General features: G+C 41.0%; 1 protein-coding gene and 1 non-coding gene across 4 annotated transcripts; one reads left to right on the top strand and one right to left on the bottom strand.

The window, feature by feature from the left end:
- The first annotated feature begins 15,383 nt into the window (after nt 1–15,383).
- Nucleotides 15,384–15,457, top strand: LOC114508274. Its single transcript, XR_003685519.1, has one exon. It is a non-coding gene; the product is annotated as a small nucleolar RNA SNORD93 (small nucleolar RNA).
- A 50,101-nt stretch (nt 15,458–65,558) lies between these two features.
- On the bottom strand, nt 65,559–125,608 carry FAM126A (family with sequence similarity 126 member A). 3 transcript variants are annotated; one of them, XM_036010515.1, is made up of 12 exons: nt 125,389–125,608; nt 105,024–105,102; nt 98,370–98,471; nt 95,308–95,487; nt 94,398–94,478; nt 93,780–93,895; nt 93,308–93,403; nt 88,965–89,081; nt 85,827–85,914; nt 85,065–85,224; nt 70,753–71,048; nt 69,766–69,956 (listed from the first exon to the last, which is right to left on the bottom strand). In XM_036010515.1, exons 2-11 carry the CDS (start codon nt 105,072–105,074, stop codon nt 70,780–70,782), a joined length of 1,260 nt encoding a protein of 419 aa, XP_035866408.1. In that variant the 5' UTR covers nt 105,075–105,102; nt 125,389–125,608; the 3' UTR covers nt 69,766–69,956; nt 70,753–70,779. The 3 variants fall into 3 exon arrangements, with proteins under 3 accessions (XP_028381743.1, XP_035866407.1, XP_035866408.1); XM_028525942.2 differs by lacking the exon at nt 70,753–71,048 and having other exon boundaries at nt 65,559–69,956; nt 125,389–125,606; XM_036010514.1 differs by lacking the exons at nt 70,753–71,048; nt 125,389–125,608 and adding an exon at nt 111,616–111,620 and having other exon boundaries at nt 65,559–69,956.
- Between the last annotated feature and the right edge of the window lie 18,571 nt (nt 125,609–144,179).

The following is a 144,179-nucleotide window of genomic DNA, read 5'->3' as shown; positions in this document are numbered from 1 at the left end:
AGTACTTCCATTGTCCTAGAGCAACATGTACGATTAGACTAAAAGCTGCCCCAGAGACCTACAGGTTTGCTGATTGGCTGAACCAGTCAGATCCTCTTCTAAGTGAGATTTGAACTCAAGGCACAAAGAAATAACAATGTGACGGAAGCTGGTAAGACAGAGGCTATGAGACAAGAAGCAGTAGAAGGCATATGTTGGCAAAAACAGAAGTAGAGAATATTGAGTTACAATGATATCAAAGCCATCAGATGGAGAATAACATGCTTTCTCGTGAGAGAACAAAGTAATTCCACCTAAAGTTTACTGTGAGCTGAACAACATTCCCTTCCCCAGCTTTGTTCCAAAGTCAGTAAGCATTGCTCCAGCATGGTTCCTGTTCTGTGATCTAGAGATAATTGAAACTGATCTTTTATGTTATAACTGCTCGGTCTCAGCTAATTACAAAATAACAGAAGAGAGGTGAACGTATAGGTGAGGAACTCAGGGGGAAATCAACAGTCAGTGTTTCATCAGCACCATCCAAAGAAAAGATGGACTCTTTTCTTCAGAGAAAAAAAAAAAAAAAAAAAAAACAATTACCCCTGGAGAGGATGAAGTGATTGAGCTCCTTTAGGTTGCAAGGAGGAAAGAAACCTGTGGAAATATAGATGGTGGACATTTCTGACAACACAACCAGGCTTCATGGAAGAACAGGAAACATCCCTTCAAATATCTGTGTCCACATCCATAAAATGGGAAGGGAGGAAACTGCTCGTTAGGGACAGAATCATTTCTCCCACCCCCCCAAAAAAATGTATATGTTGAAGCCTCAACCCCCACTGGAGGGGTTTGGAGATCTGGCCTTCAAGGAGGTAATTAAGGTTAAATGAGGCAACTAAGGTCCCATAAGGGCAGGACCCCAACCTAGTAGGACTGGTGTCCTTATAAAAAGAGAAAGAGGCACCAGCGCTCTCTCTCTCTCCATGTGCACACACAGAGGAAAGGCCACGCAAGGATGCATGAGAGGGAGGCCCTGGGCAAGCCAGGAAGTGAGGGCTCAGCTGTGTGCACCGCCGTCTGGGACTTAGAGCCTCCGGAACTATGAGAAAATAAATTTCTGGTGTTCAAGCCACCCAGTCTGTGGTGGTCTGTTTTGACAGCCTTGCACACTGAGGGGCCCCATACCTGGTACTTTTCTTAATACATTTACATGATCTGATTCAATCCACTGACTAATCCACTACCCAACAAGGTTGTGTGTGAGAAAAGTTGAATCAGATCATGTAAATGTATTAGGAAAAGTACCAGGTACTGGGCGCCTCAGTGTGCCAGGCATTTCACGGACATCATTTATACTCCTCCAAACTCATGCCCTTTGTACCACCTCACACTGCCTGGCACGTAGCTGGTTTGTTGAATGGTGAATCTGAATATCGTAATCTTATTAATGCACATTTAAAGGCCATAAAAGCCTTTTATGCATTTATTCCTTCTGGAAGACTGAGTACTGACAATGTCTCTGCACTATGGACCAAATGTGAAAAAACATAGGGAAAGGAGGTACAATCTTCCACATAAAGGTCTTATGTTCTAGTTAAAGGGAGTGAGACAAGTGTATTAATAAGTTACTTGTCCATGTGACTAATCTTTGGAAAAACAACAGCAAAGTCAAAATCAGGCACAGCAACCCCAGGGGCAGAAGCTCTGCATTTGAACTCTGGCTCTACCGGATGCTGTAGGATTATGGTCAAGTAGTTTGGCCTCTCTGAGTCTCTTTTCTCATCTGCAAAGGAAGATAAGCAATTAATGCCCATCTCAATCAGTTCTTGTAAAGACAAAGAGGTAATATGCCTGAGATAGATAGTGCTTAGCTAAGATTTAGGCAAAGGTAAAAGCTGTTACTGTTATTGTTGATGGTTCATTGTTTACTTCTTCATTCTTACTGGCTTGAGTTTGAAGGTCAACCTTTTTCAGAAGGTTTTTTTTTTTTTTTTAATTCTAAGCCCTCTGGGAAATGGCTGCATCTGCTGCATACACAGCCATAACGTGGGTGAAGGGCAGACTGATGCAGTGTGTGATCGAGTGTAGGCTCCTTGAAGAATGTATTTACACTGAATGTCTCTGTTAAATCTTAAGGCAATGCTATGCTGGCTCAGAAGTCAAGTGGATCTGAGATCAAACCTGCCAAGATGTAAATCCAACTCTTCCATTTACTCAAAATGAGAAGCTCAAGAACCATTTGATAACATAGCAGAAAAGCTCATTAATTCACCATGGTTACCAGAAAAATAGAGCCTCGTCTCCAAAATGCAGCCAAAATGAAAAAGAAGGAAAAAAGTGTTAGCATGCATCTTGTTTTCCACAAATGTTATATTTAAATATATATTGCTGTTCAAACACCATGTGCTCCTGGAATTTCAACTCTTACTTTGTCCTCTGTTTTTTCTGCTAGGGTGGTTTTGGGTGTATACACAGTTTCTTATAGTCATGATACAGCCCTGGATGGTTAAGCACATCAGGCGAGCGATGCGTGGAATAAAATTTCCACAAAGAAGAGATTAGTCAAAAGAGCACCCCTGTGACATCAACCAAGTGTGAGGCTCTGTCAGGAAAAGGGACTTTCAGAAGACTGTCATCCTTAGCCACTGCCCACAGGATTTGGTAATCTGACTTGGGGACAGAGTACCTATAACCTTGATAAGAAAGAGGGTGTGAGGTAAGGGCCAGATATGTAGGTCAGATAATATATTACTGCAGGAATTTGGAAAAGAGAAGTCACAGAGGGCCAGACTGCTCAGGAAAACTTTGCAGACATGAGCCTGAGCACTAGCGCAGGCTGACGCAGTGTGATGCAGTCTCTGATGGCTGGAGAAGAGGGAGAGAAGGAGGAAGCCATGCCAGGAGGTACACAGCTACGAGTAGAGATGGTGAAGTGCTTTAGGTGGAACAGAAAGCTCCAGGCAGCAAATAATGATTGCAGTTATAAAAAGAACATAAATGTCAAGAAATTTGGATTTTAGCCTGACAGTAGCTGGAAAGTCGCTTGAATATTTTAGAAGGGGGGAAAGTTACAAGGTGAAAGACATTCAATTTTAGGGTTTCATTTGTTTCAATTTTCTTTATTTTGTTGAAGAAATCAATTCATGTAGTCTGAGTTTAAAAGGTAGGGAGGCATGCATTGTGAAAGGTCTCCCTCCCACTCCTGTCCCCGGCCGCCAGTTTTTGTCCCTGCAGGCAAACCACGGTCGCCAGCCTCCTCTGTGCCCTTCTGGGGGAGTCTGTGTATGCGGAAGCAAAGACACACATTCCTCCCCTCCCCATTTTTTTTTTTTGTTTTTGTAAATGGGATGCATGCACACTCATTTACCTTGTGTTTGTCCCTTAAAAATATAACTTAGAAATTATTTTGCATGAATGCACTTAAAAATTCCTCATTCCCATTTTAAAAAAATAGATGAGTTGGTACAAAAGAACACAGTTTAAATTCTCTCTTCCTCCTTAGCAACTTGCCGCCCAGTTCCTGTCCCTGCAGGTGACAACTCAGTGTGGTTATTCTCTTCAGCACCTTCCAGATACGGCCGAGGTGCATGCCAGCAGATAACACACCTCACACACCCTTCCCTCTCTTTTCAAACAGACAAGTGTAAGGCATACTATACTCTCACTGTCTCACCCTTTTATATGAAAACATTTCTAGAAACCTGAATAAAGTCTTTATCTGAGTGAATAGTATGGTACCATTGTCAATTTTCTGGTTTTGACAATGTGTAGTGGTTATGTATAATCTTATCTTTGGGGAAAGAGAGAAATTCCTGGGACATGGGACCACTCTGTACAATTTTTAGAGCTCCTTTTAAATCTCAAAGTATGTCAAAATGAAAATTATTAAGAATATTTCTTATAGAGCATGATTATTCAACATCCGTTCCCTTTCATAGGTTCATAGCAGTACTTTTTTATAAATAATTTATTTAACTTGTCCCCTAGAGAGACAAAATATCTCAGACTTTCTTAAAATTACTAAAAAACAACAACAGCGTCCGTCTGCGCGTGCTCCGTCTCTGGCTCCACGACGAAGAGGGGTTTAGATGCCTGCAGGTGCAGCCACGATGAAGGTTCCAGCAGGACGTCGGTGCCGGAATCAGACCAATGTCTCGTCCTGAGTGGCGGATCCCTGGCTGTTTGACACAGCGTGCCACTTGGCACGCCTGTCTCAGCTCTCTCCTCTGCAACACTGGGACTACCCGCCCTGGTTACCTTTCCGTTACCTTGAGGGTCGGATGAGAAGACAGGCGGAGCGCTACTTACTTAAGTTGAATTCACCAGGCAGACAAAAGATTGGCAGATACCGTCACCTTGCGCCTGTATCACCACCGTCTACCTGCAATCCGAAGCAGGAGGAGCTTTCTCACAGCGGAAGTGAGTCTCAGTTCAAGGAGTGCCAAAGAGAGCTGCATCCTCACCCATATTATTCTTTATTTAAAATCAAATGACTTTCCCTTGGCTCGCGTAGCTCAGTGGATTGAGCTCGGGCTATGAACCAAAGTGTCGCAGGTTCGATTCCCAGTCAGGGCACATGCCTGGGTTGCGGGCCACGGCCCCCAGCGACCACACATTGATGTTTCTCTTTCTCCCTCCCTTCCCTCTCTAAAAATAAATAAAATCTTTAAAAAAAATCAAATGACTTTCTGAATCCCTCTGTTTTCCAGCCTAGTCACTAATGACTGTCAGAAGGTATACTACACGGTAATAATAATAAATAAAACATTTGCAAGTCCTGGCTGGCATAGCTCAGTGGATTGAGCGCGGGCTGGGAACCAAAGTGTCCCAGGTTCGATTCCCAGCCAGAGTACATTCCTGGGTTGCAGGCCATAACCCCCAGCAACCGCACATTGATGTTTCTCTCTCTCTCTCTCTCTCTCTCTCTCTCTCTCTCTCTCTCTCTCTATCTCTATCTCTATCTCCCTCCCTTCCCTCTCTAAAAATAAATAAATAAAATATTTTAAAAATAAAATAAAATAAAACATTTGCATTTAATAGCCACTCTGTCTCACTTGAACAAGCCACCCAAGAGACTGACCCCTTGGTAAGAGCACATTTTGCAGTGAAATCACCCTGTTGGATACATTGAGCAGCTATTTTAGTTAAAAACCAGACATTCCAAAGGGGTCTCACTCAGGGGCGATATTCAAAATATTGGCTTCCCCCCATCAGAATGGCACCAAAGGCCATACCTGCACTGGTTCATCTGGGCTGGAGAGCAGAGTGCAGCCTGGTTTGTAGGTGCCCAGGGCTGATTCCCAAGGCCTGGTTAACCCAGAGCAAGGGTAACCTCGGGCAACCAGGTCCCCGGTTTCAGCAGCCAAGCCCAGAGAAGACCCCGGGCTGGCAACAGTCACCTATCAGGGGTCACTGTCCAGGGACAGCCCCCACTGCAGCAAAGGCCAGCGGGAGGCAGATTAGTGTCCACCTATCTCCCCGCCCACCCTTGTGCCATAGGCACCTCCCACACACCTTCCCAGGTGCCATGGAGAGGAGAGCAAAGGGGAGCAAAAACCAGAAAGGCTGGGTTGCTTTCTCTAGACTGAATGTTTACCTCTAGAGCCTGTTGACATGGTTGGATATGAATAAATTTACTTGACTAACACGTAAAGACCCCTAAGCTCCTCACATTGTGTCTAGCAGGATGCAGGCTCTAAAGGGAGTGTGGAGCAGCAATGGGAAAAATAGAACAATTGTGCTCTCAGTACAGCATCTGTGATGCCACTGCCAAGGGCACGGGATGGCAGCAAGAGAAGCTAAAGAGGCCCGGTTACTTTCCCCTCAAGGTGCACACATAGTGTGGTCTCACAGGTGTTTGGCCACATCAGGGGTTAGCTAGGGCTGAAACACACATGCTATGTGCATCTCTGGAGAGAACAAAAGGATTCTTTATTCTTTTTATTATCATTTTTCTTAAGCTTAAAGCATGATTTAGGAGAAGCCATGCGTGGCAACGCTGCATTCAATTACCCAGCACAGATTCGGCTGGGCCTGGCAGCTACTTCCAGGCACCCAAACGGGGGTCATAAATATGCATCGATCAGAAGGGATAATGCAATCAAGCACCTTCACAAATCTATGAAAGGCACTTCATCATTTCTATGAGAGACACTTCAGAGCAACCGCCTGCATGAGGTCCAGGCTGTCCCAATCCCCACGCTACTGAAACTTAAACCTGGCAGTGTTGATCTGAACAATCACATAAGTATACGACCAAACAAAGGCCATCTGTAATTATTCTCTGTCCCACACGCCCGCTCTGAGCCAGCCACGGAGAGGCTTTCCACAACCACTCGGGCATTCTGTCCACGCTGGTCTCATACCTGAAACTTCATCCAGATGAAAGCAGAAATGTGGAACATGGTGCTGGGGTTACATTAAAAAGGAATTGAAAAGTAGGGAAATTGATGTGTGTGTGTGCGCACGCGCGCGTGCACAAAAGGAAGAGGCTCACCTTGTTGCCTACCTAGACAATTCTCATTATTCTGCCACGTCTGATCTACATACCACTTTTGTTCAAGGTGGTAATGTGCCCAACTTCTTTTTAATGCCTTTCCCTGTATCACTTGCAGTTAGAGGAAGGCATGTGACAAGTTTTGGCCAGTGAGATATAAGTGAAAATGATCAAGTGGGACTTCTCGAAAAGCACTTTTTAAGAGTTACCCCAATTGGCATTTGCTGTGCCCTTCACCCTTCCCAGTCTTCTTGCTTGGAATGCAGATGAGATGCTGGATGTGCAGCAGCCATCTTGTGACCACCAGGAGTCAATCAGAAGGACTAAAGCCATACTTTAAGGATGGCTGAACAGAAACATAGAAAGAAACTGGAGCCCTTTGCACCATTTACTACATGGTTATGTGAGAAAAATAAACCCACTACTTAGTTAAGCCCTAATTTATTTATTCAGTATGTGCAGTCAAGTATTGACTAATTCCGAGAATTACACAGGTGCGGCTATCTAAGCTGGGGGCCAGTGTGGTCGGAGCTCACTGTTTGACAGCATTTTCTTCCTTTTAAGCACCTGCAGTTTTCTGAGGAATTCGGAGAGATGTTAGCACAGGGGAGTTTGCCCAGTTCAATCAGGAGCACCTAGCAACCCACCTAGTGAGAGTCGAAGCCGAGCCGGACACAGTGCGGGGGGCTGTGGACCCAAGTCTCTGCACTGGTGTTCTGTTCAGGGGAGAGGAACAAGCAAACGAGAAAAACAGGTTGGAGGTTGTGGAGGAAAAAGCAGAATAAAGGGGAGAGGCTTGCTGGGTGAGGGGCGGGGCAGCCCTGGCACTTTGTAGGGGCGGGGGCGGTCAGGCAAGGCCTCACTCCTGGGGCCGTGTGTTAGTCAGCTAGGACTGCCTCGGGCGTGTGAAAACCACAGACTGGGTCACGTACACAACAGAAATATATTTCCTCACTGTTCTGGAGTATCCAAGTCCAAGGTCAGACTGTTGGCAGGGGTGGTTTCCAATAAGGCTTCTCTTCCTGGCAGGTAGACCATGCCTTCTGGCTGTGTTCTCACATGGCCTGGCCCCTGCTCTGATGGAGAGGGAGGTGCGGGGCGGGGTGTAGAGAAAGAAATCAAGAAATTGCTGGTGAGATTTCCTCTTACAGGACACCAGTAAGACCCCATTTAGCTTAATTTCCTCCCCAAGGGCCCTATCTCCACATGCAGTCACATGGTGGGGCTGGGTTTGAACATATGAACTTTAGGAAACACAGTTTAGGCCCAACAAGTGGCTTATGAAGAGAGACCTGCAGGAAGAGACAGCGCGAGCCAAAATGAAACGTGGGGGGAGAGCCTTGCAGGCAGAGGGGCAGCAAGTGCTGAGACCAGGAGGCAGGACTGTACCCGCACGTTGGAGGGGCAGGGAGGAGCCACTGCAGCTGGAGCAAACGAGCCAATCGGAAGGTGTCAAGGGTGGGGCAGAGACGACGTGGGGGCCTCGTGGGGGGCCTCGTGTGGCTCTGTGAGCCACTGAAAGGACATCGCCTTTACGTTGAGAAAAAGGAGAGGAGACTCCAGTTCTGAATGGAGGAGCAGCCTAATCTCACCTGTGTTTTAAAGAGCTCCCTCTGACGGTTGTCTGGAGAACGGGCTTTCAGTGAAAAGGTGGAAGCACAGTATCAGTTAGAGGTCTGTTAGGATAGTCAGAAGAGAAACAAGGGAGCCTTGAGCTGGGGTGGTCGGGAAGAGGTCAGATCTGGGATTCAGCGGTAGAGCCGAGGGAGTTTGCTGCGGGTCGATGGGTGTAAGGTGCAGGAGAAGGGGAGGCGTCTGGGATCCTCCGCGGTTTTTGCCGTGGGCACTTGAAGAATCAAATTCTGTTTACCAAAGTGGGGGTAATGGTGTGAAGGTCAGTTTCGAGGGCTGAAAAATCCAGAGTTCAGTTTTGGGTAGGTTAATTTCAAAATGCCTTTTAGAAACCCGAGAGCAAATGTCGAGTGGACGGTTGGACATAGGAGACCGAGGGTCAGGAAATGGCCAAGGCCTGCAGCAGACATGTGGGAGTCCTAAAGTAAAAACGGTATTTACAACTGCACATCGAGATGCAGTCTTCGCGGAGAGAGGAATGGAACCAGGAGAGCTGAGGTGCATGGACTGAGCCCTGGAGAACTCCGCAGAGTCCAGGTGGGAACATGAATAGGATGCCGTGATACAGACTGAGGAGAAGCCACACGAAGCTGGAGAAAAACCAAGGAAGGGTAGTGAGCTGGAAGCCAAGCGGGAAGCGTTTTAAGGAGAAGAGGGTGATCACACTTCAAACTCACAGGACAACTAAGGTAAAGACTCACATCATTGTGGACCTTGAAAAGAGCAGTTTTCACGGAGTGATTGGATGGCTGTATTAGTTAGCTGTCACTGTGTAACAAATTTTCCCAAACCTAGCAGTTTAAAGCAATAGTATGTATTATCTGGAAGCTTCAGTCGGCCAGGACTCTGGGTGTGGCTTAGCTGGGAGCCTCTGCCCCCCAGTAAGGCTGCAATGAAGGTGTCAGCGGGACTACAGTCTTCTCGAAGCTTGTCATGGGAGGATTCACTTCCTAACTTGCTCGTGTGGCTGGAAGCAGACCTCGGACCCTTGCCGACTAGTGGCTGAAGACATCTAACCCTTGCCCAGTGGGCCTCTCCATAGGGCAGCCCCCAGCATGTCAGCCTGCTTCCCAAGAGCAAGAAATCGGAGAGAGAGAAGGCAAGAAAGAGCAACCCAAGATGGTAGCTACAGTCTTTTGTAATACAGTCTCTGAACTGACAGCCCATCACTTTTTTAAAAGACTTTATCTGTTCGATTCCCAGCCAGGGTACATGCCTGGGTTGCAGGCCATAACCCCCAGCAACCGTACATTGATGTTTCTCTCTCTCTCTCTCCCTCCCTTCCCTCTCTAAAAATAAAATAAATAAAATCTTTTTAAAAAAGACTTTATCTTTTAGGTTCACAGAAAAATTGAGCAGAAAGTAGGGAGACTCCCCACATGCTCCCCCCATACACCGACTCTCCCACTACCAAAATTCCCCACACAACATCACCAACCCAAACCCACAGTTTACATGGGTGTCACTCAGTGGTGTACATTCCGTGGGTTTTGACACATGTGTCCACGCTTACAGTATCACACAGAGCAGTGTCACTGCCCTAAAAACCCCTGGGGCTCCACCTACGCATCCTCCCTCCCCACAAAACTCTGGCTACCATTGATCTGTTTGTGGCTTCCATAGCTTTTCCAAAATGTGATGTAGTTGGAATCACACAGTAGATGAATTCTCAGATTGGTTCTTTCTCTTGGCAATATGCATTTAAGTTCCCTCCATGTCTCTTCATGGCTTGATAGAATGTTTATTTTTAGCACAGAATGATATTCCATCACGTGGATGTACCACAGTTTATCCATTCACCTGTTGAAAGACATCTTATCTTGGTTGCTTGCAAGCTTTGGCAATTATGAATAAAGCTACAATAAATACTCATGTGTAGGTTTTTGCATGGACATAAGTTTTCAACTCCTTTGGGTAAATACCAAGGAGCACAATAGCTGGATTGTATGGTAAGAGTGTGTTTAGTTTTGTGAAATACTGCCACACTGTCTTCCAAAGTGGCTGTGCCATTCTGCGTTCAAACCAGCAACAAATATGAGTGAAGCTTCCTGTTGTTCTACATCCTCACCAGCATTTGATGTTGTCAGGGTTTTGGAATTTAGCCATTCTAATGGAGTATAACAGTATCTCACCATTGCTTTAATTTTCAATTCCCTAATGACGTAAGATGTGGAGTATCTTTTCACATGTCATCTCACTGCTTTTGCTGATTCGATTCATCGAAAGAAAATCACTAGGTCCAGCCCGCAACGCACTCCAGGGGTAGACAATCACCCAGGAGTGTGAATAGCAGGACATGGGGCCATTAGGGACCACCTCAGACGCTGCCCAATACAATTCAATTCAGAAAAGAATGGAGAAGAGGAATTGGAGACAAACACAGACAATGCTTTTGAGGAGTTTTGCTACAGAGAGAAACAAGGAAATAAGAGGTTAGTTTCAGAAAGATGTGGAGTTAAAGTATGTTTTAATTATTTTATAACAAGCCGGATCCTTCTTATCAATAAAAGTGGCACATTTAATATATTGAATGTAGCCAAATAAATTTCTATTTTACATCCTTATTCATATATTTATTAGAATTATTGTGACCAACCATGTTTAAGTTTGTAAAAAACAAACCCGAGAGGGGATTTTTTTAAATAGTCTGTGCGTACCCCTGCTGGGGTCAGAAACAAACACGTGTGTATTCCAGGGTTTCCGGACACTAACTCGCACCCCCTCTGGCTGCCGATCAGTCAAACAGTTTATTTAGGCAGATAAAGCCCTTGGCCTCAGCGAGGGCAGGCATCTCCTCTTGGCTTGAAAACAAGCCTACAGCTGCTTGGGAAAGGCAGGCTGCTGGGCCCAGAGCTCCCTGTGGCAAACAGCCCAATGATGCCAATTCAAATGTTACCCAACCGGAGTGATCTTTCAAATCGTAAATGTTGGTGGTTGCATGGTCTTCTGACTCTCTACTACAACAACACAACAAAATGCACATTAAACACAGAGACGAGAGTGACTGAATGGGCCCATTAATTTGCCAGAGCAAATGCCCTAGATCTGCCTGATGTTACTCCATTGAGAACAAGGCAGCCTTCAGATGTCCTGGAAGTAAGGAGCAGGCAACGGCAGGGTTGGGGAGGGTCATAAATCGTGTGCTTGCTGCGCCTTTCCCGCTCAGCACCGAGGCAGAGAGAAGACGCAGAATGGGCATTAAAGTGCTGGCTTTACCACTAACTATACGATCGAGTCTTTAGAGCTGTGTCTGCTCTATTATCCCTCTTCCCAGTCCAAACCTGGCGTCTCCATGGCCTTGTACCGATCCTGGGCACCGAGGGAGGAAAAAGGACATGAATCCTCACAACTGACATCCTTCTAATGGAGTTGCTGGTCTTGGGAAAGATGAATCATCAGATGTCACCTGCCATAACACGTGGGGGCCAGAGCTGCAGAGGGAGTACCACGCAGGACCATGTTTCTGCAGGGCAGAGGAGAAATACTAGCTTTCACTGGGTTGGGGCTATTGAAAAAGCACACAGGTAAAGGTAATGGCACTTGGGATTTTCCAATTGACTGCACACTGAACTAGAAAACCCTCCGTGGCGTCCAGGGGCTCACTTCTTAGCCCTGACTCCCCTCCCGTCAGGGAATGGGAGGACCTTAGCCTGCATCAGCGGGACCAGGGGACAGCCAGAGGATGGGAGCCAACAAGCCTACCCCAGTTTGCATGCTCCCAAAATTCATGTTAGCACAGGACTTCATTGGAATCCCTTCGTCTTCTGGAGGGAATGAGGAAAGTGTGGGCGGAGGCTAGGGGCGTTATTCAACTGAAGTTCCTCCACAGAGAAACATGGCCAGGTGGGTGGGTGGGGTGCGGGGAGGGGGAAGCTCCCCTTTAGCAGCAGAGAGGTGTCTCACACCTCCTGATGCCCTGGGGCGTGCGCTCTAGAGCAGGTGACACAGTGTGAAAGGCAGGCCAGATACATGCAGAGAGAGGAAATCCAGCAGGTTTGCAAGCACTGGCTGCCCCAAGGCTTAGGCCAAGTGCGGGGAACGCAGGGATAAAGGCACACCCAAGGCGACCCAGGAAGGCTACAGCCTGCGTCCACCGACTACTGCCATTATGAACCCAGAAGAATTTTCTAATGTGATAGTCAACTACCTCGGGGGATAAATTGCAAATGTCTTTCCCTGGAGTGATTTCCCACTTTCCCAAATGTATCCCAGGTACTACGCTGAGTTCTGGGGATTTGGTGGAGAAGAGTGTCCTCAAGGGGCTTATGTTCCACCCTCCGGACAACTCCACTATTGGAGAACAGCCTCAGGCCAGCTCTGCTCCCCCAGGGAAGACCCCGGATGATCCGCAACGTCCTTTCCACTCTGTGATTCTTCTTGAACTCTCTTGGCCTCTTTGGTTTTTCCAGGTGCTTCCCTCTCCTGTATTTCATGTGCTGTCAGCTCCCTGCTGGTAACACTAGACTCAGACTAGGTACCCCCTCTTCCAAGAAGCCTTCACTGACTCCAAAGCTGGACTTGCCGGCTTTGTGCTATGTCCTTGGCACACTACATGAGCTCCTATCAGCAGGCAAACCTCATTTTACAAGTTCCTTGAGGGCAGGGTGTTTCTCGTTCAACCTCACGCCCGAGCACCCGTCATGATACCTGGCACAGTCAGCACTCGATAACTATCTGTTGCACTAAACAGTCCCTCCAACAAAAATTGCCTCAAGTGCTTTAGTTTCTAGGAAGCTCCAAATCTCAAAATTCCAAGTACAGATTAAAGATAAAACTACATGTAACAGCAAGGCCGAGGAGGGCACGTTCTGTCCCTCCGGGTTTCTGTGACTTGCAGAACAAACACCCTGGAGGGTATGGGATATTTGGGGCGCGGAGGATAGTTAACATTATTTGCATGTCAGGAGTTTTATCGAAACTGCAGCAAGGTAGATGGACACCACACCCAGGGAGATGTGTGGGGTGGACTTCTCCGGAGTCCGTAGTCTGTGGCCTAGGCTGGGGTGCCTAGGCCGTCGCTCGCCTGCTTTCCCCAGGCCACCGGCAGGGGGCACGGGAGAGCCTACAGGAGTCTCAGGCGAGGCGGGGCGGGGCGGGGCGGATGCTGGGCAGGGAGCAGCACTTGGGCAAGTTTTTGGTTGGTTGCCTCGGGGTGCTGACAGCCTAGTCCCCTTTTAAACTTGATCTCTCTGGCGCCCTCCCCTTTCGACCGTGGCGCACGACTTGGTAAGTGGCTTCCGACTGGCTGGAAGCCGGAGCCAGCCACGTGGCCTGGGGGTCTCTCGGGTGACCCTAGGCGCGCCCCGTCTGAGCCGCCAGGACCCGGTGTGGCCTCACTTAGACGACCCCTCGGGAAGACCCTACCAACCCAGGGGAAGGGGCCCCAGGGGAAGCTTCTCTGATGACGCCTCTTGGGTGGGGACGCTCTTGTGGTGCTAGGGGCCCTTCCTCCCCGGGAAGCACCCTTGTGACACGTAAGGTCGCCCTTCCCCGGGCACCTGGCACCCCTCGTGGCTGGGACCCGGACGCTCAAGGGATCGGACCACAGGGGGCTTCGAGCTCCCTTTCAAGGGAAGAGCATTTCGAACACGGGACTGGCCGGGGCGGGCGCAGAGCCCGGGTGGCTGGCGCCCTCGGGGGGGGGGGGGGGGGGGGCCGCCCGTCCCGGGGTTCTGAGGCCCGGGCCGTGGCCAGTTTAGGAAGTGGGTGAGAACACGGATCTGAAACTCACCGTTTCCGTGCGGAGCCGCGTGATAACGGGGTGGCGACCAACGGAGGCGATTTCGCCCACACGGCCGCTCTCCCGGCTCAAGTGCCTTTCAGTTGCACCTTCGCACGGCGGTTGGGCTGTTTTTAAAGGTCTGGGGGTGCGTCTTGCAGGAGCGGATGACATTTTCAGGGCGTGCAGCCCGTCTTGGGAGAAAATCGGAACCTCTGGCGTCCCCGGAGAGGAGCACGCCAGGCTGCCCGGCAGAGAGTTTGGGCTCCGGGCGGCACGAAGTTGTGGGGCGGCGCTCTCCGGCTCGCGGGGCGTTTCAGGGGCTCGCGGCGGGCACACGTGGCTGTCCAAAGCGTCGTTGCCCAGACTTAAAGATCTACATTTAGAGTTCAGTGAGGGAATGAAGGAGTCCGTGTAGCTGTCATCCGTACCGCTTGGGAATCCTCTTTTGAAATGTGAGCCTTGTTGGGGTCAACACGTTGGCCTCGGTTGGGAAAGATCCTTTTACTGATCAGACAGCCGAATAGGATGTCCAAGTTTATCGTGCTTTTAAAAAGGGTGGAAAGTGTGCTGTAGGCTGTGTTCTAAGCACCCCTTTCCAGAAAGATAGGGGCGCGAAGCGCGCTGTTCCCTGCCCCCACACTTCAGTCTCTGGGTTATAGCAGGAGGACAACACAGGGAGACGCAGTGTCCAGGCATCGGGCCCAAGTGTTCAGACGATTCCATCTGAGAAAGACAGGTGTCCTGCGATCCAGGCAGCGGTTCAAACAGGCAGCGCCGCTGCGGCCCAGTGTCTGCGGGAGCGGGGCGGTGGGGACCGCTCTGCTCGACCCTCCAGCTCTGCCTCTGCCCTGCTGGCAGAGAAGTGTTGGCTTCTCGCGGTTTTTAAATCAGTTAGAGCTTGTTTGCTTCTCTAGGCAGATACCTGTTGCCAATAATGTTTACTTTTTCTAAAATGAATACTGTTCCATGCTAATGTAACAAAGAAGAAAGTGGGGAGAATGCTGGCTGCTGGCATTCTGCCGATTCCCAGTGTCTAGACATTTATTTCACTCTTCATGTTACTTCCCGGCCGGAGGTTACAGACTCCCAAGTGTCGGGAAACTTGGAGAATGTAGCTTTTTTTAAAAAAAATAGGCATTCTATTCAACAGTACTTCACATTCATCAAAGGTAGCTTGCAGGAGGCCACAATAAAAGATGTTCTTTACCAAAATAAAACATAAAAAGTTAGCATGTGATATTCTTTTTTTTAAGATTTTATTTATTTATTTTCAGAGAGGGAATGGAGGGAGAAAGAGAGAGAAACATCGATGTGCTGTTGCTGGGGGCCATGGCCTGCAACCCAGGAATGTACCCTGACTGGGAATCAAACCTGCGACACTTTGGTTCGCAGCCCGCACTCAATCCACTGAGCTACGCCAGCCAGGGTGCACGTGATATTCTTAACCTTGTTCTTCTCGCTTTTCTATCAGGCTCAGCCCAGCTCAAGATGCTGCTGACAAGCTTCAGGTAAGTGGAAAGAATTTGGATGGTTATCCCATACTTGGAGAATTCTTGGCCAAGGATGAGAACTCTCATCTGATTGGAGATGCTTCCACTCTGATGGGTAAAAGGATTTACCTGAGGCCGAGTGAGATGGGAACTGATTAAATGCAGTCACATCCCTCCCCACTTTAAGAAGTATGTGGGAGTGATTGACGTTTAATCTCTCAAGATGTTTTTTCCAATGGTGGCCATTTCGAGTTTGAAAGGAGGCTGAGGTGAACTGTTAGCATTCGTAACGTGGGACTTTGAGTTTTAAAAATCGGTTTTTATGTCAGAGCATGACTGTGTCGGAGCTGACAGCATGCAATGGTGGGGAATTATATTATCTACACAGTTTTGTGAACAAACTTCTTAGGAGCGTGGCATTTAATAATCGCTAATCTAATTACCCGCTGTGATACTTCTTTACAGGGCTGGTGCTTGAAAGACAGACTTGTGCTGTTGAAAGCAGCTTCTGAAGCGGATAAGGCGTATTTGAACAGGTGACGGTGGATATACGCACAAGAGCGGTTTTTGCTTTCTTTGTCCCTTTCGTGGTGAGAGCAGGGGTGAGTTTTGAGGTGCTGACTATCTGGAAGACATATGTCTGCCCCACAGAGAATCTCCATAGAATTCAATTCCATAATAGAAAGTTTTCTCCCAACCGACCCCAGCCGGCAGCTTGTCACAGTAACTATTAGCTGTTCTATACTTCATCTTAAGACAACTTTGTCAACTGAGCCTTAATTTATAAGGTTATTTTAAAATCCCATTCTTTTACAGAGATTATTTGTTCCAAGGTATCCTTTTAAAAGCTTGGTTTTGTATGCTTACAGATTTTTCTGTAATAGAGCACTTTGATGATTAAATTTGACCCTTCGACAGAAAGCAGATCAATGGATTCCGAGGGGTGGGGAGGGGCTGGTTGCAGAGAGGCGCTGGGGCATCTTGAGCAGCTGTCAGTTACAGTGGTGACGGGGCGGTGTTCAAATTTTGGATGAGTGTTACTGCGTGTAAGTTATGCTTCAATAAATGGGACTCTAAAAACCTACCCTGTGTGGCATCTTAATGACATTCTCAAGGAAGTCTGGGAAGACAGTCTTGGGTCAGCACTTGAACGATTTCCAGAGATGTTAGAAGTGGTAAAAACATCAAAATCACTTTGGAGCAGAAGTCACAGACGTGACTCTGGCACACAATAAATACCTGAGAAACAGGATGAGCGGTGTATGCTGGCTCAGTTATCAAGGATACACAGTTTCTCTATGGCTCTTTCAGGCATCATTTCTGGAACTTAACAGCTGCATTTTAAATCTCACCTGTGGAATATTGCTTCTCCTTCATTCTCTCGACAATCCATTCTGGTGGCCACATGGTCCCAGAAAATGGAGTGTAAAAATTCTTTATGTGCCCTGTAACTTTATGGGCACTACTTGGGTTCCTGGTAGCCTTGCTTTCTACACCGGCAATTTTCTCTTCCAAGAAAATTTTGAATGACCTTGGCCAGTGCTGGCTAGCCAGGGGATTAGGGAAGTGAGGGGAGATGCTAAGGAATTGGGCTTGCATAGATCTCAAAGTTTGATGCATAAGCCACATGGTTTACTTCTGGGAGAATCAGTCTGAACTCTGTCCTTTTTCTTTTGGGATGTCCTAAGATGCTTTCGGAAGGAGGGATGGGCCAAGCATTGGTGGTGCCCATAGTTCTTTCCTGTAGGTCCAGCCCACAGAGCCTGTGGAGCCTGACCCCTGTGATGGGGGCTTGTGCCTGTAAGATCAAGCAGCGCCCTTCCTCATGGTTTTATATTTGGTACATTGCCTGCTCCACCTCCCAATCCCCTCCCCTGTATCGTGGTAAAACAGAGTTGTCCGATACCTCGATTAAGTAAAGTAAGTCTAGCGTCACCAAAGGAATTGGGATGAGGGGTGGAGCCTTCCCAGGGCTCTGCAGTCAGCTCGGCCCCCTTGGCACGCACGGCCCACGCCTGTGTGTTGAGCAGAGCTAAAGCAGGAGCAGAAAGATGCCGCCGTGGCTACCAAAGGACCGGGCTGTTCTCTGTGCTGAAGTGCCCCGAGAAGAAGAGGAGCATGTTGACTGGAGTGAAATGTTTTCAAGGAGGACTTCTTATTCCCACGGCAGGAGCTTGGGCATGAAGAGAATCTTTACGACTGTAACAGAAAATGTGACCGAAATTGTTTTATGCTGATGGCTCTGATTTCGTCGAAAATGTGACATCTCAGAGCACTCCCGTCACGCCTCACCTGCCCAGAGGGGACTTGCCCGGTGCCACTGTTGCTAGGTCAGTGCAGGTGTTGAGTCGGTTTGATCTCGAGAAGCGGCATTTCCCATTTTCGACAGGTTCCCTGCAGTGTCCCTAGGCCCTCGAGAACAAGACATTTTTATTTCTTCACAGCAAGCAAACCTTTGTAGTTCAAGTGAATGTTCCACAGTAAGGTATATATTTCCTGAGGTTCCTCAAACCTTGAATACTTGCACCATTTGGCAAATAGTCAGTGTGTTTTCCCTGTTTGTTCAGTTTTGTGATAGATGATCCCTGACTACGGAGCTGACATGGCGTGACTTACCCACATCGCCCTGTAAGACGAAGCCAGTTGGAATGTGTGTCAGCCGACTTCTATTATAAGAGATAATTTCGCTCAGTATCTAAGCCAACATCAAAGACTCCACTGCCAGGACAAACTGCGAAGAGACGGCTCTCCATTCCTACACCTCCGCTGCAGTTCCAGAACGACTTGAGGTGGCTTATACACAAGTAGCAAACAATGCAATGATTAGAAGAGGGAGTAAGAGCTCAGCAAGGAGAGAGCAGGATTATAAAACAGGCCATTTGACCTCTTGCCTTTGGCTTCTGCCAGTTTAGCTCAGAGCCTCCTAGGAGCCAGAGAAAAGAGCCAGTTGGCAAATTTTCCACTTGGCCCTTGAAGTTTTGAATGGAGGAGGAAGAGGCGGAGTCATCTGCACTCTAGGCTGTTAGACCCCGAGAGAGAAGATGCTTTTCTCCCCTCTCACGATCTCAAGTACCTGGAAGGGAACAGAAGTTTGTCCAGATAACAGAAAGGGGTCTAGAGACGGTGGAAACATGCATTTGACTCTAGAGTAGCGAGGTCGGTCCAGCCCTGCAGGTCCCAACCTACTCAGCTGGTTGTCAAGCCCAAGTCAGAGATAACACCTCCTGAGAGAAAAGCCACGTTGAGATTGTGTAAACAGATAAACAGCCAGAGGTGTATTTGAAAGGCTTATTTTTATTTTGTGCTCATGAAGGTTGCCTTTCCAAAACTGACCTTGTATTCACAAACGGAAAAGTTCTGACTCCAGTCTTTTGCTGTCAAGTGATTTATCATAGTCTGGGACTGTGCAACCATGACTAGAAGGCCCCCTAGTGGAGTTTATCTGTACTACAAGGGGCCAGTTCTGGGGTACCCTCCACCCTTGGCAATGACCTATCTAGAAGGACAGCTCCACCTCAATTTGTTTCAGAGAGAAATAAGATCCAGTCAAACTGGTGTGATGCATGTCACCATGAGCTGTTTGGGAGAACAGAGGAGAATGGTGTAGTTGTTGGAGCCGAGCCTAATACCACTGGTTTTCCCGTTGGACCAATGCCCTGGGGTGCTACCTCCACACTCGAAGGCAGAAGAGAGCCCACTGTATCATGTATGGGCCTCCTGTAGTGGAGGAATATGGGGAACTCGGGGAATCTCCGTGATGTCCAAACTGCACTCCTGTACCCGAGCCACTAGCCCCGTGTGGCTGTTGAGCACTGGGAATGTCACTAGTCTGAATTGGCACGTGTTGAGGCGTTTAAAAAAATCAGCTTTGGAAGAATTAATATGAAAAATGTAAAATGTCTCAATGAGTTAAATGTTCATACTTTGGATATGCACATTGGGATACATGAGGTATAATATTAAAATTGTATAAATGTGATTTGCCTTGTATTTCTGTTGGACAGTGCCGGTCCAAAACATGAATCAAAATATTCATGGAAACATGTGGATAGCGGTTCCTCAATCCAACAGAGAGGAGGATGTTGCTTTTCTACTATATAGGACCTGGAAGAAAGGCAAAAGCAAAACCAGCTCTTAAAGTGCAGAACTCACAAGTAGCAACTGGTTTTTTTAAGGGCAGAAGGGGCAGGTGTAGCCAGCGCTACTGAGAAGATCTGACATAAATTCCATACTGAAGCTGCCGGCACGTCTGGCGGTTTTAAATAAAAGATTTCCGAATGTATCTATTAAACCATCTTTCGTTCTGAGACCACTCTGCGCAGGTGCGTGTGTGTCCATCGGAACAATCAGGGGCCAGAGGACAGGGATGCTGCAGCACGTCAAAACACGGCTTCCCTGGCGAGGAATCCGTGTGATGAACGGTTGTGTCTGGTTTCCTGGCCTCGTTGGTTTTGGCTGTGTGTCTGTGTCTGTGTATGTGTGTTTGTGTCTATGGTAATATCGTCTTTCAGGGATTTTTAAGGGAAGGAGAAAGGCTGGGGGAGGTGACACCATAAATATTACTAGAACTTAAAGGACAGTTTTTAGAAGCTGCCTTGTGTTAAGCAAAATGCTCCACAAAATTCTCTCCTTCCCTCGTTTTCTCTTAACTGTAAAAAGCAGGTCAGGGTAAAATCCCCTTCTGTAGCTTCTCAACCACTCGTAATGGCTTTCTGTCGCTTTGCCTGTTAACAATAAGGCGATTCTTCCCCGAGGTTTCACGTTTCTCCTGAGCAGCAGTTCTTCAGAGGGGGTGGCGGGAGACGACTCTGCCCTCCCAGGGGACGTTTGGTGATGAATTCCCACAGACACGGGTGGGCGGGGGATGCTCCTGGCATCCAGAGGGTGGAGGCTGCAGATGCTGCGAAACAGGCCCAGGAGAGCCCCCACCAGAGGACGGTCTGCACCTAAAAGGTGCAGAGGTTGAGAGACCCCTCCGTAGGAAATGTCATTCCCACCAACGCCAACCTGCTGAAGTGCTTCTGAATACGCCTCAGGCTATTCCCCAAACGTGACCTTCCCCCACACGGAAGGGCACTCTGTACTGCGAGGCCCCAGGAGGCTTCATTACTGGCCTCCTTGTTCCCACTTCCGAGTGAACTTGGGCATCCCAGCGTTTACAGAAGAGCAACCCGTCACTTTACATGAGGAGCTATGGGGATTTCCTTCCAGGCTCCTCAAAAGCCAGTTTTCATGTTCCTTGTGATGAGCTGATTTTGAGTTGCCAGTTTCAAGATCAGCTCATCACACACCGGTGGTTTTATTCATCAGAACGGGTCAGACCGGAGGCATTGGCTCGACTGCTGGGGCGAAGCTTGCCCAGGTCTGCGGAGGGACCATCAGACCGCCGGCCTGGTCCCCGAGTGCAGAGACCGCTCAAAGGCTGTCCCCACGATCTGCTTCTACCCTCATGAGGGGCACTTGGCACATGAAAACATTCACAAACCAGCTGCAGAACATGGACACACACCCAGGGAACCGAGACCAAACATCACTGACCAGGCATCCAATAGGGCAGAAGGCAGCCGTGGTGACGACAGTGTTGTCCTTGGTGACAGCTTCTGCCCCAGGGGGTCCCAGTGCCTGCCTCCACGGGTAGCTCCTCCCAGCTGCTGCCAGCTGGTTAACCAGCTGGCTGGCCTTCTGGATTCCCTACAGTCTAGCTCTGGCCCCACAGAAGCCTCCTGGTACCTTCTGTCCTGATCCCTGGACTTAGGTCTGAACTCAAGAGTTATTTGGAGCAAATATGTTGTATCCTCCAGTGTCTGCCTTTGCAGGGCATTGGCCAGGCTGCCTGTCCTAATGGGCTGCCCTTGTCACTCTGCTGTGGCCCTGAGGGGCCCTGGCCAGGACCCCCGTCCTCCTGGACTGTCCTTACATCCTGGCATGGCCTCTAAGTCTCTAGGGGCTTAGCCCGCCAAAGGTCCTGCCCAGCACTGAACTCTGACCTGCAGCTCCTCTATAAAAGCCCTGTGCTGGCCCCCTAACACGGTGCTCAGAGTTCGGAGGGGTTTGCAGCGTGTGGCAGACGGCAAGCGCTCGAAGACGGGAGGGCTAGTTATGCATTGACAGAAGTATTCCTAAACTGAGGTTTACAGTCCTCAGATTTTGGAAAGCAAAGTGACTTATGGGCAGTGTGCCAAGCTGTCTTGGAGCCAAAGTTCTGTAACTTAGTTTCCATCCGAATGGAAACAAGCACTTACTGGGAAAACGCCTTGCCTGAGCCCTGCGCTGGGGGTAGGGTATGTGGCGGGTGCCACGGCAGGCCACAGGCTGCGGGTCCTGGTGAGAGGGCCAGTCCCCACGGCCACCTGGCCTGGCCGCGCTGACCACAAAAACCCAGGCACAATGTGTCTGAGGCGCTCTGGGGCACTGGTGCTTTCAGCATGTGCAATTTCAACAGCACACCACCAACCCCAAGGTCAACTGCAATCCCGCTGGAAGAATTGTGAAGGGCACCTGCTGCCGGCCCTGGGGGTGTGGGGGCCACACAGCATCCAGCTCCCTCGGCACCGTGGCTCACTCTGTCTCGCCGTGCCCCCCACACTCCACCCTCACACGGCTGTTCTCATGCAAACACCAGAATTGCAGCCAAAGTGTAAGAACGACAATGATGACTAAAGATGGGAATTAACGCTAATGTTTAACAAGTAGTTCCTGTATTTGTCAAAGCACAGGGCTCACCACACTGACTACAGGGATGATCTTCGGGCATCCTCAGGGCTTCCCAGACAGGTGGGTCCCAGCGCTGCTGTCCCGTCTTCCAGAGAAGGAGCCGGCGCAGGGAGAGCTGAGGGAACTCACCGGCATCGTCAGGCCACCTGGCCCCACGCCCTGCGCTGACTCCCACCCGAGTGTCCGGCATGTCCTGTGGCATCCCTATCACAGAACTGCTACGCCGATGGAGCAAAGCTGGGAGTTGCCCTGGTACTGAACGCTCTTCCAGATCGCAGGCACCGACATTCCGTGTTCCGAGCACGGTCACATCCTTTGCACCAGGGGGAGTCAAGTCCCCTGGGGACAGGAGCCGCTGGTGGACTTTTTTTTTTCCTCCTTTTGAACTAAATACTCGATTAACATAATATAATGTGAATTGAATGACTCTTAAATGGCTAATCTGCTGAGTTGTTCATGCAAGTAAAGCCGGGAAGTGCCAGCCAAATGCCCTAACACAAGCTAACCCACCCACCGAGTGCCGTGCTTAAAATATTTGAGATGTTAGGCAATCTCCAGATGAAAGCGCGGGGTTCTAAATCAGCTGCTTGGAACCAAAACCGCAGTTTCTTTCGCATGAATACATGTTATCGCAGAGGAACAAAGTTCCAAGGCCAGCCCCATGGTTTGATAAGCTCTTAACCTTGACCTACAGAACTTTTGTTTCCCCTCTCCCGATGTCCCAGAGCTTCCCCACAGGGGAGGCCTCACATGCTTGAGACGTGGTAATGAACTCTGGGGAACAGTGATGGCTATTTCCTTGGGTATTTTTCTGAAGAAACAGGTACTTGTGAAAAGAGAATGAGACATAACTTTCAGTTTTCCAGGACAGAATAGGCAATGGTTGTAAACAAAAAGTTTTACTATATAACCACCAGTGAGTGGTATTTGGCACAAGTCAAGACAAGCTCTGCAAAGGACTGGAGAAGCCAAACAGGGCAGGAGAGAGGGGCAGGCAGGCAGAATCCAACCTGGACCGAGAACTGTGGGAAAGGTGAGGCTCTTGGTTATAGAAAATAATTTACTGCCAGGGCGGGATTTTTTTTTAAAGAGGTAAAAACAAAAACATCTTACATTGACTTAAGTTTTACTCTAGGACAGGGAGTAAAAAAGGGCTTTACACAGAGTTTCCTATGTAATTGTTACAACATCCTTGAGCTCAGTTCAGTGATTGTTATTCCTACTTTACAGAAAGTGAGACACAGGGAGTCTGAATAAACCAGCCATGCATGCTCACGCAGCCAACAAGTGAAGAATATGGCTCTTTATCATCCATCCATCCATCCAATCATCCTTCGTCTAAATAGGAGTATCTGTATATCTACCTACCTCTAAAAGTACACATACTTTACTCACACAGTGAGATCAGGAGGGCTGTGATTGCAAAACAGCTTTAGAGGCAAGAGAATTAATTACGAGAAGTTCGGGAAGAGAAACTCAGGTGAGGCAATGGCTGGGCTGTTTTGCCCAGGCAAACGGGCAACATTGGCCATAGGTAGTAGGGCCAGTTCTCGTCTCTGGAGAATGAGGTCATGTTTATTGGCCTATCTCCTTCTTCCCATTCTCACCCTAATGTAAAGGAATTTCTAATTAAAACAAAGATGACATGGCTGAGAGCAGTGACAGCCAATTCATCAAATTGTCGTGATGATAGAGCGCCCCCTACTCCCTAACACAGCTGTCTCTAGCTTAGCATCCTAGGGGGCATGTTTTGAATGAGACAGGAAGGAATAATCTGCCCCCCGGGGCCGAGGAACAGGTCGTGCAGGTTGCACAAGTTGGTAGGGGTGCTACTCTCCCCGGGACCTCTCTGAATGGAGCCCTTGGAGCTGCGGGGTGCACGGCCCCGGCCCATAACTGTGCACGGCAGCCTGGCCCGCCCCCACCGGTGAGCTCAGCCCCGTGGACTGCAGGGCTGATGGCACAGTGGGAGCCTTCTCATTTCTCACTGTTTCCAGGTACCTCTGCAGGCAGGATGTGAGATTATGACCAGACACAAGCTCTGGAGAGAAGAAATGCCGCTCTGACGTGAAGGCGAAAACCAGAGCAAAAAGCTGTCTCTGCAACTGCATTACCTCGAACGTTCACTGCCTCCGGTCGCCTTTCTAGGAAGTGCGCCCCTGCGTGTTGCTGGGATTTCACAGCCAGTTGGGGAACTAGGTGGTAAACCCTGGACAGAAATAGAAACTCAAGAAGTGAAACCAAGTTCCATCCAAGAACGAAACCACCGCCGAGCACACGAGAAGCCCATGTCATCACCTGGCCCACAGACAGGGGAGCAAATGCACTGATGAGCTGGTCCAGCCGCCAGGTCCCTGCGTCCACCCCTGTAGGTGAGAGGAAGGAAGCATCGCACGCCACCGAATCAGCCCTTCCTCCTGGTCAGTAAGGTCGTGCGTTTGCTGGATCAGCTACCCGTGCACTGGGCGAACAGTGGGGGAAACAGGAAAGATTCCTCTCGGTCTACCTGCAGACTAATCAGAGGATTTTCAGCCTGGAAAAGGCCTTCAGGACCCATTGTTGGCGTCTGAACAATGAGCAGAGGAGTAATCTGAGAGCCAGAGACACTGGGGTTTGGGAGTGAACCACTTCAACTCCTGTCTCGGCGCTCTTTCCTATCCCGCCCTACTGTCTCAACAACAACACCAGCGTCAAGAGGCATCATCACCACTAGCATGTTGACAGGGGAGAAGGTGACAAGTGGCGAGAAGGGACAGAGCTGGCTGAGGAACTCACTCTGCACCAGGCACACAGTTCTAAGCCTCTATGAATATTCATCTCGCTTAAGCCCCACAACTCCAGGAAGCTGACAGAATCTCCCCTTTACAGATCAGGAAACCAGGGCACAAGGTTACTCGCTCAAGGTCACAAGAAAGCAAAGGCGGAGCTGAGATTCAGAGCCAGGCAGTTTCACTCCACAGCTTATGCTCTTAGCTACTCTGCCATAATTGAAGAATACAGTTACAAGATCATTTTAAAAATTATAATGAGCCTCCCACCATGATCTGCGTTTTATTTTAGATTTCCTTAAAATTAGTGAACAGAGACGGGGAGGTTTTCTTTCACCCGAGACAGAGGCCCCTGGCCCTGCCATGTCACCCGCAGGGCTGTTTCGTTTTGGATGACAGTGTCAGTGTCATTTAGAAGAAGCAAACACGATGACAAGGGGCTCCTACTCTTCATAAGACGTGTATTTGAACAGACTCCTCTATAATCGCTCCCTTGATCTCAGCTACCCGCAGAGCGGAACGTTTTCCAGCGAGAGTCCCAACCGCGCAAACGCAGGGCAGGGCGGGAGCTCCAGCGTTAAGTTGGCACCGTGAACATGTCAGTGTGAGTGAGCCAAGCTGTGTAAATGGAAGAAAAAGCGAAGAAGATGCCAGATTCTTCCACTTAGCTCCATTACTGAAAAAAAATTTTTTTTTTACCTCTGACTTTCAGATAAGTGAAGATCAAGTCATGTTTGGGGATGAATGGGGGGTGGGGGGAGTGGTGGAGTGGGAGCTTACCAGTGGTCAGAGCTAAAAAAAAACTTTCAATGCACTACTTTCTAGGCCTAAAATTGCCAAGGAACTTCTCTAATGTGTTTTGAGGGGGTTCTTTCCCAAAAGCACAGTTTATATATCCCTTTGATGATGACAATATCGTCCATTTCCCAAGTGCTTCCGATGCACACACACAGTGCCAAGGGCTCTACAAATCCCATGTGTCACAAGACCCTTCCCAACCCTGAGCTGGCGGGAGGGGGATGAGAGTGATCATTACTGCTCCCATCCTGTAGACAAGGAATGTAAAGTCTAGAGAAGTTAAGGAACTTGCAGCCGGTAAGAGCCACCGTTGGTTTTCAGTGGATTCAAATCTAGGTCTCTTTGACTCCAAGTACCTTTCTGTTAAAGGCTACCTGGCCGCCTCTGTCAGACCCTGACTGGCTGGCCTGTTCACGGTGCTCCCTGAGCCAGGCCTACTTCTCCGCTGTGTACAGGCCCCAGGATGTCGTGCGTGGCACAGCCCACCAGCCAGCTGGCCCCTGTCATCACCTGTGAGGTTCAGCAGCCAGCCCTTCCGAATGGTGATGGTCAGAGCCAGGCTGGCCAGGTTGGCCGAAGCTGCCAGGGCCATCACGGCTGCTTGGCAGGCCACCTGCAGGGAGAGGGTGAAGGGACTTTGGAACCCAAGAATAGACTTTCTCGGCCCATTGTGGTGCATGCAGTTATTTACCTGACAGCTCCAGGAACATCTAAACACAAAACCCTTTGAGAGAAAGAGGTTCAACGTGGGTTTGGAGCCAAACATCAGTGGGCTGTTTCTAAGGATTTTCTTCTTCCCAGCAGCGCCACATCCGATGCTAATTGGTACTTTGCAGACAGAGATTCTGCTGTTCTTTGACTTCATGTCTGTGGAATTTAGGCTCTGATTCACAAATTAGGGGAGAGGAGGACAGTGGCGGAAGACGAGCCGGATCCCAGACCAGCAAGCAGGGCCGTGCAGAGATGACTCACGTTGGGGCCTTGCCTCTGACATTCACTCTCCTGGAGCAAGCAGGGCGGAGGGGCATGGGGACAGTCACAGGGCACCAGCAGGGCCAGAGCCGGTCCCCTCCCTTTTGTAGGAGAACACGAGCATCAGGACAACACAGCAGGCAGTGACACAGGCATTTGGAGTGAAGAGCCAGGCGTGAGCAACTGTGAATGGAAACAAGACTGACTCTCAGTGTTGAGAGAGGCGTTGAAAGTGCATTTTACCAGATTGCTGTGCCAGCCACGGTTACTGTTTCTATCGGCAACTGCAGGCTCCAGCGGGAAGCAAAGAGCAGGCTCGTGGGCTCACTGGAGGCGAAGCCTTTGCCACCAAAAAGGAAAAAAAAAAAAGATGGTCTCTGCAGGTATATAAAAACATACTTTGAGAGAAAGATGATATGAGAAGCAGGACACTAGATAAAGAACTTAAAATTTTCTACTGCTGTATTGCACTCTTCGGGGGTTCGTTTGTGACTGAAGTTATGGATGTGGCCTGAGAACCAGCACGCCAGAGCTGAAGGAAGTCAGCCTTTCTCAGAGGGCGCGGCTTTAGAGAACGCCCCTCCCAGCCTCCCAGAGGAACTGAGAACAATCACACACGTTGCCTAGTGATCAGAAAAGTGGGGAAAACTTAGGAAAATTTCCATGCCTATTGGGAAAAGGAGGGTTCAAAAGATATTAGAGCCGAAAGCTAAAAGGAGATCTACATTCAAACAAGTAAGTCTCCAGATACCGAATCACAGTCAAGACAGATGACTTGGTGCCCTGGCTGGCGTAGCTCAGTGGATTGAGCGCGGGCTGCGAACCAAAGTGTTACAGGTTCGATTCCCAGTCAGGCCACATACCTGGGTTGCAGGCCATGGCCCCCAGCAACCGCACATTGATGTTTCTCTCTCTCTCTCTCTATCTTCCTCCCTTCCCTCTCTAAAAATAAATAAATAAAATCTAAAAAAAAAAAGACATGACTTGGTACAAAGATATATTTTACACATAGAAATTGCCTTAAATAACAATAACATGAGTATCTCATACCTAGGTAATACCCGAATTTCATTGTTTTCCTGTTTTCAGGAACTTAATATTAAAAATCTGTGACAGATAAGCATCTAAAAACTACCCGAAAGCATTTGAAATGTATTACCAGAGACTGACACAGAGCTGTCGAGGTCTGTTTCTAGGTTTTAAAAGTTATGCTCGTATGTTCAGGTCTGTATTTTGTTTGACTAAATAAACCAAATGTGCAAGTGAGATCGTAATTCAGCGCATCATTGTACATGCCGTACACAAGAGAATTACCTTTATTTCTCCATCTTCTGTCAACCCAATCACCAGTTAAGACCCCAAATATGAATACAGATCCAGCCACCACTAAGCCAAGCACTGTGTTTAGGAGAAGGTTGTGTCCGTGTGATTCTGCCGGAAACAGGCACGGCGCAGCGCCACGGCCAGCCTCCCCGCGAGGCAGCGGGGGCAAAGCACGCGTCAGTCGTTGACCTAAAAGTTGGGACACAGTTAAAAACCAGAAGGATGCCTTTCACCCACAGGACATTTCATATACAAGATTTAAAGCCAGAATGTCAAAATTATACTTTTATGCGGCACATCTATAACATTTTAACATATAATATTCTTTTAAAAGCTGCACAGAATATATTTTAAAATTTTGAAAGCATCAAAGAGCCAAGAAGCCTGTGAGAAAAGATCAGACGAATACCTTGGGGGAACACGAGCACCCCTAGAAGAAAGCCCGAGGGACCCTGAGATACCTCCCTGATTCAGAGGAAACAGCTAGGAAACAGAACCGCCGTTTTGGTGGCTTCAGAAAGTCAGATGACAGAAGTCCATGCCCATCAGAAATGAGGACAGAGATAAAACAGTTGCCACTTTAGGCTGAGATCCCTCATCCGTCCACCCTCAGGATCAGTAAGGGCAAACTACAGCACGCCAACCCTTGCCTGGACTTGCAGTCCACTTTCCCTCATCCAGACGGGCCAGGGAGGCTCAGGTCTGAACCTGGATTCAACTGGTCCCAATGGCTGGTGCCCACCATGCATCTGGTGTAAGCAAACAGAATCCTCCCCAAGGGAAGACACAGTCATCCTATGTTTTACAACACTCCAATGGCGACTGTAAAATACAATGCCAGCACACAAAGCTGACCAGTCACACAAGGAAAGGGAGCGCCATGAGCAAGATCTACAGTAAGTAACACAGACACCAGAAACAGACCCATTGAGATGTCAGATATTTAAAGCGTCAGCCATGGGCTGTGAAATAACAATGCTGGCTGCGCTTAAGGAAGGAGACGCCAAGTCTGACCATCCCAGCGGGGAACTAGAAAGTACAAAATGTGGCACAGGCAGTTTAAGGAAGAACTAAGGAGAAACTCTAGGACTGAAACACTAAAGCAGTAGAAATCAAAATTTAAAACTCCATCGACAAGATTAATACAGATTATAACTAAAAAAGAATAGTTAACTATAGATATGTCTGAAGAAACCCCCATAATAAAACACAGAAACACAAACTGAGGGAAAAGATGGTAAAAAGAGAGAGGGAGAGAGAGAGAGAGAGAGAGGAGACAAAAAAGGAGAAAAAATATAATGGGCCAAATAAAAAACATAAAATAACATGGTAGATTTAGCTTAAATATATCATTAATGATCATTAAGTTCAAATGAACTAAATGTTCCTGTTAAAGTATAAATATTGACAAGTTGCATTTAAACACACAACTAGATGTTGTTTGCAAGAGACACATTAAAACAAAAGAATAAGAAGGATCGAAAGTAAAAGGATGGAATGGCACACTATGCAAACACTAACTAAAAAGAACCTAGGTCACTAAATTGGTATCCAATAGACTTTAAGTCCAAAAGAAAAAGCATTCCTCGAAATAAAGAGGGTCACTTCATAATGATAAAGTGACATCAGGAAAATAGAAAAATTTCAATTTTGTGTATACCTAGTAACAAGGGCTCAAAAGAGCGGACTCAAAAAATGTGTGGAATTAAAAGAAGAAATAGACAATCATTGTGGGAGATTTTAATGCACTGCTTCCCCCTTGGTAATTGAAAGAACATGTGAAAAATTTTAATGTATATTAAATATAGTTATTTATATGTGTTTATGTGTGTGTGTGTTCTACCTAAATGTTACATAACAATACAGTATACCAAACAATTTCAAACACACGTACTTTTTAAGCATATGAAACATTTGTAGAAATTGACCAGATAGTGAATCATAGAGTAAATCATATTTCAAAATATTGAATCATACAGAGGATGTTCTCTGACCCAAGACAATTTAGCTAGAATTGATTTTTTAAAAATCAGAAATCCCCTCTGTGTTTATAAATTAAGGAATACATCTCTAAATAATTCACAGGTCAAACTAGGAATCATAAAGGAAATCATAAAATATTTTTAGCAGAGCATACCAAAACTTGTCAGTTGCAGCTAAAGGACTGCTTAAAGAGAAATATATGGTCTTAAATATGTATATTAGAAAAGAAAGTCTGAATTCATGTAGATAGGAGGTAAGCAGCTACACGAAGAATTTAGAAAAGGAAGAGCAAACTAAACCCAAAGGAAATAGAAGAAAAGCAACAATAAAAGTAAGAGCAGAAATGAATCAAGTAGAAAAATGATGCTACAACAGAAAGGCTTAATAAACCCAAAATCTGGCTCTCTGGGAAAACTAAAAATAAATGGCGGTAGATTACACAATGAAATACTACACAGCAGTGGGAAGTAGGAAACCAGAACTGCAACAACACGGTAATTACCCACACAATGTTGAGGAAAGAAGCAAGACCATAAAATATGTAAGCTAGGATTTCACTTAAAGAAAGCTCATACTCAACTTAAACTGAACTAAATTGTGTCGCTTAGGGATGCCAGCCCCACTGGTAACACTACAAAGACAAGCAAGGAAGTGGTGGCCACGGAAGTGAGCTCGTGGTCACGTTCGTTGGCGAGGAAGGGGTGTGACGGACAAGGGCCCCCAGGGAACTCTTTGGGGGCCGGCTACAGCCTGGTTTTTGTCTTAAGTGGTGGTTGCATGGTCTTCGCTTCATAATTATTTATTACCATCATTTCTTGTACATATTTTGCTTCAGATATTTTGAGACAATCGAATCATCTATGACAGTTCCCTTAACCATGCAAAATATATCACTTTCAGTTTGAGTCATCTTACCCATATTGATGAGGCACAGCTCATATAAATCAAAAATCTCAGGCTCATGAGGTCGATCAAAGTCTTTCCTAAAACACAAATATACAAATGATAAATGTTATTAAAGAGTAAAAGTACATATAGTTACTTAAAGCAAATTTTGCCAGTTAACTCAGAGGAACTAAAGTCCTGCTTAGTAGGCCTTCTGGAAGCTGAAAGGCAGTGTCAGGCACTGAGGAAGGAGGTCAAAATTGGACACACCATCCCATGACCCAGCCCCCTACTCCAAAGCTGGAAGACTAGTGTCTTGGGTCCTTCACCCTTGTAGAAATCCCCAGCCCTGGGACCTCCCCCATCCTTTGCCATCTCAGCATTTCCTGTGGCACCAGGATTTTGCTGTCCACGTCACACCCTAGCACTGGACAAATCTTCCAGTGACGGGCGCTGCATTGGAGAGTAGGGTGTTCGGCTGGGACTGACCAGCCTGCTTCTGGCCAGCCCCACTGGCCCCCAGCTGGTGTCAAGAATTTCTTGGGAACTGGCTTCTCACATCAGGAATTCCCCAGAATGTTTCCTGATCTTCCATCTGGCTAGCCAGCTGGGCAGAGGGTTGGTCCAGGGGTATATTTCCCCACCCTGGCGGATCTCACTTCAAACTCATTCACTAACTATAAGCTATACCACCCTCCCCTACCACATTTTTCCTGACAAGGACTTCCCCATTATCCTGACTTCTTTCCTGAGCTGATGGCCGTGTTTTCTAGGTCACTAAAGAGATATAAAAGCAGTGGGAGAGGACTTCTTTGAATCTCCATCACCGCACCTGCCCACACCTGTGCTCCGCCTTCCCTGCTGTTCCTGTGGGCGCCTGTCCACACTCCCAGCAAAGCCAACTCCCCACCACCTCTCTCTCCCCTCCTCCAGGACTTGGCCCCCCCTTTTTTAAAGTAACATATCTTTGTTTTATTAAGACTAAATCAAAAGGAAATATTTCATATAAAACACTGGAGGATATCACTTAAAAATTACTTATCCTAAGGGTAACATCTAAGTTTGGAAATAGAACAGTCACCTGACTTCTATCAGCGATAGGACAGCTCCAGGGGGTCCCTGCAGAGAGACAGGGAAGCCATAGGCTGCAGGCACTGCCCCGATAAGATACTTGACTCAGGGAGCCTGGTCAGCCTTTTTGACGTAGAAGAGAATGGGCCCTCTTGGACCTGTTCCAAGCCAGCCCAGCAGCAAAGTCTCCGCGTAGTGGACAATGTCATAATCAGTCACATCCCAGAGGTGACCTAGAAACTGGGAATAGCCAGCCATGATATATATGAACACGGTGCCAGCCATCAACACCAAATGCTAAAGCGTGTGACCAGTGGGCCACTGCAGTGGTGAGGGACTTCTGGTCATCCAAAGACCTTCTGGGACCAGGCCATGAAACTCTGTGCCCTCCAAAGACACACGGCTATGGCTTCCAGTGATTTGCAGGTGGCGATTATTGGTTGGGGAACTCATTCCAAAACTTCTATAATGATTGTGCAGCATCTTTCTAAAAGAAAGCCTGCTCTTGGACCACAGGATAGGGAAGGGGCCACAGCTAGAGGGAACTGTAGTTACGACTATTAATGGCTCTGGTCGATCACTGGCTTTCATTTAGAGGGCCCAGATATTGGGGAGCGTTCGATTACATAGCCTTATGCAGGTTGGGGAGAAAGTAGAATCAAACCAGTTGCTGAAAGCTTTTGGTTTTCTCATTCTTTATTAAGCCTGATGACTCAGACTGAATTGGGGATTTTCGCTAACAGGCAGGCATGTTCTTTTTGCATAAATGAGAGGACGTTTCACCCACCTTGGATCTAGAAGTCACTGGATCAGCTGTGACTAATCATATGTTGAATAGTGCTGTGTACGCTGTTCTGCTGCATAATGCCTGTCACAAGGAGAACCATCTCCAAAAGTAAACTGTTCAGTAAAATGTGTTATCAGACTTGAAAGTGAACCAAAAGAGAGTTTTCATGGGTGGTTACAAAGTTTCTACTTCACTGGGCTAAAGAGATCATGTGTAGGAAGGCAAGAAACTCAGTCCCTCTTCGGGCACTCTTTGTCTTTCTGTTAAACATCCTCATGATATAGTGTGGGATGCGTTTTAGTTTCGATTTCATTTAACGTCATTTCTGTTACCTTGTAAAAACAGAACAATTTCCCCTCCAGAGGAAAAGGGCATCTGTTTAGCGAATGAGGAGCAGCTGCCATTCCCTTTCTCTTATTAACCCAACACCAGTTTTGTTCCGACGCTGCAGCCACAGCCCAAGGGGGATGAATCACCATGGATTCATGGTGAAGCCGTGTCACTCTGATGCCGTTTCCGACCCCCTGTGGCTAGGACTGGCCTCTGACTGTTCTAACCACTGAGGCTGAAGCCAAAGTCTCCTAAGGGTTTCTGGGAAAGATTCTGCTTTCTGAGAACAGAGGCCAGTGCGAGAGGGGAGCTTGCTTTGGTTGTCCCCCACTCACCCCCTTGCCTTCGGATATGGCTGTGATGCACAAGGCGGCGGCAGCTGCCTTGCAATCACAAACTGACAGCCTCAGAAGCCAATCAGCTGAGGGATCCAAGGCAGATGGGCAGAATAAGGCGGAGTCTGGATGGCATCTCTGAGTTGCTGAACCAACCCTGACTTGATAACTTCTAGCCTTCTTGTTTCTTAAGTAATGAACGTTAAAGTTTCAGCCCTTGTCTTTTACTTGCAGCCAGAAACATTTCCAACTGACAAGACAGACCTTTAATTGCTGGTTCAACGACTGCCCGCATCCCCGCTATCTGAATTTGACTATTGTTAATATTTATCACAGTAGCTCTATTTCTGTATGTCTGTTTTCAATATATGTTGGGAGTAAGTTGTAGTCATCATAGTACCAACCCTTCAGCACATATCTCCTAAAAATAAGCACATTTCCTACACAACCACAATGCCATTACCCCTCCTAAAAATATCACTCGTTTTCTGATACCATCCCTGAGCCAGTCCTTATCCATCTCCCCCCAGCACTCCCCCAAATGTCCTTCTGTGGTTGGAGAAAACCTCCATTTAAATGATATCTATGGGAGTTGGCATTTTGTTTTACTTTTTCTTCCTCATTTAACCAAAAATAAACAAACAAAGAAAAGATTCACTATTCCCTCTTCCCATAGCAACAACAAAAAAAAGTCTCATTCTGTGGCCCTTGATGGCCTCTGAGCCCAGGACAGCCCCTGGGAAGATTTGGATTAAGCTTCAGAGTTAGGGTTGCAACAAATCACCAAAGAGCCTCAGCCACACACCTCACACGGAGTGCTGTAAGAATTCCCATCGGACACTTTTCTGGGATCGCGTTCCCAGTGTCCTGATGTTCTTTTCGGTCAGGCAGCGAGGCAGAGGATGGAGGACATTCCGTGGGAAGTGAGGCTTCTCTAGTTTGGGGACCTGACTGTACCCTTCCTCCCCCAAAGGCCCTACACATCCCACTGCACAACAGACATGGGAGGCACGGTCTGAGAAAAACATGAATAGAAGGTGACAGTTTTTTTTACCCACAGTTGTGGTCCTTATAACACTAATTGTGTATTTGAAATTGTCAGCAGTCTTTATAAACATAACTAGGAAAAATTAAGATGCACCTATGCTCTGGAAGAGAGAGAGGGGAAAACAAGGCAAATTGTTTTGTGACCTTTAAGTTGGTGGAATCATGCCCTGGCTGGTGTGGCTCAGTGCACTGAGTGCCGGGCTGCAAACTAAAGGGTCACTGGCTTGATTCCCAGGCAGGGCACATGCCTGGGTCGTGGGCCAGGTCCCCAGCAGGGGGCATGTGAGAGGCAACCACACAATGATGTTTCTCTCCCTCCCTTTCTCCCTCTCTTCCCCTCTCTCTAGAAAAATAAACAAAAATCTTTAAAAAGAATAAAATAAATTGGCAAAATCAGTGGAAATTTTGGTAGAGCTTTGTTATGTAAAAGGGCAAATGTTGCTTGATTGCCTTTCCTTTTTTAAAAGCCTCCTGTTTTATTTAATTAAAAGTGCAATGCTGCCCTGGCTGGTGTAGCTCAGTGGATTGAGCACGGGCTTCGAACCAAAGCATTGCAGGTTCCATTCCCAGTCAGGGCACATGCCTGGGTTGCAGGCTATGTCCCCAGTGGGGGCCACGTGAGAGGCAACCAAACATTGATGTTTCTCTCTCTCTCTCTCTCTCTCCCTCCCTTCCCCTCTCTAAAAATAAATAAATAAAATCTTAAAAAAAAAAAGTGTGGTGCTCAGAGGACCCACTCGGTTTCAAGCAGGTGATGGGAACCCAGCAGCTGCAACGCCCCCTTTGTCAAGTAGAGCTTCCCAGAGGGATGTAGGAGCAGAGCCTCACCTCAATGACCCTCCTCTCTCTTCAGTCTCCTGGTGCTTGTGGTTTTCCTTTTTTTCCCCCCATTTCCCAAAATTGCGGTGTCATTTAATTCTCCCACCATCACTACATGCTAGGAGAAAAAGATTTCAAATAATAAAAAATGCATTTACCTACTTTAGTATGGTCATAAACTGGAAGAATTCAAAGTGTTTTCACTTACTTCTAATTGGGTTCTTCTAAAACCATTAACATTTAATCCATTTCAACTGCAAGAAGTTAAGTGCAGAGTCTATCATAAGGGCTTTATGGCATATGAATAAAATCACAGCAAGAGCTGTTGACAGAGAGAGGCCTATTATTAACGCTCAAAGCCCATTATTTGGGGGGAAACATGCAGCCAGCTCTAATCAGAGACAAATTTTTCACACACAAAACTGGTTAAAGATACGCTTTGGCTAAATTACCTGGGTTGCCATTCAACCCAGGAACAATGGTGTAAGGGATTCGTCCTTTAACCTGTTATTTTTCCCACTTAAGTTTTCAAAAAGACAACTTTATTATGCGTGGTGTAACTAATGCAAGTCACAAATAAAAGCTCCATTGTGTTTTCACGAACATACATCCCCAAGACGTGAATGCTAGCTTCTGCTAATGACTACTTCACTTCCCAGTAGAGTTAAAACAAGGACTTTCTCAAACCTGAACATTCTGCTTACCGAATGCCCACGGCAGAAAGGCCCGGATCTCTCGCTGGACTCCCCGAGGCCGGATGGAGAGAGGAATTACAGGGGACGCAGTGAACAGCTCCTGAACCACACACGGCATTGCTACACGGGCCGCCAGAGGCACGAGGTCTCCTGCGGGCTGGAGAGGGAGGGGCCAGCGCTGTCTGCCTCGCGAGGCCTCCCAGCTGGATGAGCTCTGGCGGGGGACCTCTGGGCCTGTAGGTTGCTGCCCTGGGAGAAGCAGACACACCTCCTCTCTCGTTTCAACTTGGACGAGGACAAGAGATGACTGAAATGTCCCTGTCTCATAAAAACCTATGCCACGTGCAGGAAGACTGTTAAGATTCTTAAAGAAGAAAGTGCTACTTTGCGCTTTGACCTGTAAGGACTCAGAAGCAAACAAGAGCTGGCCCTCCGCAGAGTTAAGTGGCAGCACATCCCCAGATCGCCTTAGTGCTAAGAGGAACCCCGTGAGCCGTGGCTCCCCACGCCTCTCCAGGGCCAGGCTGCCCAGCCTCTTTCTCTTCCTCGGGGCTTCGAAGCACGGATGCACACTCTTGCTGCCTCATCCCTTTGGGCCACTGCGCTCGCTGCCCAGGGCCTGAACAGGTGGCATGTTACTAAAGGTTCGTGCCAGGCAGAAGTTCAGGGCTGGTCCTCCTAGGTGGATTGGCCCTCTTTCCAAGAGCAATGCAACAGAAACGAAAGGATTCCATTTTTATGGCAATTTCAGGAATCGGTATGTTCTCTTGGTTGGAAGACAGCGGTTTTGGGGATGTTTCCAGTTCTCTAGTTCATAACATAATGGATAATAATTGGGCAGTTGTGGCCCAGTGAAAAAAAATTATTTCTGTCACAAAACCTTGGAGCATTGAGTAAAAAGATCCTTGAGGCCCCAATTCACTTTGGTAATGGCCTAAAATATTTCTTAAGAACAGACCTAGACTTAACTACCTCTGCGTTTAGTCTAAACAACTCTTTTGCTGTTAGCAGCGGGGTTAGTTGAAACATCTAAGATAACAAGACTTTTACTTTATAAATGTTCTACCAAAGAAAGCCAAAAAGCTATCTTGAAAGCATTCAACTTGACACATTCCAGATCAATTATTTTAAAGTGGGCTGCAATTGCCTCAGCCTAAAATAAATGGCTTTGTTTGCAGAAATGGGTGCTGCACCACCCATTTGTCAAAGCTCCGCCCCCACCGGAAGATGCTGTAGTCCTGGAAACGGGAAGCCCATCAGAGAGAGTCCCGCAGGCTGCCTCTCCCCCCTCCCCCCTCCGAGGGCAGGCAGGGCCCAGGCACAGGGCTGGCCCTAGAGGAACGAGCTGGTTGCTGTGTTAACAAATGTAAAGATAGAGCGATAGCCCGAGGCCCTGAGCTGCGGGCTCAGAGAAAGACAAAGATACTTCCCCGCTTCACCTTTCACGCACACACGTGTTAAACCACGTGGAGAAAAAAAAAAAGGAGAAGGTGTTGTTTTTCAAAAGGAAAATATTCCCAAAGTATATGGAAATATTAACACAACTTTGAAACCGCGGGGGGCTTCCCTAAGCAGGATTTGGCAGAAGTCAAAAAAGCCAGGTTAGCCCTTGAGGCAGAAATCGGATGGTGCTTGGGAACCGGAGAAGAATTTCGTAGTTCTGCAGCCAATGGCACGTGTGGTTACATTGGCATGTAACGTTACATTGCATTAGAGATGCACATATAAATATGTACCCATATGGATACATGTACTCATAAGTATATGTTCACTCATTTAAACACACGTTCTGTGATGTACCAGGGATGCTTTGGTCATGAGCAGAGAAATGCTGAAATAATTCCCAAAGTTTGGATAGAAGTCAGGGGTGAAGAGAAAACGGTTCCTTATTTAGCGTAAGACAACCAGCTTCTTAAAAAGTACTATATTTTTAGGACTATAAGATGCACCAGACCATAAGATGCACCTAGGTTTTAGAGGAGGAAAATAGGAAAACAAAATTTGAAGCAAAAAATGTGGTAAAATATTTAATAACCTATGACCCCACTCCACTGCCGCCTCCCCCTACAGCGAGCCAGGTAAGCTACATTCAGACTATAGGACACACCCCACTTTTCCTCCCAAATTTGTGGGGGGAAAGTGCATCTTATAGTCTGAAAAATACGGTATCTTTCTCTATATAAACTATAAGAATCATTTAAAAATGTGCCACTCTATGCTTTCCATGCCTGTAAGGAACAAAACTGACATCTCCAAAGTCAATATGAAAAGGAAAGGAATTCTTATTCACGGGCCCCTGAAAACCAGCCCTTCTTTCTTTTGAAAGAGACTTCTTCTTGTTGTGGTTCTAAGGAAGAGGACCTGGGAACTGGGAAATTGTTGCAAGGCTTGCACACAGATGGGTTTTTATTCCCCAAAGCAGAATATTTTCCCCTCACTACACACTGCATGATAGAACTATGCACTTGACTGAGTAGCCCAGCAGCCACTGGAACCTCAAGTTAACAGGCTCAAAGCGGCCCGAGGAGGGAGTGATGGGGACCAGGTCAGACAGGTCTCCCCAAAGGCATGCATGTTCCGGTTCAGACCAGCCCTGTTTTCCAAGCTGGATACACGGGGAAATGCTGACCCCCGTGCCCCAGCGCTGACTCGGCTGTACCCTCCTGGGTTCAAATCCGGACTCCTCTACTCACCGGCCCCGTGGCTGCAATCCGGCTCACAGATTTCTTCAAGCCTCAGTTTCTTACCTCTAAAATGGGGGTAATAATAGTACTCAGCTCACACAGTGGTTGTGAAGCTTAAAAAGAGTGGTTATGAAGTTTAAAACCATGATAATGAAAACATGGAACAGACTAGCAGCCGTAAGAGGAGCAGGGGTGCTGGGGACTGGTTGAAAGAAGAGGAAGGGATTGGTCAAAGAGCATGTATGCATGACCTATGGACTGGACAATGGTGTGGGCGTTGCCTGAGGGACTGGGGAGGGAGCTGGGGGCGGGGGGAGGGGGGTGCTCAGGTTTTATTTTTGAGTAGTCACGGATGCACAAATTCATCTGGTGGAAGCTGGGTGAAAATCATTGCATCTGGGCTGTTTTGGGTTAGGGTCAGGGTGTTAGGATGGCAGCGAGAGCTAAAAGAGAGGGATGGGTACTCTAAAAAGTTCATTCAGCCCTGGCTGGTATGGATTGAGCACAGGCTGCGAACCAAAGCATCGCAGGTTCGATTCCCAGTCAGGGCACATGCCTGGGTTGCAGGCCACGGCCCCCAGCAACCGCACATTGATGTTTCTCTCTCTCTCTCTTTCTCCCTCCCTTCCCTCTCTAAAAATAAATAAAATCTTTAAAAAAAAGTTCATTCAATTATTCGCTCAACATTGACTGAATGCCCCCTATGTCCAGTGGTGAGGATGTTAAAGAACCAAGACCATTAGCCGGTGCTTCCAAAATCTTAGCCATCGCCTGCGGTCCACCCACAGAGTGGTTGTGTGACAGAGTGGGCCTGCAGCTCCTGCGTCCGTCACCTACCTGCCCTGCTTCGGGGAGTTCAGGTGCGGCCTGGAAGAGCTGCTCACCAGCACATCCTTGTACTAAGGTTCCCTTAACCCCACCATGCACGTTTTACTCAGTGGAGGAGAAGGGGGGGTTGACAATCACCTCTTTATTACTCTTATCGGTGTTTGTGAAATATATTTTAAAAATACTTCCTGACACCAAAAAGAACTATCCTTTCACCCGCCATGGCGTGCACGGGCAACGGTAACATTTGAGCCATATAGGGAGGTTACAGGTGAGAGCTGCTGCTCGGCCTCCAGCCCTCAGACTCCCCGCCTGCTCGCATGGCACAGTTACAGTGACAGCCCAGTGGGCATTGGACTAACCCCAGTTTTCTTTTACAGAATGCTACACATAGACCCACGAAGGGCTAAGCAGCCTTTTCCTTCTCCCATCTCCTGCCTCTCCACACTGGCCACAGGTTTAGAGCCTGCAGAGAACAGGGCTAGCGGTCTTAAACACCACCGTAAGATAGCTCCATTTTTTTGGCAGCGCCCTTTCCCTTACGATGACTTCCTTGTGTGCTCTCCCACTGCCCCTGGATGCCGAGGGTCCTGATTCCAGGGCTCCTCGCTGCAGGAGAGCCCTTCCAGCCTCACCCTGTCCCAGTGTCCCTTCCCAGGGTCCTTGTGAACGGCCATAAGCACAAAGGGAAGGGTGGGGTAGATGTGCGCATGCTCCTCTCCAGCCCCGGGGACTCTCTGCCTCCCAGAGACCTGATGTTGTGTAAGAGGGTCCCCGGGGGCAGGGTGTTTTCAGCGTTGTCTTTAATGGTGTATGTCAAGCTCTGCTGGGTGACAGGGGCTGGAGTTTTTTGGTTGGTAAATTTTTTCTGAAGCAGCTCAAATCTCTCCACATTGCCCTGCTAAACAAAGGCAATCCATTATTCTGTGCATTTCCTTAAATGCCCTTTTCATCCTCAAAACCCGAGGGCTGAAATCGGGGAGTAAAATTGCCACATGCCTACAATTCAGCAAGATGAGACAGGCTACGAGCTATAAATTATCCTTTATGTAGAGTGAAAACAAGTGTAATGATAGTAAATGGAAACTGGATTATATAGACACTTCAGCAAAAATACGCTGGACTTTTAAAAGCCGTCATCGGCTGCTGTGTCTGTGGTGGGCAGGCTGAGATTCTAAAAAATATGTTCGACCTAGATTACTCATGTAGACACACACTCCTTTTCTGATAAATCATTCCATTTATATTAATTTGATGTCAGAAAAAGCTTCGACTGGCTTAATCTTGGAATTTCCTCTTTGAATGAAAATATTTGAATTATCCAAAAAATCATTTTGGACAGAGTTAAAAATGCATGTGTATCGTATGTTTATTTAATAAAGTAGTTTCTTTAGAATTATATATTTTTTCCCCTGTGTGTAGGAGCATTCTAAGTGTGATGCAAACATAAATACGTAAGGCTGAACAAAAGGCCTAACATTCGTTCTTCCCTTCTCATTCACATGTAACCCTTTCTACAGTACCAGGCTCTGTCTGTCAAAATTTAGCTCTATTTGAAGCGCTTATGTGCCAGTGTTCTCTTGCAAAAACATCTCCAGAGGTATTGGCGGAAATGACAGAAATGTAAAAGCTATGTAAACAGCCAAGAGGACGGACCAACAAGTGTTGACCCCCATCCCCCCATCAGGTGAATCGTCCCGTCCCTCGGGGAGCCCGGGCCTTCCTCCCACGGGCCTGCGGGCTCCCCCAGGGCACCAGCCTTCCTCCCGCCTTGGCCTCCTTGCCAACTGCATGTTTCTCCCAACTGCTCTGGGGTGTTCAGCATTCTTATCATTCTTCCCTTGCATAAACCTTACTCTACCCGCCCCCACCTGGAAAGTTTTAAAAGCATCATTTCCACATTGCAAGTTGTCCATCATATTTCATCTCCTGAAATCCATTAATCACTTCTTAGCTCATTTGTCATAGCTTAATTTTCCACCTTTTCGATCACCTGGGTGCAGTGCCGTTTCTCGGAACAGCCACCTGCGGGAGGCGGTGTGGGGCAAAGAGAGCACGGACCCCGGGCAAGGCAGAGAGGCTGTTTTTATTGTTGCGATTCCCGTGTTCCGCGCACACTGCGATGCCCGGCTAGACGAGCTCTGTGGCTAATGTTATATTTGAAATGAAAAAGATTCCAAGTTCTTCAAAATTTGCATTCTCGAAAGCTGTCGTCTTGAATTTCTATATTTGAAAACCAATCTTCTGAAAACTAAGATCGGATTAGCCGGCTTTGCAAATTCCAGCAAGAGACTGAGTCCATATCGCTCGAGGATCTGTTCGGTCGACTTCCCTTGCTTCCCCCTAGCCGGAAAGATACACCATTTAAAATTCTTATCGAATGACTTTTAAGAATCATTCTTAAGTATTCAACACACAGCTAGCTGAGCTCCCAGGGAGCCATGGCACAGAAAGAGCAAGGGGCCAGGGGACACCACACCAACAGCTGGAAGAGGAAATGCGTGGACTGAGTATGGCTCTAGAGCCATGGGGCAGAGCAGACATTGTCGGGCGAACTGCAATTCTGGTTTAGTCATTTCTGAGCTGGCCCTGAATTAATTTGTTCAATTTGACCCCTACAGAGCTGGTGTAAGGGCACACAGGTCACAGTGGCATGAACTTGTTTCACGTGACAATGAAGCTGCAAGGCGAAAGCATTCAGCCGTCTAGCCAAGGCATAGCCCAGGAGGAAAAGCGGGCTTTAGTGCTTGCTCGGCTATGGACTCCTGACTGGATGAAGTCTCTGAACGTGTCTGCACTGCAGTTTTGCCTTTTGTACAGTTCTCTTTGGTTATTGCATGGATGGAAAGAAAGAAAGAAAGAAAGAAAGAAAGAAAGAAAGAAAGAAAGAAAGAAAGAAAGAAAGAAGAAAGAAAGAAAGAAAGAAAGAAAGAAAGAAAGAAAGAAGGAAGGAAGGAGGAAGGAAGGAAGGAAGGAAGGAAGGAAGGAAGGGAGGAAGAAAGAAAGGAAGAAAGAAAGGAAGAAAGGAAGAAAGAAAGAAATGTTTCGCTGAGCATTCCCTGGCAGAGAGAAGAAAGGCCTGGTCCATGCCAACCCAAAACTTCTCTGTCCCTTACTGCTTTCCAAAGATGAGTCTTCTCTGACCATCTGGGAATTCAGAGTGCAAATCCACCCTTTATTAGCTCTGAACATTTGGCAAATGACTTAACTTCCCTAAACCCACATGTACTCAACAGATACTGAGTTACTATGTGCCAAGCAGTTTTCTAGGGCTTGAACAAGACAAAGCCTGCACTTACTAAGCTCTCATTCTTATGACATGAGAAACAACGAACAGACAGACAAAGAGGCGTTTAATACGCTGTCGGGTAACACTAAGTGCCGTGAAGCAAGGTACAGCAGGGTGGAGGAGAGAGAGTGAAGGAGAGAGGCTTTTTCAGGCAGTGGGAGCAGGAAAGAGCTCCCTGGGGAGAGGATGGATCCGAGACTGAGGGAAGGAAGGGACTGAGCCGTGTGGGGGAGGGGCAGGGGGAGAGAACAGTGGCTGCAGATGGGAACAAGTTCAGCCGGATCCCAGAGTGGCCGGGAGTCAGCACGGCTGGAGCGAGGTCGGAGGGAGGCAGAGTAGAAGGAGACGAGGGGGTCGGGAAGGTCCCTGGGGCCACTGTGCATGCACCCTCTGGGCCGCTATAGGACTTTAGATTTCATTCAGTGACAGGAAGTAGTCAGAGAATTTGAGCAGAGGATCTGATTTCATGTGATAGAAATGGCTCGAGTTGATTCTGTGGAGGATGGATGGACTATCTGGGTGGGACCATGGAAGCAGGAAACCAGAAGGGAGGTTGCAGTAATGACTGTACAGCGAGAGTCACTCACTAATCTGTAGCACGAGGATAATGGTGGCAACAACTGCTTGGCGCTGTTGCGAGAATTAAATGAGATAATATTAATGGCTTAACATAGTGCCTGACACACGGCAGTAACTCTGTGGCAGCATTACTATTGTTCCATCATGATCACTTGGGGCAACCCTTCTAACCAACTGGTAGCTCCTTTCCTAAGCTTTGGCACTGCCCTTGCTTGGGGGATTCCAAATACTCCTTCATCCCCTCTCAACACTGCCTCCCGTGTCCCAAAGCAGCTTGCGTACAATGTGTTTGGTCAAAGACGTTTGAGAGGCTTTCTCAAGACTATTCTTATTACTCGTGGTTGCGAGCCCTGCCTTTGGGATGGCAGGGGCAGCATGGCAGAGACCCCTGGCACAGTGCCACTTCCCAGGGCGCAGCGAGTCCTGTGGTGGCCCATTTCTGGATGTCACAATGGCAGGGGTCAGTGCCGGCACTTACTGGGTGAGGTCCAGGGATACTGAATGGGGCTGTCCTGCCCAATAAATGACTTCCTAATCAAACTGCCCATGTCGTCCATCCAGGAAACAATTCGGGGGCAGGAGAGCCTCCCTCCGTGCAAGGGGTACAGGGCGCCACTCCAGGGCAGACACACAGTGGGGCAGCGGGACCTGGAGATGCTGCCGTAGAGGGAAGAATGTCGGGTTCAGGGTTGGGTCTCAGTCTCAACGACCACAACAGAAGTCACGTGAACTTAGATATTGCATTCGCTCAGCTTCCTTAGCCATAAAAACATGGGAGAATTGTCTTTGACTACCTCCTGGAAAGGTTAAGGAAATTCGGTGAGATAATGCCTGTGTGTTCATTTATTAAAATCATAAATCACGATGAGGCCGAACAGCCTGTCTCTGCACCCACATGTCACTAATGAGACAGCAAGTGCAGTCTCTGCCCTGGAGAATCCATAACCCGATCAGCGGCAGCAAAGACCTGCACGCTCCCATCGGAGCAGACAGCAGGAAATGCGCTTTTAAAATCGTGTGCCTGATTTTCACAAGCCAAACATGTTATATTTAATTAAACTTCGCAAATGGTTTTCTTTTCATTCCCAATTAGCATATTTTCCTAAGTATATTCATGCTATACTGCAATATATTAAAGAAACTTAAAATGGCACTTAGGCTTTGTAAACAAAATTACAAGTTACATTGTTTATGACATCTACCTTCTTTTTAAACTAGGAAAGGAGAGAACAGATTTCTGGTCAAGACGGAGGTTTAGGTAAACACACTTTGCTTCCTTGCACAACCACAGACAGAATCACAACTAAACCTCAAAACAAATAACACTGAAAACCATCATAAAATCAAGCTATATAGAAGTCCAACAACCAAGGATTTAAAGAAGCCACATTCATCCAGATGCAGAGTCATGGCATGGGGTGGAGAGGTGGTCCCAGATTCGTGAGTGGTAGACAAAAATCGGGAGAGATACCCTGGGAGCAAGCAGTCCTAGCCCAGGGCCAGACCGCACAGCCCAGGGGGGCTCCAGCACCAGGAAGATAAATTCCCATTGTTTCTGGCTGTAAAAACCAGCTGGGCTTAGGCTGGAGCGAGGAAAAAAAACTGCTGGATTTTCAGGAAACTCTGCTTAAATGGCCTGCACAGACTTAAAACATACGCAGACCTATCCCCTCTGAAATTCAGCACACGGCAACAGCCGGAAGGGCACCAGTCACACACAGGAAGTGGGTGAAGTGACTGGAAACAGGGCAAGTGCCAGGCAAACCTCCAGAGGCCAGGGAGCAGCACTGACCCCTCCCCAAACCCTCCCCACACACAGAGCCATATCGCAGGTTGCCCCGCCCTGGCAATTACCCAAGGCTCCACCCCACACAATTTACAGGTGCCTTTTCTACAATAGGCCATGCTACTAAGACAGAGAGTCAAGGCAGCTCTACCTAATACACAGAAACAAACACAGGGAGGCTGCCAAATTGAAGAGACAAAGAAATATGGCCCAAAATGAAATACCAGAACAAAACTCCAGAGCAAGAGCTAAATGAAATGGAGATAACCAACCTATCAGAGGCAGAGTTCAAAACACTGGTGCTTTGAGCATCAAAACCAGGATGTTCAAAGAACTCAGTGATTTTGGCAACAATATAAAAAAGACCCAGGAAGAAATGAAAGTTACACTAAGTGAAATAAAGAAAAATCTACAGGGAACCAACAGTGAAGGGGAGAAAGCCAGGATTCAAATCAATGATATGGAACATAAGGGAGAAATAAGCATCCAGCCAGAACAGCAAAAAGAAAAAGACTTTTTTAAAAAATGAGGATATATAAAGAGCCTCTGGGACATCTCCAAACATACCAACATCCAAATCATAGGAATGCCAGAAGGAGAAAAGGAAGAGCAAGAAATTGAAAACTTATTTGAAACAATAATGAAAGAAAACGTCTCTAATTTAGTAAAGGAAATAGACATACAAGTTCAGGAAGCACAGAGAGTCCCAAATCAGGTGAACTCAAAGAGGACCATGCCAAAACACATCATAAGTAAAATGTTAAAGGTTAGCACTGGCTGGTGTGGCCCAGTGGATTGAGCACCAACCTGTGAACCAAAAGGTTGCTGGTTTGGTTCCCAGTCAAGGTACATGCCTGGGTTGTAGGCCTGGTTTCCAGGCAAGAGGCAACTAATCAATGTTTCTCTCTCTCTTTCTCCCTCCCTTCCCCCTCTCTAAATATAAATAAATAAATAAAATATTTTTTAAAGCCAAAGATTAAAGAGAAAAAGAAAATCTTAAAAGTAGCAAAAGTAAGGCAGTTACCTACAAAGGAGTTCCCAAAAGTCTGTCAGCTGACTTCTCTAAAATGGAAAAAAAAATCCCAATAGCACAAATTAAGCTTTTTCTGTTTTGTTTCGATTATGATTACCATCTTTTTGGCAAAATAATCTCATTGGGAGAAATCCTGATCTGCTAGAATAAAATTAAACCGATGTCTTATCAAATTCATTTTGCAGTAAAAAAATAGCTACTTTGATGCATTCATTCATTATTCAGTCACTCACTAACAGATCATAATTATTATCTACACAGGCCAGTTTTGAACAAACTTTTGAAATTTATTTTAAAGAGCACTCCTAGCCAAAATAAATGACAAAATAGGTATAAGAGGTATAGGGGCAACACACCTAAAAGCTAGACTTTGTACAATTCTTTGAAAGACAGTATTCTGTAGTTAGTGAAATAAATTATTAATAACAAAAAAAGAATTGTGTTAAAAGGTACTGAGGTTACAATTTTGACAAACTAAGTATATTAATAAGATTAATTACTTTGGTAGACATAAGACTATCAGCCGATTTCTCAAAAGAAATCTTGCAGGCAAGAATGGACTGGCAAGAAGTACTCAAAGAGATGAAAAGCCAGGACCTACATCCAAGATTACTGTATCCAGCAAAGCTATCATTGAGAATTGAAGGGCAGATAAGTGCTTCTCAGATAAAGTCAAATTAAAGAAGTTCATCATCACCAAGCCCTTATTACATGAAATGTTAAATAAATGGACTTATCTAAGTAAAAGAAGATTAAAACTATGAACAGTAAAATGATAACCAACTCACAACTATCAACAACAGAATCTAAAAATAATAATAAACTAGGCAAACAACTAGAACAGGAACAGATTCACAGACATGGAGATCACATGGAGGGTTATCAGTGGAGAAAGAGAAGGGAGAGAATGGGGGAAAGGTACAGGGAATAAGAAGCATAAATGGTAGGTACAAAATAGACAGGGGGAGTTAAGAATAGTATAAGAAATGGAGAAGCCAAAGAACTTATATGTACGACCCATAGACGTGGACTAAGAGGGGGAATGCTGTAGGGAGGGGCATATAGGGTAGAAGGAGATAAAAGAGCAAAAAATGGGACAACTATAATAGCATAATTGATAAAATATGCTTAAAAAAGAATAGTATAGGAAATGGAGAAGCCATATATGTATGACCCATGGATGTGAACTAAGGGGGGGAATGCTGGAGGGAATGGGTGTACCAGGCAGAGGGGCAAAGGGGAAAGAAATGGGAAAATAGTAATAGCATAATCAATAAAATGCACTTAATAAAAAAAGAAAATTCACATATCATTGTAACCAAAGAAGTAGTGTGGGTCAGCCATAATTCAAGAGGAGGGGTGGGGATTTATTTTTATTACCTCAAAGGCTAATGTATTCACTCTGAAAATAACTCCAAATAGGATCCTATTAAACATTAAAAACTATAAAAGCTAGAAAAATAGACCGGCATGTTTCTCTTAGCTATGGAAGAATAATACATGAGAAAATGGAAGCCATTTCCATATACATATAAAATCATATATATATATATAAAACTTTCATAAGAGTGCAAAATATAAGAATACTGATCAAAGAGAGAAATATGTAATAAACTGTTGAGAAAAGTGTACTGCCCAATTTTAAATATAGAAGATTAGCACCTTATTCCACTTGACTTACAAACCATTTGTGCATGCAGACTTGCAGATATCAAATTACCACACTGAAAAACGCACAGCCTTCCTGGCTTTCTTTAACAAGGAAATGGATGTTCTAGGACACAAGTACACATTTATTAAAACATTCAAAACAAAGTAAAGCTCAAGATCGGGCGCACTGGTCGGTGGAGGCTGGGGACAGACGGCGTTGGGAGTAACTCACAGATGATGAACACACAGATGTCACACGTAGTCGGCAACAGTGCAGATGGTTTTCGAGATTCCAAAAATCTACCTAAGCAATGAGTCATGAAAGAACTAATATCCTTAAACTTGCTAGTTCTTCTTAGGGGACTCACAGTGGAATAGCAATCACTTGAATCACTATGTTCAAAGTATCGACATAACCCTGGGTAAGTCATTTAACTGCTCTTGGTCTTGCTGCTGTTCAGCTGTCTGCAGCAGGCTGGGCGAAAGTGGTGGCTCTCACGTTTGGTGTCCAAATCAATCACTGTGCTGATGCTTGTCCCACTAGAGAGCAAGCCTGTCTCGGAGAGGTGGGGAAACTTCCCTTTTCACCTTACTTAATTCATGTAGGATCTGCCTGGGTTTTTAAGAGTAGACTTTTATTATGAAAAAGTGCCAGCACCTGGCACAACGAGCCAGAGACTGTCTGAGGCTAGCATTTTTATTGCCCAAGTCCCTCCAGGTGACCTCAGTACAAAAGCCCGCAGCCCCTATACTCTTGAACCTAGGAGATCTGTTAGGAAAGTCAGCAACTATTCAAAAACAACTACCGAGAGCTTTCTGGGTATCAGTACTTCAAACAAATGTTCTCCTGGGGCTTACCTAAACAAAGCACAAGGAGTGAGTGAGTGTGCAAAACATTCTGAAGGACACATAGGTGGAACCAGACTGAAATGCTTATTAAAATGCAGATTCCTGGGCTCCACCTCCACCTCCCTCATGTGGGGCCAGAATCCCTGTTGATAAGGCTGAGAAATCTGCTCCCAAAGTTCTCATGCAGGTGGTTTGAGGGTTACCCTTAAAATCAAAAGTGGACTTCAAGGAGCTGTAAAATCTTTCTGGCCCCCAAATTTTCTGAGTCTATCATTTTGTTGTTGGTAATTTAGTACTTAGAAATAGCTTAAGTGATGAGAATGGGGCAATGAGTACAGCATATTACTGTACAATGGAGCAGCAGGAAGGCCCATTGACAAATTTCTTTTGGAGGACTCGGTAACTCTTCATTTTACTGGATAACAGGAGTCCTGATGCCCCTAGTTTTCTTTCCCCCATGACTTCCATTGTACGCTCCGTTGAAGCAGCTCTCCTGGGTGAGATATTGTGGTATGGCGCTGCTGCAGAACACACACCCCAGAGTTTCAGCGCCCAGGTGCAACTTGGTTCTTTTTGCTTACGATTTTGGTTTTACTAAATCTCTATCCTGGTACTATGCAGAGGGAAGCAACAATAAAACAACATTTCCTAACTATGCTGGTTAATTCCAAGCATGTCTTTGATCTATGTCTTCCATGAATGGCACTTATGCCTCCTCCTTTTGTCACCCTATCAGTGATGCTCTCTCCTGTCACTAGCCACCTTTCCAGCATCTAATACACTCTGCTCTCCAGTCAAATGGATTCTTCATACCTGTTGTCACCGAGAATGACCTTACACAGACAGGCCTGGCTTTTGCCCTGAGCTCTGGGGATGTGATCTCTAATTCTTGGAATGCCCTGTCTAGTGAGAGTGTCTGTTTCCCTGGGGGCTTTGGACCACACCGGATAGACTAACAATGTGATTTGTGGGGGGACTTCAGGCCAGGCAGTATCAGCTTGACTTCCAGAGGGACTAGAGACTAAACGTTAGCCACACAGGTGGTGAAACGTATCCACATGTGAGCCCCAATAAAAACTCTGTACATCAAGGCTCAGACGAACTTCCCTGGTTGGCAATACTCCACATATACTGTCACACATCATGGCTGGCAGAAGTTAGTGCTGTCCGGGACTCCACCCGGAGAGGGCAACTGGAAACTCCACATGGAATCCTGGACTCTGCCCCATGTACCTCTTCTACAGGCCGACTTTAATCTGTATGTTTTTACTGTAATAAACCATGAATGTGACAGCTTCTAGTGAGTTCTGGGAGTCCTTCTGGTGAATTACTAAATGTGGTCTTGGGGACTCCCTACCTTTGTGTGGCTATAATGCTCTGAACACATCAAGGCCTTCCGTTCTGCCAGGCCTTTCCTCCCACAGCTCCCTCTGTCTGACACTCCTGTCCCCGTGGCCCTCCTCTCCCCTACTCATCTGGCAAAACCCTGTTCTTAGGTTTGAAATGATTCAACGGCACCTCTTGTGTTGTGTCCCCACCGTACCCCCCTTTCGGACAAACTTAGTGCCTCCCACGCTCCCACATTGTGCTCCCACAGTCCAATCAGGAGACGCAGCACAGATCACCGTGTCCTTCTCACCTTTGCATTCCAGTACCCAGCAGAGGGCCTGGTATACAGCAGATACTTAGTACATGTGTATGGGTCGAATGAACACAACATATACATATAAACACAACTAACTAAAATAAAGAGGAAATAATTAAGGCTATAAAAATGCACAAATGAAATACAACTCAGTGGAAAATAGGTAAGGCCATTAATAAGCATCAGCGAGGAATATCAAGTAATGTCTGTTTAACATTTGATATCATTTATCTTTATTAACCAGAAAAGGCCAGTTTTCTTTTTTTTTAAGATTTTATTTATTTATTTTCAGACAGAGGGAAAGAGAGGGAGAAAGAGAGGGAGAGAAACATTCATGTGTGGTTGTGTTTCATGCTACTAGGGACCTGGCCTGCAACCCAGGCATGTGCCCTGACTGGGAATTGAACTGGTGACCCTTTGGTTTGCACACCAGAATTCAATCTACTGAGCCATACCAGCCAGGGTCTAGTTTTCTTTTAATATGAAAAATGAGGGTAGGCCTGCTAAGATAAAAATTATTTACCAGAGAAACACATGTACAATTGCAGAATTAGGAGCTCTAAATTATGATGTGTAAAATTTTACTAAAATGGGTAATTTTTCATATTTTAAATTCATAAGATTTGTTTTAGAAATCCAGTTACTTTGGGAAATAAAATATATCATTACATCTCCCTGTTGTTTTCCTGGCCAACTAATTTTAGTTAACTACTAGTGAATTGTTGTAAGAAAGCATTTCAAGCATACACTTATTCTTTCTGAAGCATGTTCACTCAAAAAATACCCTGAAACCCAAAACACTAATTTGAAAGAACAAAGCACTCCTATGTTCACTGCAGCATTATTTACAATCATCAAGATATGGAAGCAGCCCAAGTGTCTATCAGTAGATGAGTGGATAAAGTAACTATGGGATATTTATACAATGGAATACTACTGGCCATAAAAAAGAAGAATATTTGACCCTTTGTGATAGTATGATGGACCTGGAGAACATTATGCTAAGTGAAATAAGCCAAAGGAAAATGCCATGTGATTTCATTCATATGTGGAACTAATGAACTGAACTAACAAGCAAAATAGAGACAGACTCATAGAGAACAGGTTGACAGCTATGGGGGAGAACTTAGGGGGTAGAGGGACAGAGCGAAAAGGAAAAAGGGCTCATAAACATGGACAAGAGTGTGGTGATTGTGGGGGCAGGGAGTGGGGTATCAGGAGGGTAAATGGTAACTGAAAAGATAGAATAAAAATTTTACAATAAAGACATAAATAACTTTTCCATGCCAAAAAATATACCCTTCAAAAGTCCACAAAAATTACATTGCTATTATAATTTCACATTACTATTTTTGTTTTATTATTTTACAGTAGTTCTTCAATTAGGGCTCATCTGTTTGGAATTGCCCAAAAGCCAACAGCAAATAACATTTCATTGAAATGCTAAAGAAATAAACATGAAAAGTACTCATTTACACAGGTGTTGGTTTCAGGGACAGGCAAGAATTTGATGATTTTTTGGCTTTGTATGGTAGCATCTGTGGACAATTACTGGAATTGGACCCTAGCAGTTTGGTGGCCACTTAGAGGCACTTAACCTGAGAAGGTATCAGGTAGGCAGGGTGCCTGTAAATGAGAGCAGTGGTATATAGGTTGGCTTGTTCTTCTATTTTTTGTTTTTCTTGGCTCATTTGTTAATTGTTAATTATAATCAATTGCCCTGGTACTAAAGTTCTGTGTGGTTTTGGTTTTATACCAGTCGATCTTTGATAATCAGTCTTGATACTTTAAAAGAAAACTTTAGTAATGTCTTTGACAGCAAGATAATTTACCCCTAAAATAGTCCCTGGAAAAAAATAATTTATTGTTCCCATATCTACATTAAGTACAACTTCTTCAAAATGTTTTTAATTCTAGAATTATACATTAAAGTATATTCTAACTAGCCCTGGCTGGTGTGGCTCAGTGGACTGAGCACCAGCCTGTGAATCCAAAAGTTGCCAGACCGATTTCTGGTCAGGGCACATGCCTGGGTTGTGGGCCAGGTCCCCTGTTGGGGGCATGTGAGAAGTAAGCAATTAATATTTTTTCTCCCTCTCTCTCTCTCTCTTCTCCTTTCTCTGAAAATAAACAAATAATTTTAAAGTATATTTTAACTAAATGTTTCTTGTCATGTAACCTCAACTTAGCAAAGCAAGGTATCCATCTTTTTCTCAACAGGAACAAACAGTGAACTAAGAGAGACAGATGTATTTGAAGACTGGCTAGTGATTGTTATCATAAAAGTATAATGATTGACTCCATAGGAGATGGCAGAACATTTGCAACTTGATGGCAATGTTGATGACATTTGTTCAGAGGTTGTTCATAAGGAAAGAAAGCTCTAAAGATTTCCCTAAAGTAACTGATTTTCCCTGACAGACTGGGAAAGTTGAAACCTAAGGGTGCTCTGGAAAACAATAGCTCCTCTCAATTAAAAGCAACAGTCAAACTGTAGGCCAGCTAGTTCACCAGAGAGAACAAAAAAAAAAAAAAAAAAAAAAAAAGACAGCTAAGAAGTGGCCAATATATTGAAGTTAGAAAAAATTTTAAAGACTAGCCTCAAAACGTAGTCCTACCTGAATTTAACTGGATCAGACTAAAGAACACTTTATGCCCCAGTGCACTGTTGAAAACAATGGAGGAATTAGCCAGCAGTAATTCATTAAGCCTAAAAGTTGGATGTGAAGCCAAATGAGGGAGACAGTTTAACAGAGTGACCGGGGGAGACACAAATGAAGCCCGTCTAAAACCACTGTCATTCAAACACGACTGTGTGTGTGCCCACAGCACTGCCCTCTGAGAAGTGGCACCATGTAGTGGGAGAAAAAACAAATGTCACTAGAATAATAGAATAATTTAGCCAAGACTTCCTCTCCTCCTCTCTCTCTCTCATCACACACACACACACACATGCCACAACAACAAAAATATGCCCCAGAGGAAGGGAAGGGAAATCAGTATCCATAGTCCCAATATATTACTTGCTATGTCCAGTTTTCAACAAAAGTCATGAGACATGCAAAGAAGCGGGTAAATGTGGGTCATATATAGAACAAAATAAACTGCCTGTGAAAGGAACCAGATGTCAGATTTACAGACACAGGCTTCAAAGTGTCCATTACAAATCTATTCAAAGAGCTCAAGGAAATAATGCATAAAAATGTAGAGGAATTTATGATGAAATGCCACATCAAATAAAGAATATCAAGAAAGCAATAAAATGGGAGGGAGGTGGGGAGGAATGGGTGGGTGGGCTGGGATGGGAGTAAAGGACAGAAAACTGTACTTGAACAACTGTTAAAATAAAATTTTAAAAAAGAATACAGTGATGAACTAGTCACTGTTGTAACAAGTAAAAAGAAAGAAAGAAAACAATAGAAATTATAAAAAAGAACTAAATAAAATTCTGCAGTTGAAAAGTAGAATAACTGAAATGAAGACTTATTAGAGGGGCTCAGTGATAGAGTTGAGATGATGGAAGAAATAACCAGCAAACTTGAAGATACATCGATAGAGAATATACTCAGAAGAGAAAAACAGAATAAAAAAATACAGAGAGAAAAATAGAATGAAGAAAAATGAAGTCTCAGAGAAATATGGGACACCTTTAAGTATACTTTCAAGTAATGAGAGTATCAGGATGAGAGAAGAAAGTAAAAGGGGAAAAATATTTGAAGAAATAATAGCTAAAAGTGTACCAAATATGATGAAAAAAAAACACATTAATCTACACATTTAAGAAGCTCAAAAAATTCTAAGTAGGTAAATGCAGAGATACAGAGTCTAACATATCATAATAAGGATGCTGAAAGACAAACACAAAAGAAAATCTTGAAAGCAGCAAGAGTAAAATGTCTCATCACATACAAAGAAATCCCAATAAGAGTAACACTTGACTTCTCAGTAGAAACAGTGGGGGCCAGAAGCCAGTGGGACGATATATTCAAAGTGCTGAAAAGAAAAAAAAAAAAACCTGTCAACCAAGAATCATACCCAGCAAAAATATCATTCAAGAATAAAGTTGAAATAAAGACATTCCCAGACAAACAAAGCCTGAAATGAATTCATTGTTTGCAGACCCACCTTACAAGAAACTTGAAAAGAAGTCCTTCAAGCTGAAAGCAAGTAATCCCAGATGGAAATATGAATCTACATTTTTTTAAAACCCCAAAGATATGGATAAGAGGAATAATGTAATTATAAAAGTAAATTGCAGTATAGATGCATATTTCTTCTTTCTTCTCTGATTTGCAAGGCAATTGTATACAAATAAATATGGAATTGTGTTGTTGGACCTGTCACATATAGCAACATAATATATTTGGCAATAATAGTACAAAGGAATTGAGTTGGAACAAAGTCCTAGAGTAAGAAAATGACACCAGATGGTAAGCTACACAATAGGAACTAATAAAGAATATCAAAATGGTAAATAAGAATTTAAGTATAATTTCCAGTGAAGATGGCAGCATAGGCAGACATGGCTCACCTCTTTGCACAACCACATCAAAATAACAACTAAAATATAGAACAATCATCACTCAGGAACATCAGAAAATAAGGTTAATGGAAGTCTGACAACTATGGTACTAAATGAAGTTAAATGGAAGCCTGATAACTATGGAATTAAAAAAAAACATACACACATCTATCCAGACTGGTAGGAAGAGCACAGATACAGAATGGGCTGGTCCCACACCAATGTGGATAAAAACTTGGGAGGGTTTTCTCAGGAGCAAGGAGTCCCAGGCCCACACCAGGCCTTCCAGCCCAGGGTTCCAGTGCCAGGAAGATAAGTCCCCACAACTTCTGGCTGCAAAACCAGTGGCAATTGATTCGGTGGGAGAAATTTCTGGAGCCCCAAGCAGTTCTTCTTGAAGAACCCACACATGGACTCACCTACCCAGACTCACTCCCTCTGAGCTCCAGCACCAGGGTAGCAGCTTGAAAGGCACCAGTGGCATACAGGGGGGAACTGAAGTGTCTGGCATCAAGGAGAGGAGAGGCCAGTGTCTCTTCGCTAAACCCTCCCCTCACAGAGCCAGTAGGCTGGTGCCATATCTGAGATTCCATCAACCTGGCTAACACTGTTTGACCCATCTTGGAGATACCCAGAGGCTCTGCTCCACCCAAATTATGGGCCCTCTCAAGCTGCTTTTCTATCCAAATGGCTGGTCTTGGCCCCTAAATAAAAAAAAAAAAAAAAAAAACAGCTGGCTTCAGTGAGCCCTAGGCAGTCAGATTAGATTAATAGCGTGGCTTCACCTGGGAATCTCCAACCCCAGCACAAGTAGAAGCCATCTCAGATTGCTTTAGGGCTCAGGCAGGGTGGTCCCAGGCAAAACACAAGTGGAGGTTTACCTTGGCCTGCACCACCCAGGAAAGCCCAGGGCCAGTGTACCCAGTGGACAGCTACAGACCACATTTGAGCACCACCACCCTGCCTCTGCACAGCCGATCCTCCACAGACAGCAGAAATTGGTGGTCAGTGGTCACAGCCAATCCTTGCAGCTGACTGACTTGGGTAAATCCCTCCCATTGACCTGCCAACAGCAACCAAGGCTCAACTACAAGAGAAGGGTATACTCAGCCTGCACAAAGGGTGCACCTCAAGTACCCAGTTTGGGTGATAGGGGAGGCTGTGCCACTGGACCCTACAGGACATCTATTACATTAGGCCACACTACCAAGACACAGAGTCAAAGTAGTTCTACCTAATGCACAGAAACAAACACAGGGGGGCAGCCAAATGAGCAGACAAAGAAACATATAAATGAAAGAACAGATCAAAACTCCAGAAAAAGAGCTACACCAAATGGAGATAAGCAATCTATCAAAAGAAGAGTTCAAAACACTGGTTATAAGGATGCTCAAGGAACTTAGTAAGGACCTTAGCAGCATAGAAAAGACTCAGTTAGAAATGAAGAATACACTAATTCAAATAAAGAACAATTTACAGGGAAAGAACAGCACAGTGGATCAAGTTGAGAATCAAATCAATGATTTGGAACATAAGGAAGCAAAAAACAACCAATCAGAACAACAAGAAAAAAGAATCCCAAAAAATGAGTATAGCATAAACAGCCTCTGGGACAACTTCAAAAAGCCCAACATTTGCATCACAGGGGTACCATCACAGAAGGAGAAGAACAAGAAATTGGAAATCTATCTAAAAAAACAGTGAAAGAAAACTTCTCTAATTTGGTGAAGGAAATAGACATGCAAGTCCAGGAAGCACAGACAGTCCCAATTATGATAAATGCAAAGAGGCCCACACCAGAACACATCGTAATTAAAAGGCCAAAATTTAAAGACAAAGAGAGACTCTTACAAGCAACAAGAGAAAAGAAGTTAGTTACCAGATGGTTGCCAGATGGGAGTGGGGTGCAGGAGAATGGGTGATCAAGTGAGGGGACTGAGGAATACGAATAGATGGTTGCAGTATGGCCAAGGGGATGTGAAGTATAGGAAATGAAGTAGCCAAAGAACTTATACTCATGACCCTTGGACATGAACAATGGTGGGGGATTGCCTGGGGGTGGAGGGTTGCTCGGTGGAGCGGGGCAAAAGAGGAAAAATCAGGACAATTGTAATAGCATAATCAATAAAATATAATTTTTACAAAAGAAAATAATTTAAATATAGTAAGTGCTTTGCATAGAAATTTTGTCCTTCCTCAGCTTCTTTAACAGACATAAAATTACATAAATTAATTTTATAATTAAATACATAATTATGACACTATGCTACTGGGTTTGTAGTGCATAACAATTCAGTACTTACATAATAGTATCACAAAAAGAGGGGAGGAGGGAATGGAGTAATATCTCAATATCTCAATGGCATTAAGTTAGTATAAACCTGAAACTGATTCTGATCTGTTAGGATGTATATGGTGAGCCCTAAAGCAACCACTAAGAAAAACTCAAATGGCTGTAGTAAAAAAAAATGAGTTAAATAAACTTCATGAGAAAAAAATGAGTTATGAATATGGAGTAGACTAATGACAGCCCCCTCTCAAGTCATGTCCACCTGGAATCTCAGAATAAAATCTTACTTGTAAATAGGCTCTTTGGAGATGTGGTCAAGTTGAAATCATACTGGATTAGGGTGGACCTAAAAATCCAACGAATGATGTTCTTATAAGAAGCCATATGAATGAGACCACATGACACCAGAAACAGACGTTAGACTGATGCAGCTGTAAGCCAAAACCTTCAGAGAGCCTCCAGAACTGAGGAGGACGTGTGGAAGGATTCTTCTCTAGAATTGTTCTGCTGACACCTTGATGTCAAACTTTGAGCCTCCAGAACTCTGACAGCATACATTCCTGGCATTTTAAGTCACAGCTTTTTTGTGATGATTTGTCATAACATCTCAAGCAAATTAATATACCAACCTTGAGTTACTAGGATGAATTTTTGTTGATCTTCTGCCTCATTGTTCTATCCATTATTGAAGGTGGGGTATTGAAGGCTCCAAGTATTACTGGATTGTAGATTTCTCCGTTCAGTCCGGCCCATTTTTGCTCCATGTATTTTGGGGCTCTGCTGTTAGTACATGTTCGTCATTGCTGTGTCTTCGTGATGGGTTGAAACTTTTATTATTATATTGTAAAATGCCTCTCCATTTCTAATACCATTTTTTTGTTTGTTTAAAAGTCTAATAGTTTGATATTACTATAACCATTCTGGCTCTCTTATGCTTGCTGTTTGCCTGGTGTATCCTCTTGGATCTTTTTATTTTCAACCTGTTTGTGTTTTTTAATCTAAAGAATGTTTTATGTAGTCAGTGTATAATTTATCCAGTGTAGTGATCATTCTCTTGATTGTCTAATCCATTCTCTACTCTGCTTAAATATATTGAGTTCTCAGTTGTAGGTTTTGCATTTTTCAATATTAGAATTTTGAATTGATTTAAAAAACCATATTCTGGTTCTCATGAAATTCTCCACCTTAACTCATTAATCAAGGCTATTTTCAAGTCCATCTCTGATAACACTAATAACTGGGTCATTCATAGATGTATGAATCTGGTTTCATTGCCTTTTTGCTCATGGTTCTGGTCTTTGGCATTCATTGTAATTTGACTTAATGCTAGGTCAAATGTATTATATAATACAGTGCAGTCTCTGGAAGTTATCTTTAGACAGAGAGGGACCACCCTATCCCTGGTAGGAAGATAGTGAGACAGATCACGTTAATCCAATATACAACTCAGTGGATGTGAAACTAGGTTGCAATTTTTATAAGGCTTAATTTACTCTGATTCTCTGCTGTTCCTAGGGTGTAACTCTCAGAGTTCTGAGACTCTAGGGTATGTACTAGGACCTCTTTCTCTTCATGGTTCCTGAAATCCAGTTTTGGTCTCTTCAATACCATGATGAAATATACAAGTATATTAATTAACAAAATACCTTTGCTTTGGCCTTCAGCAGATTTCTGCCCCACCCCCATTTTAACCCCTTCTTCTCTGGGCAGTCCAAGAGTTCAGCAAATCCTCAAGGTGTAAAACCAGCAGAGTTCCAGACTCACTTCTCTGAACCTTGCCTTATTGGGATCTTAGGTCTCCCAAGTGCTGGTTGATTTGGTGACTCAACTTTGTCTCTCCAGTCCCACGTGGTTGCCATAATTTTGTTTGCTTCTCTGATTCTTAGCAGTAACTCTCTTCCTGGGCCTTCTACTCAGGTTAGAGTCAAAAACTGGCAAATGCCATAAAGGAAGAAGTAGCTGCAGAATGTTTGCTTACTTCTGTGGTCACCTTCTGTGTTGAGACTCCCCAAGACAACGCACAATTTTGTCGAGTCAGTAGAAGCATTCACAGGACTCATGGCTATGATTTATTACAGCAAAACAAAGCAAAATCAGCAAAGGTAAAAAGTGCATGAGGTGAAATCCAGGAAAAACCAGGCACAAGCCTCCAAGAATCCTTTCCCTGTGGGATCTTACAAGATTACTTAATTTCTTCAATACTGAATTGTGACAACATATGTAAAATGCTGTCTGCCAAGAACACTCATTAGAGACCTAACAGTCTGGATACGTACTGAGAGCTAGCCAAATAGGTATCTTCTGCCTAGCACATACGTATTTACAGATCCCAGAAGGAAAGGAGGTGTTCAGCATACACCATGTTTGTATAGAGTTAATATTTACATATCCCAGAAGGAGGTGTTCAGCATACACCATGTTTGTATAGAGTTAATACATTAGGAAACTGCCTTATCATTTAGGGAACGGTGGGAACATCCCTACAATCCAAGTTCCCATTTGCCTGCCAAAAGGTCAACCTTGCAAGCAGGGCTTTTCTGAGGATGGTGTCTCAGGTCTGCTATTGACTCTTCTCTGCACACCTTCTCTCCGGGATTTTGGCTCCTACAGTTCTAGTTGCCTGAAAGTTCTTCAATGACTTCAGAGTTTTAAAAAATTTTACCCAATGTTCTTTGTTCTCCTCAAGGAGTGTTGCCTGCAGTAGAAGTGTCTGGTTATTTCTCCCTCTCTGCTGGACATTTAATTTGAAAAACTGAAGAACTTGAGACTTAAAATAGCTTTTTTTTCCCCTCAAAATTTTTTTAATTACCAGGCACATAGGGGACTATGTTTATCCAATTAGGAAAGGGATGGCAAGGCTGTGCTGAATTCTGTGGGTATGGTGGGGGGCAGGGGGGCACCAGGAAGTCAGTGGCGCAGAGTATACCTCCAATTCATTTACTGTGGTGGAAATTTTTCGGGTCCTGAATCAAAGCATGGTAGTTTCCTAAGCCCTCCCTCATGACTTGGCAGGCACTAACTGCTATTGAATTTTTGTCTTCCTAACCTTTCAAGGGTGGTAAAAAGCACTACTTATCCTTTACGAGCTTCTTCTAGAATCAGCCAATACCCCCAGTAAAACACAACCCCAGTGTTTGGTTTGTCTCTCTAGATTTTCCTATTTCAAAAGAATTGTGTTCAGATTACCTAGTTGTCCATGGAAATGTTGGTGTTAATTACCTAGTCTGCCATTACAGGAAGTGGTGTTCCCCCTCTATCTTACTTCTCACAGTATAAAATACATCGCTTAGACGGAGTATTTTGAAGAAAAGCACAGTTACACAGGGAAGGCAAATCTAAGCCCAGACTCACAGTAACTATTTTATGAGGACAGGTAGCTGCCTGCCCGAGAAGAGATTTGATATGATAAATCTGCCACTCAACAACTGTTCAGTCACCCCAGGGCATGATTATCTTAGGGCTGGTCACTCTTGCTGGCAGCAGCAGAAATCAGAGTAGCCTTGATGAAAGGAAGGCCATGTTGTCGAAGTCTATGTACAGCTCCCATCTTTCCAGTGCAGCCACTTTATTCATAAGCTGATTGAACAAGGACTGGAAGATCAAAAGGAGATCTATGTCCATCCTTAGAATCATGCTGACCATCTGATTTGGTAGCTCCTTCACAATGGGACCTTTGTTTAGCATTTATGTGGGAAACAACTGTTCTAACAATCTGAGCCCATACATTTAGCTCCCAATTTTTTTTCACACATCCTCCATGCTTATGATGTCCGTGTCTTGCACCACCTGGCCAAACATGTGTCATTTGATTTGCACCTTGGGATAGCTCACCTTCTCTACAGAGCCGACAACAAGAAATACTGCTCGAATGTATTGTTACTGTAGCATTGTTTTCCTTCCTGTCCTCCCCAACCACTGCTGAGTGGCCTTGCAGAACTGCAGTCAACATCTAGCTAGCACCAGCATCCTGAGTCATACTGCTTGGATAACTAGACTCCGTTTTTAACTCCCGAGTGAAGTGGGAAGGAAAATATCCCCTCCTTTATAAGCATGGTTCATTGGTCTGCTTGCTTGCTTGTTTTCTCCTTCTTTCAAACATATCCTGCCACGTTAAGTTCAACTTGATGGATGTATATGAATAGAAACAAAACTCTACATCAGAGTAGATTTAGAAGAAACAGTGGTGACACATTGTTCCAGAGGGTTACACATCAAGAAATTTATAGAAGAACATATTAGTAAAAACCATAAAGCACAAGGGGCAAGACATCAGTAGAAGAATCTTGACTGAATGAAGAGAGTAAAAGTTTTAAATAAATGCACTATAGGCCTTCATTAGTCATAGTGGACCTGGGATACAAAAGTTAAATATACCTGTACCTAGCTTCTGTTAAAGGGAGCAAGTGAAGCAAGAAGTGAGAATGTGTAGTGTTGAAGTGAGGTCGTTCCTACTTTATGACAAGCCTACACATCACTAATGTGCACCACAGAAACACAGAGGAAAACATTAAAGAAAATAAATAAATAAATGTCAAATAGCCCAGAAAATTTTAATGCTACTCATTGCTTTAAATTTTTAAAAAATGATACATCATAATTTACTTCTCAAAAGCTTTCATGCACATACTGTAAAGAACTAAAGTAGTCAAGTTTTACAAGCTTCATCTTCTCCGTGCAGACACACATCAGAGAATCAAAGGGGTTTCACAGACATCTCTTGAATGGAAGAGGAGCAACACAGTGTGTCCTATGCTGCCACCCATTTTCTGGATTTGAGTCATTTCCTATGCAGGAAAACAAACCTTTATTCACTATCATGTATTAGGCATCATATTAAAACTTCCCCGGTGCAATGGTCCAGTGAGGGCAACAAACATGTGAAAAGATCATCCCAGTATGATGTGATGAGGATTACATCAGAGCACTTAACAAGTGTGAAGCAAGTGTGATGGGGGTCAAGAAGCTTCAGGAAAAAACCCTTCGAGCACATCAGTAGAACCCTAAGAAGTCACAGAAGACATATCAATGTGCTGTATTTCTAATAGTGACTTACGATCTTTGAATAAAGGGATAAACAGAGCTGAAACCACGGTGTAGATGTGGCTTAGACAAAACCCTACGTAGCCCACCTGGGTCAACATCACTTAGTTGTTTATGCCCAGGAAAGGCAAGATTGTAAGCAAAACAAAACAAACAGAAACAATCTCTGATTTTTTGTCTGCGGGAGGAAATTCCAATAGGAAGGAGACAATAATCTGCTTACCTGGGCAAACAGCCAGCTAATCAATCAGTTTATCGAGACTCTTAAAAGGTCCTTGTTTGCTGTCTCCACCAATCTTAAACCATTTCATTAACTTTGCCAAATCCCTTCAGTTCCCTGTCTTCACAGACGTGGCTAACCCGGTGCGAACACAAATCCCAGAGCTCTACAAATACCCGATTTTCTGGCTCTGAGACACAGCTAGGCATATCAAAGTGGTGCGCTGTCTTATGCCAGTTTGAGCTCTTAGTTGTACTTGATTAACAGATTGTCTGATGATATTTGGGAGAGTTGAACAAGTACAAAATTTTTAAAGAAGTGTTCATTTAATCGGTGTGTACTATACAGTAGATCGTTTTTTCTTGTCATGCCAATTCACCTTTTACTAACAGGTCTATGTTGCTGATGTTAACACATGTTAATTGACTTTATCTTAGGAAGGACCCACTTAGAATACAAGATCTCTTTAAGAAATTTGTCCTTTCTGAAACAACCTAAGTGTCTATCAGTGGATGAATGAATAAAGAAAATGTGGTGTATTTATATAAATGGAATATTATTCAGCCATAAAAGAAGGAAATCTTGCCATTTGTGGCAACATGGATGGACCTTGAGGGCATTATTCTAAGTAAACTGAGTCAGAGGCAAGAGTAGGGGATGCACAAAATGGTTAAAGGAATCAAAAGGTACAAACTTCCCACTATAAATATGTTATGGGGATGTAACCCTAAAAGTTCTCATCACAAACACTTTGTAAACACTGTATGGTAACGAGAAAAAAACACTTTGTAACTCTGTATGGTAATGGATGTTGACTACACTTATTATGGTGATCATTTCACAATAGACACAAATCCTGAGTCATTATACCGCACACCTGAAAGTACTATAACATTATATGTCAATTATACCTCCATAATTTAAAAAAGAGGTACCATCCTTTGTAACTCAAACTACCAAAGACACAAAGATTCACTGCTGTCACCCACCACTCCAAACATTCAGTTTATGTAAGAATCAACTGAGGGACTTGTTAGAAATACAGGTTTCCATTATTTACTCAAAGTGATTCTGATTCAGGGGATTTAGCACAAGGCCCAGGAATCTATTTTTAAAAGCACCAGTCTTTTCCTAATTCAGGCTGTCTTCAGATCACACTTAAGAGAAATACACATATATCCACATTAAATGTTTCACATGCTTATGCAAACGGGGTTATATTCTCTATAAATATTGTTCTATCACATGCTTTTTTTCAGGGAACATTGTATTATTATTTTTTGAATAGTCACATACAGATCTGTGTTGTTTTTAATGGCTACATAATATCCCACCATATTTTATCTAGTTCTCTACTAATGGTCATGTAGAGTCTTTTTTGTTTTGTTTTGCTACTACAAGGAATACTGCAATGAACACCCTTACACATCTGTGCTAAAATTTCTGTAAAAAATAGAGTGGAATAAGCACAGAAAAGCAGCATTGCTAGGTCGGAGAGTATGTACACTTTAAAGTGTGATATAGCCTGCTGAACTACTCACCAATTTAGTTGTACTGATTTATAGTCCTGGCAATGGTCTCAGAGACAAATGATTTCCCCACACTTTTACCAATACTATTATTAATCCTTGCAACCTTTATCTAGCTGAGAAGGTAAGTTCTAATTACAATTTGCATTTTCTTAATTTGCATTTTACCATGTTTTAAATAACAGAATAACCAGCATTCAATGCACCACTGCAACCCAATTATCTAAAATTCTATAAAACATACCATAATTTATTTCTTGAAAACTTTTAACTTAACTCTATCTCTTACAAGACGAATAGGATAAATTCAAATATATGCCCAATATGTAGTATTGACTTAACATCGCCTTTTCCCACGTGACACAAAAGACAGAAGAGCGAGAGTCCTGAGGCTCGTGTTCAAGGCCCAGCCTTGCGGCCCAGCAGCGAGGCAGCCCTGGGCAAGTCAGCTGCTCCACTGAGAGCTTCAGTTTCCTCTTTGGTAAAATAGGGATCGTGCTCAACTTATAGGATTGCTGAAAATTAAATGAGATCATAATTCTAATTATAAATATGACTACTACCACAGTAATAGTGCAAGGAAAATTGCCAAATGATTACAATTGTTTGTAAGTCTTCCTTATAACTATAAAATGATTATGTTGTTATTACCAAAGTCAGATTTTATTAGGTGCATCAACTACTCATTGGGATTAATAAAATCACGAGAAGAGTGTATATTCCGCAAGACGAACAACTGCTTACAAAATCACTGCTCTGGCTCTCTGTGAACGCTCCTTCAGTAGCAGTTTGGAAAATAGTTCCTAAATTAGTTTCTTGGATGAAATGGAATTATCCAAATATGTAATCCACTACACGCCACAGTTTTCATTTCAGGTTTCTAAGAGGGTCCTATTTCTAAGCACATGGTAATGCAAGTAATGCCATGATTTCATAGAGCCAATAAGTGAAATTCTAAAATTCACTGTAATAATAAAATAATGACAGTCACTGTAATATAATACATTGGAGACCTTATCATTGATTCTTCCCCCAAACTAACACCAACCTAACTTGTCTTTATTAAATATCTCAATATTTATCATGTGCAAAGTCCTATGCTAGGTACTTTGGACATATAACCTGCACTCAAGAGATAAAGACCCATTAAAAATAAAAAGGCAGCCCTGGCTGGCGTAGCTCAGTGGATTGAGCGCGGGCTGGGAACCAAAGTGTCCCAGGTTCTATTCCCAGCCAGGGTACATGCTTGGGTTGCAGGCCATAACCCCCAGCGGCCGCACATTGGTGTTTCTCTCTCTCTCTCTCTCTCTCTCTCTCTCTCTCTCCCTCCCTCCCTTCCCTCTCTAAAAATAAATAAATAAAATCTTAAAAAAATGTATAAAAAAAAAAGGCAAAGCATTATCTAAACTTTCCTGTGCTTTTGGTGTGACACATAACCAGCCAATGCAGCTCCTGGCGCTCCCCTTCCTTTGGACGGACACTGACGGCCCTGTCACAGTTCTCGCCCCTCCGCCACGTAACACATAAGCAAGGATGAGATGCCGCTGCCCTTGGCTTGCTCCCAGAAGCTCTCTCTCGATGGCTCAACTCACCCAAGTCTTCTTTATTTTCTTCCTCCACATCATGACTTTTGCAAAATTTTATGATGATTTTTTTAATGAGTAAAATGATCTGGAAAAAATATTTTTCAGTTTTTATTTTAATGAAAGAGTCAACACTGCTGTATAAAGTATTGTTTATGGAGACCATTTACATGAATACACAAAACTTCAAAAAACTCAACTCCAGTTTATTTCCATAGACTTAAAAAGGTTAAGAGCACATAAAAATATCCAAAGTCATAGGTTATTCCTCAGGAATGTAAACTCTAGGAATACAATCAGAAACAGGTATACTTACTATGAAAAGATTAGTACCACTATGTGATTAGAAGGAAAGGTAAGGAGTGCACAATAAACTCCACCCAAGAGAAAGCAACAGCATGTGAAATAGGATCTTGAGTTTTCTAGTAGAAACTTCACAGCAAGACACAGGTAGGTACTATAATGCCACTAGAAAAAACCACAAAAACATTTTCCAAAATGTTCACTGCTGGTCTCTTTAGATATACACAGGTTGCAAAGCATGAAAGACAATGTATTTATGTTCTCTGAGGAAGAATCTAACAATATTACACATAAATGTGAATAACTCAACGTACTGAGTATAATTTTACTAAGCAAGAAATCTAAAAGTATGAATTCATGCTAATTAAACAACTAGAGAGTTTTTATTTTTCATCCAAAGATAGGGAAAACACTACTGTACATTAATTTTTATCTACAATGCTTAGTTTAAGTACCCATCAAATTATTCCTTCTTTTTTAAATGGCTTTTTTAAAAATACTTTTTTCATTTACATTATTTAACATATATATTGCCTTAAAGTATATTTCCTTTAATAAAGTACAGATTTATTGTGCCTACAGACTCAAATGTTTACAACATATTTAAAATATTTGTTTAAAATTGTCTCAGAGTACATTGTTCTCTATGATTTAAAGGGTCTAACGCTTTACTCTTATTCTTCCAAAATAGGCATAAAACCCTTAAAACTGGGATCATCTTTATTTTGGTTTAAAAAATATATTTCCCTTTAATTCAACTTTTTGCTTTTAAATGAGTAATGTTTGCTAAGCAGTTAAGTCATAATTGAAAGGGGCAATAAAATATTGCTTTTTCAAAATGAACTTTGTCATTTAAGGACTGAGAATTTCTACTCTACAGTCCACAAAGGGTCCATAAAACGTTCGCTGGTGTTATACAAAGGATTCTAGGATGCTCACGTGCCCTGGGTCCTCTGGGAGAAGTCTACTTTCTTTCCTTTGAAAAGTCTTCTTTGCTTCTCTCTCCACTTGGATTCCAAAAGGCAAATGCTGGGGCCCAGTTTCACTAGAATACCACCAGGGCTGGGGTATTTGGAGAGTGAGAGGTTTAAACTGTGGAATGGAGCTCAATTTCTGCTCAGATCCTCTGAGCAATGGGGTGCAAGGCCCCAAACTGATGCAGAATCCCTCTCATGCTAAAAAGGTATTATTCTGGATAACAGGAGGTCTTTGACCAAATGGACACATCAGCATCTTTATGAGCAAATTATCTACAAAAGCCACCTCAACTTTCAAATTTGGAAAGGTGAGTAGAGAGAGAATAGTAGGGATAATTCCAATTGAGTACCACAGTTAGCAATATCCAGTATTTGTAATAGCTATAAAAACTTCAAATGTATAATCCTTATTTGAAATTGTATCAAAGGTACTAATAAAGAATTACACTGTGACCATAACTCCATACTCCAGAAAATTAACTGGTGGAAATTACTTGGAGCAAAAATTCAGAACCACTCCAGTGAGTAAGCCTTCAGAGATTTTAAAAGAATGCACACGTGCAGACTTGCTGTGCATTGTCTAAAATCGTCTCAGAGTCCATTGTTTTCATGTACTATAAAAGCATGGTACACTTTTCATAGTTAAAATTATAGATATCCACAGCCCTGATTTCATGTATGGTTAACAAGAAAAATATAAAATGTTATATTTTTATTGTAAAATAAATGAGAATCACTAAAAATGTATAATTAGAGGACTTATAAGGCATGTCATCAGCACTATTACAAACTGATCTGCCATCTAGGGTTGTGATACCACTGAGAATTGTAAATATTAGATAAGTGATTTATTTGTACTTTGATATTCCCTTCTCAAACTTTATTGTACATAAAAATTAGTTGAGGGTCTTGCCAAAATGCAGATTATGATTCAGTAGGTCTGAGAGGACTCTGAAATTCCGCATTTTTAACAAGATGCCAGGTGATGGCGAGGCTACTTAGCAGCCCTTGGACCACGTGAGTGGCAACGATCTGGAGCAAAACCAAAATGCGTTCCCACTCTCGCAGCCGAACATTGAGATCTCGTCTCTCATTGTGCCAGCTAATGCCTCCACGAGCTTATGCCACAATATTTCCTATGCACCTTAGCTTGCTTAATATGCCAATCTTTTAAGTTAGTTCTTCAGATTTGTAATACTACTAGTAGCTATGCCTAGGGGAAATTCTTTGTTAAAAAAATTACAAAAGGACAGCAAGAAATTCACAGTGACATTTTATGAACATTTTAAATTGTACACGGGATTCCTATTAAATTAATGCTATATCAACTTTTACTGTCTGGCTGCCTTACTTTTTTTTTAACTATAATTTATGCCAATAATTTATCATTTATGCCATCTTATTCCATCTCTATTACTGGATTACAACAATCAAATTTACTTATGTGAAAACCCATATTCTATTCAGGGTTAATGAATGAAAATGAGTTCATGCTTTTTGGATAATTAGATTTATAAATGGTAGCCAAAACAGTCATGGTCAGGACCGAATTTATATTGTAAATGTGTTAGCCCTCGACACACGTTTGTCACATATTTGAGCTCTGCATAAGCAGGTATAAGAAGAAAATTCGCATTTTCTCTGTGTGACCACAGCTAGGGACCACAAGTAAGAAAACCACTCTGTACCAAAAGTGAGAATAGACCAAGCAGGCAGCTCCCAGAGCCCTCTTTCCCGGTCAGCTTTCTCTCATCCTCAGCCTTGCTTTCTCTCTCTCACTCTGAAGTATTAGTTAGATATTCTTGATTTACAGGAACTTCAACCATAGCTAAAATGACCATCACTAGCAAACACCGGCCTTTTATGTCCAACTAGGAGTCACATAGTTCTCTGTGACTACATACAAGTTTGCTTAGCTTCTACAATGTTGCCCTATTGGGGGGTGCAGGGAGAACTACATTAATTATTCTATCATAACCAAAACATTTAAAACAGGCCTGTTTACAAAATAAAAAACACATTTAATTTTTCTCATATTTATAATTTTAAATTTAAGAACACAAACATAAATAACCCTAAATCAGTTAATATGTAAATGTTCTTTGTCCATATTTCACTATCTTTATTTTTATGACATTTTATAGTTTAAAAAAAATTTACCTAGTTTCCTTCATTTGCAGACAAACAATAGGGCTGACACTGGCATCCTGAGAGCTGTGTTGCAAGGTCTACAGTTTCCAGGGAGTCTTCAGTGATGTGTGCTCTGAATCATGGCCGTCCGAACTAACTAGAGTTTCTGAAGTCAAGCAGGAGTTGCACATCTGCCTCATCCTTCAAAAAACAGTTCATGGATACTTCTTTTTATTCTGAAGGCCGAACTTACATTTACCAGGATAGGAGTTCTTAGGGGGGGAAACCACCCATGAGCTCACATGAGATGTTACCAATCTAATCGGACAACCTGCGAAAATGAATTGTCATACTGACAATCTCAGAGCAACAGAAACAAAGAAAAAAAATAAGAAAAAATGCACAGCCAATAAATAACAACACCATATTTCAACTCACTGCAACCTAGACATCATTCCCTTCACAAAGTCAAGGTAACCTTCAGAATTTAAGACAGCGAGGCTCTGCCAGAAACAGGGCTGAAAGACCCCCGGCACTTTCATAAAGAGGCAAAGTCGTATTTCCAGGTTCACTGGTCACACAAGAAAACTCTTCAAAACTAATCCGTGGACAAAGTAATGCTAATACTGGGAGGTCTCTGCTGACCCGACTGATGCTTCATTGGAAGTTCCGTCCGCTCAGAAACGTAAATAAGCTTTTCTTCTTGGAGACTACAAGCGGAAAACCTGTTGGCATCTGTCCCAGTCCCACAGCCAACAACAGGGGATGGGTTATGTGGGACTGTGCCACCGCTGACTTGTTCAAAGGATTTACTAAATACAGTCGCAGCAGTCTTAGCCAAACCGTGGCTGTTAGGTTTAGGCAGGGACTGGCTGGTTGTTAACGTAAGTCTCTTCAAAGAGAGAAGCTCAAGATTCTCACTTTGGGCTCTCTGAGTGTGTTTTCGAGCAAAGTGATCTTTGCAAGACTCCCCTGCGGTTTCTTTTTCTTTTCCTCCAGTCTTGCCTCCTCCTGACCGTCTCTGAGTCTTTCCTGCACTTGTTTTGCTACCAGAATTGTGACTATGGTTTGATAGCCCTGACTGGCTGGTGCTGGATGCAGCTCTGGAATAAAATCCCTCGTCAACTTCAGATATGTCCATCAGTTCTTCTTGGCCTGTTAATTCTGTGTTTCCTAAACAGAGAAATAACAAGGATTAATGAACATTCAGTATTTTCAGTAATTATCTTTTCATGATTAATACCAAATCAATTATACTTTAAATAAGTCATACTTGAGCATAATTAGGGAAAGCACCAGATTATAAACCAAAATCAAAGAATAAATCAAAATATTCTTCAAAATATTAAAGATAATTCATTATAATTAAATAACAGTAATTTATAGCATATTAAACAAAATGCATGCCATAAACCACACCCCACTGTGTTTTAGAAAGAGTTTTCTTACTATTCATGCAAAAGATCAGAAACAATTAGGAAAAATACCACACAGTAAAGTTAAAGGCAAACTCTCCTCCAGTAACAAAGCAGTAGAAAATCAAAGCTCTTACCAAGGAACTTTTTACATAATAGTATTAAATTATTTTTAAAAAATTGTAAAGGTTGTATACTATAGTCCAGATTATTTATAAAGATTAAAAAATAGACTATAAGTATCACAAGCTCAACCTTGTTCAAATTCTATATACATTATCCTTCGTATCAAAGACGGCAAAAATATAAACATGAAATAATCTTTTACCTCAAAATATGAGCAGAAAATTATTTCAGAGGCAGTTTTCTGCCTCGGTTTTCATAACAATCTACTCAGAGGCAATGCAAGTATGACCATTCCAAAGAACATTAAGAGTCATTGAGAAATTACGGTGCATAATTCATGCATTTTGATTATTAGATGACATGCAAAATCTGTGTGACTATGCAACTGTCCCTTAACACATGCAGCAGTGGCCCTTTCCGTGAGGTACCTTGGAGTGCAGCTACACAGTGCTGCGCTAAAACTGCACTCTGCCCGGTGAGCTTATTCCGTCCTCCATCATTTTTCTTACAGACTTTTGTCTCCTGATCTCGGGCAAGCCTTTGCTTTCAGTTCTAGGGTCTGTGGCTGTGTCCTGCACACCCTGCATATGCTGAGCATCAATCTCTCCTAGTGCTCTGCCTTTTTCCCCATTCCCGGTTCTCTCTCCGGCCACACTTGTGACACTAATCTCAGGAATGACAAGGATGCCCAATGCGGTAGTATCGTTATTGTTGTCAGGTTGCTCTAGAATTGAAGATGATAAGACAAAATGATGGCTGAAAACAAAACAAAATAAAAATGCAAAACAAGAAAAACAAAAGATTCAAAACAAAAACTGGACGACTGAATGTCATGAATTAAGTCAAATGTTTGCACTGCAGAAATGTCTGTAATTAACAATACTGAAGCACTGGAGACAATAGGGTCATATACTTTCTTTTCAATGACAATGAAAAAAATTCACAGAACATCAACTTCTGTTCTGTATTTTTTCACACATGTATTTGACAAGGACTATGAAACAGAATTTTTTACAAATCAAATAGGATTTCTACTGTTTGAAGATAATATTGCGAACTTATTTGCAAAGCCCTAGGCAAATACTCAAGGGCATACAGCCAAACCTCTGGCTTTTGTCGACAAAAGGAACCAAGCCACTTGGGGATTCCCCTTTGTACGATTAAAACTCTATTTTTTATTAGATTTCACTGAGCTGACTTAATAAATCACAATACTGGAAAAAGGTTCATCCACTTGTGATTTCATAGTTAATAATGCTACAGGTCTACTTCTTATCTCACATACCAATCATCTTGTATGTTAGTATTAATGCAGCTGTGATATAACTAAACTGCCTATTCCTGTAGACTCATACTAATTCCATAAATTTAGGCCGCTGGCTGGTAACAATTTATTACTAAACTGGAGAAAAATTAAAATAGATTTGGAAAAGCAAATTGTGTGTCACTCCTTTATTCTGAAAATGGTCATTGTAATCAAAACATAGGAATGAATCTCCTGACTAGTTATCACTTATAGACATTTTATTCTGTATCTGAAATCACAAAGGCATGCTTTTATTTAAAGCTGTCAAGGAAATATCTGTAAGGAATAGGGAAAAATAGCATGAACATATCTACCATAGGCCGGTAATGAAAGTAAAGTTCACAACAACATAAGACTATGTAAAACATTACATACTCATGAAAATGTAGACCACAAGTCTGTGTGAGGGATATTACCTACTGCTTTCAAATATTTTTCATGATAAGATTATAATGCCCTCCCTGACGGTGCTAAAGCATGTGAAACAGTGACAGGTAGTAAAAGCATGGAGGCCACGGCCACACACTCCCAAACTGTGGATCATAAACTCTGTAGCACACCAGTGTCATCTGGGGATCTTTAAGAGCTACTGATGCCTGGCTCATTCCCTAGACACTCTGATTTAATTCTTATGAGGTGTGACCTGGTCACTGGGGTTTTTTAAAGCTCCCAGGTAACTAATGTGCATCAAAGTTTGGGAACCGTGGTTTTATTCTGATTCTTTCAAATTTTGAAAACTTAAAACTGAAGTTACTATGGAGGCCCTGGGCACCCCAACTGCAGCAGGAATCTGTACTTCTAGAGGTCCTCAGAACTTCCTGTTGCCCCGGGCTAGCTGGCCAGGGTGTGGCTATAATAATTTCTCACCTACCTAGTGCTTCAGAAAAATCTGGCTGAAGGTTCCCTCAAAGAAATGTTTATTTCCTAGACAGGCCAAAGCACGTTGGTAAGGTAGCACCACACTGCAGCTTCTGGGTACCCCTAGTACAGGTTTAATAAGGCTAGAAAGTTGCAACCGAGCCTGTTCTCCGTTGCTAACAGCTGTCTTCAAAGCGAGGGCAAGTAAAATCACAGTGATGTACATGCCAGAGGCCACTGAAGCCGAGAGTGAAATCATCACTGCGTTGTTGGGTGACAGCCAAGACTCGTCAACTTACATTGCAGAAGCAGTCACAGAAGATCTATTAAGGCACCATCGGTCCAAAAAATGACAAACTGTGGACATTCTCCAGACATGACAAAGCCAATGCATGTGAACACTTAACACAATTCTAAAAGATAAACATAGGTGGCCTAACAGAATAGGAAGTAACACCACTTACACTGAATGGCACTAAATAGTGTTTTTAGAGAGGGTTCACATAGTATCATTCCATCACATTCTCAAAACGTTGTGCTATAGTGAGCCCCGGAGGCAGGCAGCCTGACTCCCATTCCCAGACAAGGAAACTGAAGTTCAGGAAGAGCTGCGCGGCTCTTCGGTGGGCGGCTAAACAAAAAAAAATCTTTCGGCTTCGAATGTCCATTCTAACGTACCAAAAATTCAAACTCTATTCATCAAAGTCAGTTTGAGTTAAATGTCCTCTGACATCCTTCAATTAGGTTTCATTTATTTGCTTAGATTCCTAGTCATTTAATGCAAACCCAATAATTTGCTTTGGCTAAAGAGAAGGAAGAGCAAATAAATGTCCCTAAGAAAACCTAAGTTAGTTTTTCTTTGATTGCATTTACTTTTTTAAAGATGCCAAGCACGTATTAATTTCAAATGGTGAAAATTTACAATTCTGCAAGAAAAAAACTGTAAAAGGACAATCATCATCATCATCATCTTAATATAAGGCAGCATTAGGCAACTGGACTGCTAACAACGTTTACTGGAATAGTGGCAAGATCTGCAGCCCAAGAAGCAATGATATCAAAATTTTAAAACCGTGAAATCAAATGGCAAATAGAAAAAAATAAGACCACATGTTTTTTCACAAGCAGAAATCTTTGACTAATTAATATATGCATGTTCCATCAAAAATGGTAAAAATGACAAAATTTTTAACTGCTTGTTAAAGTAAACTCATAAAGAGCACAAAGTTCTGTATGGAGATAGAAAGAACAGAAATATAATTCGTAGGAAAATTGCAGAAGACAATTATGTAACTCCAACAAACATTTGTTACATGCTCTTGCTCTCCATTGCAATCCATTGCAATCCATTGCTCTCCATTATCTCTCCGACATCTGCCCCTGTCCAGCTCTATGACCCAACCCCCCGGAACCCCTCTTCTGACTGGTCTTACTGCTCCCTAGGCCTGGAATGCTGTTCCCCGTATAGCTACATGACTCACTCCTTATTTCCTTCACGTTTTTTCTCAAAAATTTCCTCCTTAGCAAAGCTTTCCCCGATCATCCCATCAATATGCCCCATATTCCATACACCCTCCTCCCTACTTTGTTTTTCCTTTTTTAGTATTCGAGATTGCTTTTCTCATTTTTTAAAATTTAGTGGTTATCATATTTTTTCCAAAACTTTGTTTTTTATTCTTAGCACTTGATCACTCTCTAACTTCCAGTTATTATCTTGTCTGCTAGATGTAAGTCCCATGAGGGTGGGGATTTTTGTCTGGTCCCTGCTGTGTACCCAGTACCTAGGAATTATGCGTTTGCTTATAGGAGGTACTCAATACATATTTGTCTGAACTTTCTGTTATGAGATGAAATTCTTGCTAGAATAAACAAAAATTTTAGAAGACATGAGAAAGGTAGGCTAGGAATGTGTTACTTAAATTTAAATATATATAGATATATATAATATACAACTTATGCTGATATGAACTTTTATATAAAGCAAAGGAGAAAAGCAAAGGCTCTTCAGAAAAATTAAGGAGCCACCTCTAAATGTGGGTTTAGTAGAGTATTTAGTAACATCAAAAAGATTTTTGAAAAATCTATCATTCCTTTATTGCGTCATCCATAGGATAACATACACAGGTTAAAAAAAGGCAGTTTAACCTTTCATTAAGAAAATCATAGAGAAGATTTTTTAAGGGAATATAAATGCATAAGAAAACAGAATCTCTTTAAAAGCCCAGAACTTAAAAATCGGTGCAAAAGGTGTCATGATTGTTCTATACCTATAAAAATAATACTTACATTTGATTTCAAATAACATGAAAAGTTTGAAAAAGATCCAAAGAGAAACTTCTCAGAGACTAGTTTAACCTCTATAGAGGTTTGTGTAACCTCTATCAATAGGTAAACTGCTCTCCACACACAGAAATGAGGAGAGTTAAAGAATACTCCTAATAGACATTTCCAAATTGGTTCTCAAAGGCACTCAATCACTTCTCCCCACAACATTTCTTCTGGCTTTGAGGGGAAGAAAAAAGGTGGAACAAATTACAAATATTATTAAACCTGATGATGAAAAGCTGTGATTTCTCCCCTATATAATTTTATACTCCCAAATATCTACCCCACTATATAACTCAAGAAACTCTTTATCCTCACTTCAGTTTTTATATTTTCAAGGCCAAACTGTTTACTAAAAGCAATAACTTAAATTAAGGAACGATTTATTTATTCATAGAATTCACACAGCTCTGGACTCAGATTGCTTTATAAGTCTAAAGTAATCTGGTTATGACCCCAGGCACTTACAAAATTTATTTGCAAAAACAATAAAGTAAGGTGAAGCTTTAAAAAAAATCCATACCTTAAATGTCTACATCACACAATTCTGACATTAATTATTAAAAGTATTTTACAGTAAACCCGAAGAAATTCACATACATTTCTATACAAATTATAGGATATAAATATTTAAATGTCATAAAATGCCTAAACAGCTTCATAACCTTTAATCCAGTCAGGTTATGTTTATAATTTATCCTATTCAATGGACAAAAAATTCTATCTATATTCATTACACTATTCATTGCCATATTATCTATAATAGTGAAAAGTTAAAAACAAAATACTTAACATATTAAGAGAGTAGTTAAGTAAATGATGGAATATCAACTCGATGGATGTGGTATTATGTAGCCATTAAAATAATTGGGAATTACTATGAGGACTCTGGAAAATGTTTGACAATGTTAACTGAACAAAAGCAAAATGACAAAAAATTAATTTCTAAAATTTTAAATAGAGCACAACTATGAAAAATACATGCATGTAGCAAAAATTATAAAATTATAACTCTTTAAGTACTGGGATTATAAGCGAATATCCTTCTACCCAGTTTACTATTATGTTGTTATGCCGCTTTTCAATATAACAAGAAGGAACAAATTGCTCAATCTATATTATAAATTTATCATTCATTCACTCATTCATACATTCAACTACTATTTATTGAGCAACTAGTAGGCACCAGACATTGTTTTAGCCTCTGAGGACACAGTAGCCAACTAGACAAAGACCCTGTCCTCACAGAGATTACTCCATAGAATGGGGATTAAGTAAAGGAGAATTTCAGATAGTGCAAGTAGCAATGAAAAAAATAAGAATAGTGGGAGAGAGTAAGCAGGGTGCTAGGAGAGAAAGTCTACTTTAGATATGTGGTTGGGAAGCTCTCTCTGAGGGATATTTGAGCTGAGGGATATTTGAATGATGAAAAAGCACTGGCTATAAAACGTTGTGGAGTGAGAATTCAAGCTGGCACTTTTTCATCACTTAAAACTCAGCTTAAATATCCCAAATGGCTAGTATAAAGCCCCTAAGGCAGAAATGGCTTACTGTGCTGACGGACTAGAAGGAAGGGTGAGAGTGATCTTCAAATGAGGTCAAAGTGGTAGGTAAGACATCATATCACCGGGGCCAGCTATGCCACACACAGGACAGAGTTCAGGTTTTGCTCTGATTACAGTGGGCAGCCATGGACAGGTGCACTGACAAACCATTTGCATACTTTATTAGCATTTTTTGTTCAACAGAAGACAAATTTGTGTAATGCAAAATAGTGAGCATGAAGCATGTCCTGTGTTAGAAAGAACAACACTGTCACAGCTCACAGCCTGGCCTGGACAATAATTTGCAAAGTGTATTAGAGGAAAGTGAGGCTGCCAGAGAAACACAGAGTAAGATCCTGGCAGCTCAAGGACTGCACTCTGAGCAAGTACATGAAGACTAAGAAACCTGGCTCCTGAAGCCAAAGGTGGGCTTTCCATATAAGAAAGGAGCAGCCCCCAGAAAAATGCAAGGTGGACCAAAACAATTTATCCATTGACACACTGATTAGGAGCTATCACCAGTTTCCTTGAGTAAAGAAGGGTCAATCAAGTCTTCAGCTTTTGTTGCATGTATAGTAAATGACACACTTCTCCTTCCTGAGGTGGATTCAGTCACTCTCAGTCACTTCTTTTGTCATCTTTATTAAGTCTCGAGTTAAAAAAAAATTATTCAAGAATTGCAAGGTGGATGCTGCTGAACCAGGGGAATCCTTCATGATGAGTAAAGATCCTCACGACCAGACAGACCAAAAACGGGTAAGCAACATGTTACAAAACTGTCTATAAAAGCTTATTTCTTCCTCTGTGTGCGACGTGCAACAGATGCCCCTAAAAAGGCTGTAGTACTCAGTAATAAGTAGTGATAAATAATAACTTCATTAACTGCAGAATTATGTAAAGCTTCCTTCATAAAAAATGTAGAATAACAATTAACAAACACGTGTGTTTGCCTAAGACCGGTAATTCTGAAATATCTTACTTCTCTGTATAGAAAATTATTCTACTTTCTTTTACCTAGAAATAGACTAAGCTATTTTTGTTTTTTTCTAAAGTTGGCTAAGCCAGGATTCATTCTTTTTTAAACCTGATGTTCATATGTGTCAATTGTACCAACATAATATTTTAGCTCTTTGGTTAATATATCCTCCTTTTTCTTTTAGTCATCTAATATTTCCTAATATTTTATTTTGTCCTTCATGAGTATAAAGTTCTATATCAAGAATGCCAGTTAAAATTCATGCAATGTTAACTTTGGCCAGAAGGAAATGGTTATTTTTGGTCTAAATGTTTTATTATCTATACTGGGAAAGGAAAATTTTTTCCTCAAATAGCACCTTAGAATCTGAAAATAACAGAGCTTCTCAAAATGTTATTAAAAACCTTTCTTACAAATCTGTTAGTTTTTATTCTAAATGTCCTGATTATAAGTATAGAAAACTTTTAAATTAAAAACATAACCATTATATACTTCTAATTGCAGATGCAAAATTCCAATAGCTGATTCTTTTAAGTTTGCTACTTTAAAATAATCATTTCTGCATTTTTCAAAATGCTTTTATAACTATTAGCAACTTTGTTTCAACTAAATGCTTTTCTCATAAAGTCATAAAAATCAGATCCACAAAATAAATGTTCCATCTCAAGGTTTGTATCTAGAAAGATATTGCAGTATCTAGAAAGAAGACTAAATGTTTTGAAATATTTATAAATAATAATTTTTAAAATATTTAATTGAAATACACTTTTTTAAATTTATTTTTTATCTTCACCCAAGGCCATTTTCTTTTCCATTGCTTTTAGAAAGAAAGAAAGAAAGAAAGAAAGAAAGAAAGAAAGAAAGAAAGAAAGAAAGAAAGAAAGAAAGAAAGAAAGAAGGGAGAGAGAGAGTGAGAGAGAAAAAAATTGATATAGAGAAAAACATCAATGCCTTCTCCACTGTGCCCTGACTGGGGGTTGAACCCAAAACCTAGGTATGTGCCCTGACAAGGGATTGAACTGGCAACCTTTCAGTTTCCGGACAACACTCCAACCAACTGAGCCACACTGGCCAGGACCAAAATACACTCTTATAATTATTCAGTTTTGTTTAACACTTAGAAAGTGAGTAATGTCCTGTTTCACCAATACAATATTATACAATAGAAATGTAACATTTTCTAAACCAATGACCAGTTTTTAAAAAATTATTTTCCAAGATGAATGCTACTTCATATTGTTCCTTTTCTTTTCTCATCTAATAAGTTAGAACTAAATCACTTAGCAAATTGAAACAAATCAATTTTTTATCATTAAAAAAATAACAGGTGTCTGAATTTCATTTTATTTAAATTTATTTAAACACCATGGCATCATTTAAATAGAAACTTAATACTGAAAATGCAATAAAACTGCTATAACGACATGAAATTTCACTTATATAAATTGTAAAATTCACCTATGTAAATTGTATTTTATTTGATTTTTCACTGAAACCTTCCATATAATTAATTAAATACTCTAAGATTCCCATGGTACTTATTTGTATTACTGTTAGAAAACTTTAAAATATCTACAGTTCTGATTTCTGTTCTTTTTCACGACTTAAAATGTTCTGCTCTTGGATCCCCAAGTCAAAATAATCAAATGCAATGTTGTAAAAATAAACTGCTTAATATATGCCAGGACCAAAAGTAGGACAAAATGGAAAGGATGTAGCTTACAAGTATTGCTTTTATTATTGATACCTAGCTGATACAAACAGTTGTAACCATACATAAATGAAAAATACAGGTTCAATCTATTTTATTTTCTTAATTAGGGATTAAGAAAACAGGTATTAAAATAACATTCTAAAAAATCATGGCTGTAATGGTAACATAAATATCAGCTAATAAAGTTAGAATACTGTACTTCAGGGTTATAGAAACTACAAAAAAATCATTAAATGGATTGTTACTGTTTATAACATATGTATCCTTTCGTGTTTGATACTATATTCAAACTAAACAAGTTTATTTCAAATTGAGAAATATGGAAGAGCTAATGAATCACAGGACCATTTGAATAGCAAAGTAGGTAATACAAACTTAACCAAGAACATAATTATGATGTAGCTGATAAAACAAATGTAACAGTTCTTAATTAACAATCAGCCTTTATGGAGAGCTTTTAAAGCATGCCAAGTGCTTTTCACTTGTCTCATCTCACGAATACATAAACAGAAGAAATGGTGGGCAGCAGTACAGAACGGGGGTTCACCAGCTAGGCCTTTTCATTAGATAACTAGTTGGTAAAAACTGTAAGCACTCATTCTTTGCAACCATAACTTAATTAGGGGACTTCTGCAGAATGAAAAAGTGACATTCCAACAACTATTTTAAAAGAGAGGAGGAGAGTTGGTTCCATTGTTCCAAGTATAGATAATTTTTTAAAAGTAGAAGAGTGAGTCATGGTGGTAGTAAAATAAGACAACAAAGTAGCGATTAAATTTGCTCTGGAAGAGAAGAGGGAATGGAAATGTGCAAGGAAATAAATAAGTATAGGATGCATGAAAGAATCTTGAAATGGTAAGAATCATACAGGGATTTAATAAAAAGGGCTCTTATAGCTGGTATGATAGATAATGAATATAGCTTTAGAGGTAGCATTTAAGGGTGACTTAGTATTAAAGCATAATTTTAAGGAAATACTTTGTTTTCTCTTTTAAATATTAAACATTTTCTTTAAGAAAATATTTAAAATTAACATTGCATTACTATTAATTTTAAAAGTTAACAGATTATTTCAGTTATATCTTTCTTATTGGAATTTTCATTTTGACTCATGTTTATTGGCATAATCTAATGGTTCTTCTTCTTTCCTTATTTAATGCTTTTAAATATTTATTCTCTTCCTCTAATTTCATTTTACTTTCGAATTATGAATTGTAAATTGACCTCAAACTGTTGACTGCTTAAAAATCTAGGTTTAAAAATGATACACTGTAATAGCATAATCAATAAAATATATTAAAAAAAAAATGATACACTAAGTGAAACATAATATGCTTTTAAAATATATAAATAAAGCTATTAATTCTGAAATTATGACACTTAAAAGTTAAAAGCAGCAATTCTATTTTGTAATTTTACTTTCCAAACATATGTATTAACATAGAATTATAAAGTCATTGAATTAAGTGAAAAGTGGGCAAAATCAGACAAACATACTAGTTGTCAAATATCTCTCCCCAAAGTAGGTCACTTAAAACTAACCATTTTAAAAAAATCATTCTACTTAGTCTACATGAGAATTCACTGTTTGATCAAAAATAAAATTATGGGCCTTATAAATACATCTCTCTGGTGTGGGATGTTGATAATGGGGGAAAACGCGGTGGGTGAGGAGGTGGTCAGGGGGTCTATGGGAACTCTGTATTTTCCACTCCATTTTGCTATGAACCTAAAACTGCTCTTAAAACACAGGGACAACTTAATAATAGAATTGGTCAAAATACAATTCCAGAAATTTGGACTGTCATTCAATAATAACAAGAGCATAAAAAGGAATACATGTTCTGAAAAATATAGAAGTTAAAGTGATTTTTTACCTTCCGAAAGAACACTTTCCATTAAAATATGAGCTGTGGATAGCTGTTAACTTTAACAAGAGAATGGCAGATCAGTGAAGCCTCAGAGAATCCTGAAATACATTCCAGATAACTCAAAGAAAAATTTTAATGTAAGTAATTAAAAATGTTCTAAATTAATTTGGGGGGGGGATAAAAGAGATCTTAATTAATTTTTAAAATAGTTTTGGCTGTAAAGATAAAGAGATTTTTCTGTTACAAGTAAGAGAAAAGGATAAATGTGATTAATTGCTCCAATTTAATGTATTTGCATGTATAATTTTTGGTGACTCAGATATACATACACACTAATGAGTTCACAGGGTTTAAGTATTTATATTCCTTAATGATAAGGGAAGGTGGAAAGAAAAAGTAAAAAATAGAAAGTTATGCTTGGCTGCTTACACGGGAAAACCCCATTTACTCCTCTCCCTCTTGTCCTCAGATAGGCTAGAAGGGAGATAGACAATAAATATGGAAGCAACCTAAGTGCCTATCAATGGATGAATCGATAAAGAAAAGGTGGTACATGTACAATGGAGTATTATTCAGCCATAAAAAGAAGGAAATCCTATCATGTGTGTCAATGTGGATAGACCTTGAGGGAATTATGCTAAGTGAAATAAGTCAGAAAAAGATAAATTCCAAATGATCTCCCTTATATGTGGAATCTAAACAAACAAAAAAACAAACTCTTAGATACAGAGAACAGACTGGTGGTCTGGGAGTGGAGGCAATCAGGGGTGGGGGGGGTTGGAGTGTGGGTAAAAGTGGTCCACAGGACGATAGGTACATACCTCCAGTTATTAAAAAAAAAGTCCTGGGGATGTAATACACATGCACAACATGGCGACTATAGTTAATAAAACTGTATTTGATATTCAAAAGGTGCTAAGAGAGTAGATCTACAAGTTCTCATCACAAGAGAAAAACACTGGTAACTAACTAAGTGTGGCAATGGATGTTGACAAGACTTACTGTGGTAATCATTTCTCAAAACATACAGATATTGAATCATTTATGTTGTACACCGGGAACTAACATAATAAAAGAAAAGAGAGAAAAAAAGGGGAAGAAACCCAAGGAAAGGGAGAAAAGAGGCCAGTTGATTTCTTCTTTCCTAGCACTGTAATAATAAAGGAAGAGGAAAAGGAGAAAAATAAAAAGATTATCCCTGAAAGTTCCTATTTCCCTTGTCTTCCCCAATCTTAGTCATCACTGGCTTAAAGTTGCATATTCCGTGTTCCTACTGTGTGATATGCAGTTCAGGGTCTGGGAAGAAATCCCTCCTCCTGGGAGGTGAGGCTGGTTAGGGAGTAGTAGGGCAGGATTTAGGTGGAACAGGAAATGTACTTTAAAGTTCCACCAAATAAAGAAACTCTAATGTGTTTTCACACAGTCATAAACTAAACCTACACAGTCTACAGGACTCTGCATTAGAAATATTAAGAGATGAAAAGGTTTTTGTAGGTACTCTGGTACCTACAAGCCCTTTAGCATTATTTCTGAAGAAAAACTGCATAAATAAATTTTATTTTAATTCACATATAATTTATACATAAATATAATAAATATAATTTATATAAATAAATTTAATTAAAATTTATGTATAACTTGAGGATTATTTATATATTTAAGAATTATAACAAAGATATCTATCTTCCCCATAAGAAACCAGCATCAGCTAAGGGGCCCAGAACAATAATAATGTGTTCAAGCAGGAATCAAGACCAGAAAGATGGGAACAGAAAAGTTTTTAATCCCGCAAGGCAAGGTAACAATGAAAAATTCTGCTGTAAAAAGGAAGGCCAAGATTAGACTGAAGAAAGGGAGAACGCAACCTACCTGCGGAAACCAGTAAAGGGGGTTCGCCCTGCGGAGGAGTGGTGAGCAGGGCTCGGCTTACTCACTCTGTATCTGCTTCCTGAACCTGACTCCTCCTTGTGGTTCACTCTCTTCTAAATCCTCATCTGTGAGGTTTTTGTACTATCTACAGGAGTTCCCAAGTGCTGGAGTTGTGAAAGTCGAGGAAGTGTAGGGAATAGATGATAAGGAAGGCTACTTTTGTGAGGATGTGGACTAAGACACAGAGCCACCCGTCCAAGTGGTGGCCCAAAAGTCATCTGTAAAATATGTACCATATTTTGCCATGTATAACGTGCACTTTTTTGCCCAAATTTTGGGGGGCAAAAATAAGGATGTGTAGTATACATGAGTAGTACTAATTCTGTATCTATATAAATGTTTTTAATTCTTTTATTTATGCTTATGCATTAAAAGTGTCACTCTAGAAAGCAATAATGATACCTGTATGCAAAACAATACCCTGGAATATGATCATTGGTTTTGTTTCTAAATATAAGTAAATAAACATTTGAAACAAAAGATTTTTTCCCCTGAAAGTAAAAAAACATGACCCATGTTTTTGGGTCAAAAAGGTGGGTGTGCAGTATACACAAGAGCACATTATACACAGCAAAATACAGTGAGTATCTAATAGATATGATATACCTCAAGTAGTGTTTTCTCTTATTTTGGTAACATATTCCCATAAAATTATTTCTGGAAAATACCTTCTACTTTACTGCAGGGTACACACCTTATTCTGTTAAATGCATGCATGGACACATCCACACGCCTCTTCCTCTCACACACATGCACAAACACAACTGAACTTCAATATTACATTTGTAGCTGCAGGGCCTATATTTTTTCCTCCTAATTCTCAATATGTCCACCTAAATAGCAAGAAAGAAAAGTGGGAAAGGTATTAAAATTCACTCCTGCATTTCCTATAGTGGTAGTTGAGGAGCCACTATGGCCACAATGACCCACATGATCTGGTTCATTGCCTCTGTGCCTATTTTTACTTATTTATATGCCCTAGAGATCAGTTTTTTGTTTTGGCATAAATAGGTGAATAGTGGAGCATAATTTTCACTGAAGAAACAGAAGTATATGACTGTATGTTTCTTAAATAGTAGCATAATTTGCCTTGCTAATGGTAAACATAACCATCTCTTTTATGCCTTCCTCGAGGATTTTCAAGAATTGTCACACTACTTTAAAAAAAGAAAGGATTCAAAATGATCATAGATTAAGTTGGAAAATTTCATCATCACTCTTTATTTGATGTACTATCTCCTAGATTCCCTGGGAAGGAACAATGATTCTCATCACCAACTTGTTATTTCACCATAAATAATCTCATTCTTCTCACTTTTGCATTTGTCTATAGAGTCCAGAGGGACAAATAAAACCAAATACACCAAAAGGAGATACAATTTTCATCTGCTTATAAGAAGAAGAAAACAGAATTGATTTTGCTTTACTCCTAATTGATGTTTGTTCAGAACAAAGAAGTGGCTTTTTGCTTCCCACTCTCTGGTTACCCTCTGAGAAAGGTGACAGTAATCTTCTTCTAACACTGATATTTGTCACTATAATAACTTCTGGGTAGAAGGGAAGTTATAAAGAGAATAACAAATTAAATAAGAAATAATTTTAAGAGAAGGGGAGAAATAAGGAAGCATTGAAAAAGCACGGTGAGTAAAATTAACTTTCAATAGAATTTTTAAATAATAAAACAGTCAAGAAGAAATATTAAAACAAACAATCTCGGAAGAAAATTAACTTCCAGAAAACAGAAATGCCTAGAGTAGCATCAATACCATAGCATCCTTGACAGGAAGACCTGAAGAAAATATTCAAGTCACTATTAGTCATTCTACTTCAATATATAAGTTTCCCTGCTAGAAAGTTAAGTTGAGAAGTCAGAAACATTAAGAAATATTTGCAAGTTAATTGTGAATAGAAACCCAAAATGTATGAATGATTTTAAAATGTATTTTTCTACTTTTCTGCTCTATTGGAATAGAATTTAAAAGCCAATACAATGTTTAAATAAATTTCCATTCATATATGTAACATAAGGAGCTCTCTTTGCTTTATTGCCTGTCACTCATGGGTAATAAATTAGAAGTTAAAGGTGACCCAATAGCTCTTTCTTCCATGCCACTATGGTACTATTTACTAAAGCCACAGATATAGCACCGTAAGTACCAGGGAAAATGTGATAGAATCAATAATCCTCTAATGTGAAGAGTTTTTTTTATTTCTTACCGTGTCTCTTCCACCTATGACCTCGTATTGACATGCTGGTTACTGCATTTCTTGATATTCTAGAGGCAGTTGGTGTAATTTCAACTTGAATACACCTTGTACCTTCCTTACTAGATTTCATGGCACCGTGAGGCAGTGAAGCCTTTATTGCATTAGCAACCTAAGAAGGAAGCATCTAGTTTAAGATTGGTATTTTAAAATGTATTATTATACCCTTAGATAAAACAAGATGTTAAATTTTAACATGCTTTTAAAAAAGAATACTTTCTCTCAGGTATTGCATAAAATGGTACATAAATCCTCTGGAATAAAAAGTAAGAGTTCAGAAGAAAACTTATAGTTAAATATAATATGTAAGTGATAAAAACTAAAAATTTCAAAGTGTTGAATTATATTTCCCAATGCCTAATGGTAACTAATAAATGTTGCTCTAGCATGTTAAAGAGAACATCCTCACAAGTTAAAAAGACTATTATCAGGTGTCTAAGAAGTTAACCAAATGAAATTTTCAAATTTTATACTCCATATTCTTTTCAAGTATAAAATTTTCCTAGTATAACAGGAGCATGAATCATGGAGTATCAATAACATATTAAATGTACTATGAATGGCTACACCACAATTTGTAGTTTTAATTTAAGAATTTTTTTTATTTTAATCATTGTTCAAATACAGTTTTCTCCCTTTTACTCCCAATCCAGCCCCCCCTGCAATTTAAGAATTTTTAAATTAAAACTTCGCATAAGTAAGTAAGGCACTTACCAGTAATGGCTCTGGATATAATTCTAACTGGGCTCTGTATATAATATCATCCAACGCTTTTTGAGCTAGATCCCATTCTCCATTATAACTATAAAATTAAATACAGTATAATTATTTTAAATTAATTCTATGTAATTGAAAAATACAATGAGAAACAACAGTATCTTTACTGAGGAAAATAATAGCTCAAATGCTTAGCATATTGCTTAGCATTCTACTCTCCTTAAAAACATATTTTTAAATCTTTGAAATCCTTTCAATTGTATTTGAAAGAAGCCTATCATAGGAAATAAAATTTTACAGATGTACATTTTTTTCTCTAAAGAACATTTCTATTTATGGAGCAGATATGAAAAAAGCCAGACAATCTCAAAGCATTTTACACTTTCAAATCAAGTCAGAGCATAATCAATTATATACCTTAGAATAAAGTTCAGAACACTTTATGGTCGAACTATTCTGTAACTGCCATGGTTTTTAATGAGGATCTACAACTACTGTGGCTTTCATTATCCCAAGTAATTACTTCTTTGCATTTTGATAGTCATTTGCAAGTATATGTGATGTATGTTGCAATATCAGCAATACATTGTGGGGGAGTGTGTGTAAGTATAATTTTCAAAGATATAGCCAAACTCTAACTAAAAATTGGCTAAATGACAAAAACGGACACAGAAATAATGGCTTGGTCATCTAGCAACAAAATCAAGAAGTGTGAATCACATCAAGAGTGCGAGCAGGGCCTAACAAATGGAAAGAGCATTGCTACCATCCTAAAAACAAGATAAATCTACAAAAACAAATTTTGAGACCTAAGGGCAGGCAGGTGTCCCTAAGGAGAGAGAGAGAGGCCACAATGCAAGCAAGTAATAAAAAGTTGGCTCAACTTTTTAACAAATTGCTGAAAGCCAAGTGTCAGTTAGCCGTGAGAGCACAGCATGTCTGGGAGCAGATACATGGGGAGTTCACTCCCTCTCACAAGCTCCCCTCCACAAATCTCCTTGAAGCGCCTACAAGAAAAACGGGGAGCAAGATAGGGGACCAAAGACTGTTGCCTTTGGTACGTGTGGCCTGTATGAGAAGAGTGGCCACCAAGCAGGAAAAGACACGAAGATCCAGCCCAACCCCTTTCTCACATGGAACAAAAATTTTAAAGCCTTGGGGAAAGAGGAGAAAATACTTTCATTCTAAGGGCAAAAGTTAAAAACAACAGTGGCTGAGGTTAAAAAAAAAAAGCGGGGGGGACCTCTATCTGTGAGGGGAGGATCAGGATACTGTCCTTTGCTGAGACCAGCAGAGGTCTCACCACTGGAGGAGGGCAGGCCAATGAGGAACAGGAGCTCCTCCCCCTCCCCACCTCAGGTAGGGACCTAGGGCCTGCTTGGGACTGAGGCTGGGCCAGGACAACAGAGAACACCACTCCCCGCTTCCCCCAAACACCAGGAAGAAACAAACAGTAGCCTCTACTCCCAGAGGAGGAACAAGAGAGACCCATTGAGAGAGACCTTCTCCAAAATGCTGAAAGCTGAGGATGGAGCTAGTATGTTGAGAAAAATAAGCCAGCAGTCCAGCTCCTCACGCCCTAAGTGCCAGGTAACATGAGAGAAATATGAAGTAGGTGGTGCCATGAAGGTAACCATAGCAACGACCAAATCCAACCCCAACCACTCCTGCTTATAGTAGTAACTCACTAGCAGCCAAGAAGAAAAGAGTCACGCTCATTTCCAGCTATAAATAATATTTACCTCAGTCTCTAATGTCCTATGCATGAACAAAATGATCGATCAAATGTTACAAGGCACACAAAAAGCAAGAAGAGAACAACCCACTGTCAAGAGACAAAAAACAATAAAACCAAATTAAGAGATGACGCAACTGTTGTAGTTGCCCAGGAAATTAAAATAACTATGATTACCATATTAAAGGCTTTAGTGGAAAACATGGACAACATGTATGAACACATGGAAGTATCAGCAGAGACATGGGAACTATAACAAAGAGTCGAATAAAAGGGCTGGAAGTAAAACACACTAACAGAGATGAAGAACACCTTCAGTGGACTCATCAGTAGACTCAACACAGTGAAGGAAGTAATCAATGAACATAAAGACAGATCAACAGAATTACTCAACCTGAAACACAAAGCAAAAAGAGAGAGAGGATAAAATGTATCAGAGCATCCAAGACTGTGGGACAATACTAATGGTATATCAAAAAGGTCAACATACTTTTGCTTAAAGGGCTGGATAATGAGTATCTCTCTGGCTTGTGAGCCATAGAGCCTCTACTGCAACTACTCAGTTCTGTCCTGTAACATGGAAGCAGCCATAGACAATATAAAAACTAATGGATGTGACTGTGTTTCAACAAAACGTTTTTTAAAAACAGGCAGCAGGTCAGATTTGGCACAAAGATCATAAATTCTGCCTTTAGTCAAGAAGTTTATAATCTACTAGGAAAAATTAAAGTATCAAGTGAATATAATACAAAATATATAGTAAGGTATATATAGTAAGAGAATTGCCAAGTAAAAGATATGGCTCAAAGAAAAATACTAGTATCTAAGGCAATTAGATACTAGTTGGAAATTAATAGAGCTAATAGCAAATTAATAATTAATGAAAATAGTAAATTAATAATAAATTATTCATGATCAAGAGAGTTACAAACTAAAAGAGAGGGTTCAAAGGAAAATACTGGTATCTAAGGCATTAAGCCGAGCATCAGTATTAGACATTGATAATAAATTAATAATAAATTATTCATGACTAAAGAGGTTAAAATGTTTTTCAAGAGTTAAAACTTCTGGAATGGAAACAAATATTTATTGAGGGAAAAAGCTATTTGGAAATGTTAGCAAAAAAAAAAAGCAATAAAGAAGGGAATGGTGAGTATATTTAGGTGTTTCATTCTATCCTTAAATTAAAAAAGAAATGAAGTGCTTCAGCTGGATACAATTCTTCAGAACATTAAATAATGTATTTAAAATAATAAAACTGTTATCAAGATCTTGACTGATACTCTTTCACAAAAAATATGCCAATTATCTATTGAGATTAGCATACAGGAACAATAAAATAACAAACTATGATTTTCAAGAAAGATCAAATGTTTCCTTTGTATCTGAAATAAACTTACAAGGCAAAATAAATCCCTGTCAACATCTGCACCATGAATCCTGAGGAAACCGGTATCCTGCTGCTTATGCCCTTGTATTTTCTTACGTGTTGTCGGGGATATCCACACACAGAGATTCTAGAAAAGCCAAAATAAATATATTTGCAACATCAGTAAAAATTTGGGTAATTTATTTTTAGCATTTATAAGCCAACAGTATACTAGATATGCTCTTTTCTCTACACAAACCTAATAGCTAGGAAACAAAGAATCATTCCAAACGGAACATTTGTCTGTAATCTTTTCCTCAGCAAATTAGACTGGGGGAAAAATATATAAAGTTAGAGGGATGTTAATACATATTACATGAACCGGATTCTCAAGAGTTGATTCACTAATTTTGACCAATTCAGTTATTAATAATTTTTGGTCACTATAAAACCTATCACATGGAACTCAGCATTCTTCATCAAAATGGATTTGTGGTACGATTCTCTGCTCTTGACAAAGTTCTTGACGCAAAGTGCGGCTCCAAAAAATACTCTAAAATTAGACTAAAAAATCATATAGTACACACCTTAATAAACTAAAAATAGATTGAAATGTCTAATGTTAAAAACCATAAGAGATATAAAATATAAGCAAATAGTTACAATTCTTTGAATGCCTAAACATGATAACAAAGGGAGGATCCTAAAGAAAAATCAACAGATTTTTACCAAAATTTTTAAAAGAAACTATCTTTAAAACATTAAAATGTAAAGAAGTAATTATCCTTATACTTCCTGGCCTCCAGGAATGTGAAAAATAAATGCTTGCTGCTTTTTTAAAGAAAGGTATGTATTATAGTGAAGAATATTTAAGGGGTACCAGAGGAATGCTTATTATAGTGAATAGGAAGCCACCTCAAGTCCAAAAAGGAGACCAGTTATAAATCAGTCAGGCCATACTATGAGACAATTAAACATGACATTTTTGAAAATCTATTTAAATGACAGGAAAAAATACTGTACAGATGCAGCCTAACCTGATTTTATAATTAAAAAATAAGTGAATGGCATGTGTCACTGTAAGAAGATCATGTACAAAGTCACAGAGTTACCTCTGAGCTATGGGATTATAAGTGTACTTTCTTCTTCATATTTATATTTATTTTCTAAATTGTTCTATGATCAATATGCATTGCTTTTCAAATAAAGAGTAAGTTTCTATTTTTATTAAAATGGAAAAAATAGCTGTTTTCTCACAATATGTTATGGTTGATATAATACAACCATCACTTATTATAGTACTAGTCAATAAATTATAATTATTTACCCCCTGCCTACATGCAATTACTAACTGGAACTTAATATTCCCTATATACAAGGAATCTAAGCCTTTATTTAAACATGCCCAAGTACACCACAGATCATTCTAACAATATCCCCCTGAGAATATCATTAATTCAAAGCTAAAAACTAAATATAAATTTATTTGATATTGAGAGGATCTTAAAACTCTTTAGAACCAAGATTAAAGGGAGCAGGGATACATACGGACTGAAAGTTTCTGGCCCCCTCAAAGTCATGCTGAAGCCCTAGTCCCCCAATATGGTAATATCTGGAGATGGGGCCCTTGGGGGTAACTAGGGTTAGATAAAGTCATTAATGGGGGATCCCCACAATGGGGTCAGTGCCCTCAGAAGAGGAGAAGGACAGAGCAGAGGCCCAGCTGTGCCACGGGGAGGCAAGTGAGAGGCAGTAGCCTCACAGCCAGGAAGACGGCCTTCGCCAGGAACTGAACCTGCTGGCACCTTGACAGTGGACCTGCCAGGCTCCGCAACCGTCAGAAATCAAATGTCTATCGTTAAGCCACTCAGTCCGTGGTATTTTATTATGGCAGCCTGAGAAGACCAAGAAGCTGAGAAAAATTAGCTCTTCATGAAATAAAACCAACTCAATGGTTCTTTGCTATTACAAAAACGTATATCCAAACCTTACTCTTATTACCTAAAGATGCAAACTTAGAACCATTTTATTTTCTTACACCTTACACATTTATGATAGGGATGGTAGTAAATAACAGAACTAATATATGAAAGATAAAATTTTCCAGTTTATTCATTCATTCAGTAAATACTTATCAGAAGTTTATACTGGGTCACACACTAGGGATACAGATGAAGGTATAGCGGCTACAGGGATTCACAGTGTAATCATGGAGACAATAGTAAATATTTGCAATGAACAAGTTACAGAGGTAACAACAGGAGTGGAAAACACTAGTGGAAGTAGAAGGTCAGAGAAGGCTTCCCAGAAAGAGATTCCTTTGAACTGAGCCTTAAAGAAAAAGGGATGAAATACCACGGCATCAAGGAGACAGGGGAAATCTGAGGAGGACAGAATGCTAAGGCACTAGAAAATAGCAGAGAAGCGAGCTAGGGGGTCAGATCACAGAGTATCTCATAACCTGCTAGGCTTTTTCATGTAGGAAATGAGAAGCAACTAAAAGTTTTTGTTTTGTTGTTTTAAGCAGGGGAGTGACAGGACCAGATTGTTCGTTTGATTATATCTGTCGTTCAGGTTATATTGGAAGAGTTCAATGAAACGGGAGAGGGGAGTGTGAAAATGTCCCATGAGGGAGATGAAGTGAGCTGAACTAAAGAAGCAATTGTGGGGAGAAGGACTAAGGGTGGAACTGGAGTCGCCTCTAGGAGTAGAATCTGGAGGGTGGGCACTAAAGGAATAGTAGGAGTGTACAATTATTCCTACACTGGTGTGGATAGTGTAGTGGTCTGGATGGCAGTGTCATTAAATAAACTTGAACAAGCAAAACATACTGTTTTAGAAGGTGCTAAGTTTCAGAAATATGACAGAGATGTCTCTATATATCTGTATCTGCATTCCCGGGTCCTATCATCTAGGACACTGCTTCGGAGTAGGGACTGGGCTTTGTAGAATATTTGAAGTTCAAAAGGTGAAAGCTGCCGCATCAAGTTCTCACCTAAACCAGTGTTTCCTTGTTTTCACTTTCGTCCGTAACAAAGTTTTACTGGACCACAGTGAAATGAGGAGCAAAGAAAGCCAAACATCCCATTTTTCATTTATAAACTATTCTCCTTCCCTTCCACTCTCCCTGCTTTTTTGATGTTAATAGTCTCTGTTTTGTTAAATAATGTTGATGATATGATTTATAGATAATCACTTTTTTATTATAGAAAAAATAAAAAGTTGGCAATACTATATAGATACACCATCCACTCCCGCCTTTTTTGAAATTTTACAGATCTTGTGAAATTCAAAAGTCTGGGCACCTGTGACTTCTTTAAAGGAAAGAAAACAAGAAACATACTGGAAAGACTCGGTAAGTAGGAGAGGTGGCACATTGGTATCATCTTCCAAAATCTAAGAAATCTAATTATGCTAATCCAAGAATCACCTGAAAAACTCCCCACTTCTCTAACAAGCCCCTTGCCTTATTACCTCCCTGCTCGCTCTGGTTCCACAAAGTTCTTTGTTATTCAGTACCAATTTCTGCTTTTTTGTTTGTTTTGTTTTTCTTGAACCCAAAGTATTGCTTTATATACCCTCCTTCTTACTAACTTTTCAAAGTTGCATTTTCTAAATAAGTTCCCCAAATCTAAATTATTCTACAAATTTCTTAATTCTCTATTTTCCCTATGTACTTGAATTAACAAAGGCATTTGATGTCTTCTTGTTTTTTTGTGTGTGTGTGTTTTTAAAGGTAACATGTTCACCACAGCAAATTTAGAGAAGGACATAAAAATCACACAGGGAAAAATTAAAATAAGTCATAATTCCACCAATCAGACATAATTATTGTTGCTATTTTGGTCATATTCACTCAATGAGTGAATCATAGCATATATAATCTATTAGTAAATACCTTTTTAAATTAGAACTTCTAAATGTTCGCATAATATACCTATGGACTATTATAATTTGCTTAACCAACCTATTGTCTCAATTTTTTTAAACAAGGGAAGTTGGAACACCAGGATCTCTTACTTATTTCTAGGTACCGAATTAGAACACAAAAAATATATTTTTTTTAAACAGCAAACAAAACAGAATCCAACCACGTGCTAAAAACTGAAAGGTCATAACAGTTTCATCCTTTTAATTATATAGTACGACCTTTTTCTGACTAAATATTTCATTGAGATGCTATTCAACTTTACCCTCTTCATTGTGTTTTTTTGTGACTATAATTAATAACGAACTTTCTATGTGTTGACTAGGCTGAACTTCAGATTAACTTATTTAATGATTTAAACAAATGATTAAACAAAACAAAAATAGCATATGTTATTGTTAGCAATCCTAGATTCATATATTTCAATATTAAAAACATTAATTTACCTTGAAGAAATTTGACACAATGATTGAAGAGAAACGCTGGGCATATAGGTTAAGGCAGCATTGTAACACAACAAAAGGAATGTCAACACTTCAAACCTAAAGATAAACCAAAAGAATAGTTACAAATCTATAGAATTCAATGCCAAACATAATTAAATTAAGCAGGCACTGGGAAGAGATATTAGTTACAGAACACACCTGTACAAAATAATCACAATAATAATAGTACAAAAACTAAAAGGAAAAAGACTTCCCAAGTAGAGTCATATAAAAATTATCTTAAAAATATGATGTTTCCAATGACATCTAAAGCAAAGTTTAAGTGGGAAATCAGGAAGATGTATTTTTTTAATAAAGTGACTCAAAACTTTAAAAAATTGCTATACACAGCTCATTGAACATTATTTATAAATCTACTGAAATAATTTTTTAATCGGTGTGGTAGTACACTGCTTATGTCCCCACCAGGTACCTGTTCTGTGCGGTCAGCATCTCGCGCTGGGGGTGAGGCCCGCTGTACATGACCTTTGACAAGCCGTGCTGGGACAGCGCGCTCTCCGTCAGAGCCATGGAGCCAATGCTGGAAGGCTAAAGAACAGACACTTGAATGAGTAAGGAAAAGAAAGTTCTGTTGGAAACGTGATATTTAGAACACATATACCACTAAGAATGATTGCCATGAACATCATATATCTTAAAAATATTCAGGCTACTAAATTTTCTGCTCAAAGACTTAATAAATACTTAACAATCAAACTATTGTACTAACAGAAATAATCATTTAACTTAAAAAATTCTACCATAGAAATACATAACTGCTACAAAAAAAATACTGTTCTTATTCATCAGAAGGAGAGAAAAAATATTTCAAAATTAAGCCTTTGAATAGATCACTTACAATCAGGTTTTAGTTTAAAGTTAAATGATTTTGATTTCTCATTTCAAATTTGGTAACAGCAAATACTTTATTTGGTGTTTTATACTCAAAGTACTAATAAATTGATCAAAAATATTTGCTTCAATAACCAGACTCTAATTTATAGCAACTTCAAATCTTAGAAACAACATACTTGGATAAAATGTCACTTACTTCATGATATACAGATGGTTTGGATAAAGATGGAATTGTAAAACTCAGTACTTTGCTATGTCCCTGTTTGTCAACTATTTCCTAAAAAAAAGTAAAAGAAAGTATATTAAAATATATAATTTTTACACATAAATTTATAAGCTAAATTTAAATTATTATTCTATAAAATGGCCTGAAAAGAAAATTTTAAAATAAGTAAAGCCTTAAATTATGGTAACCTATCATCAATTATTCAGAAACACCTGCAGTTAACCTTCTTCTTTTAAAATATAAGTAACATACAGTCTTAAGGATGACTGAAATACTGATGTAGTATCTTAATAATCATTAATTTTTCTCATGCAGGAAGTTACACTTTTTAATCAATTATGCACTTAAGAAAAAAACCCTTAATTTTTTTCCACTTTGAAAAAGCAGAAATCTAAGTGTATAGAATATCATACTTATTAATATAAAAACACTAGTAGTAATTCATACTATATGTTATGTCAACCAAGTGAATTCTGGAAACAGTCCAGCTTTTATAGAATTATTAGTGGTAGATGTTAGACTAAATCTTTTCTCCTAAACTTTTTATGAAGATCACATACAATTTACAGACAATAGATTTTAAGTTTTAAAAAATTTAAAATTCAACAGTATTTCCAGCTACTTCTATACAAAATTGGTCTAATTTTCAGTCTTCAGTCAATCCCTAAGGATTTATTTACATAATTACATGTACACCTGCATAGCCCTCAACCTCCACATAGTTGTTTTTGGAAGAATGAGCTGAGTCATTTGATGTACACAGAACAAACATAGCTTTACAAAAATGAAAAGCCGTTGCTGTTAAGTATTTGCTTTTGCTGAAAAGGTTATGTATTTGCTCTTGCCAAAAAACACTTTGTTAGCCACGTTAAATACAAACCAAATTATAAACCCCGAGAAGAAGAGCCTCGATGCATCCGCTGCTGTGCACATTTCTGCTGGCGGAGACAGAAAGGTAGCACCAAATCAGTTCTGGAAGAAACTGCAGCGTAAACTGAAGTAACTGCTCCTCTCCGCTGCGATAGAATTCAAAGAGCTGGTGACAGACAGGTTCTAGCAACTGGAAGAAGAGTGAAATGTTAATTCAAGGGGTTGGATTGGATTTGAATGACGCTGATATATAAAATATAAAAATTTTTCCCTGACTGGTAATTACTGAAATATATAAATGTGCTTCCATTTTTTTGGAAGCAAAACTACTCATTGCTAAGCTACTTTGTAAAGCTGAATTCTAGTGGAAGGCCAAAGCAAAACTAGTATATATGGAAACACTTCATAAACTTTAAAATATTTTATAGCTCTAAGGTAGTGTTGTTATTAAAATCATATTTTTTTAACTTCTTAAAGTACCTAGGTTGTAAGAGCTTCTTCCTTAATACCTTTAATATCCTTTCTTCTTGATTAAAAAAGGCTACAGAGTTGGAGAAACTGAAATGGGAATCCTAGCTAGTTACTGTCACCTCCTGGGTTTAAGAATAGGCAGCATCTGACAACAATGGCTGGTGCATGAAGCAGCTGAATAGTCATGCAGCCTCTAGATCTAGATTTCTATTGTAACCACAGTTCGTTGCTACTGGATAATCTAAACATTGCTGTCATTTTGTTTTAAGTGTGATTTGAAGGTTATCTATCACCTTCCCTCTTCCACCACACCCCCAGCATTACCCAGTGAATAGGGTGATTTTTATAGTAGACATTTTACAATCAGAAAGTCAAGATAACATACCCTTACAGGTAAGCATTATCTTACAGCATATGCAGTGATCAGACACGGTCACAAGCAAACATGTCAAGAGATTCACAGACTATTCACTTTTCAAACCATCAGGCAATAGTTTAAGTCAACTTACTAAACAGATTTTCTAATAATTATTATAATGAACAGAACTAACGTATAGTAGATGTTTTGATTTCAAATAAGTTAAATATATAAAGTAAACTGGGTATTATAAAAGTATGATCTGTATAAGGTACAGCAGAAGGTCCACTGCAGTAAACACTGAAGTGATGTGAGTGGCATGTCTGTCCTTGAAAACTGGTCTTGCACCACGCTGTGAGAAACGGTGCTGGGGGCCATCAGAGCTGCATTCACTCTCAATCTGAACAAAATGAGGGCTATGACCCAAACTAGCCCATCAGAAATCTACCTTACAAACTCTGTCCAAAGGAGCCTGGTTAAAACATACTTCATCAGAGGAATAATGTTTAAAATCTGTCCAAAATATGAAGCGCAAAATGATAAACAAGACTTGTTTAATAAAGCACATAGTCAGACTTACTCTGTTTGGTGAAATAATTTTCCACTAAACTTGGAAAACTTCCCAAACACATTAAAAACTAAAACCCTTCAAGGAAACGCCTTACAAACACTATAAAAATGAAGAAGCTTGGGGGAAGAGGGGAGGACAGCAAAATATGGTTATTCTGGTCAGTTATTCCAGGTAACATTTTTGGCTTATCCCTAATCTTTCTTTCGGCACCTAAAGTTCAGGATGTGCTTTATAGCACACTCAGCAGAGGCAGGGTTATTCCTGAGCCCCTCCGTGAAAGGGGAACTACTCAAACAACCAGAGACTCTAGTGTTGATAGTTCTATCCCAAGACGCACTAGGTTCGTACAGGAGTGGACTCCAGAATAGAAGTTATTTTACCTCTGAACAGTACAGTTAGTGCTGTTAGAGCCTGTCGTGTCTTCTACCAAAATCAAGTACGGAAGAAAACCACACCTCATACCCCTCCCCACCACCTCCCCTCTACCCCACCTCCTTCCATTCCAACGACATTGCCCCAGCTCAGGTTCTCCACTGCTCCCTCCCAGGCTATTTTCATAGCTTCCTAGTCTCTTGGTTTCAGTTTTTCCATCCTTCAAATCTATCCTCCACAGTCACCTTCCTACAAGAATAATATAATCAAGTCATCCCTTCAGTGCAAAAAAAAAAACCACCAAAAACCTAAACTGCTTATGACAGCTTTCACGATCCACCGTGGTTGAAAACAAAACCTACCTTTGCAACCTCAGTTCCTACAAGTCTTATCCTCTCCTGTTAACTATTCATTGGCTTAGCTGCTTTTTTCCCCAAATGCCATGCCTTTTTATTTCCTATGCTATTTCCAATCCTTTTTTATTTCTATTATGAATGGTGGGGTTTATAATCACCAGAATATGGAATATAGATCCTCTTGTCACCTTCAAACTAAATTTGCCATCTAAAAAAAGAAAAGGAGATGGAGACAAGAGAAAAGAAAGGACGGCTGGGGAAAGCACCAGCTAGTGATTGCCGTTCTTTAAATGCCTTCCGTGTTTCCAGGCTGCCATATACTATCCCTACAGCTTAGAAGGTCCTTTCATCTCGCACACCTGGCAAATTCAAGTATATGCATGTAGATGCAGTTAAGAATTTTCTTGAAACCATGTTTACTTATTTCCTACTCCTTTTCTTTTTAAGATAAAGACCACGCGTTACTCATCTTTGACTTTCTATTGCCTGGCACTACAGCTGTCTCATAGTGGACATAGAAATAGCTGCTGAAAGAATACATGAATGTAGTGACCCAGACTTTTCTAGGCTACCTCCAGTAAGACAGAAAGAGGGAGAAGGGGAGAAGGAGAGGGAGAGGGAGAGAGAACATGTTCAGAGATGGCTTTTGGAATATAGTAAAATTCTATTTCTTGGCCTGGGGGAGGGTACATTAGAGTTCACTTTATTACAGGGTTGTTGTTTTTTTCACTCCGCCATTTTTGAACAAAAAGTATTCTTCTGTTATTCACTCCACCCCATTTCTCAAAGGTAATCAGCTAAACACTCCATAGTTCTATAGTCCTTTAAACACATAACTTTTCTTACTTCTATATATGTTGTATTTCACAATAAAATTTTAAAAATCAATCAGCTGGACGAGTACAATCAATAGTACTTGTACAATAAATTGGAAGAGAACTTACCTCACTTTGTGGCTCCTGGATAACTTTATAAAGAGATGAAACTAAAGAACTCTTATCTTTCAAATTTGTTGCATAATTTGATAAAGATGTTTCTGGTAGTGTCTAAACAAATAAAAAATATGATTTATTTTTATGAAATGTCCAGAATAGGCAAGTCCGTAGGCAGAAAGTAGACAAGCTGTTGCCAGAGATCAGACCATGGGAGAGGTGGGCGTGACTAACAGGTACGGGGTTTCTTTTGGGGGTGATGGAAATGTTCTAGAATAAAGATGAGGGTGTTAGCTGCACAACATTATGAAATACTAAAAACCACTGTATTTTCACCTTAAGACAGTAAATTTTATGTGAATTATATCTCAAAAAATAATTGCAAAAATAAAACAATATATATTTAATCCTCTTATCATCAACAGGGACATAAATTAACATTAACACTTCATCTTTGGCAATAATGTGGGAATAGAAATGATAATACAAACCATGTGAAAACTGGTTTACATGATATACATTACAAATCTCATTAGCCATATTGATCCTGTTGCATTATATACATTACAAATCTCATTAGCCATATTGATCCTGCTTTTTAAAAAAAATTTTTAAAGATTTTATTTATTTATTTTTAGAGAGGGAAGTGAGGAAGAGAGAGAGAGAAACATCAATGTGCGGTTGCTGGGGGCCGTGGCCTGCAACCTAGGCATGCGCCCTGACTAGGAATCGAACCTGCAATGCGTGGTTCTCAAAACCCTTCATTATCACAAGTGATAGGGAGCCTGTCCTTCTAGATGATACCCCTTCTTTAAGAACACGTGTCCATCTCCCAAGTCAGTGTTCTCTCTCATGCACATGCTCTCAATCAACAGATGTCAGTCTTGCAGTAGACATAACATCTCAAGATACTGCTAAGTCGTTCCAAGATATGCCACTTCTTACAGGTACGGCATCCTAGTGTTTCATGATTTAAAGTGGGTATGGTTAGTGTGTGCCGAAACACACACAGAAAAATTAAACAGCATGAATTCTTATAATAAGAGTATTTGATTAACGTTTACTTTACTGTGAGCTCCTTGAGGACAAGAACCATCTTACCGGCTCTCCATCCACAGCACTCAGCACAAAGCCTTGTATTCAAACTTTTACTGAAGGAATTTATTATAGATGAACAGAATAAAAAATAAATACTGTCACTGTTTACGTAAGCAGAGTCTTTAAACACAGGTCACATTTCACCTTAGGCTATATAAGAGAATAGATTCTTTTTTTTTTTAATTTAATAAGATAGTTTTGCTCAGCAGAGTGTAAGTCAAGGTGAGCTATCTGGGAACTGCCCCCCATTCTCGGGGCAGGGTGGGGATTTGCCACAACTATTTATATAAAGACGAGATTAGGGCGTTCTTCAATATTTCAAAAGCATGTAACAAAAGATCTCCAGGCAACATTTTATTTCCGTCATTTGATCAAAAGTAACCTAACACTGAGGAGTTTATATAAAAGGGAATAATAGCCACATAAATAGATTTCTAATACTCTGATAGAAATGAACCTGAATTATATATGTAAAATACATTATTATATACGTATACATATGTGTGTCTACTATAAAATTTAAAACTGAGCGAATTGAAATATAAATCTTTTAAAAACTTTTAAAAAATGAAAATAAAGGTTATAATATTATACATACTATTTAGACTATTAAAAATGAAAGATTCGTTAAAAATGCAAACTATTACAATTTTTAGCTCACATACCAATTAACCTTCACAAGGTGACTGTTTTCTGGGAAACAGCCGAAGACAAAGGACAGCTCTCTTCTGGAAAAGACAAGCGCTAGGAAATCCCCTGGGATCCAGGCTCCTACTGCTGAATGACAGGACAGGTCTCCTAAAATTTAGTGTGGTCGACTATTACATTTTATCACAATTCTGTTGTTATTTCATTTTGTGAGTGTGGGAGAAGTTAATTTTGTTTATAGAAGGGGAGAAAATATAAAGGTTGTGTTGTTGAACAGTGCTTTGAAACACTTAAGATCTAAAAGAGCCTGATGAGCCCTGGCTGGTGTGGCTCAGTTGACTGGGCATCTCCCACACACTGAAAGGTTGCCAGTTCAATTCCCAGTCAGGGAACATGACTAAGTTGCAGCTTTTGTCCCCATGACTAATCGATATTTCTCTCTCACACTGATGTCCCTACCCCTCTCTTATCCCTCCCTTCCCCTTTCTCTAAAAATAAATAAACTCTTCTAAAAAAAATAAAAATAAATAAAAATAAAATAAAATATCCTAATGATTTAAATGCTGTTACAGCAAACCTTTAAATTTCTCTGCATTGTGCCCTGGTTGGCATAGCTCAGTGGATTGAGTTCGGGCTGCTAACCAAAGCATCACAAGTTCGATTCCCAGTCAGGGCACATGCCTGGGTTGCAGGCCATGACCCCCAGCAACCGATGTTTCTCTCTCTCTCTCTCTCTCTCTCTCTCTCTCTCTCTCTCTCTCTCTCCCTCCCTTCCCTCTCTAAAAATAAATAAATAAAATCTTTAAAAAAAACTTACATTCTTTAAAAAAATATTCTCTGCATTGTATCAGTTCAAAGGTACTGCCCTTCTTAAATACCAGCTAAGCTTTTTCATTTTTCAGAAAGCAGAACTGGAGACAAAAAAGAAAAAAGTAATAATGGGAAACTATGTTGGAAAATTAATCTTGGCAAAATTTAAAGACAGATGCTTCATACTAAAGTATGACAGATGGTTTTTTAAAAAATGTAAGGATGTGATACGGTTTGGGTGGAAGAGAATTAATGAAGATGGACAGATGGGTGGAGAACCAGTAAATAAAACAACTCTGTTCAAAAATGTTACACACGAGACTGGATTTTGAGTCACATAATGATATTCAGTGACTATCAGGAAATTGAAAAATTCAGAAGTCTAGAGTCTGGAAATGTACTAGATAAACCTACATGGAGCCTTAAGAAAAACACAATTCAATCTGAAAGATAATATGTTATAAATAAATCTTTGAAAAGCTAGAGGTTGATCTATTCATGAAATCTTCAAGAAGTCCCAGTCTAATTATTTTGTTGGTATATAAAGAGTACTAGCAAGCACCCAAAGCCAGAGTACACACTGAGTGCTTCTTCCCAAAAGAAAAACAAAAGGATTTACACGCAGAGCAAACTGAATTGTCTTTGTACGTTCAAGAGAATGTTGAGTGTGGTTGTGAAGCTGGGAGTTCAGACTGTGACCGTGCAACAGTGTAGAGCGGAATCACCTTCACGGAGCTCCTGCACTTAAATTTTCCTGCTGACAACACTGAGACCCAAAGAAGTTACGTGATTTGTCTAACATCATAAAACCGCCTATAAGAAGAATAATTAGATCAAAGGGTTTCTGACTTCTCAGACCAATGTACTTTGTGCCGCTTTACCGATCATGATGCCCTTGGCCATATGGCACATGGTTGTGAAATTAACCAAGCAGAGCTTTTTCTAAATACATATAGTTATATAAATATTTGTGGCTCAAAATCCAGTCTCATGTGTAACATTTTTGAACAGAGTTATTTTGTCTATTGGTTCTCCACCCGTCTGTCCATCTTCATTAACTCTCTTTCACGCAAACTATATAACATCCTTACATTTTTTTTAAAAAGTCTGCCAAATGATACTTTGGTAGGAAGCATCTGTCTTCAGATTTTGCCAAATTTTAGCCAAAACTGTAATTAAAATCACAAATCATTTCAAGAGACAAGATACTCTAGTTTTAAAAGTACTTAAGAGGTTTGTTCTCAAGTACTTTTCTACAGTCCATTACCTATAATAGGCTAATTTTTCCTGATAACCTTCGTCTCTTTAACAAATGTAAAGAGAGCTGAATTTAATACCCAATTAACACAATTCAAAATAACACTCAAAATAGCTTTCTGGAATGTCTACCAAATTAACCAAAGAATAGGAAATATCACTTTAACTGGCTATAATATAGACTAGACAATAATTTAAAACATTTGTTATACCAAATCAGTTGAAAATCTTACAGGATTAGGACAAAAATTAATTCATTTTTATTTATGGGGCTTAGGATTTCACTTCTCCCAATGAGAAAGTTTCCTTAGCCTAAAATTAAATTTATAAAAAGTTTAATAAAATATCACTCTCCCCATAATACAGGGTGGGGGCAACAGTATGTGAAAGAGGTTATTCTTATATTATTATCTATTATTGTATTATTTTCTATACAAACAACTGTAAGCTCACTTTGGCCCCACCCCGTATATGTTATGTTGACAAAATATTACTTAGATAATGCTTTGTTTAATCACATCCTAGTTTATTTCAGTGGATGATGGTATTTCGAAAACAAGACATATGTGTTTGGTATACTCATTGCTGCTGGGGTCCCATTGCTTCTTGGCCCTCTAGTGACAAAAGCTAGAAAATATATGCATGCACATATGTATGGATACACATGTATAAATATATCATATACATTCTCTTAATTCCAATCCAACACCTTAGGGTTCTTTCTTGCTTTCCCCATTCCATGTTTCTCGTTCCTTTCTCAGGCTCAGAGAAGTCTAACTCCCATTATCCTCCACATTACTTACTTACTCAAAGTGAACAGCCTACCAATGTAACCACGCTGGCTGACTCTTCTCCATGCCATCTGTGTAACTCTTCCCCCAGAAAATCCATTTCTTCAGACACTAGGGCACATTACCGTCCTTACTGCCATGCGACCCCCTCCCCCCTCACCGCTGCACTTCCTAGGGTGTCTCTGTAGTCAAGTCAAAAGGAGAAAGAAGGGAATAAACAAAGATGGGAAGGAGAGGGAATCAGTCACAATTTTCAATTATTTGCCTTAAGAGTTGACCCCTCCCCTCCACCCCATCTTTTCATATGCCATCTTTCCACAACTGCCCTATTAAAGAATGGCTAACTGGCTGTATTTGCTTTTGTAAATTTGACTTCACCATTAAAAATAAGAATGCCCTAGAAGTGATACTCACTTCTGTTAAATTTCACAATTTTCATCAAACTGCCAAAAAAGAAATTGTGATATAATGAATCATACTAAACACTCCTGAAGCAGGAAAAAAAAAGCTTAAAGCACCTTGAACACTTATTCACAAACACAGCATATGCATTAAAAAAGCACATACAAGATTTAACCAAACTATTGCAATATGTAGAAGGTACTTTATATAGTGCACTTGGATAATATTCTACAGCACTCTGTGATGAGTTAGGGGTTCCACAAGAGAATACGTGATTCATGACTACAAAAACTGAAAAAGTAAAAATCTGCCCAGCTATTCATTCATCATGATAACAATGACTGATAAGGCCAGCTACAAATTTAATAGGAAACATTGTTTCTCCCAAGGACACACCGCAGCTGAAAAGTATCATAACAATCTCATTTTTTGAGTGACTACCATATTGTTACTCGCTGAGAAGCCTTATTATCTAAAATCACTGCTAGCAAAAACTTGGTTGTTTAAACATATATCAGTAAGAATGAAACATCCCGCACCTGCCTGAAGGATCTAAGTCACCTTGACACAGAGAAGCAGACTCAATTTCCAACCTCGGTCCAGAGGTCCGGTGGAGGGCTTTCTGAACATGACGTTTCACAGAGATGCTAACTTGGTAGTTTTGGAGACAACGGGACCCTGGGTCTACTTCCAAGTTGAGACCAGGTGTCGACCCCATTTACACATAGCTCTGTTTGATTTGAGTCCATCAAAATACAGCTTCATTTAATTTTCATCTGAACTCCATCCTTTCTCTAATTCCTACAGTTTTATTTTTTCCTTTGTTTGGCAAGATATGTTGTCTCTCTCACTGAAACAAGTCAAAAAGTCTGACATAATTATGTGTAACAATGAGACCCTGAGGACAAGGGGGAGGTGATTCACTGGTTAAAACAACACGATTTTAGCTATCATAGAGACAAGTTCATGAAACATGAAAACACAAGTTTTATTTTCACCAACTAACCAAAAGCTATACACCCTTTATCTAGTCACTGGGTTAGCCAGCTAGAGAAAGACCCACGGGTGGAAAGTTGGGTAAATATCTTTGCATCTTCTCCTCACTGTTGATCATGCCCACTTTCATTACACAAGTTGGGACTTCGATGGTGGTTGAAAAACATGACATCAACCTTCAGACATTCTAACCATTCTGTATGGTGTTGCCATAAAAGGGAAAAACTGTTTGAACCACATGGAAGAAAAAACAAATTCTCTTCTAAAGAAGATTACTACATGTAAAAAATTCCCTATTAGGATTATTTGGAACATACTTTTACTTCCACAGATATTTAGCTTTCCAGTTGTATTTTTAAAAAGATTTTATTTACTTTTTAGAGAGAGGTAAAGGGAGGGAGAAAGAGAGGGAGAGAAACATCAATGTGTAAGAGGCACATCAATTGGTTGCTTCTCACACGCCTCCAACTGGCAACCTGTCCCACAACCCAGGCTTGTGCCCTGACCTGGAATCGAACCTGTGACCCTTTGGTTTGCAGGCTGGCACTCAATCTACTGAGCCACACCAGCCAGGGCCAGTTGTATTTTTCTTTAAAGCCACTAGAATTTAAACCCCAGACAAAACTTCTTTGGAATAAAATTGTTATATTAAAGCAAATATTACCTTAAACTCTGATAACCATTCCTCCACAACTCCTTTTTCTGAAGTGAACATCTTTCCACATCTGTTCCGAACCTTCAACCTGAAAATTCACATAGATCATTGTTAAAACTTTAAGTATTTTCTTTATAATTTGATTACTATAGATAAAATTGAACCTATAAATTTTAATTATTTCCTATTTGTAAAATTAAAGCAATTTCAAACATAAATTACTGGGTTCATTTAAAAACCAATGTGCACAAACAAGCATTAAAATGCAAGAATTATGACAAAAGTATAAATATCATAATATGAAACCGGCTCTGCAGTTTTCATTCAGCTTTCAGGAATGCCAGTTGCAAAATATACTGGACATTATTTCCTAGTTTCAGTTAAATAATTTCAAATAGATCACGCATCTTAAGAAAGCTGCAGAAAACTGCATCCCAAATTGACTTTACAGAATGCATTAAAGTAATTTAATTTGCTTATATTTCAGTTATTTACAAGAATAACAATCTACCTAGGCAAGCCACTTTGGTTCTCAGAAAGCTTAATATTCATAAAACAAAAGTAAAAGTGATACTATCCAAGACAATGACTATAGTTATTCAGAATATTGGAATTACTTAAGTATAAATAAGAAAAATAGGAAGCTAAGGAAATGCAAACTAAATTTACCTCAGGTAAAACTTATCAAAGTATAATGTAGTTTTCTTCACCCATCCTTAGAAACGGTTTCTTGAGGGAAAATCTTAGCTCTATCTGAATTTCCTACTTCCTAATTCAGGTACAAATCCTGCACTAGGCTCCTTAATTTTCATCAGCATTCTCAGGTAGGAGAAACTGAGGCTGAATTGCCAAAAACTGAATGCATGACCTTGAGCAAGTTATTTGCCCTTGTTTTTCACCTGTGGAATGGGGATAACCACAGTATCTACTTTCAAGGGGTTGTTGTACAAGTTCAACAAAAAATTGCAAATAAAAAATGTATCATAGTACCTGGCAATAAAGTATTATTACTGTGCAATATTATTACTAAAGAATATCAACTTGTACAGCCTCTGAACAGCTATCAAAGCACACGGTGGATATGCCTTAATGAACAACACAAGGTTCTTGCTAAAAAATAAGTTTCTGTTGTCTAATTCCCATGAGAAACAATGTTAAGAACACATACGCACATCCATGGGGAATTACTTGAGAGATAAGGCATTATATCTTTTAGAATTAAAAATAGCCCATTTATTTTTTTTATTCTAAATTTTATCTTTGGAGCAAGTCAGACAATCAGAAAACCACATATTTATGCCATATTATTGATTTCATAGAACTGTGCACTCAGGAAAACTGCACTTTGGAATTACGTCCAAAATGTTACTGAAAACATTGCTAGACGTGTTATCCCCTTTTAATCCAACAGAGAGAAAACTCACATCTTCAGTTTTCAGTGCCAGGAAAACTGTGCTTTAGAGTAACTGGTTTGCTTTTATATTATGGGTACTGTGAATCTCGAAACTGATTCTCCTTGCTTTGATGCTAATAAATGAGAGTCAAAGTTTCGGCCCTAACTCTGTCCAAAAAAAAAAATAAATAAAGTAGGCCTGAATGAATCTTACCTGTTGTGTTATATTATACTGTTACTCTTATTTTCTTTTTGTGTGGACTTGTGTAATTTTATCCTGTTATATACATATTGTAAAGCAAAATGAAGCACAGTAAAAATAAGTTTACATACCCTTTTTTATTTATTCATTGTTTTATTTAGTAAATTAGGAAAGAAAATGATCACAAATAAAACCAGGCTATATCAGGTTACTGAGAATTAAGGAGATGCATTTTTTGGAAACATTTCATTTATTTACTTTTGGAGAAAAGGGGAAAGAAGGAGAGAAACAATGATGTGACAGAGAAACATCTATCAGTTTCCTCTCGCAGGCTCCCTGCCTGAGGATGGCACCAGCAACCCAGGCATGTGCCCTGACCAGGAATTGAACCAGTAACCTTTTGTTTTGAGGGATGACACCCAACCAACTGAGCCACACCGGCCTGATTAAAATGAGTATGATTTTAGAGAGAAAAGTTATGTTTTAGTAATACACATTGGTGGATATTCGATTCTAGGGCTGTTTGTTGTCTTTCAGGGTTTTTGTTTTCTACCTGTAAAATGTACTGGATGCTGAATTCTTCTAGTTTCCTCCAATAACTGTCTATGACTCTCCAAACTAACAGTTACAATTTTTCTCCCATTCTTTGACCTGGAATCATTGAGAGCCAAAATTGCTCTTCTCGCAAAGCCATGAAAGCTAAAGTGGGACAACTTGATATAAACTTCGGAGAAATCACTACAACAGCTCATACATTTGACAAATCTTCATGCCTACTGCATAAAGATCACTAGAGACATTCAAACTGCAAACCAGGAAAATCTATTGTCATTGCCTGCCTTCACTCCATCTGAAGATGCTTGAAGCAAGACATCTAGAAATCTTCTCTACTGCCTGCCTTTAGAACTCAAAAACGGGGATTCCAGTCTGTTTCAATCATTAACCTTCTTTTTTTCTTTTGTTTCCATAGAGATGCCTCTTATTAAATACATGATTGCTTTCACCACAGGACTAATTTTGGGAGCCCACCTGCATCACCACCTCCTGAAATGAATAACAACTGTTTAACGAGACTGACCTATACTCGGGACTGAGGCTGGTTTAACAGGATGTGAAACCATCAACCCAACTCCCGGAACGGAACGTGATACTTCTCAGGAAGTTTCAGAGGAGGAAACTGTTGGGATTCAGAACAAGTCACCCCGAGATGCGTCTCTGTGGTATTCAGATTATTCTGAGCTGAAGGCAGCCAAGACTCTGTGGACTCAAGAGAGACTCTGTCCCCCTCCCACCCTCATCCCTTTAACTACCTAGAAGAATTTGAATGAAGGTCATTGCCCATAGTAAGAGATTATGAGGGATCGCCTTCCTTGACCTATCAGTCTGGCAGGGCAAACTACTAATGACTAAACATCTCTTCTTATTGTCCTGAAATGATCCTTCAAAGCCCCAAGGATCCATACCTCATTGTTAGCTCAGAATGGCCTGCATGTACATACATACCTCATTTTAACTTTCTGTCACTGAGCCTCTCCTGCGTGTGGGGTCTCTGACTCTCTCCTGTATGTAGCCATCCTGCCCATATTGCAGAAGAGAGGATAAGGAGGGTAGAGAATGCCCCCTAAGGAGACTTCTCTCCCTGAGTTCTTCATATACGGCACTGGCCACACTTCAGTATTAATGGCCACATACAGCATTATGGAAGGCTAAGCAAAAAATTTTTAGCAGGGTAACACATAGCTAAAAATTTGGGTTCTACTCCTAAGAGACAAGTGAAAAAAAATATTTGTGAACAACAGCAGTCTGTGCTACAAGTGCATTTTGTTATCTGACAGGGCTTAGTCCATGCTGCTATTATAAATGGGCTCTTCTCTCTTTTTTTTAAGATTTTATTTATTTATTTATAGAGAGGGAAGAGAGAGAGAGAGAGAGAGAGAGAAGCATCAATGTACGGTTGCTGGGGGCTGTGGCCTGCAACCCAGGCATGTGCCCTGACTGGGAATCGAACCTGCGACACTTTGGTTCGCAGCCCACGCTCAATCCACTGAGTTACACCAGCCCGGGTGGCTCTTCTCTTTTTTTAAACTTTATGTTTTGTTTTTTGTAATTATAATTACTGACTACAAGTATTTAGGAAAGCCATCATTTTTCTATGTATTCTGCTTGGTTCATTTCTACCAATCTTACTGAATTAGTTATTCAGGGGCCTGTGCACAGGGGCCTCAGGGCACAGACTGCGAAAGACACCTGAAGCTGACGGCGACTGCAGACCAGCTAACCCACCTACATTCGCAGTACTTTTGGGTGGGAAAAGAGGTTCCTGGTACAACCTTGAACTGAGCTGGCAGAGGGTGACAGGGTGACTCTTCTTTGGGTGTCTTAGAGGGAAGAGGCTTTGAGACAGAAACCTGCTGTTACTTCCAAAGACCTTGGTGATAATAGCTCTGCGAGCAGATTTTTGTTCTTGTGTTATTTTCAGTTCTTGAACCTATGTAGTAGTTATAGTGACAAATGTTTAACTAGATCTCCTCTGCCTTTTTCTTTCCCTTGCTTTTGTTACCCAGATATTTTAGGCAGAAACTTGCCATTAAACAAAAGATTTCTTTCATTTCCACCAAATTCCATCTGTGGAGATTTGCCTGGTAGGTGAGCGAGCGGTAGGACCCACCCCTACCGGTTGGGTTGAGGAACAGTCTGACAGTTAAATTTGTTATTCTACCACAATGTTAATCTCCAATTTAATCTTACCTGTAAGAATGTTGCCATTTTATTGACATGTCATATTTTACAATTCAAACATTTTAAAATGGCAGGTCTTAAAGTTTGCTACCATGGACATGATATGAAGAGATGTTGGCACTACTGCTAGGATGACAAGTTTCATAAAATATTATTTTCATAAAATGTTATGAAAAGATTCCCAAACTTTTCAAAAATAAATAATCCAATTTGAAAAATGTTAACCTAATTAGCTAATAAAACTGACTGCTTAGCTCATAACTGAGAGCTATCACTACCACAGACAAATAATCTGAGCCAATTCACCCTCCCCCTCACACCCTCCCAGACAGACACAAACATTTTAGTCCTGCTAACACCTGTACAAAGCACATTGCTATGACAGGTTGATATAATACACTGAATCTTAAAAGGTAAAGCTGAGGGAAATTACATGAAGGGCATATAGTTGACTCTAAAACATGGACAAACAAGGATGGGGAAAGATGACTACTTACAAAGAAAAATAATTTAGGTGCTTAAAAGAACAATAAGAGGGATTTTAAAATGTAACATAATCACCCCAATAAGTTAATGCCATGGGCTGCATTAGTAGGAAATATGTAGGCCAAGGAAGTTAAATGGGTGCCACCAACAGAACATGGTATTCTACAGACACTGAAGAAAAGCTAGAGCAGCAACTGGAGCCAGAGTCCTGTTTCCACCAAGTATTCCAGTGCGACACGGCAAACATGGAAACCAAGGCTAGGAAAGTTTTGGTGACTTAACTTAAATGGCGCTGAAGTACAAAAAAATGACGGCTGTCCTATCTAGCACACTCAATAGAAGGAGGAAAAAAAACATGAGACTACTCTAAATTGTAGAATGATAAATGAAAGGTATCATTACTAGTATTGATTTAGGGAAATATTTTTTAACAAATAGTTTCTAGCTGAGGGTAAATTTTATTACTTTTTATTTTCTAGGGTACAAACATATCAGAACATGACAAAGTACTCTAAATTAAGTTTGTAAAAAAAGTATTTAATTCAATTTCTTACCAGAATTTGAATTGCTTGAGCAATTTTTCTTAACCAGATTTCTCAAACTTTTGAGAACTTTGAAGTGCTCAAGGAATTTTTCTTAACCAGGTTTTAGTTTTGTTTGTGGCTATTTCTATAATTAATTTGATATCAGGAACTTGATCAGGATTCAGCTCCTATTCCTAGAATATATTTGCAAGGCTAGTTCTAAAACAGTCAGTACTAAAGCTGAAAAAAAGTCAAATCTAATAGGCAAGTTTCAATGACATAGCTCTTTAATATAACTGTTTACAGCAATTTATCTCATTTGTTACTTTAAAAAAAAGATATTCTTCGAAATCTCTGTAAAGTCCAACAATTCAGAATTTCACAGGTAGAAGAAAAGGACTTTAGCCATCTAGCCAATCTATCCCACATTAGGAAATCGAGACACATATAGAGGTTAAACACAAGAATCCTCTCTTAGTTACAGAAATACTAGAAACCCACCTCCTAGATCCTTCCAACTATACATCATGTTGCCATTGTACAGTAAAGTCAGGGAAAATAAAAACATCACCGTCTGTATTAATTCACAAGCGAGGTACTTGCAAGTACATTAAATAGCTAAGGCAGTGCTTCCTGAACTTATGTTATAAGAAAGGTATTCAGAAAGATATTAACAATGGTACTAAAGAAAAAAAAAAGCTTTCCCTGTGAAAATATAACTATTCAAGAAAGTTAAAGACGGTTTTTTTTTTTCAGCTTAAAGGACTTCTCAGGGCCTCTAATACACAAAATCTGTGTTATAAATCTCCAAGAAAGGTGTTGAGAATGAAATATTTCCCCAAGTGCATTTAACCATAGAACGCTTTACTGTTCAGATACAACTGGCGTCACTGGGAATGAAATCTGGAAAACAGTGTGAGTCAGCTGTGTCATACATAGCAATGACGGATGTCCATGATGGGTGATATTGTGGTGATGAGTAACATTCCTCAAGCACTTATGTGTCTGCCACCACGCTAAGTGCTTTATGGGGATTTTCATTTAATCCTCACGGCCTTCCTAGATGGTGAATTAATATAACCTCTACTTCACAAGAGAAGATGGGGGAGGGAAGGAGAAAAGGAGGAAAAGGAGGAGGAGGGAGAGGAGAAGGAAAAAGGAGGGGGAGGAAGAAGAAAGGAGGGGAAAAAGGAAGGAGAGAAGAAAGGAAAGAGAGAGAAGCAATAAGGCCTAAAGAAATATCCTGTCCACCCTGACCAGAGCGGCTCAAGATGGTTGGGCATCGTCCTGCAAAGTGAAAGGTTGCAGGTTCAGGGCACATGCCTGGGCTGTGGGTTTGGTCCTGGTGGGGCCACTATGAGAGGCAACCAGTCAACGTTTCTTTCTCTCATTGATATTTCTCTCCTTCTCCCTCCCTCCCTTCACCTCGCTCTAAAAATAAATAAAATCTTTTTAAAAAATTACCTAAATTACCTGTCCCAAGTCACATACAGGAGGTGGCTGAGTTAGCATAGGCCCCAGGCAGCCCAGCTCGGGAGCCCCCATTCTCAGTCACCACCATTCATATGCTACCAACCATCCTACTCTCCGCACGTAACACTTCAAAGTTCACGATACCAACTCATGAGTAAGTTTACATTTATTCTTTTTTTCTTCCTAATGTTTTCATTCCAATTGAAAACTAGAATGTTTCACTCCAAAATAAATTGGTGGGGGTGGGGGGAGTTACATGGGTTATTCTTATTCGGTTTGGCAGGCAAGTTGAAACTATAGGGTCATAGAAAGAACACAGTAGGGTACTGGGGTCAGTCTTTAATGGACAGCGTGGGCTCTGACTCTTGTTAGCATATGACTTTGAGGACAAATTCTTGGTTTCGGTATTCTTCTCGACAACTGGGATGAAGAAAAAGAGGTGAAAAAGTATCTCACTGGTATTTACCACCGTGACCTCAGACTGTCAGCAAGGGTGCTCCCAACTGTATGAATGTGACCTAAGTTTCAATGCCAAAATTAGATTAAAATTCTTACTTGTCCATATGCTGGAGGTTTTTGTAGTTTTGTCTTGTTTTGCTTTATGGCAAACACATTTTTTTAACTCTGTAACTGAGATCTTTATTCAGTCCGCTAGTTCATTCAGTCTTTACCCTAATCTCAGAACTCTGGTAAACTGCTTCCAAGTGAGGAATGAGCAAGTGGTGTATTGTTGTGTATGTTCAAAAGTTTTTTCTTTCAGCAAAGTACCTCAGAACACTGTAAAAGAGGTGACTAAAAACAGCACTATTTAATATGTGATCCAATTTTAAAATGGCAAACAAAAAGGTAAAAATCACACATAAAAGGTCTGTCCAGAAAAGTTCAGCTATTGTTAATATAATGAGAACAGTTTGCAGGACATTTATGTAACCTGGCAGCCAAGGAGAGTGGATTGGAATGCGCATGTGTGAACAATGACGACTTCACTGTACTAGTCAGTGGGGGCAGTAGATGCCACTGAGTGAGCGTGTGTACTGTGTGGCCATCACATTCAAAATCACTGAGCGAGTGGAGCAACGAACCTGCATCTAATTTCGTGTTAAATTTGAACATTCCTCCACGGAAACTATTCAGATGATCCAGAAAGCCGCAGCTATGGGCAACTGGTAATTGGCAGCTTCATCACAACAATCGCTTGCTCACGCATCTCATCTCATGCAGAGATTTTGGAGAAACATCAAATCACCCACATGACTCAGCCTCCCTGCAGCCCCAATTTGGTGCCCTGCAAATTCTAGCTTTTCCCAAAAGTAAAATCACCTTAGAAAGGGAAGAAATTTCAGATCATCAATGAGATTCAAGAAAATATGATGGTGACTGGGAGAACTGTGTGAGGTCCCAAGGTGCCTACTTTGAAGGGGACTGAGGCATCTTTGTCCTATGTACAGTGGTTCTTGTATCTTGTATCTTCTTCAATAAATGTCTCTATTTTTTCTGTTACATGGCTGGACACCTTCTGGACAGACCTCGTATATTCAGCTATAGCTAAAGGATGTGATGAAAAAATGATGGAAACGACTGTGGCAACTAAGTATAACTGGTTGAGGAACTGAGGGCGTAGCAACTATCAAAGCAATAGACATGAGCCAAAATACACACTGCCCTGTTCCTGTTGATTATAACACAGGCAAAGGAATGTTGCTAAGATTATGCACAAGCAATTAGTTCAAATGAACATTATAATAAAAAGCATTTTGCTCAGTCTTCCTCTTCCATTTTCTACTTTGAAAAGGCAACGAGATCTCTTGGCAGAGGCTCTTCAACACTTAAGAACACAAATACCATAAACACTTTTTCTTTGCCAAACCAAACAAGTTCAGTTGAACTAAAAAATTAGCCAGCTGCTTGCCAATGACTGTAATGGGATGGGGGCGGTAAAAATGACTAGGTATTACTTTCTCCATTAAGCCATCCAAATTTCTCTCTCCCATGTCTTGCCTGGGGGAAGTATAAAAGTTCTAAGGTTTCGGCATTGAGCCTGGCAAACTATTCCTTGGGGATCAGCAAATGAAGGTATTTGGGATTGGAATTTTGCTATAGCCAAGCATGCAAGCCACCTGTATCAGTTCTCTAGGGTTATTGTAAAAAGTACCACAGACTGGGTGGCTTAAACAACAGAAATTATTTTCTCACAGTTCTGGAGGCCAGAAGTCCAAGATCAAGGTGTCGACAGGGTTGATTCCTGCTGAAAAACCACAAGAAAAAGATCTGTTCCAGTCTTTCCTCGTGGCGTATAGTCATCTCTGTCCTGTGTCCTCACATCATCTTTCAGATGTACGAAGTCATGTCCAAATTTTCTCTTCTTATAACCACACCAGTCAAATTGGATTAGGGCCCACCATAATTACCTCTTTTTAACTGAATTACCTCTGTAAACATCTATCTCCAAATATGATTCCATTATGCTAGGGTTATGACTTTCATATGTACATGGGGGAGGGACAAAATGCAGCCCACTAACACCATCAAAACTGTAATAAACTAGGTTTGCAGCAACTAATCTGACTCTCTTTTCTAGCACTAGAGGTATTTAAATGTCATCCATTTATTCATAAATTGTTAAATCTATGTCCTAGATGCTAGGTTTACAAAATTGAACATGGCATAGTCTCTGACTTAAATAGACTGTCTCTGACAGTCTATTGAGGAGACAAGTAAACCTAAAATGCAGAAGTGAGTGTCCTTTAATTAATTTTGAAACAAATCAAGGCAAATCAGGGTATTAGCAAATAAAATAATAAAAACAAATGCTATGAGGAGGAATGTCCAGTACAAAGCCCTATGTGAATATTATATTGCAACCATTTTGCTATCATTTGCCCCTCTTCCTTACTCTTTCCCAAGAAAACAGCATACAGAAAGGTAGTTCACAAAGCACAGCTCTACTTTAACTCCTTTCTTTTTAAAAGGCTTTATTTATGTATTTTTAGAGAGGAAAAGGGAGGGAGAAAGAGAGGGAGAGAAGCATCAATGTGTGGTTGCCTCTCGTGTGCCCCCTACTGGGGACCTGGGCTGCAACCCAGGCACATGCCCTGGACTGGAAATCAAACTGATGATCCTTTCATGTGCTGGCTGGCACTCAATCCACTGAGCCACACCAGCCAGGGTAATTCCTTGAAATCTTTTGAAGGAATTCAGAACAAGTCACCCCACACCTTGGATTATTTCGAGCTAAAGGCAACAGAAACAGCAGGTTCAAGAGAAACTTCTGCTCCCTCACCGCAACCCAACTACCTAAAACTTAAATCAGGGGCCTTGCCCATAATAAGCGATCATCAGAGATCATCTTTTTGACCTGTCGATGTGGAAGGCAAACTTAACTACTGATCATCTGCTCTTAGCCTTCTACAATGTGACCTTCCTCTCGGCCGAAGCCCCTGGGTGCCTCACCTCACCCCCCATTCGGAATGGCCTATGTGCCTCCTTTTCCCTTTCTCTCTCTGACCCTCTCATCTACGTGGGGTTCCCATGCACACAAAAGTAAGCTGGGTTTTTCTCTTGTTAATCTGTCTCATGTCATTTTGATGATTTAACCAACAAAAAGAACCAGCAGAGAAAGGGGGAATTTTTCTTTTACCCACACTTTTTGCAATCTAACTGACAACTTTCCCTGCTCTAACATATTGAGGACAAAGGAAGAGAAAAATGTTAACAGAACCGAGCTCCAACTGACTTGTAGGTTGGGTGGATATCTAAGGGTGAGTCACTGCCCTTTAGTAAATTGGAAAGAGACCATTATGAAGTCTACTAATAGAGCCTCACATGTTCAATTAGAAAATGTTCACAGAGAAAATGCAAGGAAACAGTGGCGGTACTATGTGCTAGTAGAGCCATAATAACGGAAGAGAGGAAGCAAAGTTTGCCATCCCAAAATGTGCCTTTTGGGGTAGTGATTATTTTAAGTTAGTTCTTTTTAGGAAGCAAACAAAACAACTCAAGAAAAAAAATCTGTGACCTAACTGCCTGCAAGACTTTAGATAGAGGACCTGCTCCGGGAAGAGACATATCATCACAGACAACTGTAGCTTAATATGAACTAAATATGAAGGACAAGGAGGAACCTAGCAAGACCTGTTTGATCTAAGTCCTCTCTGCGCCCCATTGTTGAAGATGGCCCAGCGAACGTTTATCTACCAAATATTTGCTTTTCCACCTCCAGGTGAATTGCCTTCCTCCCCTTTGAATTCTCAAACCACACACACCCCCTTACCCTTCTCCCTAGCTCAAGTTGGCATACAAGCTTTAGCTGCCTAATCTGCCCACAGGTTTCATATTCTCAGGAAAGCCCTGTGCATAGGTATGTAATAAATTTAGCTATTCTCCTGTTAATCCGTTTTATGTTAATCTGATTATTAGTCCAGCCAGAAGAATTTAAAAGGGTAGAAGAAAAATTATTTTTCCTCCCCAACAAAAGCAACAGATTTTGACTGTACTACAAAATTCTATTTGATTTTTCTCCACCAGAAATTCAGTGGATCTTACTAAAATAGTTGTTTTGCTTGGTTTTAAAAATTATACTAACCAAAGCAAAAATAAATAGTTCAAGTATGATCATGTTGATTCATGTTAACAGGGGTAACAATTTGTTTTAATGCAGGAGCTGAATTATAAAATTATTTTTAAAATAAAGTTTCCAATAATATTAAGTCTTCTACTAATATAACAAAATATAACCTAGATGTTGCTTTGCATCTGAATATGAAACTAAAATAAGTGCAGCAAAAATATCTCTCTTAGTTCCTCCAAAAGTACTTGAAAGTCCTATAAGAATGCTTAATCCTTAAAGTAGTTTAACTATTTCTATTTCAATTATGTACTATTTCTGAGTGAAAGGTTTATAACAGAAAGCTAAACATCTGTTTGGACTCTTTCACCAATAACTAATACTGGTTGATGGAATCAAATTCAATAAATCACATTATATTATAATATACTCTAGGACTTCATAATTTGGAGACATGAAGAGTATCTCCACTGATCACTGTCTTGTGACCAGCTCAGTATGATTTCCATGAAGAGGCTGGGCCTTCTGAGGTGCTACCTAAAACTGTGTAACATATCTGAAATTCTCATAGTGACAAAAGCAAACTGTACTCACACTTTTCTGGACATAGCCTTTCTTGTCCTGCCATGCCTTTCCTCTCAATCTATCATCACCATAGATAAAAATAGTACCTCATATCCAAATATAAGTAATTGTTAAAAATAAATGTTATAGAAATAGTACAGGAGCTTATTGGAAGGAATCCTTTTAGAAAACATTTTGAATAGAAAATATAGCTAACACGAAGTATAGTGAGCTCCGCTATAACTAACATTTCTCTTCCACTCCTTTCTATAAGGAAAGGAATCATATCTTATATTCCTTTTACGAGAATCCCACCCCACCCCAGTCTTTTAACACAGTTTAATGAATGGAAGAAGCAACATGATATAATGAAAAGGTCCCCAAAACTCATTCCCAAGTTCCAGCAAGTTACTTGAACTTTCTAAGTCTCAGTTTCCTCAACTGTGAAAAGTAGGTGATAATATCTACATTACAGGAACACTTTGGGGATTGAAAATAATACAAATAAGCACTGGCACACCATAGATGTCAATAACAATAGCTCTAATTATCACTAACAAAGTATCAATTTGACGATTGTGAATGTATTTCAGGACCTTAGACTTCCAGAAACAAGGAATGGAGGGAGGATGAGAGGGAGGCTTTATTAGATTCTGATGCCCTCCTGTTACTTCTATCCTTATTTATCCTTTATGATGAACTCTCTGACTTAGTAGCCTATTTTGATGTCACTACCTCCAATGATCTCACCACCAATTTATTCCTTAACCCCCTTCACAATATATATTGGTCCTCATCACATACTCTCCATGGTCTTATAAATAAATCAATCGGTTCTTTCTCAATACTCATTCTTTCTCTTTTAACTTTGCCACAACCGTCTTCCTTTCTGAAACGCTACTAAGAAGACTTTACTGACTTCAGTATTCTATCACCCATGTAACCATCCTTTTGATTTTCTGTACTTGTCTAATGGCCTATTTGATTTGCACGCTTCTACCCTCCCTACGTAGTGGACGCTTTCCCCTCCACCCATTTCCAAAATACTTCTACCTTCTTCTCTATCAGGACCCACTTTAAGTTTCGTAATTTCCAAAAAAAGTATTTCCCTCTTCTAAACTACTAAAGTGTGTACTGTTTTGGGGGCTACATTGTCACTCTGTCCACCACCATAATATCTATGGTTAACAAATCATGGGAAATTTGAAATTTAGGTAAAGGGCATATGTGTGGCTAGCAAATTTAAAGAGGCCAGACTACCAACCTTTTCTGCCCCACATGGGCAGGGGAGGGAAGCACACAGTTTGTGTATGTTGACTAGAACCAATACCCTAACTGAATTAACTGTTATTTACATTTAAAGGGGGGAAAAAAACACAAGAGCTCAAAAAGATAAAAAATAGAGTACATAATTGCTTGCACAATTTTAACACTATTAAGGCTTATATTATTCTCTTAAATTTCCAAGCCTATAAGCCACTCAGTAACCTCAAATAATTTCCATTGTGCAGTTTAAAAACTCAAACACAATGTTTTCATTAAATCTAGTGCAAATAACTGAATAAATCCTTATGCATTTATATGAGAAAGCAACTAATGTTCATCAGAACAAAAGACTCTTTGTTCAAGAAACACACCAAACAAATATCACTTAACATTTATGACTAAAAGGCTACCCTGATGCAAGCCTCAGCACAGGCAAATATGTAAACTACAGTGGAAAACTACTGTTTCTGACGTTCCTTGATCTCTTAAATGTGTTGCACTTAACATTCTTTACGAGGTTGAAACAGAATTCAGGAATGCAAATTGATCTTGAACACCCAATAAATTAAAATGTGAATTACATAAAGTGCATTACACAAATATTATCCCATCCTAATTCTGGAATCTTCTTAATCTCAATTCCAAAACAAAGGACATTGAGACTATTTTCTTAACATGCTAAAAAAAAAATCTCAAAAAGAATACACAACTGTGAAACCCTAAAAGCATTCTCATTTAAATGAGAAACAAGCCAAAGATGTTTACTATTTACTACTATAATTAACATTATCCTAGATGTTCTGGTTAATGTAATTTTAAAGAATAAAGTAAAGGTTAAATATTGACAAGAGACAACATTATAATCATTTCCAATGCTATAACTGCCTTTTACAAAACTCCAATATAAAATATTAGAATTAAGAGTTCATAAGATGACTAGTTAGAAAAGAGCCATCAACTTTTCTATGTTCCACTCAGAAGATGGAAACTTCTCTAAAATACAATGGAAAAAAGATTCCATTCACAATAGCAACAATAAGTTTTAAAATATCAAAACTCAACTTTAAAGATAGGCAGAATCACATGAAGAGAATCATTAAATACTGAGTCACTAAAGATGACTTGGAGAAATGATGAATATATTGTAAAGACATCACAACTCTTTCTAAAAAATTAATTTAGAAATTCCAGTGGGGTTCTTTTGGGATCATAATAAACTGAATTAAAGGTAAACTAGAAAAAGAAATATATGAGAAATGCTAGAAATCTTTAGAAAAGATCATAGGAATTCACACAACCATACAATAAGATACATTAAAGGTTATAATACTTAGGAGTTTGAAATTACTGAATCGAAAAAATAAAGATCCAATGAAGTAGAATAAAAAGCCTAGGAAGAAAAATCACATAGTTTTATACAATTAGCTGTATAGAAAGATGACATCTAAACCTCTGAGGAAAGACAATTGCTAATAAGCGGTATTAAAATAATTGAATTACCACTCTACATTAAAATATATCCCAAATAGATTAAAGATGAAATGTTTTTTAGAACTGTGAAAGTGACATAAGGAAATAGAGGTGAATTGTTATATAATCTCGGAATTTGAGACGGCCCTCCTAAGCAGGTAAACGCCATAAGAGAAAAATCTGATAGAATTAACTACACTAAAAATTTTAAAAATCTGTTTAAAAAGAAAAGCCCACACCAAAAACAAAATTAGGATGCAAATGACAAACTGGAGAAATTATTTGCAATGTAATTTGACAAAAGTCTATAATAGTTTTAAATATTGTACAAAGAGCTTTCATAACTCAATGTTTTCAAATCTTCAATAGCTTAATAAACAAAGAACACTAATGGGTAAGTCAAAAAATACAATACATTTAGTGTCACTAGTAATGAAATAAAGTTTATAGAAGATACAACTTTTCATGTCAAAATGGCAGCTTTTAATTGCTAGTGCTGAATACAGCAAGGTTGCTGGCTTTCTCAAAACAATTAATAAGTGTGAATATTAATTAAACCTTTCTGGAAAGCAATCTACTAATTTAGCTATTAAAAATAATGTAAATATGCATAACTTTTGACTTCAGAATTCATCCTAAGAAAATAAAGATATGGGCAATGATTAATCTGTCATGAAGCTAACTGCTACACTATTCACTCAAAATTATTGAAAAAAGCTTAAATTTTCAACAATTGAAATGGTGGTTAAATAAATTATGGTAGATCCATTTGCTGGAACATTTAAAATGATATTATACTATAAAACAAATAATATTTTATTGAATCAGGTAAGCATTCATTCTATTATGTAAATAAGATAGTGGCTAAAGAGCACACTAAAAAAAGACCTTATATTTAACATGATTTCTTTTGTTAAAGAAAAGTAAATAACTGTTAAAAATACCTATAAGTACTCACCCAAGTATTAACAATGATCATATCTGAGTGGAAGAAATTTTCAGAACTCTAGAAAACAATCAAACAATCAAAAAACAATCAAAGTTTTCACCCCACCTTTACTGATGATCAAGGACAATATAAAAAAAAATACTTAGGTATTAGTCATTCTGCTTTTAGCCCCCTGCCTGATGTAAGAATCAAAAGTGAGGAACAAGCTCTAGACCTCGGAAACAGTAGGGCTCAGCTTTTACCTACATCCAAATCATGAGCCAGAAATTTTTTTTCTAAAAAGTGAATGGGAGGGAGATGAGTATTCTCTCCCTCAGTATAAAAAGTGTGAGCCTTTGACACTTCTAGTCACAACTCTTCTCTGTCTCACTTGGCAGACAGAGGAATGATTTTTCTCCCCCAGTGTATTTCAAAGGAATATATCCAACAGGCAGGCAAACAGGATTTCTTCTGAGCAAAGATGTTGTAAACAGAAGATTTCCAAATGTTAAATGTTCCCTTTCCTCAGTGCAAATATGCAGCCTAACTACAAGAGGGCCAAAAAGACTCTGGCAGTACTCAGCTCTCAACAATAAGCAAGAGTCAAACTGCTAATTCCATCTGTTCCCCTCCAAAAAAATGACAAAGCATTACATGGTGGTGCCAGGGGTCTCAGGATGTGTTTAAGGGGCTTTCTGAAGGGCATTCATTTTCATGATATTAAGATGCTGTCTAATTTTTTTCTTAGCACTTGAGAGCACCAATCTTGATACTGTATGATGACAGCTTTGATGCTGATAACAAAGAAATACACTATCTTTAACATCATAATCTTTGTTAGAGAAGTTGTTTCCAGAATTGCCTTCCTTTCTTATTGGTCAAAGCTCTAAATTCCAACCACTTCTGTTGTCTCAGGATCTTAGTTCCAATAAATTGCTAATCTTTCCTGAATATCTTACTTCTTGCTTTCCTTAAGAATGTAAAGAATCAAACATAACATCCCTTCAACTTGTATCCCTCTGTAGTGATTCTTGAAGTGCCTGCACAGTGGAATTACCCAGGGAACTGCAAAACACCTGAGCAACTATTTTATCATAACAGAAAGTAAACCAGTAGTTTCCAATGCGTGAAAGGGAAAGATGACAAAGAGAAACGAGAAAACTTTTATTTTTTTTCTTTCTTTTTTTTTTAAGATTTTATTTATTTATTTTCAGAGAGGGGAAGGGAAGGAGAAAGAGAAACATCGACATGTGGTTGCCTCTCTTGTGGCCCCCATTGGGGAACTGGCCCGCAACCCAGACATGCACCCTGACTGGGAATCGAACCTGCAACCCTTTGGTTTGCAGCCCCCACCCAATCCACTGAGCTATGCCGGCCAGGGCACAAGAAAACTTTTAGAGGTGATGAATACATTTATTATTTTGATTGTTGTGATGGTTTTGCAAGTGTAAACATGCCAAACAAACTGCACACTTTAAATATGTGTAGTTTATTAAATGCCAATTATACTTTAATAAAGCTGTTGATATAAATAGTGATGTCTAGGTCCCACCCCACCCCACAACTTGGCATGGGGGTTCCCCCTGGATTTTTGGATCCTTAAAAGCTCCCCAGATGATTGTAAATGTGCAGCTAAGATTGAGAACGACTACTCCATAGCTATCTCTACCCCCTCTCTCAATTTTTTATTTCAGTTTTCTTGAAATGCCTCACTCAAGCATATCTATTTTATCATTACCCATTCTTTCTCACTTTTTGGAAGACTGGTTTCTGAATCACCACTCAGCTAAAACTGTACTTGTTAAAGTCACCAATGGACTCCTGACAAACTCACTGGTCCCTGGAGTCCTCTCCATACTTGACAGCTCTTTACAGCATTCAAAATTGTTGGTCCATTCCCCCTTTATCTGAAAATCTCTCCACCCGTAGCATCTCTCTTGACGGCCCTCCCACCTTCCTCTAACTACCACAGTACACTTTTATCTCTCTTTCATACTATTCTTCTACCTATTTCTGCTCTTTACCAGTCTGTTTTCTTGGTATCTGCTTTTATCATGCTAAATAAAGGCTTTCCCTGAATCATTTCAAGGTTACCAAATCAATACAGCTTCCGTTTAACCCCAATCTTCCCTATAAACCCGATTTCCTTTATAAATTCTACATCCATAGATCCAAACATCCACATCTTTACCTGAATGCCCCATAGCTTCCTCAAATTCAAAAAAAATCGAAAATAGAATTTATCATCTTCCCTCCATTTATTCCTCATTTTCAATCAATGAAACCAAGTCAAATCCTCAAGGTCCTTCTTCCTTCCCAAAGGTCACAGGACCTATCAGATTCTACCTTACTATGCCAGAGTGATGGTCTAAAACAGAAATCCATTTAATGTCTTCTTGATCACCTTCAATCCAATCCCCTTAGCCAGGTAACAATGCCCAGGTCTGGCCCTCAACCACTCTCACTTTTCTCATATTCTACCATGCCCCTCCCTAACCTCTGCATTCAAGTCATATCAATGTCAGTGATACTGACTTTGGATTTGTCATTGACAATGACTTTTCTACATTGTCTTGGCTTCTCATGCCTCCTTGCCTTCTCACTTATATTCTCCTCTTGGAAAGTTATTCTATTACTTCCTGCACTTGACAAAACGACATCATACTTCAAAACTCTACTGTGGGCTCCTGACTCTACCCTACACCAAGCTCTTAGCCATCTCCTTCCCTGCTGCCGTACTAAACTAGGCGTATCTCTAGTCATGCTTATCACATGGTATTATAACTGCTACTTTACTTATCTGTCTTGTAAATTAAACAGTAAGTTCCTTGATAAAAAGAGCTATGACATTTATTCTTGTATCCCTAGTACCTATTCAGCCTGAGTCAGTACAAAAGAAATTTGTTTGACATAATTTTAATTATTTACAAAATGTAAACTTGAAACCCCAAAAATGGTCTTGATACTAACATCATTTAAAGACTTATTAATACTCATTATAAAGTAAATATCAGACAACAGAATCCCAAATAAGATAGTCAAATATCTTAATGATAAGATATTTTTGAACTGTCAAGATGACACCACTCTGAAAAATTCGACCAAGAGCAGATTTCAGAAAAGAGAAACACAACGAAGAAAGGAAACATGCCAAGAATGACACACTGAGCTGGCCAATGCCTCATCTGGATGTCCATATCCAGGCACTGTCAATGCCGATAACTAACAGGGTGTATAATCCTTCTACGGTAATAACCATAAGCATAGTAAATTTAAAAAGTAAGCAAAATCCAGAGTTTGTTTTCTAAACATGTGATGGTTTTCCCCCTTGCCATTCTGTTACAATGAATTATTTGAATAGCTGACTTAGAAGCTACTGTTGGCCAAGCCAGTCCTCGAGTCAGTATTCTTTTCTTTCTTGCTTTTCCCTGCACTTTAAACATATGGTGCTTTGGACTAATACCCACCTTGCAAACCTAAAGAAAAAAAGTGCTTCGAAATTTGGGGTGCGTGGGGGGGGGGGAGGTGTGAGAGTTCGGACTCTGAGAATGTTAAGGAAAACAAGCCTCCCAGGTCTATAACATTGACTCAAGGTTACACGGATCCTTATTACCGTATGCAGATAAGATTTTAAAAGCTGAAATATCAATCTGTGAAGTGTTACATGAACCAAAGAGGTGGTATACCTGCTCCGAAAACTACATGTGACTCAAAGACAAATAATTTGCGAAAGGACAGTTTGGTCCTGCCGCCGGTGGAACGGTCTCCGAGACAAGCAGCGGCTGCCAGTGGAACCAACTCCCCCTATCTGCAGAGCGGGGAGGCTGCGGGCGTGCGACGGGGTATCTGCCGGAGACCCCACTCCGTGCGGTCGAAGCCACTAGGGCCAAATTACAATCTTTCAGAAATGTCTACCCTGTGAGTGTGCAAAGCACACACGTGCACACTGAAGGGCGGGCACCCAGGTTAGCTGAAAAGCGTGCAAACTTGGGGTCTTTAAATGCAACAATTTTCAGACAAAACCCAGCCTATTCTCGAGCACGTTAAGATCAGCCTCGGAAGAGGAGTAACTCATAGAGAGAAGGGGCAAGTGCCGAAGAGGACATCCAGTGTAATAACCAAGGAGAGAGTCGTGGCTGCTTTCTGAATCTCTATGTCCTGCGGGGGGCCAAAGACCGAAGCGAATGCTTTCAAAGAACGAGGAGGGTCGACGGTGACCATTTTGGCCACTAGACCGGACCCCTGATCGAGACTCGCTGGACTGCGAGGAAGGGATGGGAGGGGTCGGGCTGGAGCATCAGCCGCGGTGGGGCAGGGGCGAGGGGCTCCCACCCTAGTTCGACCTCCCAGAGGGGCGGCCGGGCCCCTGAGGCGGCGGCACCGGGTCACGCCCGGGGTCCGGACCGCTCCTCGCGGGGGAGAAGAAAGACCCGAGTCCGCGCGCACAAAGCTGCGGCCGCCCAGGCGGCAGCGGCAGCAGCAGCAGCAGCAGCAGCAGCAGGAGGGCTGTGCCCAACTTCGGGGCGAGCAGCCACCGACCGCAGCCCACTGACCCGGCCCCGCCACGCGCAGCCCGCGACGCCCCCGCGTCCGTCCGCCAGCAGCGCCTCGCGCGGGAGCCGTTACCCCAAACGAAGCCGCTGCCCGGACGACAAAGTCCCGGCCCCCTCCCAGCCTCAGCCTCGCCCCGGCTCCTCCCCGACAAAAAAGTTATCGGTCCTTGGCAGCCTTGGGGGCCCGCCGAGGGCTGCTCAGCCGGACTCACCAGAGCGGCTCCCTGAGCTCCACCTCCAGATCCTCCACTTGTCTGGCTCGCAGCGACAGCGACGGCGTCTGTTCTGCCTCGTCCCGGGTAGCAGCAGCACCTGCCCCCCTTCTTCCTAGCAAAACGGGTCCGGATGAGCCATCTTCCCCCTCCGCTCCGTGACTGACAACCCAGCTCCAAGAGCCGCCAGCGCCGCCAGCCACTCTGACAGGCACGACTAGGGACCCGTCCCCAGACAGCCAACCACCACCGCCCCACCCCAGTATGGCCTATTGCCGCCGCCCAGGGCGGGACCAGAACAACTTCTCCACCAATGAGAATCTCCCTCTGCTGGGTCTGGGGGCGGATCCGTGAGGTGGGAGGGAGAGCAACTTAGGTGGGCGTGGTTCTCAGCAGCGGGCGTGGTCGGAGCTCCCAAAGGGGGATGATTGACTGTTAAGATTTGCGGTGCGGGCTAGGCAATAGTCATCAGTGAAGGTCTCTTAGACTCTGAGTCATTAGGATTTATGGTACTCTCAGAAGAAAATAAGCTTTTAGTAGTGATGTTAACCATAACCACAGAAGAGAAACTGATATTTTAATTTCTTGATCAGAAGGATTTACTTCCCAGTAAGTTGAGACATTAAGAATTTATCAAAATCTTATCAAACTCTAAGAGAAAGAAAATGTACATTTCTGCAAAATGGTAATAAAAACTCTTCCCACTTTATTATATCGTTGCTTTTGGCCTTAGCCTGGAAAAAGTCAAATGCAATTTCCCAGTTTTCTTTCCATGGGCTGTTTTTCCTTTGTTCGTTTTGTTTTTTCAATCTTCCCTCCCTACTCTTCATCCAAACAGACATTATTTTGTGTAACGACTGGAACCTGAACACATCTGAGCCTGCTCTTACCTATATTCCCTCTGTTTTCGACCTTGTCAACTCCTCCTACCACATCGCTCTCAAGTCCAGTCAGAATTAATTAGAAGAAAAATAGACCTTCACCCTGGAAAACAGATAGTGATTCCAGGTTTTTCTTGGAAAAGCAAAAGGCTTCTAAAGCAACCAGTGATCTTTTCAAACATGCCACACATAAACACGAATATATATTACTTGCCCTGACCAGAGTGGCTCAGTTGGTTGGGTGCTGCCTGGCAAGTGAAAAGTTGCCAGTTCGATTCCTGCTGGGGGCACATGGGTGCAGGTTCGATCTCCTGTCCAGCACATATGAGAGGAAACCAACTGATGGTTCTCCCTCACATTGATGTTTTGCTCCCTCCTTTTCCCCTTTCATTCCCCTCTCTCAAAAATAAATAAATAAAATCTTTAAAAAAAAAAGAAAACAAAATATATTACTTGATATCAAAAGGGCATCAAGCAAACAATTTCAGGTAACATTAAGGGAGATCTATAGAACAATCAGAGAGGATCCCCCTTGCAAGAGCACAGTCAAGGTTATTAGTAAATAATAACAATATGCAGTAATAAGGGCAACAGAGCTGAGCTCAAAGAGCAAGATCACACAGGAAGAAATTAGTGTGCTTAAGAAAGCCAGGGAACTTCACAAGGAAGGTGATGTTTGAATTGGATCTTAAAAGGCAGATAGCAGTTTGCCAGAGAATAAAGTCAAAGAGCATTTCAGGAAGAGAAAACATCATGTTCAGAGGCACGGAGTTGTAAAAGGGCACTGAGTGGCTGGGGAACGTTGGAAAATGGGTAGGGCTGCAAGGTAAGCAGCAGCCAGAAATTAAGCTAGAGCAAAAGGTTGAGGTGATTGTAAAAGGCCTCACTAGCTACACTAAGGTATTTAGATGAGTACTGTCCAGCAGAGCTTCCTGCAAAGACAGAAATGTTCTATACATGTGTTGTCCAATAGGAGAGCCACCAGCCACATGTGACTATTGAGTACTTCAAATACAGTACAGCTGAAGAACTCAATTTTTATTTAAATTTTAGTAACTCCCATATTGGACAGCTTAGATTTAGACTTTATTCTACAGACAGTGAGGGACCGACAGAATCTTTTAATCATGTGGACAACACAGTTTTCTTTTAAAGACTGACTACCCTAAAGCCTGTGTAGAGGGTATCAGTTCTCTTTGACGGGAGTCTTGACAGATCAGAACAGGGTATTGGTGGAGGATTGGCAGGATAATTTAGGTCAGCTGGGCCAGAGCTTGGCCAGGGGAAGTGTTTACCCAAAGGATAGGGACAGGAAGATGTAAAAGCTATGTTATACCCTGACATCTTAGAGAACACAAGTAATCAAAACCAGGGAAATTGAATTCTGCTATCAAGTCCTGGCAGAATACAAGAGTGAGGGGCCAAAAAAAAAAAAAAAAGGAAGAAAGCCAAAGAGCCAGCTAGCTAGCTCATAAAACAAGGAGAGAGCAAGAGTGAACAGCGGAGTACACACACAGTGAGTTTTACTGGCCGTTATCCATGTGAGCCACTGTATGTTGGTGTGATTTAAAGAGCCAGAGAGTTTAGTATCAGGAAGACCCATGAGGGCCAGGGCAAAACTCCAGGAAAGACGGAAGTCTGAACCACACGTGTGGAAGTAGGGATGGAAGGGAGGGGCTAATACTTTCTGACTTTCTGCGCTATGCAAGGCATTCAGCTTGACAAGGACACAAAGGAATGCTAGACGCTTCCAAGATACCTAGCTGGATAACAAACAGGTAAAAAGTTAAGCAAAGATTAATCATTCAACACAACAATAGGAGAGATGACACAAAGCAGTACATGACTGATTTACTATTCAGATGATTTCCTAGGCAATAACTGCTGTGTGGGTTCAGGAGAGAGACCAAGCCCTGTAGTCAAAGGCAGTCAGGGAAAGCGTCATAACGGAGATAACACTGATCCGGGTATTGAAAAAGGGACAGGAATTTGAATCAGGGGGAAAAAAAATGTGTGAAGAAGAACCTCTTGGAATGCCTGGAAAAGGAACAAAAGAAGAGAAGCACAAACAATGGACAGAGGGCACCAGAGGCCATCTGGGCTGGCCAGAGCACGGCAAGAAAGGTTGGGGATATAAAACAGGGCACCTTCAATGCAAATTCCAATGTTCAGGCTCTGTCCTTTCACCTAGTGGCTTCCTGGCTGCTTCACAGAATTACTTAGGATGCCATTTCAAAATATAAATAGCCAAACCATACTCACACCAAATAAATCAGAAAATTGGGGGTGGAGCCTGTGTGTGATTCTGACATACACCCAGGGTTAAGAACATAGAAATGACAGCATAACATGTTAGTAATGGTCAGTCAGGACCACGCACAGGATGGACTGAGTGGAGAGAGAACTGAAGGCTGTCTGGTGTATTTACATATCTGCTTCCTTTGTGCAAGAAGACAGGAAGCAGTTTACTGCCTGACTTCACTTCCCGTTTTGCAGTGGTGAGATGATAGAGTAAGTTGTCCTTCCTCTAGAGTAAAACCAAAACACAAATTTATGTTTATAATCCACTCTCCTTCTCATCACAATTTGTGCATAGAAAAATTATTTTCAATAATAACAATCTTCAGATAACCATTATATATAACTACTAGTATTTTTAGCAGCAAAGCACCAGGAAAATGCCTGAGAACATTCTATTTTAAAAGGGAAATGCTTTTAACCTACTTTATTAAAGTCAGCATATTCCAGACCTTCCCCACCCATCTTCGCTAGCCTCTGATAGCTGTAAGCACAATTCTACATTAACGACTAAAATGCACTTACCTTCTTGCAAATAGGCTTATTAAAATGTCAGCTAAACATTATAAAGCATGAACATTTTTTCTATAATATTAAATTTCAGGAACTTTAAGGAAATTTAGTTCAAATACATTTCTGTTAAAATCAGCCAGAAAATAGCTAGGTAACATGAATATTTTTTCCAGTTTTACTGAAATACAATTGACATATAACAGTGTGTAAGTTCAAGGTGTACAATGTGATAGCTTGATTTATATATGTGTGTATAGATATATGTGTGGTGAAAGGATACATAAAGTAATTAACACATCTATCACCTCATATAGTTATATTTTTCCTTTCTGCATATGTGTGTGTGCGGTGAGAACATCTAAGATCTACTTTCTTAGCAACTTGCAAGTATATTATACAGCACCATTAACTATAATCACCATGCTGTACATTACATCCACAAAACTTATTTGCCTTAGAACTGGAAGTTTGTATCTTTGATCAATATCTCCCCATTTCCCCCACCTCCAGTCTTTGGCAACCACCCATCTATACTTTGTTTCTATCCAACATAACTAGTTTAAATGAAAGAGTCAGGAGAATTTTGCCTTGAAAAAAAAAAACACATGAAAAACATGTTACTTTAATGATCGGCATGTATTTTTAAAAATCAAAACAAAAAGAATGTGACTGCAGTCATTCTGTCTTGCTGTGCCAGATCCCCTTTAGGTCTAAGAGCTGCTCCAGCCAGTGCCCCCAGCTGGGGCAGCAGCCTAAATCATGATGTGTGTGTACAACCCGCTTCACACCACCAGATAACCCAAAGGCAGCCAGGCCCACAAGGTGCCTCAATGTGAGCACTCTACCCAAACAGGGGTGGTGGTGACTACCCACACCCATTCTCTTCCGAGAATTTGCACTGGAAATGGAAAAGGGAAATCGATCAATCTCCTGGTGGGAGGAGAAGCTAAAAAGTAAGACAGTAGGAAGAAGCCCTAAGAAGGGTAAGTTACGAGTGAACTATGAGTGAAGTGAAGACATGAGGCAGAGAAAAGACATATGAAGTAGAGGATGAAGCATCTGATAACAAAGGAGCAGCAGAAGTAGAGACAGAGTAGAATGAGTCGCTGTAACGGAGATGGCGACCGGTGAAGTCCCGCTGTCTAGGGGACAGTGAGCTGGCCATTTCCGACAGCTCCAGTTCCCGGCGTCCGTGTTCAGCGTCTCTGCGGTCCAACAGCAGCTCTGCCCAGAGTCCTGTGAGATTCCCATCTGTATCTCCTAAGATATTCTAAGTGAATTGTTGTATCTTTCACCTTCTATAAACCAGTAAGTAAACTTCCAGAATTGCGGACCAAGTGAAAGAAGCTGGACCAATTGCATTTCGCAAAGAGAACTTTATACTTCAATGTGGGTTACAAATTTTTCTAGGAGGAACATCTAAAAAGAAGAAAACATTCTCCATATTTTTCAAAGGAGATCCATATATTAAAGTTAATTTTAACATCCTTATAACAGATATTTAAGGGAAAAGTCTTCTTTCTCTTGGTTCTGAATAGTGGAGCCAATGTTGTTTATCTTGACAAGAAAGGCACACAGATGGGATAGAAAACCCAGTGACTAGCTGTTGCCCTGATTGAAAAATGAAAAAATATCCACGTACATCTTCTAAGACATTTTATTAACCATTGTCTTGTAGAAGAATTATTGTCGGCTGTTATATGGCTTTTACGAATCACGTTGTTTAAATATTTTATGACCTGGGAAAAAATATTTTATGGCTTGGGAAAAAGATGAAAAAAACAGATATAAAACAGTATACTTGACATGGTCACAATTTTGCAAATGTTTGTGTCCAAAGACTGTATCAGCAACATGTAAGCACAGAGAAGTCATGGGTGAATTTTATTTCCTTCTTCGCACATGTTTTTGAATGTACCAAGTGTTCCACAATAAACAGGAGTTAGTTTCAGAACCAGAAAGAGAGATATACATTACTTTTTAAAATAAGGAGACAACAGACTCCATATCACATTGTGGATTCTGCCCATGGGAAACTCAGTTAAACATTCTTCCTTTTACTTTCAGCCAATAAGTGCTTCAAAATTCTGTAAAGTGCCCTAGAAATTCCACAGAGAAGCTCTCGTTGCTGCTAGAAGCAAAAGACCTCACTAGTGAGTACTTAGTATAAAAATACAGCTTTTATGTAGATTCTCTCTTCCAAATGGCAGCCCAAAGAACAAAAAACACAGAAAAAAAATGTATAGATAACCGTAGTAAACAAGGACACCACTGGCTCAAAGCAGAACTGTGCTTTGTCCCCACAGTATAAAAGTAACAGCTCAGCCCACAGAAGAACTTCAAAAATAAAGGAGAACATGAAAACATGGCAGTTTCCTCTGCTGTCTTGGTTTGGTTTACTAATCTTTTCCAGTTTTGCAGACCCATCTGCAAGTCCACAGGCCCAGTGGAAACATGATTTCTCCCCTTTCTGACCACCCACTGTATATGTGAGTACACAGTGTACTTCAGTGAGTATTCAGTGAGTATACTGTATACTGCATCAGAAACAAGGTATTTCCGTTGTATGCAGTATAACATTTCATTGTGTATTACCTTGAATATTTCGGAAATTGTTTTCTAGGTGTTAACTTCTTGCCCAGAGAGCAAAACGCAGCAAGCAGGTCACATACCTCTTGGGTTTCCTTGCCAAGGGTATCCCCAAATAGTTCAAGAAGCACAAGTAATGGCCAATGGGTAGATGAGTCTGGGAAGAAGAGGGAGGGAAAGAAATGGCAGGAAGAACCACACCCCCAAAGAGTTTTGCCAGCCTATTCATTCTGGCATGTAATGCTTGGGTTAAGAGAGTCTACTGTATGAATAATACTTCCATTTTCAAATTTTGTTCTCATATACTTAGTCATCATCACCACACCCTGATATTTAAGCCAGTACAGAGTTTCAGTGAGCAGATTCAGCATCATCAGCAATGTTCACTGAGGACACCACCCAACTGGTCTTTCTTAACACCCGTTATGCCAGCGGAACCAAGGAACCCCTTCTCTACATCTTCGCTGCTTAGCTGAGACACTTCCTGAGCACGGGCATGGGATACGTGTCCAGGCCTAGCTATCTTGTGACATTTAAAGGTTGCCACCCCAAAAAACCTCCACCTCTATGGCCTGAACCATGATACTAATCCCTAAAGTCACTCTTGAGGATTTTTTTTTAATTTAAACTATGCCAAGAAGTGAAAAATCACATCGGTCATCAAAAAGTAAGCAAAGATGAAGCCCTGGCTGGCATAGCTCAGTGGACTGAGTGTGGGTTGGGAATTGCAGGTTCGATTCCCAGTCAGGGCACATGCCTGGGTTGCAGGCCATGGCCCCAAGCAACCACACATTGATGTTTCTCTCTCTCTCTCTCTATCTCTCCCTCTCTCTCTCTCTCTCTCTCCCTCCCTCCCTTCCCTCTCTAAAAATAAATAAATAAAATATTTTTAAAAAGTAAGCAAAGATGAAATGATGATGTTCCTAAGAAAGGGCAGAACAAAGCGTTCAGAAAGAAAACGGGAAAGGCAAAGGAAAGGAATGTGGACAGATGTCTGAGCCTGACAATGTCTGGGGCCGTCTCTCACTCTGGAGTCCACAGGTGGTCAGACGCTCTCAGGCACTGAGAAAAATCGGGGAGACTGATGAAAAAAATATAGCCTAAAGGGACTAAGGAGGGGCAGGTCATGCTGACTTGGACCACCCCTGCCACTCTGCAATTATACTTTTTTTTAGTTGAAGTATACATATTAAAAATTAGAGGAAACAGAAAAATGATTACCTCTGTCGATTGGTACAGATGAACACTGCAACCACGGACCCAGGTCAAGAAAAAGAACGGACAACAAGCTCTGTTGGGCCTGTTCCTAATGTTCCTTCCTCCCTCCTTCCCCAAAATAACCTCAGTTTGGACTGTTACTGCTTCCGTGGATCTGCCTATTAAATTTTATGTAAGTGGAATCATACAGCGTATACACTTTTGAGTCTGACTTTTTCGCTCCATGTTATGTTTGTGGAATCTACCCATATTTCCTGTCGTAATTACAGTTTATTCTTTTTCATTGCTGTGTGGTATCCTACTGTACGAATGTGCTACAATGTACCTGGCTATTCTACAGCTGAGGGATGTTTGGGTTGTTTTCAGTGGAGGGTTCTGGCTGTCACAAATAACGCTGCTGGGAGCAGCCTTGTTCGTGACTCTCAGTGTACATTTATGGGCACTTTTGTGGTATATGAGTGGAATGAGTGGTATAAGAGTGGAATTACTGGGTTTAGGTTCAGCATATGCTCTTATTGGCATGATGCTGTGAAATTGTTTTTGCAAAGTAATTATATCATTTACACACTCATCAGTGGAATATGAGGTTTCCAGTTGCTCAACATCTTTGTCAATATTTATATGATCAGTCTTTTTTAAATTCTAGCTATTCAGGTGGGTAGGTAATGATATTGAATTGTGGTTTTAATTTGCATTTCCCAGATGACTAATGCAGACTTTCTCATGCTCTGCAATTTTAAACCTTCTCTGTAAGTCTGTTTCATTGCAGATCACTGCTCAGCCACATTTTAATTTAGAATCAATAGTCATTTTAATTGAAATACATTTGACATCTAACACTGTATAAATTTAAGGTGCACAGCATTTTGACTTGATACATTTATATCTTGCAATATGATTACCATTGTAGCTATAATTAGCACTTCCATCATGTCACATAATTATAATTTCCTTTCTGTGGCTGGAATAATTAAAACATAGATTCTTAACGAGTATGATGATTATGATACAATAATGTGGCCTACAGTCACTGTACTGTTCTATATATCAGATCTCTAGGACCTGTTTTTCTACTAATTGCAAGATCAACAATCATTTATTAAGTTCCTAATGTCCCTAATTAAGCCTCTGACTCCGTGTCAGTTGTCTTCATGCACATGGCCCGAAGCTGGTGGTGAGAGATTTTTCCGGTGTGAGTAATACCTGGTCAGTCCTGCTGGTTTAGTTCCGTACACTGTCGCTGACATTGTACAAAAAAAATATTTCAGAGAAAAGAATGTTCAGGCAGGGGTGAGGGCAGAGAACTGGAAAAAGAATTAAGTATAAAAAGTAAAAACCAGCTGGGGTTTCAAACTTTACAACTTGAAAATAGTTGATGACAGTGTCTACAACTAAGCAATTTAATCCACTAGCTATAAAAGAGGATGATGATCAGTGCTGATGCAGAGAATACTAGTCTTCATAAACAAAGGGAAAAGCAAAATTTGAATGGTGTTTGATGGTATTGTGAAATAACAATCTCCTCAAAAGATCTTTCTTTGAATGACTCATAGACAAAATAGGTTTTCTGAAAATGAGGGTGAACATTTGACAGCATGAGTTAACTTGTCCTCAAGACCCACCTGACAATTTTCTCTAAAGCTGGCTACAAATTACCTTCTTCCGCATCTCCCTGGAGAAGTGGTGCTAGATGACCTTCCTCTCCATCCCAAGCTGACTGGAGGATGTGACTACAATCCCATCATAGGCTCTGTGTATCAGATTGAAATATGGTAAATGTGCAGACAGTGGCCAGGAAGGAGAACATGAGGAGAGTGCTTGGAAACGGTAACACACTACACTCTAAGGAACAACCTTCAACGTTAAACGCAACTTTGTTCAGCAGGTCTCTCCCTGGATCAAGGACAGATAGACCTCCACAGAGCAAAGGGCCAGGGACAGTCTGAAATGCTGAGCCACATTCAAGGGGGGGGGGGGGGGGGGGGCGGGGATGGACCCACTCCTGGCTGAGCTAGGAACTAGTTTTTGGTGACAAGGAATGAAGTAGGGGGAGGAATCTTGAAAGGAACTTTGGAAAGAGGAATGGGCATGAAATGACATAAGGCAAAAGTCAACCATTTTCCAGTGTTCCCTAAGGCTGGCACCAAAGGATAGAAACCTAAAGTATCCTGCATTCCCTGGGTGACTGAAGCCACTACTGAACCTGATAATAGAATCAGCATTTTGACTACCTTAATTACTTATAGCTGAGGTGCGTTTGGAAAGATCAAGTTGAGTTTTTCTGCTGAGCCCGTTTTTTCTTATTCATCCAGTTCTCCCAGAGAGATGCAGGTGGGCTTTAATTATAACCACACTTTCATGTCTGCAACATGCATCTGACTCAGATAAATAGCCTAGTGCTGGTGGCATACACCTGCCTGGAGAGAAAATCTTCATTTTCCTTTCCCTCTCTAGGAGACACAGAAGGTCTGAGAAACTGAATGGTGAGGCAGAAATAGGATAATGAGTACACTCAGAGTGCCTAAAAGATGCAGAGTGGGAGAGAGGAGGAGGTGCATTGTGGAACTGGAAGTCAGGACTAAGCTGAAACCTCACACTGATCGGGGAGGATGTGTGACTTTGAACAAGTTCTGTGGGTCTCAGATTTGTCATCTGTAAAATGAGGGGACTGGACTCTGATCTGAACTTAAAATCTTCTCTTGGTTGACACATTACGGTTTTACTCAACGTTGTTTACCCAGAAGTTAGAAGGGTGGCAAAGAGGCCAGGTTGTTGTCCATCTCCTCCTCAGAGATTGGTTGGTAGGGGTCCTGAGAGGCTCTCCCTGCTCACATTGCATCTCCTGGGCTCCTCTGACCTCTGGGTCTGTCTGGTTTGGGCCAGTGGGAGATACTGCAGGAGAACCGAGAGAGAGAAAGATTTCTCTCCTGCTTCCACGTCTTGCATCTACAAGCCCAGAGTCGCAGAAAGGTCCAACCTGCGGCCAGTGGGGTGCATGCACCCCAGGATAGTTATGAATGAGGCCCAACACAAAATCATAAATTTACTTAAAACATGAGAGTTTCTGTGTGATTACATGTTGTAGTGTGTTTAATGTGTGGCCCAAGACAACGCTTCTCCTTCTAGTATGGCCCTGAGACACCAAAAGTGTGGACACCCCTGCTAGCAGATGACCCCTTCTTCAGCTGCTAACACCTTAGCACTCCTTGCCTCCTCAAACTGCAACAGTAATAGCTTCCCACTGTCGCTAGTACCTCAACATCCTTGCTGGCTCCCTTACCCGTGCCGTCATCTCTGTGAACAGTCCGTGTACTCATTAATACCTCTTCCATGGAAAGATTTTGAGTGGTGAATTCAGTTTCCTACCAAGATTCTGGCTCATACAAAAACTTTCTCTTCCGAAAGGAAGCTGTGGATTACAGAATTCCCCAAGTGTCCCCTCTCCCCACACTATTACTCATTTGCAGAGAATGATGAGGTCTGATAGATATATTGGAGGAGGAAAAGGTATACAGAGTCAAGAGTTCTCTTTGTAAATATAGATTTTTTTATTGTTTTACACTATTGTTTTCTAACTGGACTTCATCCAAGCAGCAACTCACAACAATATACAGCTACACACTTTACACAAAAGAAGTTCAGGTTTGGAAATGGTTAAGTTATTTGGCCTACATAAACGTCAAACTACACGATCCAAGTTCCAAAGACCATTCCCTCCCTCTCCACACCTCCTTCGATAAGAATTATTGGACTTGACTTTGAAGCATAATCAGATTACACAGGCAGTTTCCTAGATTTCCCTTTCACTTTTGCATCCAAGATACCATGATCCATGACTTTAATTTTTAACGCATTTTGGTTGCAGTCGGGAGTTAGCAGATTTTCAGAAGAGCTGTACAAACTTTCATTTATTTACTGAAATTTACATTTTTTTCTTTCCGATGATAACCTTTCTCCCTATGTCCTCTTCTTCCCTCCTCCCCCAGTCATTGTGGATGAGCAAAGGTGTTTGAGAAGCTTAATGTCTATTATAGAAATCCCCGATTTGACTAGAAAGGTCTACGATGTCTGAAAACTAGATGTGTTGAAGATGCAGAGGACTGGCAGGGAAGTGGGGAGCCTGAAGCTGCAGAGGATACAAACTGGAGCTTTTAGAGTCCTCGAGAGCTGTGAAGTGGAGAGAGAAATGAAAAGCTTGGCTCAGCCTCTCCTGAAGTGTGTGTCATGGAGCGCTGACCCCCTATGCTGCCCGCGGGGGTAGAAGTGAGGGTGGGGCGGTGGGTCACGGTCAAACGAGTTTGGGAAATACGTGGTGCAGAACACGGCACCTTCTTGGGGAGCCCAAAGGCATGTTAAAGGCACTGTGGACTTCTGTAGTAAGGAATTCTCTTTAAAAATGGTTGAATCCCCATGTTTCGTCTCAAAAATTTTGGGCCCAGAAACTCTTAATATAACACCTATTGTCATTCTCTTGTGGAAATGTCCAGGAATAAACTTTGAGAAACACAGTAGGTTGTACTGAGAGCAGAAACTCGGGGAGTAAAAAGGAGGGAATGTGACTTTTATCTTCTCGGTCTCTTACCTCCTGGGCAATACGGCTCTTGCCCCGGGGTCCCAAGCCAGACTGCTGCTCTTCTGCACCCTGGAGAACATTCTCGCTCAATATGGTCTGAAGCACCAGACTGGCAAACGTTCGGTGTTTCACAGATATTTGTTGAATGAATTAATGATTGGATGAAATGAGATCATCCCTATCAAGCCCTTAGCACAATGCCTGATACAGAGTTCTAAGTAGCAACAGATGCTATTATTACTACTCATCATGGTCTTTGATTTGGACAAAACAGAAAAACTCAAAACTTGTTATTGTCCACTCGCAAATAACTGAAAGACTTAGGTAGGTCCTGCTCTTAGGTAACAAGTGTTTTCTGAAAGAGTGCCTAATGATCATGCCACAATAAAATGACCTTGCATGGAGAGAAGTTTTACGTGCAAATGTATCCAAATCACAGACAAAAATGTTGTTTGCTTGCAGTCATAAAGAATGAATGGCAGGTTTCTCCCAGGAAGAAATGTTGAAATGGGTAAGTATTCTAGTTCTGTGATGCAAAAAGGAAGAGCTAATATGTTATTTGAAAGTTTTGCTTTTTCATTTTTCATATCCTTCTCATAGTTGCAGTTATTTATGTACGAACCTGACAGGGGTGAGGTAACTGACTTCACTTCTGCTCCTCCCTGTGCTTGAGAGACAGAACGAAGGCTCTAACAAACTGCAAGTGTGAAGATGATGTGCATCAGCATCTCTAGAAGGATTTATCTTGTCTAAGAATTTCAAGTATGTCCTAATTTAGGAATGTACTGGAGTGTGTTTCTCACTGACAACTACTAACTAATCACATAGGATCTTCTGGAAGAAAATTGTTTTTTCTTGCTCACAGTATGAGATGAAAGTGTTAAGAATAGGGTTATGTTTTTATTGAGTACTTTCTGTGACTTAAAGCATCGAAATAAATTATTATTTATACATGTATTATCTCATTAATGAAAGATAACATTATCAGCTATTTGGGAGAGGGAAAACCTGCCTTTAAATTAAAATATTACATATTTCAAATACAGGTATTTGCATTTTACTGAGTTTTAGGAATTTATTGGACATTGGTACATGTGGCCAAAGTAAAGACACTCTGATTTAAAGTAGCTGAAATAAGGAAATGTGCACAATTTTGCATGTACCGGGAGGTGCAGAGGAAGATCAAGGCTCTGGCCTGGTTGAGTCTGTGGCTCAATAATGTCATCAAAGTTCCTCTCCCTGTTCCGCTGTCGTCAGCACTGACTTACTACTGAGGCTGGTCCTCCCCTCGTGGCAACGAGATGGCTGCCAGTGACCAATAATTGTTCACTATTTACCTACATCAGGGGACAGTAAATCTTCCCACCAAGGAACATGGATCCTCAGCTCATTTACTTTGTTTGTTCATCCCCAAGACAAAGGAGTGACACTGGTTGTTTGACCCCAGGGATGCTCAAAGTTCAGTCCCCAGATGAGCAGCTTAAGCTTCTGAGAACCTGGAAATCTGCTAGAAATGCAAATTCTCGGTCTTCACTCCAGTTCTAATGAATGAGAAATGCTGAGGGTGAGGTCCAGCAATCTGAGTTTTAACAAGTTTCCCATGTATTCTGCTTTAGATTTAACAGAATTGACCCCTGGCAATGGGGGAAGGGTGGATACCTGGACCAAACTGGGGTTGTGTTAGAAAAGAGGATGAGAAAGTTATGCCTCTGAAGACACTAACAACCTCCATAGCCTGGATTTTCAAGAACAGTACTGGTTTCCAAGATTCCATTCCATGGGGTTTACATATATGGTCATCATTAAGAGGACTATCTCAAAAGCTCTCTGACATCCCCTGGTGAATGTACTGTCTTGGGAAAGACTCAGAAGAGCTGAGTCCCAGTTCCAGCCCTGTCACTGATTAACTCTGTATCCTTGAGGAATCCACTTAGACTCTCTGGGCCCCAGGTTTTACTTCTGTAAAGGTGCTGGAAACAGGGAGTCTTTCAGTTCCTGAAAATAAATAACAATCATAGCCAGCGCTTGTTGAACACTTACTACGTGCTAGGCACTGCCAAGTATTTTATGTAGTGCACTGGCATTTACAACTTAGAACAGCCCCTCTGGAGAACGTAGCTTGCCCAAACTCAGTAGGCTGCTGAGTGAAGAATGTGGGATTCGGGTCTATCTGACCCTACATCCATGCTCTACACTGGCCCACTCCCCGCCCCCCTCCATCAGACTAACTCTTCATGATTCTGTAGTTCATTTGGTTTCATATGGTTCAGTTCATTGCGCTTTTTTAAAAGACACAGTTTGGTATGATGAAAAGAATGGGAACATTCAATTCAGATTATAAAAGATTTGGAAACAGCCTGAATGCCCATTAGTGGATGAGTGGGTAAAAAAATCTGTGGTATATTTACCCAATGGAATATTACTCAATAGTAAAAAGAAGAAACTTGTACATTCTGCAACAGCTTGGGTGGACCTGGAGACAATTATGCTAAGTGAATTAAGCCAATCAGTGAAGGAAAAATACATGACATCACTTATTGGTGGAATCTAATGAACACAATAAATTAATGAACAAAATAGTAGCAGAAGCTTAGATACATGAAACAGACTGACAGCGGCTGGACAGGAGGTGCAGCAGGGGTGTGGGTGAGAGAGGGTACAGAGAGTAAGCAAAGACCATTGATGCACAACCCCTGCACATGGACCACAAACTGGGGGCTGGCCTGGGGAGGGGAGAAGATGGGGCTGGGAGGAGGTGGGGAAAGGGGGGAAAATAAGAACAATTGTAACAGCATAAACAATAAAAATAAAATTAAAATTAAAATTCAGGCTACAATTTGAAAATTACTTAGCTCCTCTGAAACTTAAATTGCCAATCTGCAAAATAACATTTTGAATGGTATTTGTAAGGACTGAAGGAAATAATCCATATAAAAGTGCTTAGCACATTGCCTGAACCATAGCCGGCATTCAGGAAGTGTTCATTTCCTCCCTGCCTAGTGCCTACTGGGAAATGTCATTTGCTGAATAAGGGGTTATAGAACACACTTATTTATTTCCCCAAATATTTCCATCCATTAGTGACCTTAGTAAGTAGCACAAGGAGTGGAAAGATTCTGCCTGTGACTTCTTGGCTGAAGCTTTTCTCTATCTAAGAGCCCAGACAGGGAAGCTCATCCTGCGCAAGAACAGCCCTAGAACTCCTGTCACTCCCCGCAGCGCACGCCCATGAATGAGTGTTTCTTTAACAATCTCTCCCAGAGTTTTTGCAAGTGCCCTGTGCAGGTCTGCATTTGAATTTAGATGACCATTTCCATGTTTCAGAAGTATTCCTTTTAACCTGTGTTAATCTCAAAACAGAACAGTCACTGTGGGGTGAGGAATCTCCTCTTTCCTTTCACAGGCTCCCCTGCAACGGAGGGGGGTGGGTAGCAGCACCCACAGACAGGGTTTGGGGAACGTTATCTGACTCCTGACAACAAAGGGCATGGCTCCCTAGGAAAGAATCCCTGCTTTGAAGCAGCTATATCAACAAGGGAAGGATACCGCCCTCCAAGGTCAGTGTGTGTGGTAAATATTTCCTGACTCACTTCCATGGGGGTTAAAGAATTGTTTAGGATGAGTAGTTTTACAGTTCTATCAACACATCATTTTTAAAAGCAATAAATTTAGGAAACACGGGCCTTTGAAATACTTGAAAAGTAAGGAGCTCTTATGTTTGTTTTAAATTTTAATGTTATAGTTGGTTGTGAGCTGTTTGGCTGTGTCATCCTAGAGAACAGACATGTGGAGTAAATTTACAGTAAATGGCTTCAGAAGTTTTTTCATGCTTATACTTTCATATGACTTAATTCCAGCAGAGTGGGCATTTACAGCCCTGTGTTTTACACGGCCGTGCCCAGTGCTCCTTGTGGTCATGTTGTGAAGCCAGTGCCGGACATCGGAGACTCATTCAGAGACCAGCTCGCTAACATGTTCCTTATCGTACCCAGGAAGCAGGAATTGATCGTGAAGATGAATGCACGTAATTATAACTCTGGTTGGTGTAAAAACCACAAAATGATAAAAGCTTGTTTTATGGTCTCTCTTTATCTCACATCAGGCCAAGAAAGCCTGTGGCCACTCTCTCGTGTCTTCATGAGCAGAGGAGAATATGAAATAGGGAAAGATCCAAATATGTCATTATTGATAGCTGTTCTTAGTAACTGAACTCTATATTTGTGCCAAGTTTCCCTGTAGAATTTTTATTTGGAATATATATTATCTTATAAGTGTGTATACTTATATAACACATAGTTGTTCTGATGTTACAATACGGATAAATGTTTTTAATTACTAGCCACCAGAGCTGGGTTAATAACCAAGGATCTTGAAACTTCACGAGGTGAAACCCAGGCACAAGTCTATTGCAAAGCTCCCCGAGTGACCGTAATGTGCAAACAGAGTCAGAGCCACTCTCTGAAAGCTCCACCAACCGCACATGAATATGAGGAACTCATATATTCGCTCACCTTCACTGGGAACACCTACTACCAGTAGTAAAGTCTCGCAGTGCAGACAAGCTCAAGAGCCTTGCTGCTTGCTCTCTGCCTGCTCCCTCTCCCTATTATCCCCCCTTAATTTCCCCTTGGACAGAATATCCAAGATAGGTTTGCCCGAGTGTGTGTGTATGTGTGTTTAGCTGCAACGTCCTGTTCTTTTGCCGAGTGATATTTCCTTCAGACTTAACAAATGAAACTGAACAAAGCAGAACTTACCAAATGGAAGTGAAATGAGTGCCTCGAGCCCTTTCTGCTCTCCAGCACCCTTCTCCTTCGTCATCGAAACCCCGGGGCTTCCGAGAACACCATTTCAAAACCTTCCATGCAGACACAGGTTACTCAGTGGCTGCCAGAAGGCTTATTCCAAATGTGAGAGGAAGATCCCCGGAACACTCTGCTGAATCGTACAGTAAACAACTCCACCCCAGGCGGGTCCTGGATATATCTCTGCTCGCCTGTGACCTTGCCATGAAACGCTAGTAACTGGATTCTTGGAAGACTGTTATCCTCCTATGATTGGTGTGAATAGTTCTAAGCAGAGCCTTTTCTAAAGGGTGGTGGAGTGAAGCAAACCATGCCATGTTCTCCCCTCCCTGCTGTCCTCCTGCCTCGAAATCTGGTCTCAAGGAACATCCCAAAGGACCCCCAAAAAAGGGACTGCCAGTCACGAATGAGCAGTATATGGCCTGAAAGGGGTGTGAGGAATACAGGAGGGCAGTTTCATCCTCTTTGCTTTGGTGATTTGAGGGAGTGGTGTTGGGCAGGTAGCACATGAGTCTTGGTCTATGTTAAAAACAAAACAAAGAAAGGCTGGTTGACATCATGTCCTCTCTGGGGCCTCCGAGTCTTAGCACTCTTCTTTGTGACCCCCCTCTGGGGCTGGAGACCTGCATTAATCATTTTGATTCTCCACACAAAAGAGAGCTTGGCCCAAGCTGCTACCTGAAAGTTATAGGGTGCATAAATGTTCTGTGCCTGCCAACAACCCCGTGGTTAACCTCAAGTTAACTTCTCTAACCAATGCTTAGAGAAGTTAAGCAATTCGGCCAAGGTCTCAGAGCAGTGCAGATGGAAGTCCACTCCACACCTGACTCCAAAGCCCACGGGCTTTTTTAATTTTGTCATCTTGAAGCATAACAGAATTTTAGAATAAATTTATAATAAATGACTCCAAGGACTGCATTTTCTTGTCCTTGGGCCAAGAAGTTTTGATTAGAGGATGAAGTAAGGGATGAGTGAATGTAGAGTCAGAGTAGGCCTAAATTAGTTTTTTTAGTAGGGGTCTCTAGGAAGACATAGGGAAGCGTGGAGCCCAGCCACCAGGGCGCTGCGAGGGGCGGGGGCGAAGACAAGGAGAGGGAGGATGCGAGAGACAAACACCCCTACCCCTCAAACTTGAACACCACGAAACAGGCTCTGACCCCTAGACATGACTACATGTTTTATAGAAACTAAATACATGTAGTTGTTAACTTTTGTGTATCTGTGTGACATTTTAATTTGACATTTAAAATTCTGTACTCCCTTAATTCTCATCTCATTTGTGAAGCGGTTAGCACAGGAAGATAATGTGACTTGTCAGAGGTGGTCAGACATCGTGAAACCTTGCACATTGGTTAAGGTGTCAGAGTGGTGATTTGTTTCACACAGATCACCAGTGGGGTCGATTTCCGGCCGTGTCTTTCCTGGGCTATGTCAGAAATAGGTAAAGAGAGTCAAAATGTACAAACTTCCAGTTACAAAATAAAGAAATAATAGGGGTGTAATGTACAGCATGGTGACTATAGTTAGTAATACTGTATTATACTTATTGCATATTTGAAAGTTGCAAAAAGAGGAGATCTTAAAAGTCTTCATCACGAGAAAAAAATGTAACTATGCATGGTGATGGATGTTAACTAGACTTATTATAGAGATCATACTGCAATATGTACATATATTGAATCATGATGCTATATACCTGAAATTACTGTGATGTTATATGCCAATTACATCTCAGTTTAAAAAAAAAGAAAAAAACAGAGACATGCCTATTACTCACTGGTTCAGGGGTTCACTTATAATTTGTCATTGAGTCCCTCCCAGCTGCTGTGTATGTGGGTGTGATGATAAGTAGACCAAAATGAGGTGGTGTTTTAACTGATTTAAACAAGGCAGCTTAAGTAAAAATTAGCTCTA

Source organism: Phyllostomus discolor, chromosome 10 (assembly GCF_004126475.2).
Source record: "Phyllostomus discolor isolate MPI-MPIP mPhyDis1 chromosome 10, mPhyDis1.pri.v3, whole genome shotgun sequence".
Taxonomy (NCBI): Eukaryota; Metazoa; Chordata; class Mammalia; order Chiroptera; family Phyllostomidae; genus Phyllostomus; species Phyllostomus discolor.
Note: the sequence above shows the minus strand (reverse complement) of the source record. Positions and strands in the feature narration are given on the sequence as shown.

Excerpts from the sequence above, each read along its gene's own strand:
- FAM126A (XM_028525942.2), bottom strand. The coding sequence starts at position 105,074 with ATGTTCACTTCAGAAAAAGGAGTTGTGGAGGAATGGTTATCAGAGTTT. Across the intron at positions 98,472-105,023 it reads AATGGTTATCAGAGTTTAAG|ACACTACCAGAAACATCTTT; the intron begins GTAATATTTGCT and ends TTATTTGTTTAG. Across the intron at positions 95,488-98,369 it reads TCCAGGAGCCACAAAGTGAG|TTGCTAGAACCTGTCTGTCA; the intron begins GTAAGTTCTCTT and ends CTCTTCTTCCAG.